Below are 144,179 nucleotides of genomic sequence, written 5' to 3' on the forward strand. Positions count from 1 at the left end.
TGCAAACTTGGAGATATTAAACTCAATTCCTTCATCCAAATCATTAATGTATATTGTAAATAGCTGGGTTCCCAGCACTTAGCCCTGCGGCACCCCACTACTCACTGCCTGCCATCCTGAAAAGGACACGTTTATCCCAACTTTCTGCTTCCTGTCTGCCAACCAATTCTCGATCCACGTCAGTATATTACCCCCAAAACCATGTGCTTTAATTTTGCACACTAATCACTTGTGTGGGACCTTGTCAAAAGTCTTTTGAAAGTCCAAATACACCACATCCACTGGTTCTCCCTTGTCAACTCTAATAGTTACATCCTCAAAAAATTCTAGAAGCTTTGTCAAGCATGATTTCCCTTTCATAAATCCATGTTGACTTGGATCGGTCTTGTCACTGCTTTCCAAATGCGCTGTTATTTAATCTTTAATAATTGATTCCAACATTTTCCCCACTAATGATGTCAGGCTAACCGGTTTATAATTATCCGTTTTCTGTCTCCCTCCTTTTTTAAACAGTGGTGTTATATTAGCTATCCTCCATTCCATAGGAACTGATCCAGAGTCGATAGACTGTTGGAAAATGATCACCAATGCATCCACTATTTCTAGGGCCACTTCCTTAAGTACTCTGAATGTAGACTATCAGGCCCTAGGGATTTATCAGCCTTCAATCCCATCAATTTCCCTAACAATTTTCCACCTAATAAGGATATCCTTCAGTTTCTCCTTCTCACTAGACCCTCGGTCCCCTCGTACTTCCGGGAGGTTATTTGTGTCTTCCTTTGTGAAGGCAGAACCAAAGTGTTTGTTCAACTGGTCTGCCATTTCTTTGTTCCCAATTATAAAATTCACCTGAATCTGACTACTAGGGACCTACGTTTGTCTTCACTAATCTTTTTCTCTTTACATATCGATCGAAGCTTTTGCGGTCAGTTTTTATGTTCCCGGCAAGCTTCCTCTCATACTCTATTTTCCCTCTCCTAATTAAACCCTTTGTCCTCCTCTGCTGAATTCTAAATTTCTCCCAGTCCTCAGGTTTGCTGCTTTTTCTGGCCAATTTATATGCCTCTTCCTTGGATTTAACACTATCCTTAATTTCCCTTGTTAGCAACGGTTGAGCCACCTTCCCCATTTTATTTTTACTCCAGACAGGGATGTACAATTGTTGAAGTTCATCAATGTGATCTTTAAATGTTTCCATTGCCTATCCACCGTCAACCCTTTAAGTATCATTTGCCAGTCTCTTCTAGCCAATTCATGTCTCATACCATCAAAGTTACTTTTCCTTAAGTTCAGGATCCTAGTTTCTGAATTAGCTGTGTCACTCTCCATCTTAATAAAGAATTCTACCATATTATGGTCACTCTTCCCCAAAGGGCCTCACAGAAAAAGATTGCTAATTAGTCCTTTCTCATTACACATCACCCAGTCTAGAATGGCCAGCCCTCTAGTTGGTTCCTCCACATATTGGTCCAGAAAATCATCCCTAATACACTCCAGGAAATCCTCCTCCATCGTATTGCTGCAGTTTGGTTAGGTCAAACTATATGTAGATTAAAGTCGCCCATGATAACCGCTGTAGCTTTAATGCTCGCATCCCTAATTTTTGTTTGATGCTGTCCCCAACCTCACTACTACTGTTTGGTGGTCTGTACACAACTCCCACTAGCGTTTTCTGCCCTTTGTATTCCGCAGCTCCACCCATAAGATTCCACATCATCCAGGCTAATGTCCCTCCTTACTATTGCATTAATTTCCTCTTTAACCAGCAGCGCTATCCCACCTCCTGTTGCTTTCTGTCTATCCTTCCTGAATGTTGAATACCTCTGGATGTTGAGTTCCCAACCTTGGTCACCCTGGAGCCATGTCTCCGTGATGCCAATTATATCATAGTCATTAATTGCTGCCTGTGCAGTTAATTCATCCACCTTATTACGAATACTCCTCGCATTGAGGCACAGAGCCTTCAGGCTTGTCTTTTTAACACACTTTACCCTTGTAGAATTTTGCTTTTTGATTTTTGCTTTGGTTTCTCTGCCCTCCACTTTTACTTTTCTTCTTTCTCTCTTTTGCTTCTGCCCTCATTCTACGTCCCTCTGTCTCCCTGTATAGGTTCCCATCCCCCTGCCTTATTAGTTTAACCCCCCCCCCCCAATAGCACTAGCAAACACTCCCCCTAGGACGTTAGTTCCAGTCCTGCCCAGATGCAGACCATCCGGTTTGTACTTGTCCCACCTCCCCCAGAACCGATTCCAATGTCCCAGGAATTTGAATCCCTCCCTTCTGCACCATTCCTCAAGCCACGTATTCATCTGAGCTATCCTGCAATTCCTACTCTGACTAGCACGTGGCACTGGTAGCAATCCAGAGATTACTACCTTTGAGATCCTACGTTTTAATTTAACTCCAAGCTCCCTAAATTCAGCTTGTAGGACCTCATCCCATTTTTTACCTATATCGTTGTTACCTATATGCACCACGACAACTGGCTGTTCACCCTCCCCCTTCAAAATGTCCTGCAACCGCTCCGAGACATCCTTGACCCTTGCACCAGGGTGGCAACATACCATCCTGGAGTCTCGATTGCGGACGCAGGAACATCTATCTATTCCCCTTACAATAGAATCCCCTACCACTATAGCTCTCCCACTCTTTTTCCTGCCCTCCTGTGCAGCAGAGCCATCCACGGTGCCATGGACTTGGCTGCTGTTGCCCTGCCCTGATGAGTCATCCCCCCCAAAAGTACCCAAAGTGGTGTTTCTGTTTTGGAGGGGGATGACCGCAGGGGACCTTTGCACTACCTTCCTTCCACTGCTCGTTCTGTTGCTCATCCATTCCCTATCTGAATTTTATCTGAATAGCGGCAGATTAGAAAAAGGGAAAGTGCAACGAGACCTGGGTGTCATGCTACTTCAGTCATTGAAGGTTGGCATGCAAGTGCAGCAGGCGGTGAAGAAGGCAAATGGGATGTTGGCCTTCATAGCTGAGGGATTTGAGTATAGGAGCAGGGAGGTCTTGCTGCAGCTGTACAGGGTCTTGGTGAGGCCTCACCTAGAATATTGTGTTCAGTTTTGGTCTCCTAATCTGAGGAAGGACGTTTTTGCTATTGAGGGAATGCAGCGAAGGTTCACCAGACTGATTCCTGGGATGGCAGGACTGACATGAGGAGAGACTGGATCGACTGGGCCTGTATTCACTGGAGTTTAGAAGAATGAGAGGGGACCTCATAGAAACATCTAAAATTCTGACGTGACTGGACAGGTTCGATGCAGGAAGAATGTTCCCGATGTTGGGGTAGCCCAGAACCAGGGGTCACAGTCTAAGGATAAGGAGTAAGCCATTTAGAACCGAGAAGAGGATAAACTTCTTCACTCAGAGAGTTGTTAACCTGTGGAATGCTCTTCCGCAGAGAGTTGTTGATGCCAGTTCATTAGATATATTCAAGAGAGAGTTGGATATGGCCCTTATGGCTAAAGGGATCAAATGGTATGAAGAGAAAGCAGGAAAGGGGTACTGAGGTGAATGTTCAGCCATGATCTTATTGAATGGTGGTGCAGGCTCGAAGGGCCAAATGGCCTACTCCTGCACCTATTTTCTATGTTTATATGTTTCTAAAAGAGCCCTAGGGACAGGGGATTCTATAATTTGGGGAACAGACAGGCGTTTCTGTGGCTGTAGACGTGTCTCCCGAATGGTTTTGTGCCTCCCTGGTGCCAGGGTCAAGTTGTCACAGAGCCGTCGCAGGTCATCCTGGGAGGGAAGGATAAACAGCTCGATATGGACCAACGACATAGGTAAAATGATGGATGAGGTCCTACAGGAAGAATTTAGGGAGCTAGGAAGAAAATTAAATGGTAGGACCTCAAAGGTAGTAATCTCCGGGTTACTACCGGTGCCACGTGATAATGAGTACAAGAATAGAAGGATAGAGAGGATGAACACGTGGCTGGAAAGTTGGTCTTGGAGGGAGGCTTTAATTCTTGAGGTATTGGGACCGCTTTTGGGGGAGATGGGACTTCTACAAACCAGACGGGTTGCACCTCAACAGCGCCGGGACCAATATCCTCGCGGGGAGTTTTGCTAATACTGTTGGGAGAGTTTAAACTAGCTTGGCAGGGGGATAGAAACCTGTGACCGAATTCAAAAGGGAAGGAAGTAAATCAGAAGTGGGATAGCAAGAATCTAGAAAGCAAATCTGTAAGGCGGAGGAAACAGAGCTTTCTGCGTAGTAAGCAAGGAGGTCTTCATGCACTGAATGATATATACTTTAATTCAAGGAGTATAGCGAATAAGGCGGATGAGCTAAGAACACAGATAGATACTTGGGAGTATGGCATTATAGCCATTACAGAAACATAGCTGAAAGAGGGGCAGGTTTGGCAGGGGGTAAAAAGCGGAGGGGCGGGGGGGTTGCGGTACTGATTAAAGAAACTATTACAGCGGTGAGGAGGGATGATATGTTAGAGGGATCATCAAATGAGACCGTATGGGTCGAATTGAAAAATAAAAAGGGACGATCATACTGCTGACCGTGTATTATAGACGCCCAAACAGTGGGAGGGAGGTAGAGGTGCAAATATGTAGGCAAATTGCTGTGAAGTCTAAAAACCAAAGGGTGGTAATAATAGGGGATTTTAACTGTCCAAATATTGATTGGGACAAATTTAGTGTGAAGGGTATAGAGGGTGCGGAATTCTTGAAATGCATTCAAGAGGACTTTTTTCGTCAGTATGTAGCAAGCCCAACATGAGAGGGGGCGGTCTTGGATTTAGTTTTGTGGAATGAAGATGGGCAGGTTGAAGGGGTATTTGTGGGGGAGCAGTTGGGTACCAGTGACCATAATTCAGTCAGATTCAAGTTGGTTATGGATAAGGACAAGAATAGGCCTGGAATATAAGTTCAGAATTGGGGAAACACTAATTTTGCTAAGTTAAGGAGTGATTTGGCCATAGTGGACTGGAAACAGCTACTTGTGGGTAAATCAATGTCGGAACAGTGGGAGGCATTCAAGGAGGAGATCCGGAAGGCTCAGGCCAAACATGTGCCCTTAAAGAAAAAGACTGCGAAAAATAATTCTAGAGCCCCCTGGATGTCTAGGGACTTGCAGGGGAGGATTAAGACAAAAAGGGACGCTTATGTCATACATCAATGGCTAAATACTTTAGAATCTTTAATGGAATATAGAAAGGGGCAAAATTAAAAAGGATATTAGAAATGCTAAGAGTGCACAAGAAATTCTTGGCCAGTAAACTTAAGGAAAACCCTAAGATGTTCTTTAAATATATTAAAAGTAAGAGGGTAACGAAAGAAATGGTAGGGCCTATTAGAGACCATGAGGGTAATCTTTGTGTGTGAAGGCTGAAGATGTTCGCAAGGTTCTTAACGAATACTTTGCATCTTTTTTCACAAAGGAAGGGGGCAATGCAGATACTGCTATAGAGGAGGAGTGTGATATTCTGGATGCAATAAATATAGTGAGAGAGGAAGTATTAAGGGGTTTAGCAGCTTTGAAAGTAGTTAAGTCCCCAGGCCAGGATGAAATGCATCCCAGGCTGTTGAGCGAAGTAAAAGAGGAAATAGCAGAGGCCTTGACCATCATTTTCCAGTCGTCTTTGGATCTGGGCATGGTGCTGGAGGATTGGAGGACTGCTAATGTAGTACCCTTGTTTAAGAAGGGAAAAAGGGATAGGCCAAGTAATTATAAGCCTGTCAGCCTATCCTCAGTGGTGGGAAAATTATTGGAAAAAATCCTGAAAGACAGGAAAAATCTGCATTTGGACTTTAGCAAGGCTTTTGATAAGGGCCCGCATGGTAGACTGGTCATGAAGGTTAAAGCCCATGGTATCCAGGGCAAAGTGGCAAGTTGGATCTAAAATTGGCTTGGAGGTAGGAAGCAAAGGGTAATGATTGATGGATGTTTTTGTGACTGGATGTTTCCAGTGGGGTTCCGCAGGGCTCAGTACTGGGTCCCTTGCTTTTTATGATATATAAATCAATGAATTAGATTTGAATATAGGTAGTATGATTAAGAAGTTTGCAGATGACACTAAAATTGGCTGTGTGGTTGATAATGAAGAGGAAAGTCATGGGCTGCAGGAGGATATCAATCTACTGGTCAGGTGGGCAGAGCAGTGGGAAATGGAATTTAATTCAGAGAAGTGTGAGGTAATGCACTTTGCGAGGGCTAATAAGGAAAGGGAAATAAATTAAGCGGTAGGCCACTTAATAGTGTAGAAGAACAAAGGGACCTTGGAGTGCTTGTCCACAGATCCCTGAAAGTAGCCAGGTGGATAAGGTGGTTAAGAAGGCATACGGAATGTTTACCTTTATTGGCCGAGGCATAGAATATAAGAGCAGGGAGGTTATGCTTAAATTGTATAATACTTTGGTTAGACCACAGCTGGAGTACTGCGTGCAGTTCTGGTCGCCGTATTATAGGATTGCACTAGAGAGGGTGCGGAGAAGAGTTACTAACTAGGATGCTGCCTGGAATGGAGAATCTTAGTTATGAGGACAGATTGGATAGGCTGGGTTTGTTCTCATAGGAACAGAGGAGGTTGAGAGGAGACCTCATCGAGGTGTAGAAAATATTGAGGGGCCTGGACATAGTGGATAGTAATGGTCTATTTCCATTGGTGGAGGGGGCTATTACGAGTGGGAATAGTTTTAAGGTGGTTGGTGGAAGATTTAGATGGGATTTGAGGGGGGGCTTTTTTACGCAGAGTGTTGTGGTGATCTGGAACTCACTACCTGGAAGACTAGTGGATGCAGATTTTAAGAGATGGTTGGATGGGCACTTAAAGTGCCGTAACCTGCAAGATTACGGACCCAGAGCTGGATTAGACTGGATGATCTTTTGTTGGACTGCACAGATATAATGGTAAGTACTGCAGGGAATAGAATACAGCCAGGGTGATCTCCTGGACTAGTTTCAATCGCCTGGATGGGTCGGAGAGAAATTTTCCCAGATTTTTTCTCCCTAAATTGGCCTGGGTTTTTATCTGGTTTTTGCCTCTCCCAGGAGATCACATGGCTCAGGTTGGGGTGGAGTGTATATGTTTTTAGTATAAGAGGTGTCGCAATTGTGTGAGGCGGACTGGTTGGGCTGGATGCTCTTTGCCTTTCCATCATTGTTCATAGGTTTATATGTAATCTTTAGGGCTGCTGACCAAGGGCCGTGTGGGTCTTTGTCGGCCGGTGCGGACACGATGGGCTGAAATGGCCTCCTTTTGTGTTGTAAATTTCTATGTTTCTATGCAGAAATGAAATTGGACACAAAGGCCTCATTGAATCCGAAGCCAGCAGCATGCCCCAATGCACTAGGCTCATTTGGCCCACAACTTCTATGAAAATTGGGTGGTTACCTCACAATAAGTTTGGAGCACCAGGGCAGCACTCCAGTCGCACAGTGCCCATTTGGAATGTGCCAGATTCCACTGTTGATCACTATCAGACACTCCCTGAGGAACTAAATAAAAGGACAAGTGATGCAGAGACATTCAATAACATTTCAACTCATATCCAGACCGTCTCTTGGGTTGTACATGTTTAACAACAAGTCTAATAAGTTTATTTAATCATATTTTATACCAATCATTCAACTGTGCACATACTAAAAGCTTTTGTAATGACAAGAGTATTGACTATGAACTGAGATCAGCATAGAAATATATGAGATTTAACAATTACAATTTTTAATCTAATAATTCTAAATGTTTTAAATTGCAGTTTTATATCTGTAAGATGTATGCTCCAGGTTGGCCAAGAGCTGAAGCAGTGGAACATAGATTTGGGAAAAGTTCAGTTCAGTTTGATTCCACACAGGCTTTTCCTGTGTTTCACTGGGCTTTTTAAACAAAATTTTGAGATTTTATCCTAAATCACAGATCATTTTTAAACATAAGGTTTCATTGCCATTTTGCTGAGATAATATACATTTCAATTTACAATGGTGCTAAAATTATAATTCCTTTTTGATGCAAACAAGGCCTTCTTCTTAGGATTCTGAAATATTTAATAGCATGTGTCACTTGCAAACCAGGTTTTGAGTGGATTTAAATTTTGTAGTTTTCTATATACACCAATCCAAAGGAACACTGTGCTTTTAATTGGGGACCGTGAGCACCGACACTGGTGGCATCTAAACTCAGCTAGATAGATATTTTAGTCTGTTCATTTTCAGTATTCTCCAGTATCATATCTGAAGGGGTGAGCTAATCGGTCAGGGTAAGAGTTTGTGGAATAACTTCCATATCTGTAGCTTTCCAGTCCTTCAGTCTGCTCTGTTTTATTGTGTCCTTCCTGTTGATAGGCTGTGGCTGATTTGATCATGGCATTATCTTCTTGGAACTTTGCCTCAGGGTAACTGGTGGGAGATATGGTGTCTACCAAGTGATTGCAGTTTGGAAGATTTTTGGCATCACAAATGTTGTCGCCAAACTTGGTCACAGGTTTGTAAGTTTGGTAGGAAACCTTAGTAGTTGTGGTTATGATAGTTTGCAAAGCTGAAGGGGTAGACCCAGTGCCACCTAACCTGCAGGGGTATTCTCCATTGTAGTAATGACTAGCATTGGGTGTGATATGTCCACACTCATTCCTGTCCCCGTATCCTCCCTTCAATATCTGCTTCCACCCATGATGTTTACTTCGCCCATCAAAGTTCCGATCATGGACATTCAAAGTGCCCACACTATGCTGGGATCCATGAAGTTGCATACACATCTTTCCTGAGTCAGTCTCAGACTGTATATTACTTGAATCTTTATAAAGAGCTGGGTAAGAGTTGGAGCCCATGTAACTAGGCATAGCAAAATCATAGCCACAGGATCCTCGAGGTACATAGATCCTTGGGTTGGAGGCTTTCGGAAGTGATGAAGCTGTTTCCCCTATACTGCTGCTGGGATCATAAACAGGCTTGAAAGGCTCTGCATTTTGAAATGGTGAGTAATGATGTGATGGAATAGGAAAGTTTGGTTCTGCAATTATGCCAAATCTATCTGGAGCTTCCATACAAGGCAAGTGGTGGAGGCTGCTGAAGGGACCACCACTGTCATGGTATCGATTTGCCTGCAGAGAAGCAAATAACATAAAGATTAACTATAATAAAAAGTGCAAGAAATCTAGAAAGTTTGTGCTTCACATTTTACAAGTACATGATGTTAAGAGACTGCTCGAAATGCCGTCATTTACCAGCAATAATATTTGTCTTTCTGTAAAGTACAGAAATTTCTCTCTAGAAAAAGGTTGCTTTAAAAGTAAATCCAACTACAGGTATTTATAAAATGTTGCCAGTTTTCTAGTGACACAAAGTTTTGTCATTTTGAGTCTCCCTGAATCCAGAATCAGTCTGGTGACATGATGACTCACACTACCAGTGTTGCGCACTTAGGGCGATATTTTCTGCTGTTTAACCAAAATGCTAGAAACAGGAATTAAAACTGAAAGAAAACTACAGGATACATTGAAACCACCATATATTCTTGTTACTCCCCATTTTTCACCTGCATAACAAAGGTTTGTGAAATTAGTAAAAAATTTTTGTTGAAAAATTGCATTGCTTCTTGAAGCCCTATTAATTAGCTTCCACAGAAAAATACGCCAGTTTTCTACTGAATCATAGTGTTATGTATACAAACCTCACCAATGTGAAAGACTTGCCACCAGGGGGCACATCTGTGGGAGACCTAAGGGTCACCTGTGCACCCTGGACTTGCAGGTATAAAAGGCAATCCACCATGCTGCTTCCTCACTTCAGAGCTACATTAAAGAGACCAAGGTCACAATGGTTTGAGCTTACAACACAGTCTTGTGGAGTTATTCTGAACATAATAATTGACGACGAGTTACAGATCACGAGCTTTCACGTGGTAATGGCTGCCATTGGTATTCTTGAGAGATTTGTTGAGGTTGATGATTGGGAAGCCTTCTTTGAGCATCTCGACCAGTACTTCATGGCCAACGAGCTGGACACGGCTGAGATGGCATTCAAGCGCAGGGCGATTCTCCTCACCGTCTGTGGGTCTTCAATATATGGCCTCATCAAAAATCTGCTGGCACCGGTCAAACCAACGGACAGAGCTGTGCATGCTGGTTCGGGAACACTTCAAGCCGAAGGAGAGCATATAATGGCCAGGTATCGCTTTTACATGCACCATTGCTCCGAGGGCCAGAACGTGGCGAGCTTTGTCGCCTTGCGGGACAGTGCGAATTTGCCGGATCTTTGGGGAAAATGTTGTGGGACCTTTTCGTGCTTGGAATCGGCCACGAGGTCATTCTTCGCAAACTGCTGTCTGCCGAATCCCTAGATCTGAGCAAGTCCATCACGATAGCCCAAGCTTTCATATCCATGAGCGACAACACGAAACAGATATCTTCACAGCATCGAAGCTCACCGGCAAGTACTGTGCATAGAATAATGCCTTCAGCAGGCAGAACTGTACATGGCAGGGCCTACACGACCGCAGAGGCCAGGCCTAGGGTGATTCAGAGGCTGCTGTGGGGTGTGAAAGCGTATCCATTAACACCATGCTGGCGCTGCGGGGGCAGTCATAGAGCCCATCAATGTCGATTCAAGCACGACGTGTGCAAAGGCTGTGGAACAATGGGGCATCTCCAGCGAATGTGCAAACGACCTCTGACTCACCACGTGGCAGAGTCAGCAGAGGACGTTGAACGAGCAGGAGAGGCAACTCAACCTGAGGATGAAGAGGAAGCCCTCCGATAATGTTAAAAGTTAAACTTTTAACTTTTTGGAATTGGACACGGGGGCGAGTCAATCAATCATGAGCCAGAAGGCTTTTGAGAAACTGCGGGGCAACAAGGCACAGAGGCCAAAACTGAGCCTGATTCACACAATGCTGCACACTTACATCAAAGAACTTGTACCTGTAATCAGCAGTGCAGCAGTGAAAGTACCCGACGACGGAATGGTGCATGATTTAGCACTATGGATTGTACCAGGCGATGGCCCAACGCTGTTTGGCAGAAGCTGGCTAGGAAAGATCTGAATGAACTAGGACGACATCAAAGCTCTGTCTTCAGTGGATGGCGCCTCGTGTGCCCAGGTGCTAAACAAATTAACGGCGTTATTTGAGCCAGGCATCGGCAGCTTCACAGGCGCCAAGGTGCAGATCCATCTTTTTCCTGGACCACGGCCCATCCATCACAAGGCCCGTGCAGTCCCATATATGATGCGAAAGAAAGTCGAGATCAAGCTGGACAGACTTCAACAAGAGGGAATCGTATCACCAGTCGAGTTCAATGAGGGGGCCAGTCCAATCGTGCCGGTGCTAAAGAGCGATGGGATGGTCAGAATCTGCGGGGACTACAAGGTAATGATCAACCGAGTCTCGTTACAGGACCAGTACCCACTACCTAAGGCAGAGGACCTAATTGTAACGCTAGCAGGGGGAAAGTCGTTCACCAAGCTAGATCTAACCTCTGTTTACATGACACAGGAGCTGGCTGAACCGTCAAAGAAATTGACGTGCATCAACACGCACAAAGGATTGTTCGTGTACCACAGCTGCCCCTTTGGGATTCGCTCAGTTCTGGCCATCTTCCAGAGGAACATGGAGAGTCTGCTGAAATCGGTTCCATGCATTGTGATGTTCCAAGACGACATCTTGATCACTGGTTGCAACACTACCGAACATTTGCACAACCTGAAAGAGGTTCTAAAGCGACTGGAAAGAGTGGGGCTCAGGCCGAAACGCTCCAAGTGTGTTTTCCTGGCGCCAGAGGTCGAATATCTGGGGAGAAAGATTGCAGCAGATGGCATCAGCCCCACGGACTCCAAGAAGGAGGCCATCAAGAATGCACCCAGACCACAGAATGAGGTGGAGCTGTGTCTGTTCCTGGGACTCCTCAACTATTTTGGTAACTTTCTACCGGGGTTGAGCACTGTGCTGGAACCCTTGCATTTATTGCTACTCAAGGGTGACAACTGGGTTTGGAGTAAATCTCAAGAGACAGTCTTTATTAAGGCCAGAAACCTGCTATGCTCTAACAAGTTACTTGTATTGTATGACCTATGTAAACGTTTAGTACTAGCTTGTGATGCGTCGTCGTACGGGGTCGGTTGCAAGCAAATGTGTCAGGCAAATTGCAACCGGTTGCATATGCGTCCAGAAGTTTATCCAAGGCTGAAAGAGCCTACAGTATGGTTGAGAAAGAAGCGTTAGCATGTGTATACAGGGTTAAGAAAATGCACCAATACCTATTTGGTCTCCGGTTCGAGCTCGAAACCGACCACAAACCGCTTACTTCACTGCTCTTAGAAAGCAAAGGAATCAACACCAATGCTTCATCCCGCATCCAAAGATGGGCACTAACATTGTCTGCGTATAACTATGTAATCCGCCACAGACCAGGCACTAAGAACTGCGCTGACACCCTCAGTCGGCTACCATTGCCCACCACCAGGGTGGAAATGGCGCAACCCGCAGACTTGGTTCTGGTAATGGATGCTTTTGCGAGCGAGGGGTCACCCGTCACGGCTCGCCAGATCAGGACCTGGATTAGCCAAGACCTTGTGCCAAGAACCGGTTGCATCCTGGTTCCCAGGGAAATGCAAGATGAAATTAAGCCGTTCCATTGACGTAAGGATGAATTGTCCATCCAATCGGATTGTCTCCTGTGGGGGAATCGCGTGGTTCTGGCAAAAAAGACCGGGAAACATTTATACGCGACCTACACAGTACCCACCCAGGCATAGTCATGATGAAGGCTATCGCCAGGTCGCACGTTTGGTGGCCCGGTATTGACTCCGAATTGAAGTCATGCATACACCAATGCCACACTTGCTCACACTTGAGCAATGCACCTAGGGAGGCCCCCCTGAGCCTGTGGTCATGGCCTTCCAAACCGTGGTCCAGGGTCCACATAGATTTTGCTGGCCCTTTTCTAGGAAAGATGTTTCTAGTAGCAGTGGACACTTACTCTAAATGGATTGAATGTATAATAATGTCATCATGTACGTCCACTGCCACCATTGAAAGCCTTAGGGCCATGTTCGCCACCCATGGTTTGCCCGACGTCCTTGTTAGTGACACTGGACCGTGTTTCACCAGCTCGGAATTCAACGAGTTCATGACCCGCAATGGCATTAAGCATGTCAGGTCTGCCCCATTTAAGCCTGCATCCAATGGTCAAGTGGAACGGGCAGTCAAAACCATCAAACAGAGCTTGAAACGCGTAACGGACGGCTCCTTGAAGACCTGGTTATCTCGGGTCCTGCTCAGCTACCGGACACGCCCTCACTCGCTCACCGGGGTTCCCCCTGCAGAACTGTTAATGAAGAGAACACTCAAAACCAGGCTCTCCTTAGTCCACCCGGATCTCAATGATCAGGTAGAAACCCGGCGTCACCGGCATAACGTGTACCACGATCGCGCGGCTGTATCATGTGACATTGAGGTTAATGATCCTGTGTTTGTTCTCAATTATGATCACGGTCTCAAATGGATTGCTGGCACTGTCTTAGCCAAGGAGGAGAATAGAGTGTTTGTTGTTAAACTGTTGAATGGGCAAACGTGCAGAAAGTACTTGGATCAGACCAAACTGTGATTCACGGACAACCAAGAACAATTTGAAGAAGACTTTACCATCTATGATCCACCAACACACACCCAACCAGCAATCGCTGTCAACCACGAGGATGAACCCACCATGCCCGTCAGTCCGATCAGACCAGCCGCGCGGCCGTGCAGCAATGATCCGACCGACTCACCCAGGCCAGGACTTCAACTCAGGAGATCGACCCGGAGAGCGCCAGATCGCCTCAACCTGTAAATAACTTGTACATAAGACTCTGGGGGGCGTGGGGGAGCGGGGGGGGGGAAGTGATGTTATGTATGCAAACCTCACCAATGTTAAAACTTGCCACCAGGGGGCACACCTGTGGGAGACCTAAGGATCACCTGTGCACCCTGGGCAAGCATAAAAGACAATCCACCATGCTGCTTCCTCACTTTGGAGTACATTAAAGAGACCAAGGTCACAATGGTTTGAGCTTACAACACAGTCTTGTGGAGTTATTCGGAACATAATACATAGAATCATAAAAATTTACAGCACGGAAGGAGGTCATTTCGGCCTATCGTGTCCGCGCCGGCTGAACAAGAGCCATCCAGCCTAATGCCACTTTCCAGCTCTTGGTCCGTAGCCCTGTATTCACTTTAAGTGCACATTCAAGCACCTCTCAAATGTGTTGAGGGTTCCTACCTCTACTATCCTTTCAGGCAGTGAATTCTAGACCCCCACCACGTTCTGGGTGAAGACATTTCCCCTCATATCTCCTCTAAACCTCTCCCCAATTAATTTTAATCTATGCCCCCTGGTTGTTGACCCCTCTGCCAAGGGAAACTGGTCCTTACTATCCACTCTATCTAGGTTCCTCATAATTTTATATATCTCAATCACATCTCCCCTTAGCCTCCTCTGTTCCAAAGAAAACAGACTCAGCATCTCCAATCTTTCCTCATAGCCAAAATTCTCCAGTCCAGGCAACATTATTGTAAATCTCCTCTGCATCCTTTTCAGTGCAATCACATCTTTCCTGTAATGTGGTAACCAGAACTGCATACTCCAGCTGTGGCCTAACCAGTGTTTTATACAGTTCAAGCATAGCCTCCTTGCTCTTGTATTCCAAAACTCAATTAATAAAGGCAAGTATTCCATATGCCTTCTTAACCACTTTATCTACCTGGCCTGCTACCTTCGGGGATCTGTGAACCTGCACTCCAAGGTCCTTTTGTTTCTCTACACTTTTCAGTGTCGTACCATTTAATGTGTATTCCCTTGCCTTGTTAGACCTCTCCAAATGCGTTATCTCACACTCATCCGGATTGAATTCCTTTTGCCACTGTTCTGCCCACCTGACCAGTACATTGATATCTTCCTGCAGTCTGCAGCTTTCTTCTTCATTATCAACCACACAGCCTATTTTAGTGTCATCTGCAAACTTCTTAATCATACCCCCAACATTTAAGTCCAAGTCATTGATATATACCACAAAAAGCAATGGACCCAGCCCTGAGCCCTGCGGAACCCCACTTGATACTGGCTTCTAGTCACAAAAACACCCATCAACCCTTTGCTTCCTGCCTCCGAGCCAATTTTGGATCCAACTCGCCACTTTGCTCTGGATCCCATAGTCTATTACTTTCATGACCAGTCTGCCATGTGGGACCTTATCAAAAGCTTTGCTAAAATCAATATACACTACATCATATGCACTGCCCTCATCGACCCTCCTGGTTACCTCCTCGATAAATTCAGTCAAGTTAGTCAGCCACGACCTTCCCTTAACAAATCTATGCTCACTGTCCTTGATTAATCCATGTCTTTCCAAATGAAGATTTATCCAATCCATCAGGATTTTTTCCAATAATTTTCCCACCACCGAGATTAGGCTGACTGGTCTAGAATTACTCGGTCTATCCCTTTCTCCCTTTTTAAACAAACGTACACCATCAGCAGTCCTCCAGTGCTCTGGCACCGCACCTGTAGCCAGAAAGGATTGGAAAATGATGGTCAGAGCCTCTGGTATTTCCTCTTTTGCTTTTCTTAACAGCCTGGGATACATTTCATCTGGGCCTGGGGATTTATCCACTTTCAAAGTTGCTAAGTCCCTTAATATTTCCTCTCTCACTATGTTTATCTCATCTAATATTTCACACTCCTCTTCTCTCATTGCAAATGAAAATGACCAGGTAGGAATTAGTTTATCCCCGGAGCTGGCATTAGTTCAATGATGGAGAAGTCAAATGTTCAGCATAGATTTTGCTGAAAATATTATTTAACTTACTCTGTGTTGCCATTTGTAAGAGAGGACTGCCCAGGAGGATAAGCTTCATTGGAGACTAAGCACCAACCCAGCAACAAGGCTGTTAAATAATCCACTGCTCTGATCTGCATTTTAATCAGTTGAGTAACGCTTGGCACAGGACACTTTTAACAAATGAGCACTAAACTGGTGGATTAGCTTTTGTCCTGCTCAGCTATATATTTCATTATCATAGGCAGAGTTAGATTAAGAATTCTTGGACCTCTCCGCATCGTCTGCATAAACCCCCCATCACACCACCCACATAACCCACAAAACCACCTCTCACAATCAATTACCACCCCATCAGTCTAATCTCAATCATCTGCAAAGTGATAGAAGGTGTAATCGATAGTGCTATCAAGCAGCACTTACTCAGTTTGGGTTCTTCCAGGACCACTCGGTTCCAGATCTCATTACAGCCTTGGTCCAAACATGAACAAAAGAGCAAAATTGGAGAGGTGAGATGAAAGTGACTGTCCTTGACATCAAGGTAGCATTTGATCAAGTGTGGCATTGAGGAGCCCTAGTATAATTTAATCAATAGAATCAGGGGGGAAACTTTTCACTGGCTGGAGTCATATCTCGCACAAAGGAAGATGGTTGTGGTTGTTGCAGGTCAATCATCTCAGCTCCAGGACATCGCTGCAGGAGTTCCTCAGGGCAGTGTCCTCGGCCCAACCATCTTCAGCTGTTTAATCAATGACCTTCCCTCCATCTTAAGGTCAGAAGTGGGGATGTTCGGTGATGATTGCAGTGTTCAGTTCCAATCACAACTCTTCAGATAATGAAGCAGTCCATGCCGTTGTTACCTCTAGACTTGACTATTCCAACGCACTCCTGGCTGGCTTCCCACATTCTATCTTACACAAACTTGAGGTCATCCAAAATTCGGCTGCCTGTGCCCTAACTTGTACCAAGTCCCATTCGCCTATCACCCCTATGCTTCCCGTTAAGCAACATCCCAATTTTAAAATTTTTATCCTTGTTTTCAAATCCCTCCATGGCCTCGCCCCCTCCCTATTTCTGTAATCTTTAAAAAAACAATTAAATCTTTCCTTATTCAAAATACATAAACATTATTATACAAAAACAACCATTCCATGTCAGCGTTTACCCTCCAAATAGGTTCTAATTTTTTTAATTTATAAATGTTATCGATTATTAATTTCAAATAGCAATGTTGTCCTTGAAATAGCAGTGAAGGAAACTGTACCTCCCAGCGCACAGCTAGTCTGCCGTTTGGGGTGGGAGGGGGACAGGAGGTAGGGCATGAGGTGTGGATAAGTACACAATGACGCCTGAATCTGGAGGTTTAGCTGAGAACAGCTATGTGCAGTATATCAGGCACATCATTACCATCCATCTGAGCAATTAGCAGAATATCTACCCGATTGCGACATTGATACCAAAGTTTGAAACAAATCTCCTCTGATGCATCGCCTACCTCTGATTCCATATGCCTCTTTTTGTGTGCAAAGTGTGGGGAGGACATTCGTCTCTTAACAGCACTTCTTCTTGCTTCTGTTTCCGATTTACTCTCCGGTCTCGGATGGTCATGTACTCCTTTAGCCTGTGTATTTAATATGTAAATGTTGATCAATTTGGCCCTTACATAGCCCCTGACAGGCAAACATTTTTATTTTACATTATGGAGAAATGATTTGCTTTAAAAAGTTTATAAAGTTATATATAATTAGGCTGACCCATAATTTCATATGATAGCACATGGAGAATATGAAAATAGTGATATTTATTATAATTATTTGCTGTCAGTAAGATAAAAAATGAAATTTGACGCAATGGCTAATAGCACAATTCAAATTGCTTCGTCTCTTCTTCTTCTTCTTAGGCAGTCGCTCGGAGTTGAGGATAACTTGCTTCCACACTAATATGAGTTCTCAGGTGACTGAGGAGACCAATGCGGGATCTTAAGTCCCTGCCACAAATGAGGCAGGTGGTGGTTGAAGGGACGGGTGGCTGGGGTGCTTGGGTTGTCGTGCGCTCCTTCCGCTTGGCTTCCGCGAGCTCCCGGCGAAGAGACTCCAGGTGTTCGGCGCCTTCCAGGATACTTTTCCTCCACTTTGAGCGGTCTTGGGCCAGGGATTCCCAGGTGTCAGTGGGGATGTTGCACTTTTTACAAGGAGGCTTTGAGGGTGTCCTTGAAGCATTTCCTCTGCCCACCTGGGACTTGCTTGCCATGTCGGAATTCTGAGTAGAGCGCTCGTTTTGGGAGTCTCGAATCGGGCATGCGGACGCTGTGGCCTGTCCATCGGAGCTGATCGAGCGTGGTCAATGCTTCAATGCTGGGGATGTTGGCCTGAGCGAGAACACTGAGGTTGGTGCGCCTATCCTGCCAATGGATTTGCAGGATCTTGCGAAGGCAGCATTGGTGGTACGTCTCCAGCGCTTTTGAGGTGCCTGCTGTACATAGTCCATGTCTCTGAAACATATAGGATGGCAGGTATCACTACTATTCTGTAGACCATGAGCTTGGAGCCGGATTTGAGATCCTGGTCTTCAAACGCTCCCTTCCTCAGGTGACCGAAAGCTGCACAGGCACACTGAAGGTCGTGTTGGACTTCATCATCAACACATCTGCTCTTGTTGACAGTAGGCTCCCAAGGTATGGAAAATGGTCCACGTTGTCCAAGGCTTCGTCGTGGATTTTGATAATCGGGGGGCAGTTCTGTGTGGCAGGGGCAGGTTGTCTTACGGATGTTTAATGTAAGGCCCATACTCTCGCCACTTCAGTGAAGATGTTGACGATGGTTTGGAGTTCGACCTCCGAGTGTGCACAGACGCAAATATCGTCTGCATACTGTAATTCAATGACAGAGGATGGGACGACCTTGGATCTGGACTGGAGGTGACGGAGGTTGAACAATTTCCTGTTTGTTCTGTAGATTAACTCCACTCCAATGGGGAGCTTACTGAGGGTGAGGTGGAGCATTGTAGCAAGGAAGATCGAGAAGAGCGTTGGTGCGATGACACAGCCTTGCTTGACCCCGGTCTCCACGTGATTTGGATCTGTGGTGGATCCATTGGTCAGGATCACGGCTTGCATGTCATCGTGAATCAATATATGAAACCTGGTTATACTAGGGAAAGCTTTCAAGTGCATGCTGCTGGCATGGAACCTCATCTATCAGCAGCACCTGTCAGGGAACTGCAGACATGCTGCCTGTAATTTTTCCATCTAATGGACAGTAAATCGTAGGAAGTGTGCCAGTGATTTCCCAGTATGCTCTTCTTGTGAGCAAGGCTCAGGCTGGGAGCAAATACATAAAATTTACTATTTACTCACTTGCTCCTATTATATAACAATATTACATTAAACAATTTTATAATCTACATATGCCAGAAGACATTTTTGTCTGTCGTGTGCATGCCCATTCATCTGTTATTCTCTGTGTAATACAGTTGTCAGTTTTTTTTCAGTGTAATATTTTCTCACTTTCACATACTGCCAGTTCCAGCCATTATTTATTCTTTGTCCTTGTCATCTATGACAAATTAAATTAAGGCCAGAAAATGTTGGAAACACTCAGCACGTCAGTCCAAGTCTGTGGAGAGAACAGGTAAGTTAACATATCAGGTGTAGATATTTCGTCAGAACTGGGTTTGAGATCTAACGAAGGGTTAAACTGAAACCCTAATTTGTCTCCTCGCTCCACAGATGTCAACTGTCCAACTGAGAATTTCAAGCATTTCCTGTTTTTGTGTTGGATTTTAGTCTATATTATGCAGAAATGGTTGTTGACAGCCTCAGTCCGGTTTCTATTAGTCATCACACTACAACACATAAAACCGCCGCTATTTTAGCAATCTCACTCAGATAGCCTAGAGGACGACTGGTGTGGGAAATGGAAAAGAGTGCAACTGTTTTCTCCTGGGGTTGGGCTTAAGATACATTATTAAGGCAGAGTAGAGGGAATCCATCCTATTCCTGGGACTGAATGATGCTGAACATGAATGTCTGAATTGTTCAATTCTGTAATACTAGGGAATGTTGTGGTCACTTTCACCAAAGAAGAAAACCAAAAATATAATGAATGCAGCACTACAGGTAGAGAAATCCATCTCAATTATTTAAGTGAATCCATTCCCAGGATTTGATAGGAGTACAGTGGCATTTCAAAGTGGCAGAGGAAAGTCCTGCCAGATTTCTCACATTACAACAGTAACTACACTGGCTATAAAATGCTTTGAGACATCCGGTGATCGTGAAAGGCGCTATATAAATGTAAGTCTTTCTTTCTTTCAGATTGAACTTGTGCTACCTCAAATAGTTCTACAGAATTTTCAGGCTGTAAACTTTATTGTGGCTGACAAGGTTGAGATAGTGGGCTAAAAATTCCATTGCGGCGCTATGGGTGCCATTTTGGGTAGAAAATGGTGTCCGAGCCATGCGCGCTATTCTGCAAAATCCACTGTTCTCTCATTCTTTGAGCCACCAAGACAAACTAAAGGATGTCTATTGGGTGACAAGGGCTATCCAATGACCACCTGGCTCATGACTCCGTTCCGCAACCCAACTACATGTGAGCATCATGCGTACAATGAGAGCCATGCTGCCACATGGAATCTGATAGAGCAGACCATTGGTGTCCTTTAGCAATGCTTCTGCTGCCTGGAGGAGCTCCGCAGTACTCACCAGAATGCGTCTCAAGATTCATCGTGGTCTGCAGCATACTCTACAACCTCGCCATCATGAGGGAACAGCCCTTGCCACCAGGCATACGGTGACCAGCTGAGAAGGAGGAAGAGGAGCAGGAGGAAGTGCAAGGAAAGAGACAACCCAGACAGCCCCTTTCTTCCCAGGCTGTCTGTGATTAACACATCCAATTGCGATATGAGTGAACACAGCCCAAATTCCCCATTCAACAATAGTCCCACGCCTTGCCTTCCTTCTGTTACTGACCACACAGCATTCTCTTGGCCACATTGCCACCACAATAGAAGCATTCCAATCTAACTTTATCCATCAATCTATCCAATATTACCTAACACCCTCGTGCATTCCCTTAGTGCCTGTCTTCAGTATGCCTTTGCCTGTCCTAGTGCTCCTATTGAAGGGTTGCAAAATTCGTCGGAAAACCCCCCCAGTGTTTGGACTCATTGGAAAGGAAATTTAACGTGGAACTATCTACCAGAAAGTTTGAGATCCTAAAATGCAAATGGAAGAAACTACGAACTTTAATCGAATTTGGGATTTTACAAAACAGATTGAGTTTGTGTGGGCAGGGCTAAAGAACTAAAGGATAACGATCCTGCAAAGAAGCCAGTTTTGAGTATTGAAACTGTCTGGGGTATTGAAACTAAAGCAAATTGTCTGGAGAATTGTGGAGACTCGAAAACCCTTCTCTCTAGGAGACATTAACATAGCAACAACTGACCCAGAGTTAGCTAACCACCATCCCGATCTGGAAAACCATTCCAGCCCATACATAATAATAATGGCACATCCAGCCTGCATGAAAACCCCAAGCACAGACAGACACTGCAAATACCAAAGCTAATATTTCCATCAAGAAAACAGATTTAGAAGATCAACACATCCGAGACAGGTTAACATTTAATGAGTTCGCCAAAATATGACAAAGAAATATCAGAATCCTGGCTGATTTGGTGCAAAGGTTAGAACAGCTCCAAAGGTGTAACTAGGCCCTGCTTTAACAAATGCAATGCTCATGCTTTTGCTTCTGAAGACACTGCTAGGGACGCTTAGCAGAAAATATGCACACAGCAGCATAGCATATAGAGGATCAAGAAGGGAGAAAGATCACCGCAGCAGTTTTAACTAGCTTCTCCAGCCTCGATGTCCTGAAATCAGAAAAAGGAAGGAAGAACATCACAATCGCAGCAGCAACTGACCACAGCCAACGTGGTACCACCAAAAACACCGCGCTCGACCAACTTCGAAACAAAACTCCACAGGAAGAAACGGAAGAATCGAAAATTTCCACTCTACAACCTAGGCCTGACTACCAACAGGTGAAAACATTACCTAAAGAGACTTTGAACCTATTTCTAACGAAAGAAAGTGGGTACATACCCCATAGATCCAAAACACGCCCTACCACATCAGCGGACTCCACCCAACTGAAGATTGCGCAGTAAGAGGTCCTCTACGACGTTCGGGGTATGGCAAGCAGAACCTACAGAATCCAGTGAACCCCGAAATCATGAACCACCGCCAACTACCAGTAAAGGATCGGTGAGCATAGTCCCTGTTTGCCCTGGAGTTTAACCTCGTCAGTGTTAGGCATTGGGAGGTGGGAGGTGTATTATTCACTGTAACCCCTTTGAATGTGTGATGCACTGTTCTTTACTTGAGTGATTATAAGTTTGACATTGTATTTTCTTGCCTTTAATAAAATCAAATTTCTTTTGCACCAAACCAGTTGTCTCTTGCACTTTATCACATCCCCCAAATAAATCCAGAGTCTAGAACCCAGGGAGTGGGAGTGATTCGAACCGCTCAGAAGGTCAGAGGTGAACCTGACCCCACACACCACCCCCTACACTATGCAGTGCTACCCCAGTGGCTGCAGCATGGCTGGTGAAAGCTGCTGACTTTCAGTGGGGGAGACTGCAGATGGCCTTGCAAGACGACCTCGAGCATCTCTGGGCCTAGTATGCCCACTGCAGACTACATCACCAGTCTGGGCTGGCTGGCTGACAGGAAACAGTAATGTTACTGGCAGACTGCTGTCATCCTGAGAGAGGACAGCAGGTTCATCCTCTACAGAGCCACTGCCACCACCACACCCCTCGCCAGGGCAGCGCCTCAGCAATCCTAGCCATCTGTTGGAGGACAGACTGCTGGACTGCTGTGATACCCTGGAAGTCTAGCCATGATGGCAGCAAGCTGAGCCTGTATGAGAGCAGTCTGAGGTGGCATGATTTCAGTTTCAGCTGCAGTACTCAGACTTAGGGTGGCTTATGCTTAAGCTGTAATGGAAGCTGAAACATCAGCCATCAGATGCTACATGATGGTTACGTCCACAAGTGCGCTAATGGATCTGCCCACCCCTTCCATGCTGGAAAGAATGGGCTGCAAGCTCTGTGCAAAACCCTGTGTAAGATTGGTGCCAGACTTCTCCATGCTCCATGACATTGCACTCAGCCTTTCTGGCAGGGCTGTGAATGCACCAAGCATTTTGTTGTGCATACCCATCAGCATTCTTCTGTAGCCTGCCCCATTGAAGTGCTCACCTGAGTCCTCTGCAGCAGAACTTGTGTGCAACCCTTTCCACCTGCCCTGGCTGCAGCCCACTCACGCCCGGTGACTCACCACATGCAGATCCCAACTCTAAGTTACCCTCTAAATTCCATGCAGTGCCAGTATCTGAGCTGGTGGCTCCGAGTGTCAGATCGAGTGATGGTGTTGCTTCTTCTTCATCACCCTCCTTTCACTCTTCTTCTACAACCACTGACTGGGCAGGTTGGATTTCTTGGCTATCCGAAGTGAGAAAGGCACAAAGGTACGATTGTGTTGAGGGGAGGAGGGGAAAGCAAGAGGTGCATGCTTACACCATATGCAGATTGTAAATCAGAATGAGAGAGGATGGGATGTAAGAAGAAGGAAATCGTATGATGATACCAGCATCTTTTTCTGTTTCAGCCCTGCTGCTGACCACGGGCTCAACCATGCCCCTCCCAAGAATGGCCAGCACCATCTCCTCCAAGGGGCCTGTCCCCCGCCGATTAGTTTTTGCTGCCTCTGGTTATGGGTCATCTTTTCCTGCAACAGAAAGGGAAGTGTGTCAGTGAATGTGGTGCAATGTATTTAGGTGATGTCCCTGTCATGGTTGAAGAGCTGACAGTGTGTGTGCAAGCTGTGAGATGTGGGTGTGTGGCTTGCAGCAGTGGTATGTGTGTGAGTGTGAGATGGAGCATGCAAATGTGTGGTCTGAGCAATGATTGATAGAGGTTGTTGATAGCTGAGTGATGGAAGTATGGTAAATTGAGTAGTGTGTGAGGTTATTGGTGCAGTTTGTGGGATATGGCATTTGAAAATGAATTCACTGACCTTGACTACTCATGTGAGTTCATTAAACTTCTTCCTTCATTGCGTCCACGCCATCAGGGCTACACTGCTGGCATACAAAAAGCAGGAAACTATCGACCAGTTAGCCTAACTTCTGTGGTTGGGAAAATGTTGGAATCCATTATTAAAGAAGCAGTAGCAGGACATTTAGAAAAGCAAAATTCGGTCAGGCAGAGTCAGCATGGATTTATAAAGGGGAAGTCATGTTTGACAAATTTGCTGGAATTCTCTGAGGATGTAACGAGCAGGGTGGATAAAGGGGAACCAGTGGATGTAGAATTTGAACTTCCAGAAGGCATTAGACAAGGTGCCATATAAAAGGTTACTGCACAAGATAAAAGTTCACAGGTAATATATTAGCATGGATAGAGGATTGGCTAACAAACAGAAAACAGAGAGTCGGGATAAATGGTTCATTCTTGGTTCAGCAATCAGTAACTAGTGGTGTGCCGTAGGGATCAGTGCTGGGACCCCAACTATTTACAATCGATATTAACGACTTGGAACAAGGGACCGAGTGTAATGTAGCCAAGTTTGCTGACAATACAAAGATGGGAGGAAAAGCAATGTGTGAGGAGGACACCAAAAATCTGCAAAAGGATATAGACAGGCTAAGTGAGTGGGCAAAAATTTGGCAGATGGAGTATAATGTTGGAAAGTGTGAGGTCATGCACTTTGGCAGAAAAAAAATCAAAGAGCAGATTATTATTTAAATGGAGAGAAATTGCAAAGTGCTGCATTACAGCGGGAACTGGGGATACTTGTGCAAGAAACACAAAAGGTTAGTATGCAGGTACAGCAAGTGATCAGGAAGGCCAATGGAATCTTGGCCTTTATCACAAAGGGGATGGAGTATAAAAGCAGGGAAGTTTTGCTCCAGTTGTACAGGGTATTGGTGAGGCCACACCTGGAATACTGGGTGCAGTTTTAGTTTCCATATTTACGTAAGAATATACTTACTTTGGAGGCAGTTCAGAGAAGGTTCACAAGGTTGATTCCAGAGATGGGGGGCGTTGTCTTATGAAGAAAGGTTGAGTTGGTTGGGCCTCTACTCATTGGAATTCAGAAGAATGAGAGGTGATCTTATCGAAACGTATAAGATTATGAGGGGGCTTGACAAGGTGGATAAAGAGAGAATGTTTCCACTGATGGGGGAGACTAGAACTCGAGGGCAAAATCTTAGAATAAGGGGCCGCCCATTTAAAATTGAGATGAGGAGAAATTTCTTCTTTCAGAGGGTTGTGGATCTGTGGAACTCACTGCCTCAGAGAGCTGTGAAAGCTGGGACATTGAATACATTTAAGACAGAAATAGACAGTTTCTTAAACGATAATGGAATAAGGGGTTATGGGGAGCGGGCAGGGAGGTGGATCTGAGTCCATGATCAGATCAGCCATGATCTTATTGAATGGCGGAGCAGGCTCATGGGGCTGTATGGCCTACTCCTGCTCCTATTTGTTATGTTCTTATGTTCTTATTCACCACAGTGGCTATCTGCTCCCACCGCACTTTGGTCTGTTGCCTGGAGGGCCTCCTGGCCCCCGGTGGAAAGAGGTCCTCTCACCTCCTGTTGAGCTTCTGCACCAAGGCCTCCAGTGCTGCATCGGAGAACTTTGGTGCATGCTCTCTCCCCTGTTTCTTCCTCAGCCAGTTGAATGAGCTGCTGCAGGCAGATTGTATCTCCCCTTTAAGAGGTGCAAACTGTCTTTAAGTAGTGCAGGCTAGCTTTAATTGGTGTTAGCCTCGCACGATCTTGGACCCCCTGCTGAACATTCTGTCACTGGGCAGCGCATTCAAGATAGGGCTGAACACCACAAACATGAAAAATTCGTGCTGCCTGCATTCCTCCGAACGGGCATGGGTTGCCAGCACATCACGATCGCTCCACCTGTTTCGGGGGTAAAATGAATTTCGAGGCAAGTGCATCTTATTAATTAATTAAATCTAGATAGTACAAGTGTAATTGGAGTTCCGTATGTCAGAAATAATTCAATATTGACATCCACCATAAAATCAGTGGAAATCAGTGTTTGTGCTAGTATTTCATGTCTATCCATGCTATATTTATATCTTTTATTTCAGATTTATTGTCTTCAAATCTCTGGAAAAAAAGAAAGACTTGCACTTATATATCATCTTTCATGACCGCCGGACATCCCAAAGTGTTTTACTGCCAATGAAGTACATTTGAATTGTAGCCACTGTTGTAATGTAGGAAACACAGCAGCCAATTTGTGCACAGCAAGCTCTCACAAACAGCAATGTGATAATGATCAGATAATCTGTTTTTTAGTGATGTTTGAGAGAGCAGATGGGGCCTCGGTTTCATGTCTCATCTGAAAATTAGCACCTCCGACAGTGGAGCACTCCCTCAGTACTGTGCTGGAATGTCAGCATAGATTTTTGTCCTCAGGTCTCATGAAGTGGGACATGACCCTCAACTTTCTGACTCAGAGGGAAGGGTGCTACCAAATGAGCCATGCTGACTCATACCTACTATTTGGAGGTGCATTACTTGAGATGTAGTAAATATTTGTATTTGTAAGCACATTTTGTAAGTCTTGCCATCTATTGCCCATCTCTAAGTTGCCCTGAGAAGATGGTGGTGGGCCTCCTTCTTAAATCACTGAGTAGCATTGGCATCTACCCACTGATTTGGAAAATTGCCCAGGTATGTACGGTCAACAAAAAGCAGTACAAATCTAATCTTACCAATTACCATCCTATCAGCCTACTCCCAAACATCAGCAAAATGAAGTGATGGAAAGGCTATCAAGCACTTATTCACCAATAATCTCCTCACTGATGCTCAGTTTCCACCAGGGCCACTCAGCTACAGACCTTAATACAACCTTTGTCCAAATATGGGCAAAATAGCTGAATCCCAGAGGTGTGATGAGAATAATAGCCCTTGACAGCAAGCAGCATTTGACAGAGTGTAGCACCAAGGAGCCCTAGTAAAGCAGAATTCAATGGGGATCAAGAAATAAACTCTCCACTGGCTCGAGTCATACTTGGCACAAAGGAAGAGGGTTGTGGTTGTTGGAGGTCAATCATAGCATCCTAGGACATCGCTGCAGGAGTTCTTCAGGGCCTCATCCGAGGGCCAACTATCTTCAGCTGCTTCATCAATTACCTTTCCTCCATCATATGCCAGAAGTCAGGTTGTTCACTGTTGATTGCAGTATTCATTTCCATTTGTAATTCCTCTGTAAGTGTCAGCCATGGCTCATTAGGTAGTACACTTGCCTCTGCATCAGAAGGTTCTGGGTTCAAGTCCCACTCCATAGACTTGAGCACAAAAATCTAGGCTGACAATCCAGTGCAGTACTGAGGGATTGCTGCACTGTTGGAGGTGCCATCTTTCAAATGAGATGTTAAGCCGAGGTCCCATCTGCTCCTTCAGGTGGACGTATAAGATTCCATGGCACTATTTCGAAGAAAAGCAGGTGAGTTATCCCCAGTCTCCTGGCTAATATTTATGGATCCAGTTATTTGCACCGTGTTTCTGGTTGATTGGCACTCCATTATCACATGACCTGATTAATGATTGGTCCACTCGGATGATAAGCCACACCCAGCTGTTTCTCTGGAGTGTGTAAATGGAACCACCTAGCCCACGTTCTGAGTGACTTTGCAAAGTATAATTTGAGCCATTCTGACTTCAGAACTCTCCTTCAAGCAGGACCTCCCCTCCCCCCCGCACCATAGATGGGGCATTGTGTGTGGGTCATGGATTGTCAACACTTTTATTGGGTATGAATGAACAGTGACAGTGTTGTGACTTCCAGATTTCATCCACTGTGAGTGTAAAGGGGGTTGGAAGAGCGTGATACATATTCCCTGAGTTCCCTCTCTCCCCTCTGATCCCCCCTCCCGCTTCCCCATCTTTCTCTTCCTCCCATATCCCTTGATTCTCCTCCCATCTCTTTCTCTCCCCATCCACCTCCTTCCTCACCTCCTCCCTATCTCCCTATCTCTCTCCCCCGCCGCCTCTCTCTCTCTCCCCCCCCCGCCACCTCTCTCTGTTTCCCGCCCGTCACCTCTTTCTCTCTCTCCCCCGCCCACCTGCTGCCACTCTCCCCCCCCCACCAGCCCGCACGCCTCTCTCTGTCCCCCCGCCACCTCTCTCTCCCCCGCCGCCATCTCTCTCTCATTCCCCACTGCATTTCTCTCCCCCGCCCACCGTCTCTCTCACTCCCCCCCAGTCCGCCTGCAGCCTCTCTCCCCGCCTCCCACCCGTCGCCTCTCTCTATTCCCCGCCCCCACCTCTCTCTCTCACTACCTCTGATGTTTTCGCTCCCACAAAAGGCCACAATAATGCAAAAGCTGGAAGCAATATTTCAGCAGCGGACTCTATGTGGACTCATCGGTGCCCCACTTCCGGTTCTGGTTTCGGGTCCGAGGACTCTGCATGCGCGAAAGGCGTCGGGGGCAAAGTCCAGAGTACGCAAGCGCAGAGAAAACACAGTGCATATGAATATTTATCCCTCAATTAATATCACTAAAAACAGATTATCTGGTCATTATTGTGTTGTTGTTTGTGGGAGTTTACTGTGTGCAAATTGGCAGCCATGTTTCCTACATTACAACAGTGACTACATTTCAATAAAAAATACTTAATTGGCTGTAAAGCGCTTTGGGATGTCCAGAGGTCATGAATGGCACTATATAAATGCAAGTCTTTCTTTTCATCTTTTTTTTTGATAAAGAAACAATGCATCCATGCAGCAAGACCTGAATTACATCCAGGCTTGAGCTGATAAATAACAAGTAACATTTGTGCCACACAAGTGCCAGGCAATGACCATATCCAACAAGGGAGAGCCTAACTAGTTCTCCATGATATTTAATTGCATTACCATGGATAGGTTTCCCACCATGAACATTCTGAGGGTCACTATTGACCAGAAAGTCAATTGGACCAGCTACTTAAATACCATGGCTACTAGAGTAGGTCAGAACCTGGCTATTCTGTGGCAAGTGGCTCATCTGCTGTCTCCCCAAAGCCTTGCCACTATCTAGAAGACACAAGTAAGAAGTGTGATGAAATACTCTCCACTTCCCATCCACCATCCTTAAACATCGACTCCCTCCATCATCGGTACACCAATGTTTACTAGCCATAGGATACACTGCAGCAACTTGCCAAGGCATTTTTGCTAACACCTCCCAAACCCGCCACCTCGACCACCTAGAATGACAAAGGCAGCAGGTGCATGGGAACACCATCACCTCCAAGTTCCTTTCCAAGTCACACTCTTTCCTGACTTGGACATAAGAACATAAGAAATAGGAGCAGGAGTAGGCCATATGGCCTCTTGAGCCTGCTCTGCCATTTAATACGATCATGGCTGATCCGATCATGGGCTCAGGTCCACTTCCCTACCCGCTCCCAATAACCCCTTAATCTCTTATTGGTTAAGAAGCTGTCTCTATCTGTCTTAAATTTATTTAATGCCCCGGCTTTCACAGCTCTCTGAGGCAGCGAATTCCACAGATTTATAACCCTCTGAGAGAAGACATATGTTGCCGTTCTGGGTCAAAATCCTGGAGCTCCCTACCGAACAGAATTGCGGGAGTACTTTCATGGACTGTAGTGGTTCAAGAAGGCGCACCACCACCTTCTCAAGAGCAACTAGCAATGAACAATAAAAGCTAGCCTTGTCAGTGATGCTCCCGTCCCGAATGAGGAAAAAAATAGAAAATTATGTAATAATTTTTTTTTAATATACAGTAGGTGCAAATTATAAATTTAGATTGTTGCTCTGTGACAACTGTTCAGTGCAAACTAAAATAGTAACTCCATAAACTGCCTTTTGTCTAGTGCCTGATTACATGAGTATGTTATAACAGTTTTCTTAATGAGTTTGAGCACAGCACAAGTAGATCAACAAATGGCATCATTAATTGAGTTTAGATGTTTTACACGGCATTGATGTGTCAGTCATAATCCCCATACCAAGGCTAAGAATACACAGTGACTGGTACATATCTGGTGCTATTCACATAATTCAAGAGAGAAATGGACAAAAATACCAACAGATGCAACATAGAAACATAGAAACATAGAAATTAGGTCCAGGAACAGGCCATTCGGCCCTTCGAGCCTACACCGCTATTCAATAAGATCATGGCTGATCATTCAACCTCAGTACCCCTTTCCTGCTTTCTCTCCATACCCCTTGATCTCTTTGGCCTTAAGGGCCATATCTAACTCCCTTTTGAAAATATCTAACGAACTGGCCTCAACAACTTTCTGCGATAGAGAATTCCACAGGTTAACCATTCTCTGAGTGAAGAAGTTTCTCCTCTTCTCGATCCTAAATGGCTTACCCCTTATTCTTAGACTGTGACCCCTGGTTCTGGAACTCCCCAGCAACAGAAACATTCTTCCTGCCTTTGACCTGTCCAATCCCATGAGAATTTTATATGTTTCTATGAGATCCCCTCTCATTCTTCTAAATTCCATTGAATATAAGCTTAGTCGATCCAGTCTCTCCTCATATGTCAGTCCTGCCATCCCAGGAATCAATCTGGTGAACCTTCGCTGTACTCCCTCAATAGCAAGAACGTCCTTCCTCAGATTAGGAGACCAAAACTGAACACAATATTCCAGGTGTGGCCTCACCAAGACTCTGTACAACTGCAGTAAGACCTCCCTGCTCCTATACTCAAATCCTCTAGCTATGAAGGCCAACATGCCATTTGCCTTCTTCACTGCCTGCTGTACCTGCATGCCAAACTTCAATGACTGATGTACCATGACACCCAGGTCTCGTTGCAGCGCCCCTTTTCCTAATCTGTCATCATTCAGATAATATTCTGTCTTCCTGTTTTTGCCCCTGAAGTGGATAACCTCACATTTATCCACATTATACTGCATCCGCCATGCATTTGCCCACTCACCTAACCTGTCCAAGTCACCCACAGTCTCTTAGCATCCTCCTCACAGCTCACACCGCCACTCAGCTTAGTGTCATCTGCAAACTTGGAGATATTACATTCAATTCCTTCATCTAAGTCATTGATGTATATTGTAAATAACTGGGGTCTCAGCACTGAACCCTGCGGCACCCCACTGGTCATTGCCTGCCATTCTGAAAAGGACCCATTTATTCCAACTCTCTGCTTCCTGTCTGCCAACCAGTTCTCTATCCATGTCAATACATTACCCCCAATACCATGTGCTTTAATTTTGCACACTAATCTAACATGATATGTGTGTGCCATGGTACAACTGATGTCAGCCTTGTTCTACAAATGGAGTCAGATTTACCACACTTTCCCAGTCATTGGGTAAAATATCTAGTCCCCTTTAACAAGATATCGCCAACTTTAACATTGCATTGTTCTACTTTCTGTTTCTTTCTTGCTATTTTTACTTTCAATGTACATGTATAATCCTTGCGGACTGTCCATATTTCTCTTTTTATTTTGATATTGATATTCCAAGTATCTCTTCGATTTGTTTTTCACTTCATGATAAAAGATTGGTGACCAAGGCAAATAGAGCCAGACTGATCTCTCATTTGCTAAATATACTTGTTACTGAGTGGAAGAAGTAATAAAGGGAGAAGAAAATGCATGACACACCTTCTTGTGCAACTGAACATGAGTGGTGTCAATAATAATTAGGTGGGATCGACACCATTTAAATGTAGGAGTTGTATAATTGCTTACATCAGATGTGTAATTATTTTACATTTATTAGAGGAGGCAGCTATTTATGATCTTTCTGGGAAGATTAAACCTGAGTTGGGATTTTCTCCATTTTCATGAATTCATTATGCACAAGAATTACAAACTTCACAGCTGGATTACTAACATTCTTTGCAATTATATTAGTTGCAATTTGGTTACTTGGGAAGTGTGAGAGGAATATTATCACAGGAACATTGCCACTAATTATTCACAAAATTGTCTGCACGACAATCACACTCAGCCGCATTTTGCTTGATAGCTTTTTAAAATCTACCAAAAATTGGGTAATTAACACATTTGCTGCAGAAGAAGAAAGCATGAACCTATATGCCACCACAAATATCAAATATGGAGCATTAAGTTTGAGTGAGTTGGTGCGATGGTAGAACAGGCTGAAGCAACACCACTGATGTAGTATTGGGGCGTTTTACTATGTTAAAGGCACTATACAACTGCAAAATGTTGATTCAATGCCCCACTGCATTGAGTATTGCTGTGGAGAGGCACTAAGCAGATGAAGGAAATTGGCAGGAGGTTTGCACCTTAACTGCACTCATCTCTTTTTAGTGATCAGTTCAGAGATCTCAAGTGGAGACTTTGGAACATGTCACTCTCTCTACCAATTAATGGCCAGATATTCCAGTCAGTGGTGAAGGAACTGTTATAGCACAGCCTGTCGAGGAGCAGGGTAACTCAGACAGCAACTTCTTGATCTCCACATTTAACTGCACATGTACGGCCTCCGGAAGTTGCTGTCTGATTTACTCCATAATAATAGTGAGCACTGTTAGCCTCAATGTTATTCTCAATACAAAATCCAGCCACATGTGTGGCACAGAGGGACAAAAAGAGAAATATTGTGGTAGTTTGTCCTGAAAAAGGATTAAAGAATGAGTTTAATATTTTTATTTCATTAAACACCCTTGTGTCTAAATATAACTTACTTGGAAAAATATGGCTTTGGTATCAAGTCTCCAAAAGTTTGTCACTGGATAGCCGCTGTGACCACGACATGATATCAGCTCCAGTGCTGAGTTACAGTTTGGACACACTTTTTCTGCAAAATATAAAACTACACATTAGGACTTGTTGTAATACAGGAACAGCGGACAAATAGGGCCCGCTTACGATTTCAATGTTGTTTCAAATTTACATCTAAGAGGTAATTTTCTAATTACTGTTCCCAGTCGGGAACCGCATCCACCGACAGCATATATTAAAGATTCAAACTTGTGCCTGAGTTTGTGTTATGTACTGTCACTGGGCAAGGCTTTCCACTAAAGGCTGAAGGTCCAAAATTAAGAAAAATAAAATCTGTAATGATTACTGCAGACACTTCTGCATCAAAATAAAATATGAATTATTTAAATTACTTTACATAACATAAAAACAGAAAATGCTGGAAATACTCAGCAGATCAGGCAGCATCTGTGGAGAGAGAAACAGAGTTAACGTTTCAGGTCAATTACCTTTCATCTGACGTTCTGGTGATAGGTCATTGACCCGAAACGTTAACTCTATCATCAGAACATCAGATGAAAGGTAATTGATCTGAAACGTTAACTCTGTTTTGCTCTCTCCACAGATGCTGCCTGATCTGCTAAGTATTTCCAGCATTTTCTGTTTTAATTTCAGATTTCCAGCATCTGCAGTATTTTGCTTTTGATGTTAAATAGCATCATCAGCATCATAGGCAGTCCCTGGGAATCGAGGAAAACTTGCTTCCACTCTTGAAGTAAATTCTTTCGTGGCTGAACAGTCCAATACGAGAGCCACAGACACAGGTGGGAGAGATAGTCGTTGAGGGAAGGGGTGGGTGTGACTGATTTGTCGCATGCTGTTTCCGTTGCCTGCGCTTGATTTCTGCATGCTCTCGGCGTTGAGACTCAAGGTGCTCAGCGCCCTCTCGGATGCACTCCTCCACTTAGGGCGGTCTTGGGCCAGGGACTCCCAGGTTTCAGTGGGGATGTCAGGGAGGATTTGAGGGTGTCCTTGTAACGTTTCCGCTGCCCATCTTTGAATCGTTTGCCATGAGGGAGCTCCGCGTAGAGCACTTGATTTGGGAGTCTCACGTCTGGCAAGCGAACTATGTGGCCTGCCCAGCAGAGCTGATCGAGTGTGGTCAGTGCTTCAATGCTGGGGCTGTTAGCCTGGACGAGGACGTTGATGTTGGTGTGCCTGTCTTCACAGGAGATTTGTAGGATCTTGCAGAGATATCGTTGGTGATATTTCTCCAGCATCTTGAGGTGTCTGTGTACATGGTCCATGTCTCTGAGCCATACAGGAGGTATTACTACAGCCCTGTAGACGATGAGCTTGGTGGCAGTTTTGAGGGCCTGGTCTTCACTCTTTTCCTCAGGTGGCCGAAGGCTGCACTGGTGCACTGGAGACAGTGTTGGATCTCGTCAGCGATGCCTGCTCTTGTTGATAGGAGGCTCCTGAGATATGGGAAGTGGTCCATGGTGTCCAGTGCCGCACCGTGGATCTTGATGACTGGGGGGCAGTGCTGTGTGGTGAGGACAGGCTGGTGAAGGACCTTTGTCTTACGGATGTTTAACGTAAGGCCCATGCTTTCGTACGCCTCAGTAAATAAGTCGACTATGTCCTGGAGTTCAGCCTCTGTATTTGCACAAACGCAGGTGGCGTTGTCCGTGTACTATAGCTTGACGACAGAGGTTGGGGCGGTCTTGGACCTGGCCTGGAGACGGCGCAGGTTGAACAGGTTTCCACTGGTTCTGTAGTTTAGTTCCACTCCAGCGGGGAGCTTGTTGACTGTGAGCTGGAGAATGGTGGCAAGAAAAATTGAGAAGATGGTTGGGGCGATGACGCAGCCCTATTTGACCCCGGTCCGGATGTGGATTGGGTCTGTGATGGATCCGTTGGTAAAGATCACGGCGTGATGTTACATAACAAATCAAGTGTCAGCCTTTGTTTATTGGTAGCACGCCTGTCTCTGAGTCAGAAAGTTTGTGGGTTCAAGCTCCACTCCCAGACTGGAGCATGTAATCGAGGCTGACACTTTAGTGTAGTACTGAGAGAGTGCTGCACTGTCGTTCAGATGCGACGTTAAACCAAGGCACCATTTAGCCTCTCAGGCAGTCGTTAAACATACCATGCCACTATTTGAATAATAGCAAGGATGTTTACCATTTTGGGATGAAACTAAGAAGCACTTTTTCACACAAAGAGTAGTGGAAATCTGGACTGCGCTCCCCCAAAAGTTGTGGATGCTGGATCAATTGAAAATTTCAAGATTGACATCGAAAGATTTATGTTAGGTAAGGGTATCAAGGGATCTAGAGCAAAGGCAGATAAATTGAGTTGAGGTACAGATCAGCAATGATCTAATTGAATAGCAGAATGTTGATGTATTATTATATATAAATTACTTGGATTGGGCATGGAGAGTATAATTTTGAAGTTTGCGGATGATACAAAATTTGGCAATGTAGTAAATAGTGAGCAGGACAGTAGCAGACTTGAGGAGGACATAGACAGACTGGTGAAATGGGAAGACACATGGCAGTTGCAGTTTAATGTGGATAAGTTTTAAGTGATGCACTTTGGAAGAAACAACATGGAGAGGCAGTATGATCTAAATGGTACTATTTTGAGGGGAGTGCAAGAACAGAGGGACCTGAGGGTGCATATTTACAAATCTTTGAATGTAGCAGGGCAGGTTGAGTAGATGTAATATAAATGGATTTCAAAAAGCATTTGATATAGTACCACATAATCGATTTATTCGGAAAATAGAAGCACATTGTACGAAAGGGGCAGTGGTAACTTGGGTATGTAATTGGCTAAGGGATAGGAGGCTAAGTGTGATTTTGAACAGATGCAACATCCTTCACTTGAGCCCAACTTTGATACGGCGTGGCGGCCCTGACCAGTGAGAAACCATCAGCGGCAGGTCGGGGCCATAAGTGGAGCGGTGAGCGGTGGCCATGGGCAGCGTGGTGGTGTACTACTGCAAGGTACAGCGCGAGCTGGTGCAGGAGGACCATGGCAGCGAAGAGCGACGTCTTCAAGGTCAGGTCGGTGATTGGAGCGTGGGCAGGTACAGCAGGAGTGGCTAGGTTGGGGCGAAGGACTGGGAAGAGATTGTGGAGCGATGTGATCAGGGCCCAGGAGAGGCATTAGTTCGGTGCCAAAAGAGGCGATATGTGTGTGCAACGGCCATCACACGTTAAAAAAATCCACGCACAGGCACCTTCCACACTTCAAGATGTAGTTCGGGATCTGCAATATTAGATCCTTCACTGAAACACATGTGAACTCATCCCTTTTTGTCGTGGAAGCAAGTCATCCTCGTTTCGAGGGACTGCCTATGATGATGACTTTGATCCTTCACCTGGGCATATAGGTGCATATTCACATATCCTTGAAGGGAGCAGAGCAAGTTGATAAGGTGGTTAAGAATGCATGTGGGCTATTTAGCTTTGTAAGTAGGGGCACTAAATACAAAACAAGGAAGTCATGCTAAACCTTTACAAATCTCTGCTTAGGCTTCAGCTGGGAGTATTGTCTACAATTCTGGGCACTATAGGAAGCTTGTCAAGGCCCTGGAGAGGATACAGAAGAGATTTACCAGAATGATACCAGGGATGAGTGAGTTCAGTTATGTTGAGTGATTGGGGAAGTTGGGATTGTTCTCCTTGGAGCAGAGAAGGTTAAGGGGAGAGCTAATAGAGGTATTCCAAATTATGAGGGATTCTGATCGAGCAAGTAGGGCTAAACTATTTCCTCTGGCAAGTGGGTTGGTAACCAGAGTTCATAGATTTTTTTTAAATTGCCAAAACAACTCGAGGGGAAATTAGTAGAAATTTCTTCAAACAGAGGATTGTTAAGATCTAGAATGCACTACCTGAAAAGGTAGTGGAATCAGATTTAAAAGACAATTGAGCATGTACTTGAACAGGAGTGATTTACAAGGTTATGGGCAAAAGGGTCTGTGACTAAATTGGACAGCTTCTTCAAAGAGCCGGCACAGGCATGACAGGCCCAATGGCCTCCTTCTGTGCTGTAAAATTCTATGATTCTAAGGGGCCGAAATACAGCCTCCCGATAAGGCCTGTTACCACTAGAAAGCGACGTCCAAATGGTGGTGTCGAATGGCAGCCAATATGTAGTCGAATAGCCGCCGCTTGCGAAATTTTCCTGGTGGATTTTCCGGCGGTCCCCACTTCTGCCGCACTGCTGCCGAATCCTCCTAATCATAGAATCATAGAATTATAGAAGTTTACGGCACGGAAGGAGGCCATTTCAGCCCATCGTGTCCGTGCAGGCCAACAAGAGGGTATCCAGCCTAATCATACTTTCCAGCGCTAGGTCCGTAACCCTGCAGATTACAGCACTTCAGGTGCACATCCAAGTACTTTTTAAATGTGGTGAAGGTTTATGCCTCTCCCACTCTTTCAGGCAGTGAGTTCCAAACCCCTACAACCCTCTGCGTGAAGAAATTTCCCCTCAAATCCTCTCTAAACCTTCTACCAATTACTTTAAATTTACGTCCCCTGATTGTTGACCTCTCTGCTAAGGGACAGAGGCCCTTTCTATCCACGATAGCTAGGCGCCACATAATTTTATACATCTCAAAGAGGTCCCCCCTCAGCCTCATCTGTTCCAAGGAAAACAAATCCAGCCTATCCAATCTTTCCTCATAGCTACGATTCTCCATTGCCGGCAACATCCTCGTCAATCTCCTCTGTACGCTCTCCCGTGCAATCGCATCCTTCCAGTAATGCGAAGACCATAACTGCACGCAGTACTCAGCTGTGGCCTACCCAGTGTTTTATACAATTCAAGCATAACTCCCCTGCTCTTGTATTCTATGCCTTGGCTAATAAAGGCAAACATTCTTAACCACCTTATCTACCTGGCCTGCTACTTTCATTGATCTGTGGACATCCACTCTCTTTGTTCCTCTACACTTCTCAGTGTCCTACCATTTAATGTGAATTCCCTTTTCTTGTTAGCCCTGCCCAAATGCATTACATCACACTTCTCTGGATTAAATTTCATTTGCCACTGTTCTGCCCACCTGACCAGTTGATTCATATCTTCCTGCAGTCCGCAGCTTTCTTCTTCATTATCAAACACAGCCGATTTTAGTATCATCTGAAAACTTCTTAATCATAGCCCCAACATTCAAGTCCAAGTCATTGATATATACCATAAAAAGCAGGGGACCTAGTAATGAGTCCTGTGGAACCCCACTGTAAACATCCTTCCAGTCACAAAAACACCCATCAACCATTACCCTTTGCTTTCTGCCTCTGAGCCAATTTTGGATCTAACTAGCCACTTTGCCTTGGATCCCATGAGTTTTTACTTTTGTCACCAGTCTGCCACGTGGGACCTTATCAAAAGCTTTGCTAAAATCCATAGACACTACATCATAGTTTGTTGCCTCCTTGAAAAATTCAATCAAGTTAGTCAGACATGACCTTCCCTTAACAAATCCGTGCTGACTGTCCTTGATTCATCTGTGTGTTTCTAAGTGAAGATTTATCCTGTCCTTCACGATTTTTTCCAATAATTTTCCCACCACTGAAGTTAGGTTGACTGGCTGATACATTTCATCTGGGCCTGGGAACTTTTCCACTTTCAAAGCTGCTAAACCCCTTAATACCTCCTCTCTCACTATGTTTATTTCATCCAGAATTTCACACTCCTCCTTGATAGCAGTATCTACCTTTGGCCCTTCCCTTTGTGAAAACAGATGCAAAGTATTCATTAAGAACCATACCAACATCTTCCACCTCCATGCAGAGATTATCCTCATGATCTCTAATAGGCCCTACCCTTTCTTTAGTTATCCTCGTACTCTTAATATATTTATAGAACATCTTTGGGTTTTCCTTAATTTCACTTGCCAAGAATTTTTCATTATCTCTCTTAGCATTCATAATATCCTTTTTAATTTTACCTCTGAACTTTTTATATTCCACCAGAGATTCTATAGTATTTAGCCGTCGGTATATGACATACGCTTCCCTTTTTTTCTTTATCCTTCCCTGTAAGTCCCTAGACATCCAGGGGACTCTAGAAATGTTTTTCCCGCCCTTTTTCATTAAGGGCACATGTTTGGCCTGAGCCCTCCAGATCTCCTCCTTGAATGCCTCCCACTGTTCTGACACTGATTTACCTACAATTAGCTGTTTCCAGTCCACTGTGGCCAAATCACTTCTCGACTTAGCAAAGTTAGCTTTTCCCCAATTTGGGACTTTTATTCCTGGATTATCCTTGTCCTTGTCCATAACTATCTTGAATCTGACTGAATTATGGTCACTGGCACCCGAGTGCTCTCCCACTGATACCCCTTCCACCTGCCCAGCTTCATTCCCCAAAACTAAATTCAAAACCGCCCCCTCCCATGTTGGGCTTGTTACATACTGACTAAAAAAGTTCTCTTGAATGGATGTTAAGAATTCCATACCCTCTATACCCTTCCCACTATAATTGTCCCAATCAATATTAGGACAGTTGAAATCCCCTACATATCCCCTATTACTGTCCTATGATTTTTGGACTTTACAGAAATCTGCCTACATATTTGCTCTTCTATCTCCCTCCCACTGTCTGTTTGGGGGTCTATAATACACATCCAGCAGTGTGATCGCCCCTTTTTTATTTTTCAGTTCGACCCATATGGCGTCATTTGATGATCGTTCTAACATATCATCCCTCCTCACAGCTGTAATAGTTTCTTAATCAATATCGCGACCCCTCCTCCTTTTTCACCCCCCCCTCTCTATCCCGTCTGAAGATCCTGTACCATACCTGCCCCTCTTTTAGCCATGTATTTGTAACAGCTATAATATCATGCTCCCAAGTGTCTACCTGTGCTCTCAGCTCATGTGCCTTATTCACTATACGCCTTGCATTGAAGTATATACCATTTATTACAGCCAGACCTCCTTGTTGACTATTTTCTAGCCCTCGTTTCCTCTGGCCTTCAAACTCACTTTCTACATTTTTGCTTTGTAATTCCAGCTTTACTCCCCTCCCTACTGTGTCATCAAAGCGCGCACCGCTGATGTCCTGCCCCGCAAGCAATATTCACCTTAGAAAATCTTCTGGCCGCCGCTTGGTGCCCCCAACAGTTGTTTCTGTCAGTGTACTGTGTTTGCAGTGTATGTAAAATAGCGGTGTGGCCTCCATTAAATGGGAGGATGCACTGCTACGGCCGCCATCTTATTTTTATGACGGATACTCCACTCCAGCCTCCACTCCAGCCCCCATTATGACAGTCACTCTGTTCCTGCCCCCACTTCCACCCTCATTATGACCGACTTCCGACTCGTTCCAAAAAAAACCAAAGAGCTGAATTTCGCAAGATGGGCCGCCACATCCATTGCAGCGGCCAAAACACAAGAAAAACAATAGGTGCGACCCATTTCTGGCAGGGCTGAATTTCGTCGCCTCTATGATTCTAACAAGCTTGAGGAGCTAAATGATGTACTCCTATTTCTATGTGTGCTGACCAACATCTATTCTTCAACTAACACCTTGAAAAATAGATTATCTGATCATTTTTCTCATTGCTATTTATGGGACCTTCCTGTGCACAAATTGACTGCTGTATTTTCTTATATGCCAAGCTTGTACTCCAGGTATTTCACTGGACAGTCTGGTCATACAGGTTCTCTCAGTACAGCATGCTGGTTGTTGTGAAGTTATTGCTAAATGTTGCTTGAGGTGCAGTTATACTGTCACCCCAATATCAATGTGAAGTAATTTCAGGTGTGTATCAATAGCAAAATAACTCAGGAGTCAGGTACCAATCTGGCTACCCAGTGCACTAAAGTCAAGCAGCCTAACTCACACCACTTTCCATTTGCACTGCTGCATTATAACTCCAGTGCCTGGATGGTCTACCAGCAAATCTGTATGGAATCTTTATAATGTTATTGAAAAATGGATAATCACACCTGCGGCCTCCGAATATTTAAGGTGAGCCGTCCAGGAGGGGTGTCTGCACATGTGTCCAAGTATAAGATAAATTTTCATCTTTAGCTTTCTTGGTGCAGAGTTTGTTCATCCGTACTATGCCTAAGTTCCCAATATTTGCTCCAAGTGCAAAAATAATGGCCTAGATTTTGCAGTAAGAATAACAGTGAGGCTATCAGCGCTCACCGTCATTGATATATAAATTGGACAGCAACTTCCAGCGACCTCGCATGTGCAGTTAAAAGAAAAAATCATGAAGTTGTTGTCTGGGTTGCCCTGCTCCTTCAGAAGCTTCACTATACCAGTATCTTGCCCAGAGACTCGCCATTGAAACACATGGCATGCCTTGAAGTTGTGCTACTTACGAGATATATACCCTCTAAACTCACCAGAAAAAGTTCGGGCTTGTCAATTCCAGTATAAGTAAATTTTGAATAGCATGATATTTCTTAGTTATTGGCAAGCAACCACTCTCCCACTGAAAATGTACTTTTACAAGGGTGGACTCTCATTCCTTCAGATTTTAATTAATGTTGGAGATTTATTTTTTAATTAAATAATTCAATACTTGTTTCAAAATTTTTTTTAGAATCATAGGGGCTGAAATTGGCTATCACCCTGGTTGGGAGCGAGCATTCTGTGCCCTGGAAGCGGAATTGGGGTTACCGCCCCTCACAGGAAGTGGAGTGCCATGGATCAAGGGTGCCACGGCCGCAGCCCGGCACTGAAACGGGGTGCTGGGCTGCCCGATCACAGTCCGGACCCGTGACATCGTTGGACAGTGGCCTGACCGGTGAAATCGGGAAAATAAAAAAATGCCGGCACATGGCGCAGCGCACCTCCCCTTTTAGCTTGCGCCCCATGATGCGTGTGCAGCCCAGTTCATGACCCACAAGACTGGCGTCGGCATTGCTAATTTTCATTGTGGTGCGAAAAGGGGTCGCTGTACACACCAATGACTTCATCGCCAGAGGTGTAATGGCCCAGGGCGCTACCAGCGGTGCACGGTGCTACTGCAGTCAAGCCTCCACTAACTCCCGCCCAATTTCGCGGGTGCCGGTAGTGCGCCTCCTGGGCAACAGGGGGATTTCGCCCCCAAGCTGCGGACTACAGGAAGGTATCAATCAACTGGTCAGGTGGGCAGAACAGTGGCAAATGGAATTTTACCCAGAGAAGTGTGAGGTAATGCATTTTAGGAGGGTAACAAGGAAAAGGAATACATATTAAATAGTAGGATACTGAGAAGTGTACAGGATCAAAGAAACCTTGGAGTGCATGTCCACAGATCCCTGAAAGTAGCATGCCAAGTAGATAAGGTCGTTAAGAAGGCATATGGAATGCTTGCCTTTATTAGCTGAGGCATACGATACAAGAGCAAGGGGTTTATGCTTGAACTGTATAAAACATTGGTTGGCCACAGCTGGAGTACTGCATGCAGTCCTGGTCACCGCTTTACAGGAAGGACGTGATTGCACTGGAGAGGGTACAGAGGAGATTTATGAGGATGTTGCCGGGAGTGGAGAATCTAAGCTATGAGGACAGATTAGATACATAAGAACATAAGAACATAAGAACAGGAGTAGGCCATCTAGCCCCTCGAGCCTGCTCCGCCATTCAAAAAGATCATGGCTGATCTGGCCGTGGACTCAGCTCCACTTACCCGCCTGCTCCCCATAACCCTTAATTCCCTTATTGATTAAAAATCTATCTATCTGTGATTTGAATACATTCAATGAGCTAGCCTCAACTGCTTCCTTGGGCAGAGAATTCCACAGATTCAGAACCCTATGGGAGAAGAAATTCCTTCTCAACTCGGTTTTAAATTGGCTCCACCATATTTTGAGGCTGTGCCCCCTAGTTCTAGTCTCCCCAACCAGTTGAAACAAACTCTCTGCCTCTATCTTGTCTATCCCTTTCATTATTTTAAATGTTTCTATAAGATCACCCCGCATCCTTCTGAACTCCAACGAGTAAAGACCCAGTCTACTCAATCTATCATCATAAGGTAACCCCCTCATCTCCAGAATCAGCCTAGTGAATCGTCTATGTACCCCCTCCAAGGCTAGTATATCCTTCCTTAAGTAAGGTGACCAAAACTGCATGCAGTACTCCAGGTGCGGCCTCACCAATACCCTATACAGTTGCAGCAGGACCTCCCTGCTTTTGTACTCTATCCCTCTCGCAATGAAGGCCAACATTCCATTTGCTTTCCTGATTACCTGCTGCAGCTACAAACTAACTTTTTGGGATTCATGCACAAGGACCCCCAGGTCCCTCTGCACCACAGCATGTTGTAATTTCTCCCCATTCAAAAAATATTCCATTTTACTGGGGTTTTTCCCAAAGGTGGATGACCTCACATTTTCCGACATTGTATTCCATCTGCCAAACCTTAGCCCATTCGCTTAACCTATCGAAATCTCTTTGCAGCCTCTCTGTGTCTGCTACACAACCCGCTTTCCCACTAATCTTTGTGTCATCTGCAAATTTTGTTACACTACTCTCTGTCCCTTCTTCCAGGTCATCTACATATTCTGTAAACAGTTATGGTCCCAGCACCGATCCCTGTGGCACACCACTAACCACCGATTTCCAAATTGAAAAGGACCCATTTAGCCCGACTCTCTGCTTTCTGTTAGCCAGCCAATTCTCTATCCATGCTAATACATTTCCTCTCACTCCGCGTACCTTTATCTTCTGCAGTAACCTTTTGTGTGGCACCTTATCGAATGCCTTTTGGAAATCTAAATACACCCCATCCATCTCTATCCACCATGCTCGTTATATCCTCAAAGAATTCCAGTAAATTAGTTAAACATGATTTCCCCTTCATGAATCCATGTAGCGTCTGCTTGATTGCACTATTCCTATCTAGACGTCCCGCTATTTCTTCCTTAATGATAGCTTCAAGCATTTTCCCCACTACAGATGTTAAACTAACCGGCCTATAGTTACCTGCCTTTTGTCTGCCCCCTTTTTAAAACAGAGGCGTTGCATTAGCTGCTTTCCAATCTGCTGGTACCTCCCCAGAATCCAGAGAATTTTGGTAGATTATAATGAATGCATCTGCTATAACTTACGCCATCTCTTTTAATAACATGGATGCATTTGATCAGGACCAGGGGACTTGTCTACCTTGAGTCCCATTAGCCTGTCCAGCACTACCTCCCTAGTGATAGTGATTGTCTCAAGGTCCTCTCTTCCCACATTCCCATGACCAGCAATTTTTGGCATGGTTTTTGTGTCTTCCACTGTGAAGACCGAAGCAAAATAATTGTTTAAGGTCTCAGCCATTTCCACATTTCCCATTATTAAATTAAATCCCCCTTCTCATCTTCTCAGGGGCCAACATTTACTTAGTCACTCTCTTCCGATTTATATATCGGTAAAAGCTTTTACTATCTGTTTTTATGTTTTGCGCAAGTTTACTTTCGTAATCTATCTTTCCTTTCTTTATTGCTTTCTTAGTCATGCTTTGCTGTCATTTAAAATTTTCCCAATCTTCTAGTTTCCCACTAACCTTGGCCATTGGTTTTTAATTTGATACTCTCCTTTATTTCCTTGGTCATCCACGGCTGGTTATCCCTTCTCTTACCGCCCTTCTTTTTCACTGGAATATATTTTTGTTGAGCACTATGAAAGAGCTCCTTAAAAGTCCTCCACTGTTCCTCAATTGTGCCACCGTTTAGTCTGTGTTCCCAGTCTACTTTAGCTAAATCTGCCCTCATCCCACTGTAGTCCCCTTTGTTTAAGCATAGTACGCTCGTTTGAGACACTACTTCCTCATCCTCAATCTGTATTACAAATTCAACCATATTGTGATCACTCATTCCGAGAGGATCTTTTACTAGGAGATCGTTTATTATTCCTGTCTCATTACACAGGACCAGATCTAAGAACATACTGTTCTAAGAAACAATCCCGTATGCATTCTATGAATTCCTCCTCCAGGCTACCCCATGCGATTTGATTTGACCAATCGATATGTAGGTTAAAATCCCCCATGATTACTGCCGTTCCTTTTACATATGCCTCTATTATTCCCTTGATTATTGTCCGCCCCACCATGAAGTTATTATTTGGGGGCCTATAAACTACGCCCACCAGTGACTTTTTCCCCTTACTATCTCTAATCTCCACCCACAATGATTCAACATTTTGTTCATTAGAGCCAATATCGTCTCTCACAACTGCCCTGATATCATCCTTTATTAACAGAGCTACCCCACCTCCTTTCCCTTCTTGTCTATCCTTCCGAATTGTCAGATACCCCTGTATGTTTAATTCCCAGTCTTGGCCACCCTGCAACCACGTTTCTGTAATGGTCACCAAATCATACCCATTTGTAATGATCTGTGCCGTCAACTCATTTACTTTATTTCGAATGCTACGTGCGTAGGCTGGATTTGTTTTCATTGGAACAGAGGAGGCTGAGGGGTGACCTCATTGAGGTGTATAAAATTATGAGTGTCCTGGATATAGTGGATAGAAAGGGCCTATTTCCCTTAGCAGAGAGGTCAACAACCAGGGGACATAAATTTAAAGTAATTGGTAGAAGGTTTAGAACGGATTTGAGGGGAAATTTCTTCACGCAGAAGGTTGTGGGGGTCTGGAACTCACTGCCTGAATGGGTGGTAGAGGCAGAAATCCTCACCATATTTAAAAAGTACTTGGATGTGCATCTGAAGTGCTGTAACCTGCAGGGTTACGGACCTAGTGCTGGAAAGTGGAATTAGGCTGGAAAGTCTCTTGTTGGCCGGCATGGACACAATTGGCTGAAATAGCCTCCTTCCATGCTGTAAACTTCGATGATAGAATCTTACAGCACAAAAGGGGGCCATTTGGCCCATTCTGTCTGTGCTGGCTCATTGAAAAAGCTGTCCTATTTGTTCCCATACCACAGTTTTCTCCCCATTGCCCTATTAGTCACTCCTCTTATAGTAAATGTCCAATTACCTTTTGAAAGTTCCTATGGAATTTGATTGCATCAAATATTCAGGTAGTATATTCTAGATCATTACAACCCTCAATGTGAAATAGTTTCTCCTTCTTTTCCCTCCAGTTCTTTTGCCAATTACTTTAAATCTATGACCTCTGGTTACTGACCTGCTTACTGAGAAAACAGTTTCTCCCTACCCTCTCTAAGCTCTGGAATTCCCTCTCTAAACCTCTCTGCCTCTCTACTTATCTTTTCTCATTTAAGACGCTCCTTAAAACTTACCTCAATTACCAAGTTTTTGTTCATCTGCCCTAATTTCTCCTTATGTGGCTCGGTATCAATTGGTTTATCTTATAATACTCCTGTGAAGCACCTTGGGACATTTTACTACATTAAAGGTGCTATAAAATAAAAGTTGTTGTTGTTGTACTTGCTCTATCAAAACCCCTCATAGTTTTGAATACCTCTATTAGGTCTCACTTTAACCTTCTCTGCTCTAAGAAGAACAATCCCAGATTCTCCAATCTCTCCCTATCCCTGGTATCATCCTGGTAAACCTTCTCTGTACCTCACCGAGGCCTTGACATCTTTCCTAAAGTGTTGTGCCTAGAATTGTACCAGCTATTTTTAAAAGTTTAGCATGACTTCCTTGTTTTTGTATTCAATGCCCCTATTTACAAAGCTAACTATCCCATACGCTTTCTTAACCTTATCAACTTTCCCTGTCACCTTCAAGGATATGTGAATATGCAACTATAGGTCCCTCTGTTCTTGCTTCTATTCAAAATTATGCTCTGCCTCCTATCCCTTAGCCAATTACATACCCAAGTTAGCACTGTCCCTTTAGTACAATGTGCTTCTATTTTCCAAATAAGTCTATTAGGTGGTACTTTTCAAATGTTTTTTGAAATCCATATTTACTACATCTACTCCACTACCTTCATCAATCACTCTGTTACTTTATCAAAGAACCAAATCAGGTTAGTCAGACACGATTTGCTTTTAACAAATCTGTGTTGGATGTCTCCATGCTTCTCTAAGTGAGAATTAATTTTGTCCTTGACAATGTTCTCTAGTAGTTTTCCCACCACTGACATCAGATTGATTGGCCTGTAGTCACCAGGTTTATTTTTCTCCCCTATTTGAACAGGGACGTAATATTTTCAATCATCCAGTCCCGCTGGCACCATTCCCATATCCAACGTGGATTGAAGATTGTGGTTAGAACTTCTTCTATCTCGACCCTAGTTTCCCTCACCAACCTAGGATGCATCTTATCTGGACCGGGTGACTTGTGACTTTGAGTGATGCCAACCTATTTAATACCTCCTTTCTATTTTTATCCTATCCAATGTCTCTTCTCCCTCCTCCTCTACTGCAACATTAACTTCATCCACTTCTTTTGTGAAGACTGTTGCAAAGTACTCATTCAATACCTCAGTCATAGAGGGAGTGCAACGAAGATTGAGTATATTCAAGGCAGAGATCATAGATTTTTGAATATTAAAGGAATCAAGGGATGTGGGGATTGTGCATGAAATTAGAGTTGAGATAGAAGATCACCTATGATCGTATTGAATGGCAGAGCAGACTCGAGAGGCTGAACAGCCTACTACTGCTACTAATTCTTATGCTCTTATGTTCTTAAGTCATGCCTTCTGCCTCCACAAGAAGATTTCCTTTTTTGTCCCTAATCGGCCCCACCATTCCTTTAACTTTAAATTTATATTGATATATTTATTTTTGGGTTCCTTTCATGTCACCCGCTAATCTATCCTAATATTCTCTCTTTGCCCTTCTTATATCCTTTTTCAATATCCCTCTTCATGCTCTGTATTCTGCCTGGTTTTCAATTGTATTCTGTACCTGACATTTGTCATAAAACTGACTGCAAAAGCTTCGATAGATATGTGAAGAGAAAAAGATTAGTGAAGACAAACGTAGGTCCATTGCAGTCAGATTCAGGTGAATTTATAATGGGGAACAAAGAAATGGCAGACCAGTTGAACAAATACTTTGGTTCTGTCTTCACAAAGGAAGACACAAATAACCTTCCAGAATACTAGGGGACCGAGGGTCTAGTGAGAAGGAGGAACTGAAGGAAATCCTTATTAGGCGGAAAATTGTGTCAGGGAAATTGATGGGATTGAATGCCGATAAATCCCCGGGGCCGAATAGTCTGCATCCCAGAGTACTTAACGAAGTGGCCCTAGAAATAGTGGATGCATTGGTGATCATTTTCCAACAGTCTATCGACTCTGGATCAATTCCTATGGACTGGAGGGTAGCTAATGTAAAACCACTTTTTAAAAAAGGAAGGAGAGAGAAAGTGGGTATTTATAGACTGGTTAGCCTGACATCAGTAGTGGGGAAAATGTTGGAATCAATTATTAAAGATGAAATAGCAGCGCATTTGGAAAGCAGTGACAGGATCGGTCCAAGTCAGCATAGATTTATGAAAGGGAAATCATGCTTGACAAATCTTCTAGAATTTTTTGAGGATGTAATTAGTAGATTGGAAAAGGGAGAACCAGTGGATGTGGTGTATTTGGACTTTCAAAAGGCTTTTGACAAGTTGCCACACAAGAGATTGGTGTGCAAAATTAAAACACATGGTATTGGGAGTAATGTATTGACGTGGATAGAGAACTTGTTGGCAGACAGGAAGTAAAAAGTCAGGATAAACGGGTTCTTTTCAGACTGGCAGGCAGTGACTAGTGGAGTGCCGCGTGGCTCAGTGCTGGGACCCCAGCTATTTACAATATACATTAATGATCTAGGTGAAGGAATTAAATGTAATATCTCCAAGTTTGCAGATGACACTAAGCTGGGTGGTGGTGTGAGCTGTAAGGAGGACGCTAAGAGGTTGCAGGGTGACTTGGACAGTTTAGGTGAGTAGGCAAATGCATCGCAGATGCAGTATAATGTGGATAAATGTGAGGTTATCCACTTTGGGGTCAAAAACACGAAGGCAGAATATTATCTGAATGGCGGCAGATTAGGAAAAGGGGAGGTGCAATGAGACCTGGGTGTCATGGTACATCAGTTATTGAAAGTTGGCATGCAGGTACAGCAGGCAGTGAGGAAGGCAAATGGTATGTTGGCCTTCATAGCTAGGGGATTTGAGTATAAGAGCAGGGAGGTCTTATTGCAGTTGTACAGCACCTTGGTGAGGTCTCGCCTGGAATATTGTGTTCAGTTTTGGTCTCTTAATCTGAGGAAGGACGTTCTTGCTATTGAGGGAGTGCAGCAAAGGTTCACCAGACTGAATCCCGGGATGGTAGGACTGACAGATTGGATCGACTGGGCCTGTATTCACTGGAGTTTAGAAGGATGAGAGGGGATCTCATAGAAACATATAAAATTCTGACGGGACTGGACAGGTTAGATGCAGGAAGAATGTTCCCAATGTTGGGGAAGTCCGGAACCAGAGGACACAGTCTAAGGATAAGGGGCAAGCAATTTAGGACTGAGATGAGGAGAAACCTCTTCACTCAGAGAGTTGGTAACCTGTGGAATTCCCTACTGCAGAGAGTTGTTGATACCAGTTCATTGGATATATTCAAGAGAGAGCTAGATATGGCCCTTATGGCTAACAAGATCAAGGGGTATGGAGAGAAAGCAGGAAAGGGGTACTGAGGTGAATGATCAGCCATGATCTTATTGAATGGTGGTGCAGGCTCGAAGGGCCGAATGGCCTACTTCTGCACCTATTTTCTATGCTTCTATGTTTTATATCCTATTTTATCCAGAGAGTTCAAGCTTTGGATGACCCACATTACCTCCTTGTGGGTATATGCGTGGTTTGTACAATGTATCTCCGCTTTGAAGGCCTAGCCCTGTGAAGGCTCTTTTACTTCTCAAATCAATGAAATTGGCTCTCTTCCAGTTGGGTATTTTCATCTCATGATTTTTCTTTTGCCCTTTCCATAACTACTTTAAACCTAATTATATTATGATCACTATTACCCAAATGTTTACCAACTGCAATATACTCCACTTGCCTTAATTCTTTCCACAGAACTCCAGCGCTGCTTCGTTCCTCATTGGGTTAGAGATCTAATAATTAAAGAAGTTCTCCTGTACTTATTTTAGGAATTCTTCACCTTCCTTGCCCTTTACTTTTTTTTCCCCCCAGTCTATGTTAAGATAATTGAAGTCCCCAACAATTACTGCTCTACTAATTTTACATTTCTCTGAAACTAGCCTATCGCCTTCTCACTATTTGGGTGTTTATAGTGAACAATCAAGAATCCAACAGCTCTTTTCTGTTGCATAACTCTAACCAAATAGATTCAGGGGCTCAAATTCCCAGTGCCCCATTTGTGGGCGGTAGCCGAGTTGGGTGGGGCTTCCTGCACCCAGTGCAGAAGTTCCACCCCGATCATGACATTGTGGTTACCGTCCTTCACAGGAAGTGAAGCGCAATGTCGCGCACTCCATATCCTGTTGGGGCGGGTTCGGGGGGCGGTGCGCTGGGACGAATATCCTCATGGGGAGATTTGCTAGTGCTGTTGAGGAGAGTTTAAACTAGCTTGGCAGAGGGATGGGAACCTGAGAACAAATTCAATAGAGAAGGAAGTAAAGCTGAAATTGAAAAGCAAGATGTAGAAAGTGAATCTGTAAATATTCCTGGTTACAGTATTTGTAGACAAGAGAGAGAGGGGGGTAAAACGGGATGGGGTGTCACGGTATTGATTAAAGAAACTATTGCAGCTGTGAGGAGGGATGATATGTTAGAGGGATCATCAAATGAGGCCATATGGGGCGAACTGAAAAATAAAAAAGTGGCAATCACATTGCTGGACGTGTTATATAGACCCCAAAACAGTGGGAGAGAGGTAGAAGTGCAAATATATAGCAAATTTCTGTGAAGTCCAAAAACCATAGGGCAGTAGTCTTAGGGGATTTCAACTATCCTAATATTGATTCGGACAAATATAGTGGGAAGTGTGTAGAGGGTACGGTATTCTTAAAATGCATTCAAGAGAACTTTATTAGTCAGTATGTAACAAGCCCAACACAGAAGGGGACGGTTTTGTATTTAGTTTTGGGGAATGAAGCTGAGTAGGTGTATCAGTGAGAGAGCACTTGGGTGCCAGTGACCATAATTCAGTCAAAATCAAAATAGTTGTGGATAAGGACAAGGATATGCCAGGAATAAACGTCTCAAATTGGGGAAAAGATAACTTTGCTAATTTGAGAAGTGATTTGGCCACAGTGGACTGGAAATAGCTAATTTTAGGTAAACCAGTGTTGGAACAGTGGGAATCATTCAAGGAGGAGATCTGGAGGGCTCAGGCCAAACATGTGCCCTTAAAGAAAAAGGATGGGAAAACAATTCTAGAGCCCCCTGGATGTCGAGGGACTTACAGGGGAGAATAAAGAAAAAAAAGCAATCATATGTACTGACGGCTAAATATTGTAGAATCTCTAGTGGAATATAAACAGTTCAGAGGTCAAATTAAAATGGATATTAGGAATGCTAAGAGAGATAATGAAAAATTCTTTGCAAGTAAAATTAAGGAAAACGCAAAGATGTTCTATAAATATATTAGGAATAAGAGGATAACTAAAGAAAGCATAGGGCCTATTAGAGATCATGAGGGTAATCTTTGTGATGAGTTGGAAGATGTTGGTATGGTTCTTAATGAATACTTTGTGTCTGTTTTCACAAAGGAAAGAGCCAATACAGATACTGTTATCGAGGAAGAGTGTGAAATTCTGGATGAAATAAACATAGTGAGAGAGGAGGTATTAAGGGGTTTAGCAGCTTTGAAAGTGGAAAAGTTCCCAGGCCCAGATGAAATGCATCCCAGACTGTTGAGTAAAGTAAAAGATGAAATAGCAGAGGCTTTGACCATCATTTTCCAGTTCTCTTTGGATTTAGGCATAGTGCCGGGGGTCTGGAGGACTTCTAATGTGGTACACTTGTTTAAGAAGGGAGAAAGGGATAGGCCGAGTAATTACAGGCCTGTCAGCCTAACCTCAGTGGTGGGAAAATTATTGGAAAAATCCTGAATGACAGGATAAATCTATATTTAGAAAGGTATAGATTAATCATGGACAGTCAGCACAGGTTTGCTAAGGGAAGATCGTGATTGACTAACATGAATTAATTTTTCGAGGAGGGAACCAGGAGGGTCGATGATGGTAGTGAATACGATGTCGTGTATGTGGACTTTAGCAAAGCATTTTCTAAAGTCTTACATGGCAGACTGGTCATGACTGGGATCCAGGGCAAAGTGGCAAGTTGGATCCAAAATTGGCTTAGAGGTAGGAAGCAAAGGGTAATGATTGATGGATGTTTTTGTGACTGGAAGAATGTTTCCAGTGGGATTCCATAGGGCTCAGTACTGGGTCCCTTGCTTTTTGTAGTACACATCAATTATCTAGATTTATAGGGGTATGATTAAGAAGTTTGCAGATGACACTAAAATTGGCTGTGTGGTTGATAATGAAGAGGAAAGTCTTGGACTGCAGGATGGTATCAATCTACTGGTCAGGTGGGCAGAACAGTGGGAAATGGAATTTAATTTAGAGAAGTGTGAGGTAATGCACTTGGGGAGGGCTAATAAGGAAAGGGTATACACATTAAATGATAGGCCACTTAGAAGTGCAGATGAACAAAGGGACCTTGGAGTGCTTGTCCACAGATCCCTGAAAGTAGCAGGCCAGGTGGTTAAGGTGGTTAAGAAGGCATACGGAATGCTTGCCTTTATTGGCCGAGGCATAGAATATAAGAGCAGGGAGGTTATGCTTAAGTTCTATAATACTCTGGTTAGGCCACAGCTGGAATACTGCGTGCAGTTCTGGTCGCCATATTATAGGAAGGATGTGATTGCACTGGAAAGGGTGCAGAGGAGATTTACGAGGATGCTGCCTGGAATGGAGAATCTTCGCTATGATGACAGATTGGATAGGCTGGGTTTGTTCTCCTTGGAACAGAGGAGGCTGACAGGAGACTTCAATGAGGGGTAATAAATTTTGAGGGACCTGGATATAGTGTATAGCAGGGGTCTATTTCCCTTGGTGGAGGGGTCAATTACTAGGGGTATAGTTTTATAGTTATAGGTTTATAGGTGATTTGAGGGGAAGCTTCTTCATGCAGAGGGTTGTGGGGTTCTGGAACTCACTGCCTGGAAGGGTGGTAGAGGCAGAAACCCTCACGACATTTAAACAGTGCTCGGATGGGCACTTGAAATGTCGTAACCTGCAACTGGTAAGTGGGATTAGACTGGATAACCTCTTGTTGGCTGGCGCAGATACGATGGTAAGTACTTCAGGGAATCGAATACGGCCAGAGTGATCTCCTGGACTAGTTTCAATCACCTGGATGGGTCGGAGAGGAATTTTTCCAGATTTTTTTTCCCCAATTGGCCTGGGTTTTTATCTGATTTTTTGCCTCTCCCAGGAGATTGCATGGCTCCGGTTGGGGTGGAGTGTACAATGTTGCGATGCATGGGGCATTACAGTTGTGTGAGGCGGACTGGTTAGGCCGGATGCTCTTTATCTTTCCATCATTGTTCATTGCTCATAGATTTATATGCAACCTTCAGGGCTGCTGACCGAGGGCCGTGTGACTCTTTGTCGGCTAGCGCGGACACGATGGGCCGAAATGGCCTCCTTCTCTGCTGTAGATTTCTATTTTTCTACACGGTTTCTCTGCGTAGCGCTGACCCATTTCAATGCCCCTCCCCTTCCGTTAAAGGGTAGGGCTCTGTGCTCTCTGCTGGGCCTCTGATGGATTCCACTGAGTGCCGGGCTGCAAGATGACGGCCCGGACCATGCCATGGAGATTCAAGACGGTTCAATTAGTGTGTCAGCCAAAACGGGAAAATAGCGGCACGGAAAGGTCCCCACCTCCCTTTTACTTCCGCCCCGCAAGCGGATAGCGGCCTGGTTCGGGACCCATGAGGCTGGGGCTGACAGCGCTCATGGCAGCCTCCTGGGACGGAAAAGGGTCGATGCAGGTCACTAAGAGGTTACCGTGCATGGCGATGATGTCATTGTCGATTGCGCGGCAGCCCGGGGCGCTACTAACGGGCGGCACTACCGTGTTAGGGTCTCCGCTAACTCCCACACAATTTTGCGGGAGCCATTAGCCCACCTCCCCGCGCGAGAACAGATTTGTGGCCCGCCCCATTAGCAGCCCTTGGAGGCGCTAATGGGAGGTGCCCTTCAGGGGAATTTTGGCTCCTCAGTCTTTGAACCCTCTCATACATTGTTCTCTGTAGAACTGTAATATCTTCCTTTATCAATACCAGCACTCACATTCCTGAGTTTTTTCCATCCCTTTCCCTCCTAAATACATTGTAGCCAGGAAGTTTAACTCCCACATTTATACCAGGTCTCCATGTCGCCACTATATCATAACCACATTTGGCAACTTGAGCTTATAACTCGTCAACTTTATTTGTAACACTCCTTGCATTAACACACATGCTTTCCAAAACCATTCTAATTAGCTCTGCTTTTTTTCCTGCATCTAATTCCTGCTCTTTCTACACTATTCTTTGCTCTTTTGCTGTTTGTCCCTCCTAGTTTTCTATAGACCCTTTCTCTCTTACCTGCTGCTACGTCCTGGTGCCCATTTCTGTCCCTTGTATCTCTCTCTTTTAATCCCATCTTTTTTTTCCCTCTCTTTATTTCCCTTTCTGTACATGATTTTACATTGACTTAACTATTCTTACTTCCTATTTCATGGCTCAGTAAGGATTCTTCAATCTGACTGGTTAAGGAGATACCTGTACACAGCTGCTTGCCCTGTTCACACAGGTCCCAGATCGCCTGTAGAGGCCACTGCACCGAAATGGATTTCTAATCAATGCAAGATCCAGTGCAAAAGCCCATAGAAATACTGTGGGCAAGCGCAAGTGTAATGAACAGCTGCCGCTCTTTGATCTCCGCTGACTGCAAAATCTGGGCCATTGTGTTTGGAGTGCTAAAGATTAAAGGTTACTTTTGTGACAGCTACTTTATAGCTGACCTCAGTTCAACCTTCAGTGTTGGTGAAAATTGTCAGCAGTTTCACTGTCTGCTGCTTGTACATTGCAATTTGGAGATACCAATCTTAATCACTTTTTTTCATTTAGCTAAAATTTGTACAAAATGGTGCATGGCAGCAAAATATTACAGCTTGAACATAAACTAGAAACAGGTTATTAGGGATAGGGTTGTATCAACAAAAGTTAGCTATGCAATGCAACAGTTCACACTTTAAGTGCAAAGAGTGAGTTTAAAATGTTTTTTTCATGCAAAGTGTTGTTAGAGTATGGAATGTTTTGCCACAGGGACTGAGTGAAATTGCATCAATCACAACATTTAGCAGGGAATTAGATAAAAACTTGGAGAAAAATAGTCAGAAACAAATGTCAACCTTGGCTCAGTAGTAGCACTCTCACCTCTGAGTCAGAAGGTTGTGGATTAAAATCCCACTGAAGAGAGGGAATGCTGCACTGTCCGAGTCACTGTCTTCCTTCTCAGAGGGACATAAAAAATCCAATGGCATTATTTGAAGAAGAGCTGGGGAGTTATCTCTGATATTCTGCCCAATATCTATCCCTCCACCAAAATCACTAAAAAATAGATTGGCCTGGATTTTGCAGAGGTGAACAGCGCTGACCGTTATGCTTGCAACTTCTCACTTTTTACGGGGCGGAAGTGCACACCGCTACTTTTTACAATGAATTCAATCACTTGAGTGGCAACTCTCAAATTTTTGAGTGCCAACTTACAGTTGCTAGAGATACTTTACTACGCGGCATCCTCCACGGGGTATCTGTAGCGTGTGTGAGCAGGGAAAATAACAGTGTGTCTCTTCCATCAATCAGATTGAGGAATCCTCACTGACACATGCAGGAGGGAATTTTAACTCCCAAAAATGGGTGGGTTAGGAGGTTAAAGTGTTAAAAAATGGAATCCCAACCCCAACCTGTCTCCAACCCGCCCACTGCTGGTTTTCACAAAGGCAGGAGGGGCTGGCGGCCAATTCGCTCCCAGAAGGCAGGTTGGCACTTTAAATATTATCATGAAGCTGCGTGCCTCATTGTAAAGCTCCATTTTAAATTTACCTCTGGCTTCCTGAGACTAAAGAGAGGCGAGGACTGCCGGATCCAGGAGGTAAGGCCTTTCCACTTACCTGCTGCATCCAGCATTCCTGCCTCATCAACCCTGCTGATCTCCCCCGACCTCTCCCCCAAGGCCTCCAACACACCACACCACCCTACCCCCCACCACGAGACCTCTGAACTCTGACCCCACCCCCCTCCCCTCCAACCTTTCGAAACCCCCGAACTCCGATCCTCCCTCTGACCTAAAATCCTTGAACACCGACCCCCTGTCCGATCTACTGGCCCCCGACCTCCAGCCCCCTTTCTGGTCTCTGATCCTCGGTATTCTGACCCCCTGTTCATCCTCTGATCCTTGGCCCAACCGCCCTGGATCCCCTCTCTGGCCTCCGATTCCACCCTCACTCCTGTCTGCTATCCATCCGACAGCCAGATAGCCTCTCAATCTGGCTGGCTGCAGGCGAGAACCAGAGAAACAAAATGTTAATCAAGCTCTGCAACTAAATCCAGTAGGGCATGACGAAATCTCGTTCTCCCGGAATTCCCGCCCCATTGCTGACACCCACCCCCCGCGCCCGCTCCCTCCCTGCCTCCATGTTAAAATTCCAGCCACAGAGTCTAAATCAGGAAGTACAAATTAGAGTTAATTCATTGTAAAATCATGTACAGAAAAAAAAATAAAGTGGGAAGGAAAGATGGGATTAAGAATGAGATAAAAGAGATAGAGAAAGTAAAAAACAAATTATTTAAATCTCCAACAATAATTTAACTCTGAAGGAATGAGACTCCGCACTTGTTATTAAATTAAATTTTCAATGCCAGAGTGGTTGGTTGGCAGTAATTAAGACATCACCAGCTCCAGCTTTTTGTAGCACATTTAGCAGGTAACTAGTGGGTAAGTACTGCAACTTCATAGAATCATAGAAAAATTACGACAGAAAAGGAGCCCATTCGGCCCATCGTATTCGTGCCCTTCACACCCTTCAGTATTTTAATGCTGAATCTATTGCCAAGTTACCAGTGTAGCAAAGTTTGTAGAGGACCAGGGTAAATCAGACAGCAACTACCAGATTTACATGGTTAACTGCACAGGTGTGGATGCCAGAAGTTGCTATCCGATTTACTCCATAATAACAGTAACCGCTGAGAGCATCACCGTTGTTTCTATTGCAAAATCCGGGTTTATATCTAGTCATTATCTCATTGCTGTTTATGGGACCTTGCAGTGTGCTAACTAGCTGCCACATTTCCCAACGGTGACACGTCAAAAGTACTTCATTGACTGTAAAGGGTTTTGAGATGTCCTGGGATTGTGAAAGGCGCTATCTATATAAATGCAAGTTCTTTCTTTTAAAAGGTACTGAGAAAAACCAAGGAAATGTGATGAAAGTAGATAGCTCCATTTAAGAGATGGCTCCTTCTGTGCAGACATTTCTGATCTTTGATTCTTCCTGTTGCCAAGGTGTGGGAGTAGAAACAAAAATTCAATACATGACGAGATGTAGAAAATAAACGTGGTTAGCTTAAATCGCAGTTAAAGTGGTTAAGTTGATCTGTGCAATCTTAGTTTATATGAACTTACTTTGTCCACTATAATAACAACAGCATTGCATGGTAATATATTTGTTAGTATAGACAGATTTAGGAATGGGAAATCGTGCTTGACGCAGAATTTTTTGAGGTTGTAACTAGCAGGGTAGATAAGGGAGAACCAGTGGATGTAGTGCATTTGGATTTTCAAAAAGCATTCAATAAGTTGCCATACAGGAGGCAATTACACAAAATGAGAGCTTGTGGGAATGGGGGTGATATATTAGCATGGATTGAGGATTAGTTAACGGACAGAAAAAAAATCTGTTACATCTCTAACTTTTTCTAGTTCTGATGAAAGGTCATCAACTTGAAACGTCAACTCTCTCCACAGATGCTGCCTGACATGCTGAGTATTTCCAGCATTTTTTGTGTTTTATATCAGATTTCCAGTATCCGCAGTATTTTGCTTTTGTAGTAGGAATAAACGGGTTATTTTTGGGTTGGCAGGCTGTAACTAATAGGATCAGTGCTTGGGCCTCGGCTATTTAAAGTCTATATGACTTAGATGAGGGGACCGAGTATAATGTATTCAAGTTTGCTGTTGATATAAAGTTAGATGGGAAAGTAAGTTGTGTGGAGGATGCAACAAGCCTGCAAAGGGATATAGATAGGTTAAGTGAATGGGCACAAACATGGCAGACGCAATATAATGTGGAGAAGTGAGAAGTTATCCACTTTGGTAAAAAAAATAGAAAAGCAGAATATTTTTTAAATGGTGAGAGATTGAAAAATGTTGGAATTCAGAGAGGCCTGGGTATCTTTGTAAACAAATCACAGAATGTTATCCTGCTGGGAAGCAATTAGGAAAGCAAATGGTATGTTAAGCTTTATTACAAAAGGATTGAAGTATAAGAGAAAAGAAGTCTTACTACAATTATATAGGGTCTTGGTCAGACCACACCTGGAGTACTATGTACAGTTTTGATCTCCTTAGTTAAGGAAGGATAGACTTGCCATAGAGGGAGTGCAATGAATGTTCACCAAACTGATTCCTGGGGTAAGGGGATTATCCTAGGAGGAGAGATTGAGTAGACTAGGCCTGTATTCCCCAGAATTTAGAAGAATGAGAGGTTATCTCATTGAAACATATAGGGGGAGAAATTCGGTCGCGCCTCATTTGGGGTGGTAACCCAGGCGGAGCAGTAATTTTAGCGCCTTGAAAAAGTTTGCGCCCTCCACCCAGAAATTCGTCAGAATCGGTCGAAGAGCTGACAGGGTCGCTAAATCAGCCACTGCACACTACAGCTGGGGGTGCCATAACGAAAGTTTGGTCGGTAAATTTGACGGATCCATTGCGCATGCGCCAAACTCCGATTCAGATCCCGGGAAAAGCCAAGTCTTAAAGGTGCAGCATAGTAATGCACCTATTAAAGTTTTCAAAATCATTTTTTCTCAAGCTGAACTCTTATTTCTGTCTGCCACTGCAAACTCGGTGGCTCACGCATATTGCTCTGTGCAAATGCTGCACTGACTGTGACTGCCGAGGGAAGCCCTTCCTCATCCCTTTAAGTAGCCACCAGTTAACGACTCTGCAAGCCTGTACTGACTGTTTTTCCAGACGTTGTTCTTGGCGACGACTAAATGAGGTGGCCGCACCTAATTTACCGCCTGGGGTGCAAGCATGGGCGTTGCACCAGTACTGAGATCAGGATCGAAGTGATCGTCAGCAGCCAGGTGCAACTGGTTTGTGCCCCCGGTAAACCTCTAATGAATTTTCAGTTGGAGCGCTAAAAGCTGCACTCCTGGTCGGTAACCTCTTATACTCCCATTAACGCCCCCTCTGATCACTAACTGAGGAGTTAGACAACCGAAAACCCAGCCCATAAAATTCTTACAAGCCTTCAGAGGGTAGATGTTGGCAGGATGTATCCCCTGGCTGGGGAGTCTAGAGCTAGGTATTCATAGACTCAAAATAATGGGTCGCCCATTTGATGAGATAGGAAAATCAATTTCACTCAAAGGGTTGTGAAACTTTGGAATTCTCTACCCCAGAGAGTTGTGGATACTCAGTCGTTGAGCATATTCAAGGCTGAGATAGATAGATTTTTGGACTCTAGAAGGATCAAGGGATATGGGGATAGGGCAGGAAAGAAGAGTTGAGGTCGAAGATCAGCCATGATCTTATTGAATGGTGGAGCGGGCTCGAAGGGCTGAATGGCCGACTCCTGCTGCTAATTCTTATGTTCTTATGTAACAAGTAGTGAGATTTAATCCATGAAACTTTAAAGTCTACATATGTTCCAGTTCACAGATGTATTTAATCCCATTACTGCCTTCTACAATATTCCATGAATGTAACCTGTCTGAGTTTCGTTAAAAGCCCTATTTAATTGTCTCTTCCATTAACCTTAAAGGTTTTGGGTGACTCATGAAAATTACCTTGAAAGTAGTCTATTGTCCCCAAAATAAATGACTTAACATAGATGAACTCCCAGATTTAATAAATGATTCAATGGAAATAATTTGGGAAAATTAGCTGCTATGATTTTATATTAGCTGCATCAATTCAATAAGAAATCCTTATATGAGAGACAAAAGAGTTGTGACGTAGTACAGCGAGGAAGGTTCTGGGTTGGAATTCTACTGAACCTTTGAAATGCACACTGAGCCAATCTAATATATACCACTTTTTGCTTATTGTACAAAAGTCATTTTCACCATTTGAAATAATAATAATTCAAATATGGTTCTTGTATAAACATCCTGATTTTTCTTGACCCCAAAACAATGGACATGTTAGAAAGTAGGCTGATAAAAGGTCATCGACCTGAAACATTATCTTTGTTTCTCTCTCCACAGATCCTGACTGTCCTGCTGAGTATTTCCAGAATTTTCTGATTTTGTTTCAGATTTCCAGCATCCGCAGTATTTAGTTTTTGTATTAGAAAGTAGGCTGATGTGCGATATAAACACTAATATTGAGCAGCTTTACAAGAGGGCTGAGTCAACTCTGTAAGTGGTAGAACATTCAAATTTGGCTCAGGATCCATTTGAGTAGAAATTTATTTTAGGTAGGAGCACAAAATAGGCAGAGTGGAAAAGGCACTGCCAGTTCACAATCACGCATTTTGCGCTGCTGCCCAAGACGAATTTCTAACCAATGGTATTAGCAGGTATAGGTTAAAGGCTGCATTTGCATAGTATGAACTGATTTTGTCTTGCAATTATAGCGTGAATGCAGCCTGAATCCAGATCAGGACCCAACCTAACACCTGAAAACTCCCTGGTGGAGGGGGTCCCATTCCACTTAGCTTAATCATTTTGGGTCTGAACACTCAACTTACACTACATAATTATACCCATTCAAAGCCAAAACTGTTTCACACTAAACTGATAGTGTATGTGTTTCCAAAGATATCTAGCGTGATCACTCCAAGCCCATTTTGATTCAATTTTCCTGATTACAAGCAGTGGCAACATACCTATCCCTGGCTTTGTCCTGGCCCCCAGTAGGCCAGACACACTACAGGTGGGGGCACAGTGGTATACAGTTGAGTGTGAGGCGCTCTGGGAACCAACATTGACTTTGGATCTAATGAAGTCTCATGATTTCACGTCAAACAAGGTCAAACAAACCTCCTGCGGATCACCACCTAGTGATCCTGTAACGTATGAATCAGTCCTCATCCATGTTGAATGTCACTTGGAGGAAGCTGTGAGAGGAAGTAAGGGCACTCTGTTTTGGGGAACTTCAATATTCACCATCAAAAGTGGCTTGATAGCACTTTTGATGGGCATAGCTGCCAGATTGGGCCAGTGTGAGATGATGAGGGAACTACCAGAAAGAAGTAACCTACTTGACCTCATCTTCACTAACTTTCCTATCACAGACACATCTATCCATGATAGCATTGGTAGGAGTGAGCACTGCACAATCCTTGTGTTGACAAAGTTTCATCTCCACAATGAGAACAACCTCCATTCGATAATATGGCACTACAACTGTGTTGTGGGCCATGATCATCAACAGAATTGTGTACCACCACAAACTGTAACCTCATGGCCAAGCACATCCCTCACTCATCTATTCTATTCAAGCTAGGAAAACTACCCTGACTAAATGGGTAAAATAGAAGAGCACACCAGGAGTAGCACAAGGCATGCCTTAGAATGTGGTATGAACATACTGAAGCTAATATAAAGGGCTATCTGCATGCTAACCACCAAAAGCTGCAAGCTATAGACAGAGCTAAGTGGTCCCACAGCCAGCGGATCAGAGCAATTCTCTAGTCCTACCACCTCCAGTGAAGAATGATGGTGGACAGCCAGGTAACTAACAGGAAGAGGAGACTCCATGAACATTCCCAACCTCAACCATGGTGGAGCCCAGCACATGACGTGTTTGCAAGTGTCTTCAGCCAAAAATGCTGAGTGGATAATGCGACTTGCCCTCTTCCCAAGGTCCTACCATGAGAGTCCAGTGTCCAGCTGATTCAGTTCACTGCACATTACATTAAGTATCAGTTGAGAACACTGGACACAGCAAAGACTATGGACTGTAGTGCTCAGCACCTGCACGCAAGATAGCTCTTTCCTAGGCTAGTGTTTACAGTACAGCTATGACACTGGTATCTATTCAACAATGTGGATGATTGTCCACAAAAAAGGACAAATCTAGGCATACCAATTACCGCCTTATCAGTGTCCTCCTAATCATCAATAAAATGATGGAAGGAATCATCAATTAACCAGCGACATCTATTCACTTAATTGAGTGTTCACCAATGTTTAGTTTTGATTTTCCCAGGACCACTTAGCTCCAGCCCTCAGCCCAGCCTTAATCCAGACATGGATGCAAAAGTTGAATTGCAGAGGTGAGGAGACAATAGCTTCCCTCAACATCAAGGCAGCATTTAACCAATTATGGCACCAAAGATACCCATAAAAGCTGAGGTCAGTGGGAATCAGAGGGAAACCCTCCAATGTCTGAAATTGTAACTGTACTTGTCAGAGGTCAATCATCACAGCTTCAGGATATCACTATAGACGTTCCTCAGGAAAGTATCCTTGGCCCAACCAGGTTTAGCTACTTCATCAATGACCTTCCCTCCATCATAAAGTCAGGAGTGGAGCTATTCACTGATGATGCCATGGTGTTCAACTTCATCTGCAATTCCTCTGATAATGAAGCCGACTGTGCCAGCCTACAGCAGGATTTGGACAACATTCAGGCCTAGGCTCATAAGTGGCAGGTAACATTCCAGACAATAATCTTCTCAAACAAGAGAAAGCTCAGCCACTTCCTCTGACCTTGAATTGCACTACCAACGTTGAGACCCCCACTATCAATATCCTGGGGAGGTCACCATAGACCAGTCATATCAACACCATGGCTACAAGAGTAAGGCTGAGGTTGGATATTCGGTGATGAATGACTTACCTCCTGACCCCTTAAAGCCTCTCCACCATCTACCATGCACATGTCAGGAGGGTGATGGAATACTCACCACTCATCTGTATGGTTTCAATTTAGGACAGAGCAGTCTGCTTGAATCCTATTATTGGACTCAATAGTCACCCACTCCACAAACCAATGCATCATGGATGTAGTATGCACTGTTGAAAGGACACACTGCAGCAACTCACCAAGATTTCCCAGCCCCATGACCTCTACCACCAAGAAAGACATGAGCAGCAATGGCTTGGGAACACCATACCAGCAAGTCACACATAATTGTGACTTGGATATATATCACCATTCCTTCAATGTTGATGGGTCAATATCCTGGAATTTCCTAAGTAACGCCATCAGGGGAGCAACACAAAGGCTGCAGCACTTAAAGAAGAAGGACTACCACATTCTCAAGCATGGGCAATAAATGTGACCTTGCCAACGTCGCCCGTATCCCAAGAACATTTTTTTTAAATCACAGAAACCTCTTATCCATTACTGTACACTATAATACGCACAATTTACAAAAAAACAATAACATTAATTAAAACTGAATAAACTGCAATGACACATATTATTTGGATTGAAATGGAGTGTGTTTCTAGCCAAAACACATCTCTGGGGTTTCATTTGTATTCAATTAATGAGAGGTTGAGCTAAAGTAAATCAGGAAAATCTATTTCCACTGGTTGGCGAGTCAGTAATTAGAGAGTATAGGTCTTTTGGAGATAGCAGTATTTTTTCAACATTTTTCACCAAAAATACTGTTAAAAATACCGCTATTTTTTAAAGGCCTATAATTGGCAAAAAAAATGTGCCTGACGGTAAAAATCGGTGTTGCACAAGGATTTGCGGTGGAAACCAATTTTAGCGGTCTTCGCCAATTTCAGTCCAAGGCCGATTACCGCTAAAAAGACAGGCCCTGGAATGGGGAAAACACAAAAAAAATTGCAAAAACAAAAAATAAAAAATCACAAAACATTCACAAGACATTTATCTAGCAAATCGCTGAAAAAGAATTAAAAATTAAAAACTTTACTTACCTTTTTTACAGATCTTCATACTTACCGTTGTTTCTGGGGCTGCAACGCAGGCTTTTCTCCTGCGTTTATTTTCACCCAGAATACGGATGCGCCTAACGGCCAATTTAGAGTAATATAATTGTTATTCGTCTTGCATGATGGCAGTCCGCTTTTCAGCGGTATTTCAAAACCGCCAGCACGCAACTTTGGCCAAATTAGGTGAACACCTTTTTCCGTCAACAAAGACGAAATATCGCCGAAAAAATGGGCGCAAGGCTGGCCAATTTCTAGCCCATAGTTTAAGATCATCACCAAAAGCACAAAGGGAGAGGTTAGAAGAAGTTTTGTTATGTAGAGAGTTGGTAGGACATGGAATGACACAGAGGTGCAAGAAAAATCCATGACAGTTTTTAAAAGGAAATGTTTAAATATTTGAAAAAGGAATATTTAAATTTGATTGGGAAAGGCAGGGGAATGGGACTAAGTTTATAGCTCTTTCAGAGAGCTGCCGCTGGCATGTTGGGTTATGCTGGATTCTACAAGCTATTCGAGCTTCACTGATATTGTTTATAACAGCATCTGAATCCATCCTGGACAAAGTTTAATCACTGTCAGATATTTTGTTTACCAAAAATTGTTTTATTTTATATTTCAAATAAGCATGAATTATTTTAATTTTCTATGAACAGAGATCATAAAGATTTTCAGAAAGGCTAAAAGGCCAACAGGCCCAAAAAGTCTGTTCTGTTTTGATAGATCTTAATCCCACCATGTGACCACAAAATGAAGCAAATAACTAATACAAGAAAACACCTCTTTCCACACAAGTGATAAAATATATTTTTTTATTTCGCAATATGTGAAAGAGATAAAAGAACAATATGATAAATTCATGATCTCAAGTTCTCTGTGAGCAGCTGTGCTTGAGGGGATTAAAGGTCAGTTAATCAGTGCCACAGTGTTATAGCCCTATCTCTGATGCATGCTCCATTTCAACGTGGCTACCCACTGGGAGCACAGAATCAGTGAATTGAACCAATGTTTTGTTCTTTTTCAATTTAATATAAAGAAAAGTCTTTTATATTTTCTGCAATAAAAAATTTCAATATGCTGAGAATGCAGTTTTACTGCCACTTTTGCATCAATGCAATGTTTTTTGGAGTACACATGGAAGCAACAATGACAGTGAAGTGTTATATTCTAATGTGATTTCTGAGCACTCTAAAGCCAGAAGACGAGAGACCCTTCACAGAGATTGATTTCACACTGAATGCAATATAACTCCAATCCAATGCAAAGCCACATTTTAAAAGTACCCAGCCTGTCCATTGGATACACTGAGCACTGTATAAAACCTACCTGTTAATGTTTCTGATGTTAGCAGAAGCATTTCCGAACTTTCCTAACTTTAAAACCCAGCTATCCAGGGACTGGGGTTCTGCACGTACATTCTAGTGTGCATCTGCAAAGTTCCTTTGTTGCTGATCTTAGTATAGAAACAGAGAAAATAGTTGCCCTTCGAGCCTGCAACACCATTCAATAAGATCATGGCTGATCATTCACCTCAGTACCCCTTTTCTGTTTTCTCTCCATACTCCTTGATCCCTTTAGCCATAAAGGCCATATCTAACTCCCTCTTGAATATATCCAACGAACTGGCATCAATAACTCTCTACGGTAGAGAATTCCACAGGTTAACAACTCTCTGAGTGAAGAAGTTTCTCCTCATCTCAGTCCTAAATTGCTTACCCCTTATCCTTAGACTGTGACCTCTGGTTCTGGACATCCCCAACATCGGGAACATTCTTCCTGCATCTAACCTGTCCAGTCCCGTCAGAATTTTATATGTTTCTATGAGTTCCCCTCTCCTTCTTCTAAACTCCAGTGAATACATGCCCAGTCGATCCAGTCTCTCCTTATATGTCAGTCCTGCCATCCCAGGAATCAATCTGGTGAACCTTTGCTGTACTCCCTCAATAGAAGAACGTTCTTCCTCAGATTAGGAGACCGAAACTGAACACAATATTCCAGGTGAGGCCTCACCAAGGCCCTGTGCAACTGCAGTAAGACCTCCCTGCTCCTATAGCTCCTATACTCAAATCCCCTAGCTATGAAGGCCAACATACCATTTGCTTTCTTCACCGCCTGTTTTACCTGCATGCCAACTTTCAATGAATGATGTATCATGACACCCAGGTCTCGTTGCACCTCCCCTTTTCCTAATCTGCCGCCATTCAAATAATATTTAGCCTTCATGTTTTTGCCACCAAAGGGGATAACCTCACATTTATCCACATTATACTGCATCTACCATGCATTTGCCCACTCACCTAACCTGTCCAAGTCACCTTTCAGCCTCTTAGCATCCTCCTCACAGCTCACACCGCCATCCAGCTTCGTGACATCTGAAAACTTGGAGATATTACATTCAATTCCTTCATCTAAATCATTGATATATATTATAAATAGCTGGGGTCCCAGCACTGAGCCCTGCGGCACCCCACTGATCACTGCTTGCCATTTTGAAAATAACTTGTTTATCCCGACTCTCTGCTTCCTGTCTGCCAACCAGTTCTCTATCCATGTCAATACATTACCCCTAATACCATGTGCTTTAATTTTGCACATCAATCTCTTGTGTGGGACCTTGTCAAAAGCCTTTTGAAAGTCCAAATACATCACATCTACTGGTTCTCCTTGTCCACTCTACTAGATATATCCTCAAAAAATTCTAGAAGCTTTGTCAAGCATGATTTCCCTTTCATAAATCCATGCTGACTTGGACCGATTCTGTCACTGCTTTCCAAATGCACTGCTATTTCATATTTAATAATTGATTCCAACATTTTCCCCACTACTGATGTCAGGCTAACCGGTCTGTAATTCCCTGTTTTCTCCCTCCCTCCTTTTTTAAAAGGTGGTGTTACATTAGCTACCCTCCAGTCCATAGGAACTGATCCAGACTCGATAGAATGCTGGAAAATGATCACCAATGCATCCACTATTTCTAGGGCCACTTCTTTAAGTACTCTGGGATGCAGACTATCAGGCCCTGGGGACATATCGGCCTTCAATCCCATCAATTTCTCTAACACAATTTCTTGACTAATAAGGATTTCCTTCAGTTCCTCCTTCTCGCTAGACCCTCAATCCCCTAGTATTTCCGGAAGGTTATTTGTGTCTTCCTTAGTGAAGACAGAACCAAAGTATTTGTTCCCCATTTTAAATTCACCTGATTCTGACTGCAAGGAACCTACGTTTGTCTTCACTAATCTTTTTCTCTTAACGTATCTATAGAAGCTTTTGCAGGCAGTTTTTATGTTCCCAGCAAGCTTCCTCTCATACTCTATTTTCCCCTCCTAATTAAACTCTTCGTCCTCCTCTGCTGAAATCTAAATTTCTCCCAGTCCTAGGTTTGCTGCTTTTTTCTGACCAATTTATATGCCTCTTCCTTGGATTTAACACTATCCCTAATTTCCCTTATGAGCCACGGTTGAGCCACCTTCCCTGTTTTATTTTTACGCCAGACAGGGATGTACAATTGTTGAAGTTCATCCACGTGATCTTTAAATGTTTGCCATTGCCTATCCACCATCAACCCTTTAAGTATGATTCGCCAGTCTATTCTAGCCAATTCATGTCACATACATCGAAGTTACCTTTCCTTAAGTTCAGGACCATCGTCTCTGAATTAACTGTGTCACTCTCCATCTTAATAAAGAATTCTACCATATTATGGTCACTCTTCCCCAAGGGGCCTCATTACACATTACACATTATGCAGTCTAGGATGGTCAGCCCTCTAGTTGGTTCCTTGACATATTGGTTTAGAAAACCATCCCTAATACACTCCAGGAAATCCTCCTCCACCGTATTGCTACCAGTTTGTTTAGCCCAATCTATATGTAGATTAAAGTCGCCCATGATAACTGCTGTACCTTTATTGCACGCATCCCTAATTTCTTGTTTGATGCTGTCCCCAACCTCACTACTACTGTTTGGTGGTCTGTACACAGCTCCCACTAATGTTTTTTGCCCTTTGGTATTCTGCAGCTCCACCCATACCGATTCCACATCATCCAAGCTAATTTCCTTCCTTACTATTGCGTTAATTTCTCTTTAACCAGCAACGCTACCCCACCTCCTTTTCCTTTCTGTCTATCCTTCCTGAATGTTGAATATCCCTGGATGTTGAGTTCCCAGCCTTGGTCACCCTGGAGCCATGTCTCCGTAATCCCAATTATATCATATTCTTTAATAGCTGCCTGCGCAGCTAATTCGTGCACCTTATTACGAATACTCCTCGCATTGAAGCACAGAGCCTTCAGGCTTGCCTTTTTAGCACACTTTGTCCCTTTAGAATGTTGCTGTAATGTGGCCGTTCAGTTGTGTGGTTAAGCATCTGCTAGCTACACACTGAACTCTACAATACCAAAAGCTACACTACATCAATAACAACAACTTGTATTTATATAGCACCGTTAATGTAGTGAAATGTCCCAAGGTGCTTCACAGGGTATTATGGGACAACTGTAGCCTTAGAACAGAAAATTGTTTTGGTAATGTCAATATCATAAAATATTAAGAGTTTTACTTAATTTTTTTAATGATTATCTGGCGATTTGGGTCCCTGCCCTCCTTACCCATTCTAGCAATTATCAAACCACTTTTCATTAATACCTCTGGCCTAAATATATTATGATATCAACGATGAGGGTTACAGTTATGAACAGAGACTTGAAAAGTTAGGACTTTTTTCACTGAAGCTGAAAGGTTGAAGTTTAATATGACAGAGCTCTTCCAGGTTCTGAAATGTTGTGATAGGGTTAATAGTGATAGATTGCTACACTGACTGATGAAACACAAGAGAGCACAAGTTTAAATTAATCACAAAGAATGAAAGGGCAGGCTGCAAAAAAAAATCTTTACACGGAGGATAGTCAAAATGTGGAATTCTTTGGCATAAATTATTGTTGGAACAGCGTCCCAACGACAATTTGTGCCAAAGAATTTCAGAGTCCATAAATTCTTCTAAACAGAATTAGATAATTGTTTGAAAAAGGTGAATATTAATAAATGTGGGAGTGAGCAGTATTAGATTAGATAGTTTATGTGGAGCAAAACACAATTCTGTGCTGTAACAATCTATAATTCTGTGATGATGAGAATTTAAACAAAATCAAAATTAGATTGAAGAGGGTGTACTATAATTCGAAAGATAGTTCTGAGAAAATTTCTGAAAATCAACCTCTGTATTTTATGACTTATGCACAGAAATACACACAGCAAGGGAGGATATTAATAACAATTACATAAAACGTGTTTCTACTAATTTAGTCTGGAAGAAAAAGCCAGCAACTTTTCACTTTGATTTTTATCTACTGGGACCCAATTGGCAACTGCAGAAATCAAGCTCCATCTATGTGCTAGAATGGTAGAATTTTAGGGCACAGGAAGAGTGGTTCTTTGAAAGAACGATTTATTTAAGATCGTGCATTTTTATAGAAACTCTTCAGAACCTTTCCTAGCTTCACATCCAGTGAGTTGCGTTTTCTGAAGTATAGTCATTGTTGTTGTCGGCAAATTTAGTCCCGTTCCCTGTCCCTTCCTCCCATCCCTTTGCATTTCCTTTCCAAGTATATACCCATTTCCCATTCTGTTGGGCGGTGAGCGGAGTAGTAGTGCATCCTGGCACCCATCGTGCTTCCTGATACAAATCCAGCTCAATCAGTTTAAACCACAATTTAAGGTAGATACAGAGGGTCCTCTGTGAAGATAGGTATATTAATCCAGCAATGTACAGTAGTTCATTGCCGAATGATAAATACTCACTCTGCTGTTTCTGACGAGCCTTGTCACAGATAGCCGGTCTGAGCTGCAGTTTGCTGCCATTTGGCAGAGTGCAATTTCTGGTGCAGATCACCACTCCCAGGCAGGACTTTTTCAGGATCTGGCAGTTGTGATTGTTGGTGTTCCTCATGGCCCAGCCACTCAGGTGCCTCTGCGCATTTTTATCTTCTGCAGTGTAAATGAATCGCACGTAGCCATCTGTCCATTCCTGGAACGTGTCAAACTGTTTCACATCCTGAAAGTTGCACACAAAATTGTTGATTTCTTTTCATTTATACTAGACTGCCAGATTATATGAACAAACATACCGGTCTATTTTGGGTGCCGTTGTCACAGTGTTAGACCAGAATTTACAAGTTTTAATTCTCATTTATTAATCCGCGGTGATCTGTCTCTAAAACAAATCTAAACTGTCAAACTGAAACTGGTTTACACCTTCCCTGTTCATCTGTAAAATTAATAAAAGGTTTTATTAAAAAGCAAATGCTGCAATTAAGATCATCCGAAGCGAGTCTCAAATGACAGATATTATTACAAATGAATAATGTTGTAAGCAATTTGATGTTAATTATTAAGCTTTTTCGAAAGAGCGAGTCAACAGGTGGAATGAGTGAAGTGTTCGGCAAAGCGCGCAACCCAAGTTTCAAACATTAAACATGTTCCAGGGCCCCAAGTAAATCGTTCTCAAATTGTCGCCCTTGACAGACTCGGAAAAGCTGCACAATGCTTGAAGCACAAAGCTGGAAGCAGATGAAGAAGAACAAATGTCTGCACCTGATAGCTGGAATATCCATCCGACGGAAACCGGCAACACGTGTAGCGACTTTGAAACGCAAGAATATAATTTTGATTGACTGAAGCAGGGCAATCCTGGACTTTATATCTACTTTTTAATCGCCTGTTGGGGACTGAGTCTGATTCTCTCCCCCACCCCCGTGTATCTAAACGTTTCGAGTTTTACTTTTGAAATTGAATTAAAGCGCATTAAATTAACGTACTTTTAAATATATAACACGATGCACTAAATATTTCACAAAATTCTAAATCCTATTTAGGAGCGTAAATTGTACCATACTGCGTATAAACGACTACCAGATTTGAATTCGTTCTCTTACTTGACGAGAGTTGTGAGTTACCTGAGGCAGTTTGGGGTCGTTAATATCCCAAGTGATTTTCATTCCGTAGGAACACACACAGTCAGCATCTTCGTACTGGTCCCCTTTGGACATCTCACCCAGTGATCAGCTCTGCTCAAATAGGTCGGGTAGCATCGGCTGGGTTGGAACTCCACTCACACTCCGATTCATGCACTGCACAAAAGGGCAGAGAGAAGGAAACGTGAGAGGAGACGGAGGAAAGAGTTGGCACACGATAAATAAACACAGAATGAGAAAATAAAGTTAATATTTTTTTAAACTGACAGAAAGTGCTCGTGTTCACTGAGACTGGCAAACCTGTGGTACTTGAATTCATTTGATCCCGTGTGGAGTGCAATAAAGTTTCGATGTGATGTGCACTTTTTGCGAAAACACTGGGGTATAAAGACGAGTGAAGGTGTTGTGCACACTCCCTCGGTCCGCGGTTATCCTCTCAGTGATTCAGCATACGCTCTCTCTTTTTGACACAGTTGGGTAGGAGTTGAACACCAGCACTAGCTTTTATCTCAGGTGAACCGTGCTGCTGACCTGTGAAGATAGCCAGTTCTAATCCACACGTAGACACTCAGCCAGTCAAACATGACCCACCTGCCTGCCAGTGTCTGAAGTACAGCAAACAGCCTCCAGAGACACAACCAGCCACAACCCGAGCACAAATCAGCCCCAAAGTCAAGTCTAGAAACCACATCAGAACACAACCAGCAGAGATCTTGAAAATACCATGAAAACACATTTGCAACAGCAAAGTTGTTTTACTGGATTTCGAATGGTAGCACAATCTAATTATTTATCCTTAACAGTCAAAACAAAATATTATTAGGGTGAAAGTCACACTGTCCTTCTTCACTGTCTAAAGTGGACTTGTGCCAATATACCCAAATTTCATGGTGCGGTTGGAATATATGGTGCATTTTAAACATATTTCAAATATTGTGATAGTAATAGTGTAAATGATTGTGAATTCCTTCAATTTACCGTGCACAGTTCAAAGTGAGCTGTGAATAGTGCAAAGGATTGGTGGGGGAGTTTCACATGACCTCAGGCGTTATTTTGAACTGGAGATGAGACAGACTATCAGAGACATCATTTGCTTTTCACATTCTTCTGGAGCCAATTGTGTGTGGAGCTGAGTTCGGTGACACTGATGAGATACAATTTAACACAAGCGAGGAAGGAAAATAGTCGAGTTAAACTCCACAGTTAAACTCTCGGCTCCGTTGTAAGTTAACAGAGGTTAGATCTTGGCTTTTAGTCCAAACCGTGCGATCAAAAATCGGAGTTATTTGAGGTTTCTAAAAATTATTTGTGACCTGCGAAATACGTATTTCTAAAATCGGCGTAGTATATAATTCTTAAAATATTTAAATAATCTCAGTCCGATCGCTGGTTCAAGTGCAGGATGACATAGATGTAATTGAAAACGTTCCCCGTGCCACGTTGTGAATGTGTTTTGCCTTTCCCTTTATTTATATAACACTGCTACACACTACTTCACTTTGTGTGGCTAAGGCCTTTCCAGGTGTCATGGATAAAACAGAAAAATAAACAAACCTGTTGTTTAATTGTTTTGTGTAAACCTAATAGATTTTTAGTTTAGGAGTCAGGCAAATCTTGCAAATCTGGAACCTGTTCTGGCAAAGCAGCCGAACTTGCTCCGGTGTTCGTTTTGGTAATTTAATTCATTGGAATCTTTATTATATAAATTAAACTATGATGACGATTCCAGATTTATTTAGCCATCGGACTAAACATTAAGGTTAGAGTTAAAACATATGGGGAAAGTGTGACAGTAACCCTGAGACGGAACTGTAACATTCCAGTTAGATCTGAATCGGGTTGCTGAGTCGGGTGACCGTATTCCACGAAATAGATGCAGACATTCGAAACTGACCCCGATCCCCCACCGCCGGCAGGCCAGAGAAGGGTTAGACTGCACAGAGCGCTGACTTCAGAACTTTTCATGCCTAAAAGATATTTAGTCGATCCACTGATTGCACTCACATATATGCACAATACCAGCTATAAAAATAAATATATATTCATCCCAAAAATAAACAAATACTGTTTATCTCTGTTAAACATATCTCTGTTAAACCAATACTGATCCTAAAATATTAACCAGTACTAACACAACATTAAACCCAAAAATAAAAAAAAACACTGACTACGAAATTTAAGCCAATATTGACACCAAAATTAAATCAATAACCATCCGTGGCTAACTAAGGAAATAAGGGATGGTGTCAAATTGAAAACAAGGGCATACAATTTGGCCAAAACTATTAGGAGGCCAGAGGATTGGGAAACTTTTAAAAGCCAGCAAAGAACGATTAAAAAAAAGATAGAGAGAGAAGATAGATTATGAAAGTAAACTAGCTCAAAATATAAAAACAGATAGTAAGAGTTTCTACAGGTGCATACAAAGGAAAAGAGTAGCTGAAGTACTCTAAAGGATGAGACTGGGGAATTAATAATGGAAAATAGGGAAATGGCAGAGACATTGAACAAATATTTTGTATCGGTCTTCAACATAGAAGACACTAAAAACATGACAATAGTGGATAATCAAGGGGCTATAGGGAGGGAGGAACTTAATACAATCACTATCATTAATGAAGTAGTACTTGGTAAAATAATGGGACTAAAGGCAGACAAGTCCCCTGGACCTGATGGCTTACATCCTACGGTCTTAAAAGAAGTGGCTGCAGAGATTGTAATCTACCAAAATCCCCTGGATTCTGGGGTGGTCCCAGTGGATTGGAAAACCGCAAATGTAATGCCCCTATTTAAAAAAGGAGGCAGACAAAAAGCAGGAAACTATAGACCAATTAGCCTAACATCTGTCGTTGGGAAAACGCTGGAGTCGATTATTAAGGAAGCAATAGCAGTACATTTGGAAAAGCATAATCCAATCAAGCAGACTCAGCATGGTTTTATGAAAGGAAAATCATGTTTGACAAATTTGCTGGGGATCTTTGGGGATGTAACAAGCAGTGGATGTGGTGTATTTGGATTTCCAGAAGGCATTCGATAGGGTGCTACATAAAAGGTTACTGCATAAGATAAAAGTTCACGGGGTTGGGGGTAATCTATTAGCATGGATAGAGGATTGGCTAACTAATAGAAAACGGAGAGTTGGGCTAAATAGGTAATTTTCCGGTTGGCAAACAGTGACTAGTGGTGTGCAGCATGGATTGATGCTAGTCCTTAACTATTTACAATCTATATCAATGACTTGGATAAAGTGACTGAGTGTAATGTAGCCAAGTTTGCTAATGATTACAAAGATGGGTGGGAAAGCAAATTCTGAGGAGGACATTAAAAAGCTGCAAAGGGATATAGATAGGCTAAGTGAGTGGGCAAAAAATTTGGCAGATGGAGTATAATGTGGGAAAATGTGAGGTTATCCACTTTTGCAGAAAAAATAGAAAAGCAAATTATAATATAAATGGAGAAAAATTGCAAAGTGCTGCAGTACAGAGAGATCTAGGGGTCCTTGTGCATGAAACACAAAAAGTTAGTATGCAGGTACAGCAAGTAATCAGGAAGGCAAATGGAATGTTGGTCTTTTTTGCAAGGGGGATAGAGTATAAAAGCAGAGAAACCCTGCTACAACTGTACAGGGTATTGATAAGGCCACACCTAGAGTACTGCGTATAGTTTTGGTCTCTGTATTTAAGGCAGGATATACTTGCATTGGAGGCTGTTCAGAGAAGGTTCACCAGGTTGATTCCGGAGATGAGGTGGTTGCTTTATGAAGATAGCTTGAGTAGGTTGGGCCTATACACATTGGAGTTCAGAAGAATGAGATGTGATCTTATCGAAATATATAAGATAATGAGGGGGCTCGACAAGGTGGATGCAAAGAGGATATTTCCACTCATAGGGGAAACTAAAACTAGGGGACATAGTCTCAAAATAAGGGGCCGTTCATTTAAAACTGAGATGAGGAGGAATTTCTTCTCTCAGAGGGTTGTAAATCTATGGAATTCTCTGCCCCAGAGAGTTGTGGAGGCTAGGTTATTGAATATATTTAAGGCGAGAAAGACAGATTTTTGAGTGATAAGGGAGTAAAGGGTTATGGGGAGCTGGCAGGGAAGTGGAGCTGAGTCCATGATCAGATCAGCCATGATCTTATTGAATGGCGGAACAGGCTCGAGGGGTCAAATAGCCTACTCCTGCTCCTATTTTTTATGTTCTTATATAGGAAAGTCTGGAGCTGCTGATACAACTCACTTGTCCTGAGTCGGGAAGCCATCCTCCCCAGTTTAGCTACACAATGGAACCGAGTATTTAAAACACCTCATTATAAAAAACAACCTCGGCATTCAACCACAATAGTTTCACTGGAAAGTGTTTTATTTGTAAATAGCCACAAACGACAGACCCATTTGCTCAACGCAGCAAACATCCAAGTTCTTTATAACTATAGCCATTTGTCTGACTGTAATTAAAGACTACACCAGGTTTGCAAAGAGTATCCCATCTTTGTTTTTGGTCTTAGTCCCATCAGCTAAATAGCATCGATACAAATTGACAAAACAATGGCAAAACAAGGTAGTTTCCTGAAAGAAAAACTGATGCAAATTAGATGATGCAAATTAGATACAAAAATCACTCTCCTCAAACCTATGTGGTAAATATGTCAAAAAATAAAACAATTTTGAAACAAATACTTTGAATTGTCATCGCACTGCTCTGGATGAAATTACCCTGGACATTTATTTCTCATGAAATCATTTATTTCTCACAAATGAGTATCCAAATAATGCCAAGAATTGTGAATCCCGTGGCATTTTAAATTCTGGAACAAACATGTCAAAAAGAAAATAAGCCTTAAACAGTTTGTGAAAGTTACTGGAGAGCCATGCAGTTGCAAAAGAAGTAAATTAATTTTAAACCCAAATTTAACACATCACTCTTGTAGCAATATTATAGCAATAAAACAGGGGAGAAAAATCAAAACCAAAAATACACAAAACTTCACCGTGAAATCTATGAAGATTTCAACAAATGTGGACAGATGTTTTGTGCGACTTACATCCAAGAATCTTCCCATGACTGGCAACATTCTCCTGGAAAAAGCAGTACTTCTGGCACTCCAAATGAAGTATAATGGTTTCAAATACAGCTCTGAAAAGTAATTTTATTATATATTTTTCAACATTAGATTAGTATAATATAATAGGTCACTTAAGCATATTTCATCGTGCTATGTAATTTTTAAAAATAATTTATGACTCTAGTGCTTCAAGTAGGTGATTAGAAGCATTCTGAAATGCATTACATTAAATTGTGTAGCGGTGATAATAAATGATTCAGAGGCACAAAGTCAAATTGTTAAAGTCATTTTTCAAAAGAAGCAACTGAAATATCTTTACTGCAAGTTTAGGATATTCTGGTTTGTTGTTTCGAAGCTCATTCTATTAATTAAAAGAAAACACATGAAAAAAGTATAAACAACCAAACAAATATTGACATTTTCTTCAAAAAATAACTGAGGTAATGCTGTGTTAATTAAAATCTTGTCTACAACGCATTGTGCTTAGTTCATACATTTAACTAACAGTACTTCTGTTATTAATAAAAATGCATTTTAAAACTTTGAACAAGATATATTGTGTTATTGTTTTTTGCTTATTTCCATGTTACATGTAGGATAATAAAAAGAAAGCAATAGCACACTGAGGAGTTTAGATGATCTCATTAACTGCAAAAGTAAAACTCCAGCAGATTATCAATCTAATCTGTACCCTGAAATATGTCACTCTTTGAAACATGCTCCTATGCAATCTTTATAGCATGTAGAAAATCAAAATATATATCCCAGAAATGTGGAAACATAGGAGGCCATTAACGAGCTGCACAGCAATAAAATGGAACTGCAAGCATCGACATGTTTGAAACAGAAAGAATTTTACATCCTAAATTTAGTGGTCTGATGTATAATAGGACTGATACCAAAGCCAAGCTGTGGACTAAAAAACACAATCAACCAAGTATTTTTAAACTTTTAACAACATGCATTGTATTATTTTTTGTATGCTCATTTCCAGGGTCACTTCATGATATGAGGGACTACCAGTTTTGAGACACCATACAGAATACGTTGTTTTAAATAGCAGGTTTAATTATGTATGTATGTAAAGAATATAAAGATTGAGTAGAGGCATGTTTCAAACAGTTGGCCTGGAAATTCCAGCCTCCCCGGGTCCGTACTTAGTGTCTACGGACCTGGGAAGTCATCAGATTAGGTTGTTAATGTTCTGTAGTTTTATTCTATCAGATTATGAGTTTATCCAGGTTCTTCAATGTGTTATTCCACCATGGCAAAGCTCTGTTTAATGTGTGCAGGGTGCTTGCATATATGTGCAAGGCTATGTGCAGGGTTCTTTTCGAGGATGCTTCCACATATGTGTGCAGGTGTGGTATTTGGACACTATTTTGTATTAGCTTAAAAGAGAGGTTGCAATTCTCTGCTTTTTAATAACATTTCATAACATAAAAGATTCAATACAAGGCTCGTACAGTGCTAAACAGATCTGGCTTTTCTCCCAACAATTTCTAAATTCAGTTTCTCAGTGTCTAAAAGCTACACTCAGGGAGGCCATTTATCACCTGGCATCAGTGTATTGGAGATTTGGATATCACTCTGAAGATATACTGTCCTTTGACATCCATCCATACCTCAAATCACTTCATGCTCAAATCACTTTATCCTGAGGGACAGGATAAATCTTCATTTGGAAAGACATGGATTAATCAAGGACAGTCAGCATGGATTTGTTGAGGGAAGGTCATGTCTGATCTTAATTACATTTTTCAAGGAGGTAAACAGGAGGATCACAGAATGCAGTGTGTATGATGTAGTGTATATAGATTTTAGCAAAGCTTTTGAGAAGGTCCTGCATGGCAGACTGGTCACGAAAGTAAAAGCCCATGGGATCCAGGGCAATGTGGCAAGTTGGATCCAAAATTGGCTCAGAGGCAGGAAGCAATGGGTAATGGGTGTTTTTGTGACTGTATCCAGTGGGGTTCCGCAGGTCTCAGTGCTGGGTCCTTTGCTTTTGTGGTAATTATCAATGACTTGGACTTGAATGTTGGGGGTATGATTAAGAAGTTTGCAGATGTGGAGGAGGATTTCCTGGAGTGTATAAGGGATCGCTTTCTAGACCAATATGTCGAGGAACCAATTAGAGAGCAGGCCATCCTAGACTGGGTCTTGTGTAATGAGAGAGGATTAATTAGCAATCGTGTCATGCGAGGCCCCTTGGGGAAGAGTGACCACATTGCCCTGGATCCCATGGGCTTTTACTCTCGTGACCAGTCTCCCGCTGAGTCGGAAATCCGTGTGTTCGGCGAGAGGCCTATAAAAGGCCATGATGTCGGGAGGTGCGTCGCTGAGTCAGGAGTCCGTGAGTTCGGCGAGAGGCCTAGAAAAGGCCGCAAGGTCTGGAGGTGCGTCGCTGAGTCGGGAGTCCATGAGTTCGGTGAGAGGCATGCTTGTGCAGCTACAGGGAGAAGGCAAAAAACAAGTAGAAAGAAATAGAAAGGTGACATCACAGCCAAGGGGGTAAGTGATTGGCTGGTGATTGGTAAGTAGTTTTTCTTTTTTCTTTTCTTTATCAGTGAGTAACATTTAGCATTGTTGTTGCCAATTTAAGTGTATCTAAGGGTTAAGTCATGGCAGGAGAGCTCGGACACGTGTTATGCTCCTCCTGTACTATGTGGGAAATCAGGAATGCCTCCGATGTCCCTGACGACTACGTGCGGGAAGTATATCCGCTTTCAGCTCCTGACGAACCGCGTTGCGGAACTGGAGCTGTGGGTGGATTCACTCTGGAGCATGCACGATGCTGAGAATGACGTGAATAGCACGTTTAATGAGTTGGTCTTACCACAGGTAAAGGATACACAACCAGATAGGGAATGGAAGACCAACAGGAAGAGCAGTGCAAGCAAGGTAGTGCAGGGATCCCCTGCGGTCATCCCCCTGCAAAACAGATACACTGCTTTGAGTACTGTTGAGGGGGATGACTCATCAGGGGGGAGCAGCAGCCAAGTTCATGGCACCATGGCTGGCTCTGTTGCACAGGAGGGCAGGAAGAAGAGTGGGAGAGCGATAGGGATAGGGGATTCAATTGTAAAGGGAATAGATAGGCGTTGCTGTGGCCGCAACCGAGACTCCAGGATGGTATATTGCCTCCCTGGTGCAAGGGTCAAGGATGTCTCGGAGCGGGTGCAGGACATTTTGAAAAGGGAGGGTGAACAGCCAGTTGTCGTGGTGCATATAGGTACCAATGACATAGGTAAAAAACGGGATGAGGTCCTACGAGGCGAATTTAGGGAGCTAGGAGCTAAATTAAAAAGTAGGACCTCAAAAGTAGTAATCTCAGGATTGTTACCAATGCCACATGCTAGTCAGAGTAGGAATCACAGGATAGCTCAGATGAATACGTGGTTTGAGGAGTGGTGCAGAAGGGAGGGATTCAAATTCCTGGGACATTGGAACCGATTCTGGGGGAGGTGGAACCAGGACAAACCGGACGGTCTGCAGCTGGGCAGGACCGGAACCAAGGGGGAGTGTTTGCTAGTGCTGTTGGGGAGGAGTTAAACTAATATGGCAGAGGAATGGGAACCTATGCAGGGAGACAAATAAAAAGGAGGCAGAAGCAAAATATAAAAAGGAGAATAGTAAAAGTGGAGGGCAGAGAAACCCAAGGCAAAAAACAAAAAGGGCCACATTACAGCAAAATTCCAAAGGGGCGAAGTGTGTTAAAAAAACAAGCCTGAAGGTTCTGTGTCTCAGTGCGTGGAGTATTCGGAATAAAGTGGATGAATTAACTGCGCAGATAGCAGTGAACAGATACGATGTGATTGGCATCACGGAAACATGGCTCCAGGGGGACCAAGGCTGGGAACTCAACATCCAAGGGTATTCAGCATTTAGGAAGGATAGACAGAAAGGAAAAGGAGGTGGGGTGGCGTTGCTGGTTAAAGATGAAATCAATGCAATTGTAAGGAAGGACATTAGCCTGGATGATGTGGAATCGGTATGGGTGGAGCTGCGGAATTTCAAAGGGCAGAAAATGCTAGTGGGTGTTGTGTATAGACCACCAAATAGTAGTAGTGAGGTTGGGGACGGTGGAGGAGGATTTCCTGGAGTGTATTAGGGATGGTTTTCGAGACCAATACGTCGAGGAACCAAACAGGGAGCTGGCCATCCTAGACTGGGTATTGTGTAATGAGAAGGGACTAATTAGCAATCTTGTTGTGCGAGGCCCCTTGGGGAAAAGAGTGACCATAATATGGTAGAATTTCTTATTAAGATGGAGAGTGACAAAGTTAATTCGGAAACTAGGGTCCTGAACTTAAGGAAAGGTAACTTCGACGGTATGAGACGTGAATTGGCTAGAATAGACTCGCAAAGGATACTAAAAGGGTTGACGGTGGATAAGCAATGGCAAACATTTAAAGATCACATGGATGAACTTCAGCAAATGTACATCCCTGGCTGGAGTAAAAATAAAACTGGGAAGGTGGCTCAACCATGGCTAACAAAGGAAATTAAGGATCGTGTTAAAGCCAAGGAAGAGGCATATAAATTGGCTAGAAAAAGCAACAAACCTGAGGTCTGGGAGAAATTTAGAATTCAACAGAGGAGGACTAAGGGTTTAGTTAAGAGGGGGAAAATAGAGTATGAGAGGAAGCTTGCAGGGAATATAAAAACTGACTGCAAAAACTTCTAAAAATATGTGAAGAGAAAAAGATTATTGAAGACAAACGTAGGTCCCTTGCAGTCGGATTCAGGTGAAATTATAATGGGGAACAAAGAAATGGTAGACCAATTGAACCAATACTTGAGTTCTGTCTTCACGAAGGAAGATACAAATAACCTTCCAAAGGTACTAGGGGACAGTGGGTCTAGTGAGAAGGAGGAACTGAAGGATATACTTATTAGGCAGGAAATTGTGTTAGAGAAATTGATGGGACTGAAGGCCGATAAATCCCCGGGGCCTGATAGTCTGCATCCCAGAGTGCTCAAGGAAGTAACCCTACAAGTAGTGAATGCATTGGTGATCATTTTCCAACAGTCTATCGACTCTGGATCAGCTGCCATGGACTGGACGGTAGCTAATGTAACACCACTTTTTAAAAAAGGAGGGAGAGAGAAAATGGGTAATTATAGACCAGTTAGCTTGACATCAGTAGTGGGGAAAATGTTGGAATCGATCATGAAGGACGAAATAGCAGCGCATTTGGAAAGCGATGACAGGATCGGACCAAGTCAGCATGGATTTATGAAACGGAAATCAAGCTTGACGAATCTTCTGGAATTTTTTGAGGATGCAACTAGCAGAGTGAACAAGGGAGAACCAGTGGATGTGGTGTATTTGGACTTTCAGAAGGCTTTTGACAAAGTCCCGCACGAGAGATTGTTGTGCAAAATCAAAGCACATGGTATTGGGGGTAATATACTGACGTGGATAGGGAACTGGTTGTCAGACAGGAAGCAGAGAGTCAGGATAAACGGGTCCTTTTTGGAATGGCAGGCAATGACTAGTGGAGATGACGTTAAACTGGGTGGCGGTGTGAGCTGTGAGGAGGACGCTAAGAGGCTGCAGGATGACTTGGACAGGTTAGGTGAGTGGGCAAATGCATGGCAGATGCAGTATAATGTGGATAAATGTGAGGTTATCCATTTTGGGGGCAAAAACATGAAGGCAGAATATTATCTGAATGGCGGCAGATGAGGAAAAGGGGAGGTGCAACGAGACCTGGTGTCATGGTTCATCAGTCATTGAAAGTTAGCATGCAGGTACAGCAGGCGGTAAAGAAGGCAAATGGTATGTTGGCCTTCATAGCTCGGGGGTTTGAACATCGAAGCAGGGAGATCTTACTGCAATTGTACAGGGTCTTAGTGAGGCCTCATCTGGAATACTGTGTTCAGTTTTGGTCTCCTGGTCTGAGGAAGGACGTTCTTGCTATTGAGGGAGTGCAGCGAAGGTTCATCAGACTGATTCCAGGGATGGCTGGGCTGTTATATGAGGAGAGATTGGATCAACTGGACCTTTATTCACTGGAGTTTAGAAGGATGAGAGGGGATCTCATAGAAACATATAAGATTCTGACGGGACTGGACAGGTTAGATGCGGGAAGAATGTTCCCGATGTTGGGGAAGTCCAGAACAAGGGGACATAGGGGTAGGATAAGGGGTAAGCAATTTAGAACTGAGATGAGGAGAAAATGCTTCACTCAGAGAATTGTTAACATGTGGAATTCCCTGCAGCAGAGAGTTGTTCATGCCAGTTCACTGGATATATTCAAGAGGGAGTTAGATATGGCTCTTACGGTTAAGGGGATCAAGGGTTATGGAGAGAAAGCAGGACAGGGGTACTGAAGGAATGATCAGCCATGATCTTATTGAATGGCGGGCAGACTCGAAGGACCGAATGGTCTACTCCTGCAAGTATTTTTCTATCTTTCTATGTTTCTATGGTAGAATTCTTCATTAAGATGGAGAGTGACACAGTTAATTCAGAGACTCGGGTCCTGGACATAAAGAAAGGTAACTTCGATGGTATAAATTGGCTAGGATAGACTGGCGAATGATAGTTAAAGAGTTGACTGTAGATAGGCAATGGAAGACATTTAAAGATCACATGGATGAACTACAACAATTGCACATCCCTATCTGGCGTAAAAATAAAACGGGGAAGGAGGCTCATCCATGGCTCATCAGGAAAATTAGGGATAGTGTTAAATATAAGAACATAAGAACATAAGAATTAGAAACAGGAGTAGGCCATCTAGCCCCTCGAGCCTGCTCCACCATTCAAAAAGATCGTAGCTGATCTGGCCGAGGACTCAGCTCCACTTACCCGCCCTCTCCCCATAACTCTGAATTCCCTTATTGGTTAACAATCTATCTATCTGTGATTTGAATACATTCAATGAGCTAGCCTCAACTGCTTCCTTGGGCAGAGAATTCCACAGATTCACAACCCTCTGGGAGAAGAAATTCCTTCTCAACTCGGTTTTAAATTGGCTCCCCCATATTTTGAGGCTGTGCCCCCTAGTTCTAGTCTCCCTGACCAGTGGAAACAACCTTCTGCCTCTATCTTATCTATCCCTTTCATTATTTTAAATGTTTCTATAAGATCACCCCTCATCCTTCTGAACTCCAACGAGTAAAGACCCAGTCTACTCAATCTATCATCATAAGGTAACCCCCCTCATCTCCAGAATTAGCATGGTGATTCATCTCTGTACCCCCCCAAGGATTGTATATCCTTCCTTAAGTAAGGTGACCAAACCTGCACGCAGTACTCCAGGTGCGGCCTCACCAATACCCTGTACAGTTGCAGCAGGACCTCCCTGCTTTTGTACTCCATCCCTCTCGCAATGAAGGCCAACATTCCATTCGCCTTCCTGATTACCTGCTGCACCTGCAAACTAACTTTTTAGGATTCATGCACAAGGACCCCCAGGCCCCTCTGCACCGCAGCATGTTGTAATTTCTCCCCATTCAGATAATATTCGCTTTTTCTGTTTTTTTTCCCAAGGTGGATGATCTCACATTTTCCGACATTGTATTCCATCTGCCAAACCTTAGCCCATTCGCTTAACCTATCTGAATCTCTTTGCAGCCTTTCTGAGTCCTCTACACAACCCGATTTCCCACCAATCTTAGTGTCATCTGCAAATTTTGTTGCACTACACTCTGTCCTTTCTTCCAGGTCTTCTATGTATATTGTAAACAGTTGTGGTCCCAGCACCGATCCCTGTGGCACACCACTAACCACCGATTTCCAACCTGAAAAGGACCCATTTATCCCGACTCTCTGCTTTCTGTTAGCCAGCCAATTCTCGATCCATGCTAATACATTTCCTCTGATTCCGCGAATCTTTATCTTCTGCAGTAACCTTTTGTGTGGCACGTTATCGAATGCCTTTTGGAAATCTAAATACACCACATCCATCGTTACACCTCTATCCACCATGCTCGTTATATCCTCAAAGAATTCCAGTAAATTTGTTGAACATGATTTCCCCTTCATGAATCCATGTTGCGTCTGCTTGATTGCACTATTTCTATCTAGATGTCCCGCTATTTCTTCCTTAATGATAGCTTTAAGCATTTTCCCCACTACAGATGTTAAACTAACCGGCCTATAGTTACCTGCCTTTTGTCTGCCCCCTTTTTTAAACAGAGGTGTTACATTAGCTGCTTTCCAATCCGATGGTACCTCCCCAGAGTCCAGAGAATTTAGGTAGATTATAATGAATGTATCTGCTATAACTTCTGCCATCTCTTTTATTACCCTGGGATGCATTTTATCAGGACCATGGGACTTGTCTACTTTGAGTCCCATTAGCCTGTCCAGCACTACCACCCTAGTGACAGTGATTGTCGCAAGGTCCTCCCTTCCCACATTCCTGTGACCAGCAATTTTTGGCATGGTTTTTGTGTCTTCCACTGTGAAGACCGAAGCAAAATAATTGTTTAAGGTCTCAGCCATTTCCACATTTCCCATTATTAAATCCCCCTTCTCATCTTCTAAGGGACCAACAATTACTTTAGTCACTCCCGTTTTATATATCGGTAAAAGCTTTTACTATCTGTTTTTATGTTTTGCGCAAGTTTACTTTCGTAATCTATCTTTCCTTTCTTTATTGCTTTCTTAGTCATTCTTTGCTGTCGTTTAAAATTTTCCCAATCTTCTAGTTTTCCACTAACCTTGGCCACCTTATACGCATTGGTTTTTAATTTGATACTCTCCTTTATTTCCTTGGTTATCCACGGCTAGTTATCCTTTCTCTTACCGCCCTTCTTTTTCACTGGAATATATTTTTGTTGAGCACCATGAAAGAGCTCCTTAAAAGTCCTCCACTGTTCTTCAATTGTGCCACCATTTAGTCTGTGTTGACAATCTACTTTAGCCAACTCTGCCCTCATCCCACTGTAGTCCCCTTTGTTTAAGCATAGTACGCTCGTTTGAGACACTACTTCCTCACCCTCAATCTGTATTACAAATTCAACCATACTGTGATCACTCATTCCGAGAGGATCTTTTACTACGAGATAATTTATTATTCCTGTCTCATTACACAGGACCAGATCTAAGATAGCTTGCTCCCTTGTAGGTTCTGTAACATACTGTTCTAATAAATAATCCTGTATGCATTCTATGAATTCCTCCTCCAGGCTACCCCATGCGATTTGATTTGACCAATCGATATGTAGGTTAAAATCCCCCATGATTACTGCCATTCCTTTTTCACTCAATTATGCCTCTATTATTCCCTTGATTATTGTCCGCCCCACCATGAAATTATAATTTGGGGGCCTATAAACTACGCCCACCAGTGACTTTTTCCCCTTACTATCTCTAATATCCATCCACAATGATTCAACATTTTGTTCATTAGAGCCAATATCGTCTCTCACAACTGCCCTGATATCATCCTTTATTAACAGAGCTACCCCACCTCCTTTCCCTTCTTGTCTATCCTTCCGAATTGTCAGATACCCCTGTATGTTTAATTCCCAGTCTTGGCCACCCTGCAACCACGTTTCTGTAATGGCCACAAAATCATACCCATTTGTAATGATTTGTGCCGTCAACTCATTTATTTATTTTGAATTCTGAGTGCGTTTAGGTAATGTGTTTTAATATTAGTTTTTAAACCATGATTTTTAATTTTGACCCCTCCTGCAGCCCCTTTATATTCATACATATTATCCCTTCCTATCACCTTGTGGTTTACACTTACCCCAGTGCTACTCTGCTCTGTTGCATCCTGCCTTTTGCATTATTTCTTGGGGTCCTGTTCATCTGCGCTCTCACCCACTCTAACCAGCTCAGAGCCCTCTCCTGGGTTCCGAATACTCCTCGCATTGAGGCACCGAGCTTTCAGGCTTGCCTTTTTATTACACTTTGACCCTTTAGAATTTTGCTGTCCATTGGCCCTTTTTGTGTTTTGCCTTGGGTTTCTCTGCCCTCCACTTTTACTCATCTCTTTTCTGTCTTTCACTTCTGTCTCCATTTTGTTTCCCTCTGTCTCCCTGCATTGGTTCCCATCCCCCTGCCATAATAGTTTAACTTCTCCCCAACAGCACTAGCAAACACTTCCCCTCAGACATTGGTTCCGGTCCTGCCCAGGTGCAGACTGTCTGGTTTGTACTGGTCCCACCTCCCCCAGAACCGGTTCCAATGCCCCAGGAATTTGAATCCTTCCCTGCTGCACCACTGCTCAAGCCACGTATTCATCTGCACTATCCTGCGATTCCTACTCTGACTAGCATGTGACACTGGTAGCACTCCCGAGATTACTACTTTTGAGGTCCTACTTTTTAATTTAGCTCCTAGCTCCTTAAATTCATCTCGTCGGACCTCATCCCTCTTTTTACCTATGTGGTTGGTACCAATGTGCACCACGACAACTGGCTGTTCTCCCTCCCTTTTCAGAATGTCCTGCACCCGCTCCGAGACATCCTTGACCCTTGCACCAGGGAGGCAACATACCATCCTGGAGTCTCGGTTGCGGCCGCAGAAACACCTATCTATTCCCCTTACAATTGAATCCCCTATCACTATCGCTCTCCCACTCTTTTTCCTGCCCTCCTGTGCAACAGAGCCAGCCATGGTGCCATGAACTTGGCTGCTGCTGCCCTCCGCTGATGAGTCATCCCCCTCAACAGTACTCAATCCAAGGAAGAGGTATATAAATTGGCCAGAAAATGCAGCAAACCTGAGCATTCGGAGAAATTTAGAATTCAGCAGAGGAGGTCTAAGGGTTTAATTAGGAGGGGGGAAATAGAGTATGAGAGTCAGCTTGCAGTGAACATAAAAACTGACTGAAAAAGCTTCGAAAGATATGTGAACAGAAAAAGATTAGTGAAGACTAATGTAAGTCCGTTGCAGTCAGAATCTGGTGAATTCATAATGGGGAACAAGGAAATGGCGGACCAATTGAACAAATACTTTGGTTCTGTGTTCACTGTGGAAGACACAAATAACCTCACAAAAATACTAGGGGACCGAGGGTCCAGTGAGAAGGAGGAACTGAGGGAAATTCTTATTAGTTAGGAAATGGTGTTAGGGAAATTGATGGGATTGAACGCCGATAAATCCCCAGTGTCTGATAGTCTGCACCCAAGTGTACTTAAGGAAGTGGCCCGAGAAATAGTAGATGCATTGGTAGTCATTTTCCAACATTCCAGGACTCTGGATCAGTTCCTATGGATTGGAGTGTCGCTAATGTAACACCACTTTTTAAGAAAGGAGGGAGAGAGAGAACAGGGAATTATAGACCGGTTAGCCTGACATCAGTAGTGGGGAAAATGCTGGAATTAATTATTAAAGATGTAATAGCATTGCATTTTGAAAGCAGTGACAGGATCGGTCCAAGTCAGCATGGATTTATGAAAGGGAAATCATGCTTGACAAAGCTTCTAGAATTTTTTGAGGATGTAACTAGTAGAGAGGACAAGGGAGAACCAGTGGATGTAGTGTATTTGGACTTTCAAAAGGCTTTTGACAAGGTCCCACACAAGAGATTAGTGTGCAAAATTAAGGCACATGGATTGGGGGTAATGTATTGACATGGATGGAGAACTGGTTGGTAGACAGAAAGCAAAGAGTGGGAATAAACGGGTCCTTTTCAGAATGGCAGGCAGTAACTAGTGGGGTACCGCAAGGTTCACAGTGGAAGACACAAAAACCATGCCAAAAATTGCTGGTCATGGGAATGTGAGAAGGGAGGACCTTGAGACAATCACTATCACTCGGGGGATAGTGCTGGACAGGCGAATGGGACTCAAGGTAGACAAGTTCCCTGGTCCTGATGAAATGCATCCCAGGGTAATAAAAGAGATGGCGGAAGTTATAGCAGATGAATTCGTTATAATCTACCAAAATTCTCTGGATTCTGGGGAGGTACCAGCGGATTGGAAAGCAGCTAATGCAATGCCTCTGTTTAAAAAAGGGGGCAGACAAAAGGCAGGTAACTATAGGCCGGTTAGTTTAACATCTGTAGTGGGGAAAATGCTTGAAGCTATCATTAAGGAAGAAATAGCGGGACATCTAGATAAGAATAGTGCAATCAAGCAAACGCAACATGGATTCATGAAGGGGAAATCATGTTTAACTAATTTACTGGAATTCTTTGAGGATATAACGAGCATGGTGGATAGAGGTGTACCGATGGATGGGGTGTATTTAGATTTCCAAAAGGCATTCGATAAGGTGCCACACAAAAGGTTACTGCAGAAGATAAAGGCATGTGGAATCAGAGGAAATGTATTAGCATGGATCGAGAATTGGCTGGCTAACAGAAAGCAGAGAGTCGGGATAAATGGGTCCTTTTCAGGTTGGAAATCAGTGGTTAGTGGTGTGCCACAGGGATCGGTGCTGGGACCACAACTGTTTACAATATACATAGATGACCTGGAAGAAGGGACAAAGTGTAGTGTAACAAAATTTGCAGATGACACAAAGATTAGTGGGAAAGTGGATTGTGTAGAGGACACAGAGAGGCTGCAAAGAGATTTAGATTGGTTAAGCGAATGGGCTAAGATTTGGCAGATGGAATACAATGTCGGAAAATGTGAGGTCATCCACCTTGGAAAAAGAAAACAGTAAAAGGGAATATTATTTGAATGGGGAGAAATTACAACATGCTGCGGTGCAGAGGGACCTGGGGGTCCTTGTGCATGAATCCCAAAAAGGTAGTTTGAAGGTGCAGCAGGTAAGGCGAATGGAATGTTGGCCTTCATTGCGAGAGGGATGGAGTACAAAAGCACGGAGGTCCTGCTGCAATTGTACAGGGTATTGGTGAGGCCGCACCTGGAGTACTGCATGCAGTTTTGGTCACCTTACTTAAGGAAGGTTATACTAGCCTTGGAAGGGGTACAGTGACGATTCACTAGGCTGATTCCGGAGTGAGGGGGTTACCTTATGATGATAGATTGAGTAGACTGGGTCTTTACTCGTTGGAGTTCAGAAGGATGAGGGGTGATCTTATAGAAACATTTAAAATAATGAACGGGATAGACAAGATAGAGGCAGACAGGTTGGTTCCACTAGTCGGGAAGACTAGAACTAGGGGGCACAGCCTCAAAATACGGGGGAGCCAATTTAAAACCGAGTTGAGAAGGAATTTCTTCTCCCAGAGGGTTGTGAATCTGTGGAATTCTCTGCCCAAGGAAGCAGTTGAGGCTAGCTCATTGAATGTATTCAAATCACAGATAGATAGATTTTTAACCAATAAGGGAATTAAGGGTTATGGGGAGCGGGCGGGTAAGTGGAGCTGAGTCCACGGCCAGATCAGCCATGATCTTATTGAATGGCGGAGCAGGCTCGAGGGGCTAGATGGCCTACTCCTGTTCCTAATTCTTATGTTCTTCTGTTCTTATGTTCTTGTTCTTATGACCCCAGCTATTTACAATATATATTAATGATTTGGACAAAGGAATTGAATGTAACATCTCCAAGTTTGCAGATGACACTAAGCTGGGTGGAGTGTGTGCTGTGAGGAAGATGCTAAGAGTCTGCAGGTGACTTGGACAGGTTAGGTGAGTGGGAAAATGCATGGCAGATGCAGTATAATGTGGATAAATGTGAGGTTATCCACTTTGGTGGCAAAAACAGGAAGGTAGATTATTATCTGAATTAGTAAAAGGGGAGGTGAAACGAGACCTGGGTGTCATGGTAAGTAGTCATGCAGGTACAGCAGGCAGTAAAGAAAGTAAATAGCATGTTGGCCTTCATAGCGAGATGATTTGAGTATAGGAGCAGTTGTACAGGGCTTTGGTGAGACCACACCTTGAGTATTGTGTGCAGTTTTGGTCTCCTGAGGAAGGACATTCTTGCGATTGAGGGCAGCGAAAGTTCACCAGACTGATTCCCGGGATGGCAGGACTGACATATGAAGAAAGACTAATCGACTAGGCTTATATTCACTGGAATTCAGAAGAATGAAAGGGAATCTCATAGAAACATATAAAATTCTGACGGATTGGACAGATTAGATGCAGGAAGAATGTTCCCGATGTTGGGGAAGTCCAGAACCAGGGGTCACAGTCTAAGGATAAGGGGTAAGCCATTTAGGACTGAGATGAGGAGAAACTTTTTCACCCAGAGAATTGTGAACCTGTGGAATTCTCTACCACAGAAAGTTGTTGAGTCCAGTTCATTGGATATATTCAAAAGGGAGTTATGTGTGGCCCTTATGGCTAAATGGATCAGGGGGTATGGAGAGAAGAGAGGAGTGGGGTATTGAAGTTGCATGATCAGCCTGCTCCTGCACCTATTTTCTATGTTTCTATGTTTCTATGACACTAAAATGGGATGTGTGGTTGATAATGAAAAAGAAAGCTGCGGACTGCAGGAAGATATCAATGTCCTGGTCAGGTGGGCAGCACGTGGCAAATGGAATTCAATCCGGATAAGTGTGAGGTAATGCATTTGGGGAGGTCTAAAAAGGCAAGGGAACACACATTAAATGGTATGACACTTAAAAGTGTAGAGGAACAAAGAGACCTTGGAGTTTAGGTCCAAAGATCCCTGAAGGTAACAGGCCAGGTAGATAAGGTGGTTAAGAAGGCATATGGAATACTTGACTTTATTAGTCGAGGCAAGAGCAAGGGGGTTATGCTTGAACTGTATAAAATACTGGTTGGCCACAGCTGAAATACCATGTGCAGTTCTGATCACCATATTACAGGAAACATGTGATTGCACTGGACAGGGTGCACAGGTGATTTACAATAATGTTGCCTGGAGTGGAGAATTTTGGCTGTGAGGAAAGTTTGGTTGATGCTAGGTCTGTTTTCTTTGGAACAAAGGAGACTGAGGGGAGACCTTATTGTGGTGTATAAAATGATGAGGGGCCTGGATAGAGTGAATAGGAAGGACCTGTTTCCTTTGGCAGAGGGGTCAACAACCAGGGGGCATAGATTTAAAGTAATTGGGGGGAGGTATAGAGGAGATATGAGGGGAAATGTCTTTACCCAGAGTGGGGTCTAGAACTCACTGCCTGAAAGGGTGGTAGAGGCAGAAACCTCATCACATTTAAAAATACTTGGATGTGCGCTTAAAGTGACGTAACCTACAGGGCTACGGACCAAAAGCTGGAAAGTAGGATTAGGTTAGATAGCTCTTGGTCAGCCAGCACAAACATGATGGGCTGAAATAGTCACCTGCCATGCTGTAAATTTATATGATTCTATGATTCTATGCTCACATGGAAGTATAACTATAGTCTAAGAAATATATCAACTGTCAGTCTTGACATTTTCCACTGCTAGTTCACATTTAATATGAAATACTTGACTTTTAAATACATTTTTATGGAATCAAAAGTTGGGACATGTAAAAAAATCATATGCATTATCCTTAAAGCACACATAACAGGACAAGAAGTTGCTTACTTTCTATTTCCACCCCACTGCTTGATTGGCCTAGCTACAAGCGTTCCATTATCCTGGGAAGAAACTTTGACTTATTCCAGAAAATGATCCATCTCAGACTGTAATCTCAATGTTTTCCATTAAAATGCAATTAATCGAGCAATCTGGGTCACTACCATAACTGAGGGAATACACTGTGTAAATCAGATACAGGGAAACAAGAGACAGCACCTTGTCCTTTTTTGGCATGGAAGCAAGTCATCCTCGTTTCGAGGGACTGCCGATGATGATATACTGAAATAATACCTGAAAAGCCAAAAGTTATTAATAAACCAGGCAACAATGATCTTAATCTCAGCTTAATCTATCCAATGTTTAATTAGATAATAAATTTGGGCCTCGTGTTTATACTTAATCACAAAAATGTTAGTAAATATTGATTTGCATCACACTGAATTAAATTGAAAATAAAGCTATATGTAGAGAACCAACTTGCATTTGTAAAGTGCTTTTCACATCCATCCCAATGCACTTCACAACCAATTCATTGCTTTTAAAAAAAATGGAGTTACTGCTATAATGTTGGCAAACACAACAAACAGCAATGAGGTAAATGACCAGCAAATCTGTTTTAGTGATGTTGGTTGAGTGATAAACATTGGACACCTGGAGAACTCTCCTGACCTTCAAACAGAGCCATGGGTCTTCTTGTCCACCTGAGAGAGCAAGAAGGCTTTGACATTTCACCTGAAAGAGGACAGCACAGCATTCCCTCAACAGTACAGTCAAGTGCCAAGTCTCTGGAATGGGACTTGAACCCACAAAAGTACTGATTGAGAGGTGAGAGTGCTACTACTGACCAAGACTGACTGGCACCTTGGCTCAGTGATCGATACCTATACGTTTAAAAGCTGCCAAACTGTACGTTTAAAAGAACCACAGTTTTGTTGGAGTTGTTAATGGGGCAATATTTCATGGTTTATCAATTAGGAAAATTATTTTTATGGTTGCCACTTACAGAGTGATATTTTACCACCAAGCTACGGTCGGTGCTGATCTGGATTCAGGCCCCTGGTGTTGCTTTTGATTGGAAATATCTTAAACCGTGAATGCACTCGAAGATGCAGCCGCTCCACCGCCCTAACTTCACGGCAATCCCCCTTTGGGTTTGTGAAGGGGATGGGCTCCGCCAAAGTTCGAGTGGCCGAGTTGGAAATTGTTTTGTGCTTTCTTTAAAGAGCGGTAAACATTTTGAGCGATCCACTGTGATACGTCCTTACTATAGAGTATAAATGCACACGAGGCCCATGCTGAGAGAAGGTCAGTCTGTGACCTGTCCTTTATTCCGAAGCACTCAAGTGATGAAAGTGGGTGGAGCTTCTCCTTTTATACCTGAAGGTCCAGGTTAGGAGTGTCTCCCACAAGTTCACCACCTAGTGGTCATTGTTCTCACAGTGTACAACTTAGGTCAGATTATACATGGGTTACAATGCTGGTTGAATACATGACATCACCTCCCCCACAAAGTATTATTGGGATCACAGGTTGAGTCTCTCTGGTGGTTTACGCTCTCTTGTAGAGCGCCTGAGTTGGGGCTCCGGTTGTTGGGCGCTGGCCTGAGTGTCTGCTGTTTGCGGCGCCTCAGGCCTATCCGGACTGCCCACAGTGACTGGGCTCTCCTCCCTTTGGTTCTGGTGTTCGTCACCTGTCGTGGAGTGAAATCTATATTGTGTTCTTCCTCTGTTTCTTCTATGGGATTGCTGAACCTCCTTTTTGTTTGATCCACGTGTTTGTGGCAGATTTGTCCATTGGTAAGTTTAACTACCAGAATCCTATTTCCCTCTTTAGCAATCACAGTGCCTGCGAGCCATTTGGGCCCTGCAGCGTAGTTGAGGACAAAAACAGGGTAATTTACATCAATATATCGCGCCCTCGCATTCCTGTCATGGTAGTTATATTGTGACTGGCGACTGCTCTTGACAATTTCTTTCATGGTGGGGTGTATAAGGGATAACCGGGTTTTGAGCGTCCTTTTAATTAACAGCTCTGCAGGTGGAACCCCTGTGAGCGAGTGTGGTCGGGATCTGTAGGCCAACAGGAAGCGTGATAAGTGGCTTTGTTGGGAACACCCTTGGATTCTGAGCATCCCCTGTTTGATTATCTGCACTGCTCGCTCTGCCTGGCCGTTTGAGGCCGGCTTGAACGGTGCCGTTCTGACATGGTTAATTCCATTGCCTGCCATGAAGTCCTGGAATTCAGTGCTTGTGAAGCACGGGCCATTGTCGCTGACCAAGATGTCTGGTAGACCATGGGCAGCGAACATTGCCCATAGACTTTCTACCGTGGCAGAGGATGTGCTTGAATTTAAAATGTCACACTCGATCCATTTGGAGTAGGCATCTACTACAACCAAAAACATTCTTCCCATGAAAGGACCTGCGTAGTCCACATGGATGCGTGACCAAGGCTTGGCGGGCCATGGCCAGGGGCTAAGGGGGGCTTCCTTGGGCGCATTGCCCAGCTGGGCACACGTGTTGCACCTGCGAACACAAAGTTCCAGATCTGCGTCTATCCCTGGCCACCAAACGTGTGACCTGGCAATTGCCTTCATCATGACAATGCCCGGGTGCTCATTGTGGAGTTCTCTGATGAACACCTCTCTGCCCATCTGGGGCATGACTACGTGGTTTCCCCACAGTAGGCAATCGGCCTGAATCGAGAGTTCATTCCTGCACCTGTGAAATGGTTTAAATTCCTCAGGGCATGCCCTGTATCTGGCTGCCCAGTCCCCATCCAGGGCACATTTCTTGACTAGAGACAATAGCGGGTCTCTATTTGTCCAGACTTTTATCTGACGGGCTGTCACGGGTGAGCCTTCGCTTCCGAAAGCTTCAACAGCCATGATCATCTCAGCACCATGCTCAGTAGCCCCCTCAGTGGTGGCTAGTGGGAGCCTGCTGAGTGCATCGGCGCAGTTTTCGGTGCCCGGTCTGTGCCGAATTGTATAGTCATAGGCGGCTAACGTGAGTGCCCACCTCTGTATGTGGGCCAATGCATTTGCATTTATGGCCTTGTTGTCAGCCAAAAGGGACGTTAGGGGTTTGTGATCTGTCTCCAGCTCAAATTTCCTGCCAAACAGGTACTGGTGCATTTTCTTTACCGCATGTACACATGCGAGCGCATCCTTTTCTACCATCCCGTAGCCCCTTTCTGCCTGGGACAGACTTCTGGCGGCATAAGCTACCGGCTGTAACTGACCCTTGGCATTGACATGCTGCAACACACACCCGACACCATAGGACGATGCATCGCACGTTAACACAAGTTTCTTACATGGGTCATTTTGCGTTAACAGATTGTTGGGACATAACAGATTGCGTGCTCTATTAAAAGCCCTTTCCTGACTGGTCCCCAGACCCATTCGCGACCTTTGCGTAGGAGCACGTGTAGCGGCTCTAGCAGCGTACTCAATTTGGGAAGAAAGTTACCAAAAGAGTTCAGGAGCCCCAGGAACGAACGCAGCTCCATCGTGTTACGGTGCCTGGGTGCTTTCTGGATCGCTTCCGTCTTGGACGCAGTAGGGCTGATCCCGTCTGCTGCTACTCTCATCCCCAGGAATTCTACCTCTGGAGCTAGGAAGACGCAATTCGCCTTTTTCAGTCGCAGCCCTACCTGGTCCAGTCTGCGTAGCACCTCCTCCAGGTTGTGGAGGTGTTCTTCAGTATTGTAACCCGTGATGAGGATGTCGTCCTGAAAAACCACCGTCCCTGGAATTGACTTGAGGAGGCTTTCCATATTTCGTTGGAAGATCACGGCGGCCGAGCAAATCCCGAACGGACATCTGTTGTACTCAAACAACCCCTTGTGTGTCGTGATGGTGGTCAACTTCTTCGACTCATTCGCCAGCTCCTGGGTCATGTAAGCTGAGGTCAGGTCCAATTTTGAAAACAGTTTGCCACCGGATAGCGTCGTAAAGAGGTCCTCCGCTCTTGGTAGCGGGTACTGGTCTTGGAGTGACACCCGATTGATGGTGGCCTTGTAATCACCACATATCCTGACCGACCCATCCGCCTTTAGCACCGGCATTATCGGGCTCGCCCAGTCACTGAATTCGACTGGCGAGATGATGCCTTCCCTCAGCAGACAGTCCAATTCACCTTCTATCTTTTTCCGCATCACGTACAGCACCACTCTGGCCTTGTGGTGTACTGGCCTGGCGTCCGGGTTTATGTGAATCACTACCTTGGCCCCCATGAAAGTGCCAATGCCGGGTTGAAATAATGAGTCAAATTTGTCCAGGATCTGTGAGCATGATACTCGCTCCACAGAGGAAATTGCATTGACATCGCCCCATTTCCAGTTCATGACAGCAAGCCAACTCCTCCCCAGTAGTGCGGGACCGTCCCCCGGGACAACCCAAAGTGGCAACCTGTTCTCCAAATCTTTGTGGGTCACGACTACCGTGGCGCTGCCTAGCACCAGAATGATCTCCTTTGTGTATGTCCGTAGCTGTGCGTCAATCGGCGAGAATTTTGGCCTCTTGGCCTTGGATGCCCACAACTTTTTGAACTGTTTGATACCCATCAGGGACTGGCTGGCCCCCGTGTCTAGCTCCATTGATACTGGGATGCCATTGAGGAGCACTTTCATCATTATCGGTGACGTCCTGGTGTATGAACTGTATACGTGTTCCACATGAACTCGCTGAACTTCAGCTTCAAGCGATATCCCCCAGTATTCATTTCTGCAATTTCTGCAGATATTTGGCTCATCTTTGCAAACTCCGGCTGAGTGTGTGCCTCCACGCCTCCAACATGAGCTGTTGTTGGAAACATAAGGTCCCTTGCCAGTCGATCGTCCCTGACTGCCCCTGTGACTGTCCTTGAGTGCGCCATTAACAGGTGTTGATGGCCCCATTACTGGCCGCAATGTCCCTTGCAATGGCATGAATCGCCGTTCAGCTTGCCATTGTCTCTGTTGAAGTCCCCCTCTGGGTTCGACTACATGTTGGGGCATGCCCGATTGCCATTTTCTGCCTGGAGAACTGTGTGCTGCTTTAACAATGTTGAATTTCTGTCCCAACCATTCCTTAACACAGTACCTCTCATCTGTTCTGCTCGTGGCCATGCTCGCGTGGTTTAAATCCCAGTTTCTCGTCGCCATTGATACGTCCTTACTATACAGTATAAATGCACACGAGGCCCATGCTTGAGAGAAGGTCAGTTTGTGACCTGTCCTTTATTCCTGAGCACGCAAGTTATGAAAGTGGGTGGAACCTCCCCTTTTATACCTGAAGGTCCAGGTTAGGAGTGTCTCCCACAAGTTCACCACCTAGTGGTCATTGTTCTCACAGTGTACAACTTAGGTCAGATTATACATGGGTTACAATGCTGGTTGAATACATGACACACTGAGAACGACTCTTGTTTCAGATTATATTCTTGACACGGAACTAGTTGTCTAGAGTAATTTAAACACACTTATCGTCGCTCATATGATCATATGAATTATCTTTTAATTTTCAATCTTTTCAAAATTATTGAATTTTATAACGGGAGATAAGTATTACAGGACTTCGGATATACTCGGCAGAACAACTTGCCCAATTATAAAATTCACCATAAATAAAAAATGATCCCAAAATTACATCCAAATTAAACAGGTGAGAATATAAGTATAACTTTACATTGAAAGTTACATTGAATATTACCCCCTCCCTACCGTTAAACTTACTGACATGTAGCAGCCAATATTATTACCCGCAATTGGTGACGCTTATCAGGAAAGGAAGGATTTGTTTAAACAACAAACGTGAATACAAGTTGCTGGTTCTTAGCTCTCTGACCTTTGAAAGATTTTGAAAACAATTGAATCGTGCTTTTGAACGGTGTCGCCAGTTTCTATCATAATATTAAAGAGCGTTGTCACTCTACACCAACCGCGACAGGAACAACTTCATTCTTTGATTATAAAGAAAGGAGAAACTTTGAGGAAAATTATGCACGAAAGCAGTATTAGTTTAAATTTGGAAAGTTTTAAATGCAGGACACAGAAAACAAAAACGTCAGTGACTAGATCAGACTACTGTAAGGTGTGGTTTTAATTCTGGTTGTGGGGTTGATCCTGTAAATATTATACATTCCGAGAACTTTGAGAACTAAGCCCATGACTAAGTCACAACATTGTAACGACGAATGTCAGGATGGCCAGCACATGAATTGTGTACCGGTATGTTGAATAAATTAAAGCCCGATATTCATCAATAAACTGAAATGTAGAGAAAGACAGAAAAAACACAATTCCACTTGGGATCTGAAAGTTGTATATATCTCCCAGTTGCTACTCTAGCAGTTATTTATATTACCAGAAGTATAATAAACTCTGCACAACTGTAAACATCACAGAGACCATATCCACAAATACAAATAGAACAGTTTTATATTGGAAATTATTGGAAAATTAGAGAATTAATTTAAGTAGATGTGATTGTGCCCTGTCACCTTCAACAATTTGCGGACATATACCCTCAGGTCGCTCTGTTCATGTACCCGCTTTAGGACTGTATCATTTAGGTTATATTGCCTCTCCTCATTCTTTCTACCAAAATGTGTCACTTTGCACTTTCCTGCGTAAAATTTTATTGGCCACGGGTCTGCCCATTTGACCAGCCTGTCTATGTTTTCTTGAAGTCTAACATTATCCTCCTCACTGTTCACTATACTTCCAAGTTTTGTGTCATCTGCAAATTTTGAAATTCTGCCCAAGTCATTAATATATATCAAGAAAAGCAGTGGTCCTACATCGGCCCCTGGGGAACACAACTGTATACCTTCCTCCAGTCCAAAAAACAACCATTCACCACTACTCTCTGTTTCCTGTCATTTAGCCAATTATTTCATTTGAATGTTCATCTAGTATAGTGCAGGCACTTTACTGCACCATTGGAGTGTTGCAAAAAGTGGAAAACATGATTGCACAGAGACAGAGGGCTGCACCCAGGTTCTCTGATGACTCCCTCTATATGCTTATGGAGGGAGTGAGAGCATGCAGGGAGGTCCTCGTCCCTTGCGATGGGTAGAAGACACCTCCCCAAAAGATGAAAGGACCCTGGTTCCAAATAGCAGAAGAGGTTAGTAGCAGGGATGTTGTGAGAAGGATCTGGGTGCAGTACCTCAAATGTTTCTCTGATCTCATTAGATCAGGAAAGGTGAGTGCAAAGCTACACTCAACTTCATCCTGCTGTGCCTCTCAGCACATCCCCATCACTCTGCCATCTCAAACCTACTCCTGCACATCCTTACTCACACCAACATACTTTGCACGTTCACCCATCCCTCTACCTCTATCTACAGTATCACATCCCCATCTAACTAACCACCCCTCACAGTCACCCTCATCCAAATGTAATCATACCAACTAACAACATGCAAGGGGGCCATTTTGCATTGCTACCTCACTCTATCATAGTCACCCTCTAACGATATATCACATCCATTCCTTACACTCATTCCATCACTCACTCAACCTTCTCTTTTTCTCATTGCAGGAAAAGAGAGCCCACAATAAGAGGGAGAGAGAGAGAATCGGAGCTGGTCCTCCATCATTGGCCACCTTAACAGCAGCTGAGGGGATTGCCTTGGAAGTGTCTGTTGTCGCATAGCAGCTGGAGGTGAGAGACGGAGAGAAGGGAACAGCTCAGCAACCTGGTAACAAAATTACATCTCACACAGCCACCTGGCATACAGCAGTCACTCATATGTGGAACGATTTCAGCAGTCAGTGAATGTCCATCATGTGCATAATGGTATCTGTACTCATTCTTGATATGACATATTTAACTCATCTCTTTACTCTCCCACAGGTCCGTCAAGGACCCCCCCTCTGACTCTCCATGAGGAGTCTCCAGCGCACACTGTCACCAGACATAAGTGCAACCAGCACCAGTGCAGATATGCACACCTGGAGGGTGCAAAGCGAGATAGATTAGTGCTGCCACTTAGTGGCATCTCACAACTCACAAGTGAGCAAGAGCAGATGGTGGAGGCAGTGACAGCAGTAGACTCCACGCTGGAGGATGGAGGATGTTCCCAGCTCTGCTTAGCTGCAGGCAGACTCTGAGCCTCGGGGGCCATCCAGAAAGAGGGCAATCCTGGAGGTGCGTTAAATTTCATCTTCCATGTGTCCGCCCATTCCATCAGCCTGTCTCTGTCTTCTTGTAGTCGATCACGATACTCCTCATTGTTCACTATACTTCCAAGCTTTGTGCCATCTGCAAATTTTGAAATTGTGCCCTGTACACCCCAATTCAAGTCATTAATGTATATCAAGAAAAGCAGTGGTCCTAGAACCGACCCCTGGGGAACACCACTGTATACCTTCCTCCAGTCTGAAAACAGCTATTCACCACTACTCTCCCGCTCTCGCGCTACTCTGGGCTTGCTTCTCCCACTCTCCTGCTCCTCCGGGATCGCTTCTTCTGATTGTGCATTGCCCCAGGCTCACTTCTCCCGCTCTCACACTGCTCCGGGCTTGCTTCTCCCACTCGTGCACTGCTTCCGGACTAGCTACTCCCTCTCTTGCACTGCTCCGGGCTCGCATCTCTCGCTCTCTCGCTGCTCCAGGCTCTCTTTTCCCCTTTCAATGCCTGCTTCGGGCTCCCTTCTCCCGCTGTCTCGCTGCTCCGGGCTAGTTTCTCCCGCTCTCGCGCTGCTCCGGGCTAGTTTCTCCCGCTCTCGCTCTGTTCCGTGCTTCTTCTCCCGCTCTCGTGCTTCTCCAGGATCGCTTCTTCCGCTCGTGCGTTGCTTCGGGCTAGCTTTTCCTACTCATGCATTGCTCCGTATTGGCCTCTCCCACTCGCGCGCTGCTCCGGGCTGGCTTCTCCCGATCTCGTGAATTTCCGTGCGAGCTTCTCCCGCTCGCGTGCTGCTTCGGGCTCAGTTCTCCTGCAGTCTCGCTGCTCACGGCCAGCCTCACCCGCTCTCGCGCTGCTCTAGGTTAGCTCCTCCAACTCACGCATTGCTCCGTGTTGGCTTTTTCTGCTCTCGCGCTGCTTCGGGCTCGGTTCTCCAGCAGTCTCGCTGCTCACGGCTAGCTCCTCCCGTTCTCGCGCTGCTCCCGACTATCTTCTCCCGCTTTCGCGCTACTCTGGGCTCGCTTCTCCCGCTCTTCTGCTCCTCCGGGATCGCTTCTTGCGATCATGCATTGCTCCAGGCTCACTTCTCCTGCTCGTGCGTTGCTCTGTGTTGGCTTCTGCCGCTCTTGCGCAGCTCTGGGCTCGATTCCCGCGCTCTTGTGCTGCTCCGGGCTCGCTTCTCCTGCTCTCGTCCTGTTTAACTCGGTTCTCCCACAGTCTAGTTGCTCACGGCTAGCTTCACCCGCTCTCATGCTAATCTGGGCTCGCTTCTCCCGCTCTCGCGCTGCTCCAAGCTCGCTTCTCCCACTCTCGCGCTGTTCTGGGCTCGCTCATCCCGCTCACGCGCAGCTCCAAGCTAGCTTCTCCCGCTCGCGCTGTGTTCCAGGTTCACTTCTCCCACTCGCGCTGTGTTTCAGGTTCACTTCTCCCACTCTCGCACTGTTCCAGGCTCGGTTGTCCCGCAGACTTGTTCCTCCTGGCTAGTTTCACCCGCTCGTGCGCTGCTCTGGGCTCGCTTCTCCCGCTCTATCCCTCAAGCCAAAAAAATGGAAACTGATGCCCATTTTTCAGATACTTATCACCAAGCATTACTTTTGCCATGTACGTAACGGAGGGAAAAAATAATACCGCCTGCCCACTTTTTGGGAAGTAACCATCAGAATGGGCGAAACCAACGCCCATAATATCGCCCTGCATTACTTTCAGCATGTCATTATCGCCAAGATTCAGTAATACCGACCGGCCAATTTTTTTGTCGTAAAGATCACATTTGCCGAAACTAACGCCCAGGAGATCGCCCAGTGTCATTTTCACCACCTCACACACATCTCGCCCACAATATCGCTCACCCAAAACATCGCTCTGATAAAGGGGAATTGTTCTGAACTAATCACAGCGGTCTGGGCACCATTTTTAAAATCGCAGGTCGCTTCATTGAAAAGGCTGCTTCAACTTCGGGGGAGTTTGGATTGACTCTGGAGTTCTCAGGTGAAGTGATCATCTCAACAGACATCTTTTCAGACTTTGGACGATTGGATTTTACTGTAGGTGTCTTTTAGTGTGGAAATTATTGCTTCTGATCAATCGCTATTCTACTTTCATTGGAATGGGGCCAGCCGTTTCTCAGCCTGCATCGATTAATATGCAGATGCTGCAGAGTGCAAATGGCACAATGTCTAATGCACATCATTATGTGCCCAATCTAAGACGTGCCAGACTGAGGAGGAGGTCCAGACCATACACATCCCGCACTTACAGGGGGAAGAGGTCTTACCTCAATACCTGTCTTCGGAGACTGCGCTTGCACAAGGTGGTGATCACTGAAATATGGAAGCTCATCAGGCCAGATTTACAGCCTGCCATCAGGACATCACTGTCCGTCGAGGTCAAGGTCAGCGCGGCACTGTTTCTCTATGCGTCCGGTTCATTTCGGGCCCCCCGCGATCGAGATTTCCCCATTGTCTCACCATGCCACACATCGTTGCATTAGACAGGTCATAGAGGCTCTGTACATGTGTAGGATGGAATTTATCAGTTTCCCCATGACCACAGAGGCTCAGATTGACAGGGCTGGAGCATTCTACTACATTGCTAAGTTCCCCAGGGTACAGGAAGCAATACAGCGTACTCACATCGCCATGCCGGCTCCTTCTCAGGATCCAGAGCTTTTTCGTAACAGAAAAGGATTTCACTCCCTGAAGGTCCAACTAGTTGTCAACCACAACCAGAAATTAATGGCAGTGAATGCCAAATGCCCGGGCAGCTTCGATGAGGCTCACATCCTGCGTGAGAGCGCTGTCTCTGACATGTTTAAGAGTCAGCCACAAGGACAATGCTGGATGCTTGGTGACAAGCGATATGGCCTAGCCACCTGGCTGATGACCCCACTGCATGACACCCATACCGAGGCCGAGAAGCAATACAACCAGACCCACAGAGACACGCGCAATGTGGTCCAGAAAACAATAACTGTGTTTAAGCACTCTGGAGGGGAGCTACAATACAAGCCTGAGCAAGTAGCTAAATTTGTGGTCATGTGCTCTATGCTGCACAAGCTGGCTATCAGGAGGGGCCAAGAATTGCCAGAAGGGTCTGATGGTCCACTTCAGGAGAGAGAGGAAAAGGAAGATGAGGAGCTGGACGCCAAGCTAGGGCCAGACAAACAGGCTGACTATGCACCACGCCCCCCTCCAGACCGCAGGAAAGGGCCCGAAAGGGCAGGAAAGGGCAGCTACATAGCTGCAAGACTCTTACATCAGGAATTCATAAATGAGCGATTTGCCTGAAAGAACGTTGCTGTAATTGACACAGCTGACACACTACTGTGTGTGTGCAGCTCAGACATCAATGGTGGTCATCACCTTGGTGCCAGTTAAAGTTTAAGTTGATTCAAGTTAAGTTTTATTTAACCCTTTCATGTTAAGGAATCACCAGTGTGTAACGGTCCAGTTATCTGCGACAATACGCAACAAGGTTATGTTGAATAAAAAACATTTTATATGACCATTATATCACGGGCAAAAACACTCCACCCCTACCCCACTTTTCCAACCATTGACATCAATCAAATGGTCAACATGTCCAGCAACACAGAATAAAAATACAAAGCAGGAGGGTGGTACATAGTCCATGTCTCTGACATAGAGAGGCGATATTACTATAGCTCTGTAGACCATGAGCTTGGTGGCAGTTTTGAACGCCTGGTCTTCAAACACTCTTTTCCTCAGGCGGTCGAAGGCTGCACTGGCGCACTGGAGGCAGTGTTGGGTCTCATCGTCAATGCCTGCTCTTGTTGACAGGAGGCTCCCGAGATACGGGAAGTGGTCCACGGTGTCCGCGCTTGATTTCTGCAGGCTCTCAGCGTGGATCTTGATTATGGGGGGGGGGGCAGTGCTGTGTGGTAAGGACAGGATCGTGGAGGACCTTTGTCTTACGGTTGTTTAGTGTAAGCCCATGCTTTCATATGCGTCAGTAAATGCGTCGACTATGTCCGGAGTTCAGCCTCTGTATGTGCGCAGACGCAGGCGTCGTCCATGTACTGTAGCTCAACGACAGAGGTTGGGGTGGTCTTGGACCTGGCCAAGCCAGGTTGAACAGGTTCCCACTGGTTCTGTAGATTAGGTCCACTCCAGCGGGGAGTTTGTTGATTGTGAGGTGGAGCATGGTAGCGAGAAAGATTGAAAAGAGTGTTGGGGCAATGATGCAGCCCTATTTGACCCCGGTCCGGATGTGGATTGGGTCTGTGATGGATCTGTTGGTAAGGATCACGGCCTGCATGTCGTCGTGGAGCAGGCACAGGATGGTGATGAACTTTTGAGGGCATCCGAAACGGAGGAGGACGCTCCATAGATCCTCGCGGTTGACAGTGTCAAAGACCTTTGTAAGGTCAAAAAAGGCCATGTATAAGGGCTGGCACTGTTCCCTGCATTTTTCCAGTAGCTGTCACACTGCAAAAATCATGTCCGTTGTGCCCCGCAGGGGATGAAATCTACACTGTGACTTCAGGAGGAGCTCCTCGGCCACGGGAAGAAGACGGTTGAGGAGGACTTTAGCGATGACTTTCCCAGTGGCTGATAGCAGGGAGATTCTTCAGTAGTTGCCACAGTCGGACTTGTCCCCTTTTTTAAAGATGTTTACAATTCCTGCATCTCTGAGATCCCCCGGCATGCTCTCTTCCCTCCAGATGAGAGAGATGAGGTCGTGTGTTCGTGCCAGCAGTGCCACTCCACCATACTTCAGTGCCTCAGCAGGGATTCCATCCGCACCCGTAGCCTTGTTGCTTTTAAGCTGTCTTATGGCTTTTTCTACCTCGTGCAGTGTTGGGGTCTCACTGAGGTGGTGGCGGGTAGCATGCTGCGGGATGGAGTCGAGAACACTTGAGTCAAAGGGAGAGTCTCGATTGAGGAGATCTTCTAAGTGCTCCTTCCAGTGGGCCATGACTGCCTCAGTGTCCTTGATGAGTGTTTCCCCGTTTTTGGCCAGCAGTCGGGTGAGACCTTGGGAGTTTGGCCCGTAGGTGGCCTTCACTGCGATGAAGAATCCTTGCACATCATGATTGTTGGTCAGCTGCTGAATCTCCTATGATTTCTCCATCCACCACCTGTTCTTTCGGTCCCTGTTTTTTTGTTGGACCTCAGCCTTTAGCCATCTGTTGTCATGGCCCCTGTTGGTACCATATCAAGGTGTGCCACCAGAGGGCACAGCAGTGGGAGACTTGTAGGTTACCTGTACAGATGTGCCTGGCCTAGTATAAAAGGCAGGCCACCAGGTGATCCTCACTCTGGAGTTAACTAATAAAGAACTAAGGTCACTACAGTTCAAGTACTACACACTGCCTTGTGGAATCATTGTTAGAGCATCTAAGGACACAACATCTGTAATGCTGCTTTGCTGCTTTGCTGCTCCCACATTGGTTTGTTGTTTAAGGCTCAGAAATGCCCTGCGCTTGCGATTTATTAGCTCTTGGATCTCTTGATCATTCTCATCAAACCAGTCCTGGTGTTTCCTGGGTGAGTGACCGAGCGTCTCTTTGTAGGCACTGGTTATGGAGGCCTGAAGGGCAGACCAAGTGGTGTGGGCATTCTACATCTCAGGGTCATCAAGGCACGCCAGGTTAGCTGTAAGGCACTGGCTGTATAGGGCTCTCTTAACTGGGTCCTTAAGTGCTCTGGCATTGACTTTCTTGCGGCACTGCTTCTGCTGCCCCCTCCGCTTTGGGGCTATTTTGATGTCGATGATGGATCAGATTAGGCGGTGGTCCGTCAAGCAGTCATCTGCTCCTGTCATGGCGCGGGTGACGCGCACATCCTTGCGATCCCTGGCCCGGATGATGACATAGTCGAGCAGGTGCCAGTGTTTGGAGCAAGGGTGTTGCCATGATGCCTTGTATTTGTCCCTCTGGCGGAACAAGGTGTTGGTGATGACAAGTTTGTCAGGAGTAAGGTACCGCTGGAGTTGGTGTGCATGTTAATGTATGTACTGTAACACTAGACCACTGAATGTACCTTCACCTTGTATACACTATACCTGTACCACCAGAGGGTGCTGCTGCTGGAAACCTAAGGATCACCTGTACACTGCAGGTAACCAAGTATAAAAGGGAGCTCACCTCTTGTTGTCCTCACTCTAGGAGCTGCAATAAAGGACTAAGGTCACTACAGTTCGAGTACTATACCCTTACCTTGTGGAGTCTTTCACAGAGTGCTTGCATATACAACAACTTGTGACGAGGTTACAAATTTCCACACACAATATGTCTAACCTAAGCAACTTCCAACAATTCGCTGATGGGAAAGATTGGGATGCCTTTGTGGAAAGGCTAGAACACTTTTTCATCGCGAACGACCTGGCTAGGGACTCACCAATCTCGCTGGCAAACAAGCGCAAAGCCATCCTGTTCAGCAGTTGTGGGCCCACTATCCATGGCCTCATCAGGAACATGCTAGCCCCAGGGAAGACGACAACCAAGACCTATGCGGAGCTCGTAACTTTAATACAAGAACAACTCAAACCTAAAGAGAGCATCCTCACAGCCAGACACAGGTTCTACGCCCACTGGCGGCCCGAAGGCCAAGAAATTGCTAAATACGCTGTAGATCTGAGAAGATTGGCTGCACTGTGTGATTTTGGTGACTATCTCACCGAAGCACTAAGGGATATCTTCGTTATTGGAATCTGCCACGAAGGCCTCCTCCACCAGCTGCTCTCTGTGGACACTATGGTCACCCTGCAGAAGGCAATCAAAGTGAGCCAGGTATTCATGATTTTGGTCTACGACTCCAAACAGATGATGACTAACACCCAGGACTCTAATCCGATGAGTGAACCGAATGGCGCCTTTCAGAGGCAAGACTGCTGCCCCGAGTCCCGCAACCCTGAGTCCGCCACATGAAGCCAACCAGCTAGCCCCGTGCTGGCGTTGTGGAAGACTATACCTGCAAAGGCTGCAAAACTAAAGGGCACCTTCAGCGAATGTATAGAAAAAGTTTTACTCACCGTGTCGCTGAAGAGTTGGTCGATCACCCCAGCTCCAGCACTGATGAAGATGAAGCTGCTCAGCCCCTGGAAGAGGAGTATGGAATATATACCTGCTCCACCGCGAGTTTCCCGTGGAAAATGTAAGTAGAAATCAACATGGTTCCAGTCTCGATGGAGATCGACACAGGGGCGAGCCTGTCATTGATGAATCAGACAACCTTTGAGAAACTCTGGGACAATCCCGCCAAACGACCCAAAATGTCCCCAATCCAGGCAAAGCTACTCCCCAACACAAAAGGCACCATCCCAGTTGTTAGCAGCGTGGAGGTCCAGGTAGCCCATGGTGGCGCGATGCACAAACTTCCCTTGTAGATCGTTGCCGGTGATGGTCCAACGCTGCTGGGAAGAAGATCGATGAAGCATGTCCAAATCTGTCGGAGCGACGAAGGCCTCCTGGCCCTGGCGATCGACATCCTACGCGGCCCCAAACTTGGATCCAACGCGGCACCTAAAAATCTTACCGTCCGATTCGACTGCGTGGCGACCACACAGACTGCACAACTCAACGGCGAGATGATCCTACCTGAACGACCAGACCTCACCTTCCGGGCTCCAGTGGCAGGACTCCGAGGGAAGAAGATTGGTGCGGAAGGTAGATTCCCGGCATCTGTGGCAGAACCTGGGGAGAAAAGGATCACTGCAGCCTACCTCGTGGCGAGAGAGAAAATGGCGCATGCACCACGTGGCGAAGCACCTGGAATCAAGGTGGCCGTGACCAGGCCACTTGGGGCAACGTTGAGGGAGCAACACATGTCACTGAATGGCGAACCGGATTGGGGTAAAGATTGCAAGGCCCTCTTAAAGGAGACCGGCAACCCAGAACAATTAAAGGGACAGTTCCACTCTTGGCACAGCGATGCCGGTGATATTAAAGATAAAAGTGTAATAATGAATGCAGGTATATAAATGTACTATTGAATGGTGATGCTGGCAATGCTAATGGAAGAAATGTAACAAATGCTTCAAAAAGTAATGTAAGTGACAAAGTTGTACTGTTGAACAGTGAGGCCAGTAATGCTAATGTGACAAATGTAACTAACAAAGGCAGGTATCCAAATGTAACCTTGCACAGAGATACAGATAGCACACAAGAAAGCGTTGTAAGTGAAAGTGTAAAGAAGTATAACAATGTCGAAGTAATTAGTTGTGATCAGAGCCAATGTATCATTGAACGGTGTAAAATTCACGAGAATCCCCCCAGTGTTTGGGTTCATTCGAAAGGAAATTTAATTTGGGACTATCTACCGGAAAGGTTGAAATCCTAAAGTGCTCGTGGAAGAAACTATGAACCTTAATCGAATTTTGGACTTTTTCAAGACAAATTCAAGCCTGTGGGTGGGCCTAAGGAACTAAAGAGGTCAATTTGATTATTGGAATTGACTGGATGTTGGGACTAAGTTAAATTGTCTGGAGGAATGGACATTTCTCCACAAGAGACATTTACATTGCAACAATAACTCAGAGATGGCCAGCCATCAAACCAAACTGAGAAAAGCCATCTTCAACATGAATAAGAACAAAAGGGCCCACTATAGCCTGTATGCGAAAACCAAGCACAAAAGAACATTGCAATTACCAAGCTAATATTTCCATCAGGAAACAGATTTAGGAATGCAACCCACCCAAGACATATTAATTGTTAACAAGCTCGCCAAAATATTACAAAGAAAAGTCAAGCCCACCAAATTTAAACAAAGAATTCTGGACTGATTTGGCATGAAGATTAGAACAACTCAAACCATATAACTGATCCCCTGTTTCAACAAAGGGTATGCCATATTGTTCGTGCTATATTACAACTATGCCATCAAGAAGGGAGAGAGACCAACGTGACAGTTGAAAACTAACTTCTCCAGTCTCGAAGTCCTGAAGTCCTGAAGGAAGGAAGAACATGACCATTGCGGCAGTAACCGACCACAGCCAACGTGATACCAACGAAAAACCACCGCGATCGACCAAACTCAAAACAAAACTTCAACAGGAAAAAAAACGAAGAATTGAAAGTTTCCACTCTACAATCTAAGGCCTGACAACCAACAGGCGAAAACATTACCTAAAGAGACTTTGAACCTATTTCTAACGAAGAAAACCGGGTACTTACCCCATAGATCCAAAACGCGTCTTATCGCATCAGCGGACTCAACCCAACTGAAGATTGTGCAGTAAGAAGTTTTCTCCGATGTTCGGGGTATGGCAAGCAGAACCTACAGAATTCAACGAACCCCGAAATCGTGAGCTATCGCTAACTGACCAGAAAGGATTGGTAAGCATAGTCCCTGCCTGCCCTGGAGTCTAACCTAGCTAGGATTACGTATTGGGAGATGGGATGTGTAAGTTTTACTGTAATCCCCTTTGAATGTATGATGTATTGTTCTTTATTAGAGTGATTATAAGTTTGACATTGTATTTTTCTTGTCTGTAATGAAGTCAAAGTTCTTTTGCATCAAACCAGTTGTCCTTTGCACTTTGTCACACCCCCCAAATAGAACCTAAGAGAGTGGGAGCGATTCGAACCACTCAAGTAGGTCAGAGGTGAACCTGACCCCACACACCACCCCTTACAAAATGGTGACTATGGCAGGACTCTGGTACAAGGGGTGTGATACGGAGAGTGCTGGTTTGGGGCAAAGAACCAAGATGGAAGAGAGGATTTCCTCCTATGTGTATAAGGTCAATGTAACTAAGGAATGGGTGCTTGGTCTATTGCGCGCTGAGCGTCCAGCTGATGCTGCAGCCCAGTGGAAAGCAAGCAAGGATCATAAAGAAGCAGTAGAGAAGGCAATTTGGTTGGTCTGTCTACAGCGACAGGTCCAACTCCTAGACAAAACTAATGAGACACTACAGGCAGAGTTATGGGAATGCGCAGAGAACTATCAGGAAATGGCTATGGCAGAAGAAAGGTTATGGGGAGAACTCCATAAGCTAAAAAAGGAAAGGACCCAGATAATGGATAGGTTTGAAAACAGTCAGGACTATTTTCAGTGTCAAGTTACCGAGGCCAAAAATAATGAAAAGTCACTGCGGGAGGAAAGCACTCGCCTCACCCTACAAGTAAAAGAGCTCCAGGAAAAATTAAAACATGTGCAGACAGCGTATAAAGTAGCTACCACTAATGGGTTTCAATCAGGAGACCACGGTCCCTGCCAGCAACATCCCGTCCTCAAAACTGTCCTGAACATGCTAGCTAAAGGGGAAAAGATAGACGGCCTGTACGGCACTGCAGCAATTGCCATTAAAGAAGGCATGCTGTTCAGGGGGGAGCAATGGGTAGTACCGCAACAACACCGGAGAGAATTCCTTCAGCTGGCCCACGAGGGTCCAGGAGCAGGACACCACGGACCTGAGACCACTTGGCAATGAGTGGAACAAGCAGGGTGGTGGCCAGGACTCAGTGAAGACGTCCACGAGTTCTGTGCTAGCTGTCTGGTGTGCGCTGCCAACAACCCCGACCCCCAGAAAAGAAAGGTGTCTATGGGTCATATCAGGAAGGTAGAGGGACCCTGGCAGTCGATCCAAATCAATTATATCAGGCCCCTACCCACTGTGAGGCTACAAATACTGCCTAGTCATGATGGACGTATTCACCAAATGGGTGTAAGCCTTCCCGTGCTGAACAACCACTAGCCTGGGAACACCTAGGATCCTGGTCAGAGAAGGATTCTCTCGATGGGGACTACCACAATACATGGAGTCCCACCAAGAGAGTCACTTCAGGTGATGCAGGAGACCCTTAAGGTGCTCGGCATCAAAGGAAAATTGCATGTCACCCACAACCCGCAGTCATCCGGGCCTGTGGAGCATTTAAACTGCACGATCAAAGAAAGACTGCGCAATGAGACAGGGGACTCACCCAAAGGGTGGGTAGAGGTCTTACAACTGGTCCTCATGGGGATCTGGGCCAGCCAGTCAAAGAGCACGGGGTACTCCCCGTACGAGCTCATGACTGGCAGAGCCATGCGAACTCCCACCCATGTGTTAGCCCCGGTACTCACGGAAGATCAGCTTATGGAAGCAAACCGGGACAGCTTTGTCAGGAATCTGTTTGAACACCTTAAACAGATTCACTGGCAGGCTGCTAACAACATGGGAAAACAGCATCGGAGCAACCGACTGCTGCTAGAGCCCCGCAAACATCATGAATGGGAGATAGGGGACCAGGTTATGGTACGGAACTACGTTCGAGTCGGGGTCTTTGAGATACTGTACATGGGACCATACTACATTGTCCACAAGGCAAGCCCCTTGGTCTATGCCATAAAATTGCCCCGCCGTACAAAGTGGTTCCACATAAATCAGTGCAAACTTTTCAACCCAGGGGCAGCAGCTAAACATAAGGGACAGCCAAAAACTGTAAACCGTACTAAAGACAGGGATCCTCAGCCAGCAGCCCCCAACTGTGGAAATTCTGCAGGGGACGTAGCAGACCCATAGACAGCACCTAGAGGGGTGGTGGACTGTGTTACTGGAGAAGCTGTCCCCCAATCATTTGAGACTCGGACACACTGCCAGTAGCCAGAGCCTTAAGAAGGACTCCCCGCACACCACGGCCAAAGACATCATGGTCACCAGCGCTGGTTCAGCCCCGGGAAAGGGATCAGCCGCAAAAGGGTACATAAGGTCAGAGACTCCCAGCCGGTAGCCTCGGGCAACAAAGGACCCTCAGAAGAAATAGCGGTGGACCAGCCACCAAGTGGGAGTCCCCAGCCCGTAGCCCTCAACCAGGCAGAATCCCCAGAGGAAGAAACCAATCAGGCAGCCAGCCCCAAAGGAGCGGTGTGTTGCAGCACTGGAGGGAGCGTTCCCCCGATAGTGTGGGACTCAGGACGCTCCGGGTACGGCAGTGCAGGCCGACTTACTACCAGCCCCCTGGACACCCAGAGGCAAAAGAAGAAAGAAAGAAGACAGGAATTAACCTGGCCACCCGGAGACGAGTGACAGATGTACATATATTGTACAATATGAATTTAAGCATGTCTAGTGAGTAATTTAGAGTAGTGTAAGATTATCTGTGTAATGATAAGTATATATGTATTAGTTACTGGGGTAAGGAAAATAATCTACCTGTTCAGCTATTAAAAGAGGCACAGGCTGGGTAATACCCGGGAGTAAGAAGAATCTACTGGCATTACTATTAAGGGAAGCACCAGTGAGATAACAAGCAAAATGGCTGTGAGATAAAAGTTAGAAGCAGACATCAGTCCACAAGGTACTAAATAAGGCAGCCAGTCGATTAAAGACGATACTATGTCTGAAATGAAGAGAATCCAATTTGGAACTCGGTCATTTTTGTCAAGCCAGAGAGTTTTCTCAGGGCTAGACAATCTGTTTTATGTGCCCCCACAGGAAAGAGAACAGTATGGAAAGGGTCCTGTTCCTGCTCGCCCTGATAAGGATGAGCAATGGCGACCGAGGAGATGTGGAAGAATCCCTCATTTACGGGTGTTCAGGAGAAAGAGCACTGATCGTAACTGCCGGGGGTGGCACCCCAGGTGTGGAAGAACTCGCTATTTACAACCACAAGGGAAGGTGGCCAGGGTGGCTGGGATCTAATTCTACCCGCTACTCCAACCAGGAAGGTATTACCTTCGGGGAGGCCTCAGTTCCATGCCCCTGGATACGGATCATCGCTGCCCGAGTCAGTGTTACAGAGGGAAAACGTGTATGTTTGACTTGAAAAGGAAAGATTTCCCTGGGAAGATGGTGGTGGTTCAGAAAACTCAGCAAGGACGCATGGGACCAGGAATCGGACTGGGAAAGACTCGGTAATGATACATACCGCACCATCACGGGGACACGGGGAGGAGTAAAAGTGTGTTGGGACAAATGGTGGGAATCCGAACAAGGAATTTACATTTGCATGTGGGGATCAGAGAATATTTGTCCCGCAGGCATATCGATCGCCTTCGCCAGGCAATGGTAAGATGAAGGGGAAGGGGAAGGGATGGGGTGGGACGCTAGCCTACACGGGTGTGCGGTCCCACACTCCACACTCCCAATTAATGCCACCGAACTAAGAGCACACATTAAGAAACCCCTGCCCACAACCCCGCCAATAAGCACATAATAGAAAGGTATCCTACCATCACCAAGGGACCTGGGAACGGATTAGTATTGGTACAGACCGAAAAGGTGTTATACCAGGGGGTACATTATGCAGTAGTTTCAGTAACTTTAAACCTTACTGAGGTACACCGACCTGCATGGTGCCCGAAGGAAACAGAGCTGCTATACCAGGCCTTACTTACAGAAATATTCAAGAAATGTTATGAGTTAGACTTTGCAAATGTAGACAAAGCAGACCTATACACCCTAAACGATAGGGACACCATGGGCTTGGGGAGACCTAGCAGGGGAATCATAAATGATGTTTTCACTGCGTACAATACAGGATCCTCTGTAATAAATAGCCTAGATGACATAGCACTGCAAACACAGATAAACGGTTTAAATAACCAATTGAAGAAAATCCTGAAACAAGAGAACACAGTAGTAGGTTCAGAACTACACGAGGACCAGGCTATGACTGACCATTTAAAATAAATTGTGGCTGAGCTGGAAAAACATGCACAGAAAGTGAATGCACTCATACGGAAGGATAAAAACGCTTCAGACCAGGTGTGCGTACTGTATGGGGCATGGTTGTTGGGTGAGGGCCGCAACAACCTGGAGGATTTAAAACAAGGTGTAGTCCCCTCTTGGATCAGGAACAAGCACCTCGCAGCCCTCCACCCGTACAGTAATTCACTAAACCCGTGCCAGCTCCGCCTAGCCTCTGAAGCCTACCCTGTCCCAGTAGATTGTGGGAAATCTAACCACACTATTATGGGAATAGTACTGAGGATGCCGGTCATGGGTGGGACAGCCCGACCCGCACCGGTATACCAGGTGGAGAACATTGGAGTTATTCAGGGAGGTGCACACATTCGTTTCGCAGCGGTCCCACCCTATGTCATAAAGTGGGAACACGCTGTAACGGGTACTGACCTCTCCGGGTGCCGGAGCCAGGGTGCACACGTAATACTGTGTCCCCAGTACTTGAACGCCTATTCTAAACCACAGTGTGTGTTTAAAGCTGCTGGCGCACAGCCTATTAACTGCACCATGGAGCTAATGGCACAAGATCACGTCCCTCCACAGATAGTATACATAGGGGGTGGGACATATTGTATCACCACAGTGCGCCCCATTACCAACATGGACACTTCTGGTGTCCGGTGAGTGACAGCAGTTTTTGCTTCAAACTGAGGAATCCGTTCAAGTGGCCCAGGAATGGATTGTTCCCATTCCTGAACCCTCCACTGTCCACCTCACTGTGAAGGAAAACATTACAAACCTGCAGGATTATGTTGTACATTTTGGCTATGCAATTCCCCCTCTACCCGAACATCTTACCGCTCTGCTAAAAGCTGTCATTATCTCACAAAAATATTTCTCGACTCTAGAACAGAAAACAATTGAGATAGGGAAAAAGATTCTTGAGATCACAATTCTGCCTTGGTGGAACCTTTTCAGAAATATAGAAGTCCCAGTCTGGATCCGAATCGCTTCCCACACTTTAGTTATGTCAACTCGCGATTATTCTTTATTATCACTTGCCGAGTGAAATGCAGAGGCCGTCAGGTCAGGCACCAAAGGGTGCTGTACGCTCCTTGGCCGAACTTGGGAATTGCACAGGGAGGGGTGACACCATACTACCATGTTTAATATGTGCTTGATTTTAACTGCTGTAAAACACAAAATATCGAGTGTTGTAAGAGTGTTACTTAAAATGAGTTTGACCATGTACCTTTATTTTTTTGTCTGAACTTAAAATGTGTTTGACTATGCACCTTTATTTTTACGGAACATAAAGTGGTGTTTGACTGTATACCGTTATTTTACTGTGAAAACCAAGTAAAGGAGGGGCATCGTATCCCCTCTATGCTGTAACCGAATTGAAGTGATTATTTTCGCCTGTAAATTGCATTGCATTTTGACAGGGGATGCACATTAATGTTTAGCTAGTATAAATACAGGGAAGGTTGACTCCCGGGATCAGGAATTTTGCTTACTTTGGTTGACACTCAAGAGTGTAGATTGTCAACAGGGGGAACTGAAGGGTGCAACATTCACGAGAACCCCCCAGTGTTTGGGCTCATTCGGAAGGAAATTTAATTTGGGACTATCTACCGGAAAGTTTGAAATCCTAAAGTGCTTCTGGAAGAAACTACGAACTTTAATCAAATTTTGGACTTTTACAAGACAAATTCAAGCCTGTGGGTGGGCCTAAGGAATTAAAGAAGTCAACTTGATTATTGGAACTGTCTAGGTGTTGGGACTGAGTTAAATTGTCTGGAGGAATGGACATTCGAAAACCCTTCTCCACAAGAGACATTTACATTGCAACAATAACTCAGAGATGGCCAGCCATCAAACCAAACTGAGAAAAGCCATCTTCAACATGAATAAGAACAAAAGGGCCTGTATGCGAAAACCAAGCACAAAAGGACATTGCAATTACCAAGCTAATATTTCCATCAGGAAACAGATTTGGAAATGCAACCCACCCAAGACATATTAACTTTTAATGAGCCCGTCAAAATATTACAAAGAAAAGTCAAGCCCACTAAATTTAAACAAAGAATTCTGGACTGATTTGGCGTGAAGATTAGAACAACTCAAACCGTATAACTGGCCCCCTGTATCAACAGAGGGTATGCCATATTGTTCGTGCTATCCTACGACTATGCCATCAAGAGGGGAGAGAGACAAACACAACAGTTGAAAACTAACTTCTCCAGCCTCGAAGTCCTGAAGTCCTGAAGGAAGGAAAAACATGACCATCGCGTCAGCAACCGACCACAGCCAACATGGTACCAACGAAAAACCACCACGATCGACCAAACTAAAAACAAAACTTCAACAGGAAAAAAATCGAAGAATTGAAAGTTTCCACTCTACAATCTAAGGCCTGACTACCAAAGGTGAAAACATTATCTAAAGAGACTTTGAACCTATTTCTAATGAAGAAAACCGGGTACTTACCTCATAGATCCAAAATGTGCCTTACCGCATCAGCGGACTCAACCCAACTGAAGATTGCGCAGTAAGAACTCTTCTCTGACGTTCGGGGTGCGGCAAGCAGAACCTACAGAATTCAACAAACTCCAAAATCATGAACTACCGCTAACTGATCAAAAAGGATTGGTAAACATAGTCCCTGCCTGCCCTGGAGTCTAACCTAGCTAGGATTAGGTATTGGGAGGTGGGAGATGCAATTTTTACTGTAACCCCCTTTGAATGTGTAATGTATTGTTCTTTATTAGAGTGATTATAAGTTTGACATTGTAATTTTCTTGTCTGTAATGTAGTCAAAGTTCTTTTGCATCAAACCAGTTGTCCTTTACACTTTGTCACCCCCCCCCCCCAAATAAACCCAGAGTCTAGAACCCAAGGGAGTGGGAGTGATTCTGGTCAGAGGTGAACCTGACCCCTGGGACCACCCCTTACATCATGTATGCTAATAATAGAATGAGAAATTATACCGGGTTCGACATGTATACTGACAATGCCAAAGGGAACACTCCGTGGGAAACAACCAGGTCCTGCAGGCTACCTGATCATGTAGCCTACGCTTCAGGGACCAATGTGATGCCCCAGGAAGGGTTCAAACACACTGTAAGGGGTGGTCTAGGGGGTCAGGTTCACCTCTGAACTTCTGAGTGGTTCGAATCGCTCTCACTCCCTTGGGTTCTAGACTCTGGATTTATTTGGGGGGCGTGATAAAGTGCAAGAGACAACTGGTTTGGTGCAAAAGAACTTTGATTTTAGTAAAGGCAAGAAAATGCAATGTCAAACTTATAATTGCTCTAATAAAGAACAGTACATCACACATTCAAAGGGGTTACAGTGAATAATACACCTCCCACCTCCCAATACTTAACACTGACTAGGTTAGACTCCAGGGCAAACAGGGACAATGCTTACCAATCCTTTATGGTCAGTTGGCGGTAGTTCGCGATTTCGGGGTTCACTGAATTCTGTAGGTTCTGCTTGCCGTACCCCGAACATCGGAGAAGGCTTCTTACTGCGCAATCTTCAGTTGGGTGGTGTCCACTGATGCGGTAGGGCACGTTTTGGACTTATGGGGTAAGTACCTATTTTCTTTCGTTAGAAATAGTTTTAAAGTCTCTTTAGGTAATGTTTTCACCTGTGGGTAGTCAGGATTTTGATTCGATTCTTTGGTTTTTTACTTGTGGAGTTTTGTTTTGAATTTGGTCGAACACCGTGGTTTTGGTGGTACCATGTTGGCTGTGGTCGTTTGATGTCGCGATGGTGATGTTCTTCCTTCCTTTTCCGATTTCAGGATGTTGAGGCTAGAGAAGTTAGTTACAACTGCTGCGGTGGTCTTTCTCCCTTCTTGATCTGATGCATAGCAAGTATAACACTAGCATAAGCATACCCTTTGTTAAAGCAAAGTCCAGTTATACATTTTGAGCTGTCCTAATCTTCGCGCCTAATCAGTCCAGAATTCTTTGTTTAATTTTGGCGGGCCCGATAATTCTTTGTCATATTTTGGCAGGCTCATTAAAATGTTAACCTGTTTCGGGTGTGCCGATCTTCTAAATTTGTTTCTTGATGAAAATATTAGCTTGGTATTTGCAATGTCTGTCTGTGCTTGTTTTTTTTTCCATATGGGCTGGATGGGTCTTTTGTTATTCATATGCTGAAATGGCTTTCCAGATTCAGGCTGATGGTTAGCTATCTCTGGGTTAATTGTTACTATGTTAATGTCTCATGTGGAGAAGGATTTAAGAGTATCCATAATTCTCCAGACAATTTACTTAAGTTTCATTACCCCAGACAGCTTCAATACTCAAACTGGTTTCCTTGATGTTATATATGTGGACTTGTATTTACTCTGTACAGCCACCAGAGGGCTCATTCCCCGAAGTCCCAAGGGATCCCATAATCCCTTGGGAGCACAGATATTTAAGAAGGCGTCACAGGTTGGAGAGGCATTCTGGAGGCACTCCTCACCATCTGTGGGGCACCAACGTGTGGCCTCATGAAGAATCTGCTCACTCCAGCAAAACCCACGGAGAAATCGTACGACGATTTGTGCACAGAGTTCCGAGAGCATTTGAACCTGAAGGAAAGCATTCTGATGGCGAGGTACCGGTTCTATACCTACAAAATGTCTGAAGGCCAGGAAGTGGCGAGTTATGTCGCCGAGCTAAGACGCCTTGCAAGACATTGCGAATTTGAAGGACATTTGGAGCACATGCTCAGAGACTTTTTCACACTTGGCATTGGACACAAAACCATACTTCGCAAACTTTTGACTATAGAGACCCCAACCTTTAGTAAGGCCATAGTGATTGCCCAGGCGTTCATTGCCACCAGTGACAATACGAAGCAAATCTATCAGCACACAAGTGCTGCAAAAAGTACGATGAACAAAGTGATGTTGTTTTCAAATCGTAACGTACAGGGCAGGTCACACATACCAGCAGCTACACATCCGCAGATGTCTCAGAGTCCACCATCAAGGCTGATGAATGCAAGGCCATTAATACCTTGTTGGCGCTGCTGGGGTGATCATCGTTTTCATTCATGCCGATTCAAAGGATACGTTTGCAAGGGCTGTGGAACAATGAGACACCTCAAATGAGTGTGCAGGCCAGCTGCTAAGCCTGTTAAATCTGCAAACCACCACGTTGCAGAGGAGGACAGATCCACGGGGGATCACTACGAACCAGAACCTCAGATAGAGGAGGCAGAGAGAGGTACATGGGGTGCACACATTCACCACGAATTGTCCCCCGATAATGCTGAATATTGAACTAAATGGACTCCCTGTGTCAATGGAGCTGGACACAGGCGCGAGCCAGTCCATCATGGGCAAAAAGACTTTCGAAAGCTTGTGGTGCAACAAGGCCTCAAGGCCAGTCTTAACTCCAGTTCACACGAGATTAAGAACTTACACTAAAGAACTGATTCCTGTAATCGGTAGTGCTACCGTAAAGGTCTCCTACGATGGAGCGGTGCACAAGCTACCACTCTGGGTGGTACCGGGCGATGGTCCCACGCTGCTCGGCAGGAACTGGCTGGGAAAGATACGCTGGAACTGGGACGAGGTCCGAGCGCTATCACCCGCTGACGAATCTTCGTGTGCCCAGGTCTTAAACAAATTTCCTTTGCTGTTCGAACCCATCAGGAAATTCCAAGGAGCAAAAGTGCAGATCCACCTAATTCCGGGGGCGCGACCCATCCATCACAAGGCGAGAGCAGTACCGTGCATGATGAGAGAAAGGACAGAGATCGAGCTAGACCGGCTGCAATGAGAGTGCATCATTTCACCGATCGAGTTCAGCGAGTGGGCCAGTCCTATTGTCCCAGTCCTCAAGGGAGACGGCACCTAAAGGATACAAACCTAAAAGGGTGCATGAACAGAGAGACCTAGTGGTATATGTGCACAAATCATTGAGGGTGGCAGGGTAGGTTGAGAAAGCAATTTCAAAAGCTTACGGGTTCCTGGGCTTCATGAATAAAGGTATAGAGTACAAAAACGTGGAAATTATGATGAACCTGTACAAAACACTGGTTCAACCTCAACTGAGGTATTGTGTCCAATTCTGGGCACCACACTTTAGGAAAGATGTGAAGGCCTTAGAAAGGGGGCAGAAAACATTAGCGAGAATTATTCCAGGGATGAGAGACTTCAGTTATGTGGATAGAATGGAGAAGCTGGGGTTGTTTTCCTTACAGCAATGAAGAGTAAGAGGAGATTTGATAGGTGTGTTCAAAATCATGAGGGATATGGAAAGAGTAGATAGAGATAAACTGTTCCCATTGGCAGAAGGGTTGAGAACCAGAGAACACAGATCTAAGGTGATTGGCAAAAGATCCAAAGGCGACATGAGGAAAAACTTTTTTACGCAGCGAGTGATTAGGATCTGGAATGCACTGCCTGAAATGGTGGTGGAGACAGACTCAATCGTGGTTTTCAAAAGGGAACTGGATAAGTACATGAAGGAAAAAAAAATTGTAGGTCTACGGGAAAGAATGGGGGACAATTTGAAGTGCTCTTGCAGAGAGCTAGCACGGGCTCGATGGGCTGAATGGCCGCCTTCCATGCTGTAACCGGCTATGATTCTATGATTCTTTGAAGGTGCTGCCAAAGTCATAGTGAAAGAGGAGGTAATGGGAGATACTGGATGAGATAAAAATTGATAAAGAGGAGGTACTAGAAAGGCTGTCTTTACTTAAAGTTGATAAGTCACCAGGACTGGATAGGATGTATCCTAGGATGCTGAGGGAAGTAAAGGAGGAATTCGCAAAGGTACTGGCCACAATCTTACAATCCTCCTTAGATACGAGGGTGGAGCCAGTGGACTGGAGAATTGAAAATGTTATACCCTTGTTCAAAAAATGATGTAAGTATAAATCCAGCAACTACAGGCCAGTCAGTTTAACCTCAGTGATGGGGAAGCTTTTAGATAATCAGGGACAAAGTTAACAGTCACTTGGACAAGTGTGGATTAATTAAGGAAAGCCAGCACGGATTTGTTAAAGACAAATCGTGTTTAACTAACTTGATCGAATTTTTTGATGAGGTAACAGAGAGGGTTGATGAGGGCAATGCGGTTGATGTGGTGTACATGGACTTCCAAAAGGCATTTGATAAAGTGTCACATAATAGTCTGCCAGAAAAGTTGAAGCCCATGGAATATAAGCATGAACACAAAATTGGCTAAGTGGCAGGAAACAGAGAATAGTTGTTTTTCGGACTGGAGGAAGGTACACAGTGGTGTTCCCCAGGGGTCGGTACTAGAACCACTGCTTTTCTTGATATATATTAATGACTTGGACTTGGGTGTACAGGGCACAATTTTAAAATTTGCAGATGACACAAGATTTGGAAATATGGTGAACAGTGAGGAGAATAGTGATAGATTTCAAGAGGACATAGGCAGGCTGGTGGATTGGGCGGTCACCTGGCAGATGAAATTTAACGCGGAAAAGTGCGAAGTAATACATTTTAGTAGGAAGAACAAGGAGAGGCAATATAAACTAAGGGGTACAATCCTAAATGGAGTGCATGAACAGAAAGACCTGGGCGTATATGAGCACAAATCGTTGAAGGTGATAAGGCAGGTTGAGAAAGCAGTTACTAAAGGATAGGGATCCTGGGCTTCATAAATAAAGGCATAGATTACAAAAGCAAGGAAGTTATGATGAACCCTTGTAAAACATTGTTTAGGCCTCAGCTGGTGTACTGTATCTAATTCTGGGCACTACACTTCAGGAAGGATGTGAAAGCCATAGAGAGGGTGCAGAAACGATTTATGAGAATGATTCCACGGATGAGGGACTTCAGTCACATTGATAGACTAGAGAAGCTGGGGTTGTTCTCCTTAGAGCAGAGAACAGTTGAGGAGATTTGATCGAGGTGTTCAAAATCATGATGGTTCTAGACGGAGTAGATAGAGAGAGACTGTTCCCATTGGCGGAAGGGTTGAGAACCAGACGATACAGATTTAAGGTGATTGGCAAAAGATCCACGAGGAAAAGCGTTTTTATGCAGCAAGTGGTTAGGATCTGAAATGTCTGAAAGGGTGGTGGAGACAGACTCAATCATGGCTTTCAAAAAGGAATTGGATGAGTACCTGAAGGAAATACATTTTCAGTGCTTTGGGGAAAAGGCAGGGGAGTGGGACTAGCCAATGTGCTCTTGCAGAGAGCCGGCATGGGCTCGACGGGTCTAAAGGCCTCCTTCTGTGCTGCAACCATTCTATAATTATAAGTCTAATACTATCCTCCACACTATTTATTACAGTTCCAAGCTTTGTGCCATCTGCAAATTTGTAAGTTTTGCCCTATATACCCAAGTCCAGGTCATTAATATATATTAAAAAGTCCTAATACCGAGCCCTGGGGGACAGCACGCTATACTTCCCTCCAATTTGCAAAAAACAACCGTTCCCACTACTCTCAGATTTCCGTTCCTTGGCCAATTTAGTTCCATGCTGTCACTGCCCCTTTAATCGCATGAGCTTCAATGTTACCAACAAGTCTATTATGTGGTAGTTTATCAAACACCTTCTGAATGTCCATATACACAACATCAACTGCACTACCTTCATCAAACCCTGTTCATTATTTCATTGAATGTTAACTGTGCCACTCTCCATCTTAATGAAGAATTCTACCATATTATGGTCACTCTTCCCCAAGAGGCCTCGCACAACAAGATTGCTAATTAATCCTCTCTCATTACACAACACCCAGTCTAGGATGGCCAGCTCTCCAGTTGGTTCCTCAACACATTGGTCTAGAAAAACATCCCGAATACACTCCAGGAGATCCTCCTCCACCGTATTGCTACCAGTTTGGTTAGCCCAATCAATAGGCAGAGCCACTTTGCAGCAAAATTCTAAAGGGTCTAAGTGTGTTAAAAAGGCAAGCCTGAATGCTCTGTGCCTCAATGCGAGGAGTATTCGGAATAAGGTGGACGAATTAACTGTGCAGACAGCAGTTAACGGATATGATGTGGTTGGCATCACGGAGACATGGCTCCAGGGTGACCAAGGCGGGAACTCAACATCCAAGGGTACTCAACATTTAGGAAGGATAGACAGAAAAGAAAAGGAGGCGGGGTGGCGTTGCTGGTTAAAGAGGAAATTAAGGCAATTGTAAGGAAAGACATTAGCTTGGATGATGTGGAATCGGTATGGGTGGAGCTACGGAATACCAAGGGGCAGAAAACACTAGTGGGAGTTGTGTACAGACCTCCAAACAGTAGTAGTGATGTTGGGGAGGGCATCAAACAGGAAATTAGGGGTGCATGCAATAAAGGTGCAGCAGTTATCATGGGTGACTTTAATACGCATATAGATTGGGCTAACCTAACTGGAAACAATACGGTAAAGAAGGATTTCCTGCAGTGCATGAGGGATGGTTTTTTAGACCAATATGTCGAGGAACCAACTAGGGGGGAGGCCATCTTAGACTGGGTGTTGTGTAATGAGAGAGGATTAATTAGCAATCTCGTTGTGCGAGGCCCCTTGGGGAAGAGTGACCATAATATGGTGGAATTCTACATTAGGATGGAGAATGAAACAGTTAATTCAGAGACCATGGTCTAGAACTTAAAGAAGGGTAACTTTGAAGGTATGAGGCGTGAATTGGCAAGGACAGATTGGCGAATGATGCTTAAGGGGTTGACAGTGGATGGGCAATGGCAGACATTTAGAGACTGCATGGATGAACTACAACAATTGGACATCCCTGTCTGGCATAAAAATAAAAAAGGGAAGGTGGCTCAACCATGGCTATCAAGGAAAATCAGGGATAGTATTAAAGCCAAGGAAGTGGCATACAAATTGGCCAGAAATAGCAGCGAACCCGGGGACTGGGAGAAATTTAGAACTCAGCAGAGGAGGACGAAGGGTTTGATTAGGGCAGGGAAAATAGAATATGAGAGGAAGCTTGCAGGGAACATTAAAATGGACTGCAAAAGCTTCTATGGATATGTAAAGAGAAAAAGATTAGTAAAGACAAACGTAGGTCCCCTGCAGTCAGAATCAGGGGAAGTCATAACGGGGAACAAAGAAGTGGCAGACCAATTGAACAAGTACTTTGGTTCGGTATTCACTAAGGAGGACACAAACAACCTTCTGGATTTAAAAGGGGTCAGACAGTCTAGTAAAAAGGAGGAACTGAGGGAAATCTTTATTAGTCGGGAAATTGTGTTGGGGAAATTGATGGGATTGAAGGCCGATAAATCCCCAGGGCCTGATGGTCTGCATCCCAAAGTACTTAAGGAGGTGGCCTTGGAAATAGCGGATGCATTGACAGTCATTTTCCAACATTTCATAGATTCTGGATCAGTTCATATGGAGTGGAGGGTAGCCAATGTAACCCCACTTTTTAAAAAAGGAGGGAGAGAGAAAACAGGAATTATAGACCGGTCAGCCTGACATCGGTAGTGGGTAAAATGATGGAATCAATTGTTAAGGATGTCATAGCAGTGCATTTGGAAAGAGGTGACATGATAGGTCCAAGTCAGCATGGATTTGTGAAAGACAAATCTTCTGGAATTTTTTGACGATATTTCCAGTAGAGTGGACAAGGGAGATCCAGTTGATGTGGTGTATTTGGACTTTCAGAAGGCTTTCGACAAGGTCCCACACAAGAGATTAATGTGCAAAGTTAAAGCACATGGGATTGGGGGTAGTGAGCTGACATGGATTGAGAACTGGTTGTCAGACAGGAAGCAAAGAGTAGGAGTAAATGGTTACTTTTCAGAATGGTAGGCAGTGACTAGTGGGGTACCGCAAGGTTCTGTGCTGGGGCCCCAGCTGTTTACATTGTACATCAATGATTTAGACGAGGGGATTAACTGTAGTATCTCCAAATTTGCGGATGACACAAAGTTGGGTGGCAGTGTGAGCTGCGAGGAGGATGCTATGAGGCTGCAGAGTGACTTGGATAGGTTAGGTGAGTGGGCAAATGCATGGCAGATGAAGTATAATGTGGATAAATGTGAGGTTATCCACTTTGGTGGTAAAAACAGAGAGACAGACTATTATCTGAATGGTGACAGATTAGGAAAAGGGAAGGTGCAAAGAGACCTGGGTGTCATGGTACATCAGTCATTGAAGGTTGGCATGCAGGTACAGCAGGCGGTTAAGAAAGCAAATGGCATGTTGGCCTTCATAGCGAGGGGATTTGAGTACAGGGGCAGGGAGGTGTTGCTACAGTTGTACAGGCCTTGGTGAGGCCACACCTGGAGTATTGTGTACAGTTTTGGTCTCCTAACTTGAGGAAGGACATTCTTGCTGTTGAGGGAGTGCAGCGAAGGTTCACCAGACTGATTCCCGGGATGGCGGGACTGACATATCAAGAAAGACTGGATCAACTGGGCTTGTATTCACTGGAGTTCAGACGAATGAGAGAGGATCTCATAGAAACGTTTAAAATTCTGACGGGCTTAGACAGGGTAGATGCAGGAAGAATGTTCCCAATGTTGGGGAAGTCCAGAACCAGGGGTCACAGCCTAAGGATAATGGGTAAGCCATTTAGGACCGAGATGAGGAGAAACTACTTCACCCAGAGAGTGGTGAACTTGTGGAATTCTCTACCACAGAAAGTTGTTGAGGCCAATTCACTAAATATATTCAAGAAGGAGTTAGACGTAGTCCTTACTACTAGGGGTATGGCGAGAAAGCAGGAATGGGGTACTGAAGTTGCATGTTCAGCCATGAACTCATTGAATGGTGGTGCAGGCTCGAAGGGCCAAATGGCCTACTCCTGCACCGATTTTCTATGTCTATGTTTCTATGTAACCTTTATGGCTGCTGACCAAGGGCCTTGCGGCTCTTTGTTGGCCGGCGTGGACACGATGGGCCAAAATGGCCTCCTTCTGCACTGTAAGTTTCTATGTTCCTATGTTTCTGCTTGCTAAAAGTCATGGGGGCTGAACTGGCAGTGGACCTCGCCCTCCAGGATCTACGGCGGAGGAGGCGAGACAATCAGCCTTCCAGATGGGCTGACTGTAACCGGCTCATCAGACTGCGATTCGCATGAATGAAATCCCAGATCCCCATAACTCATACAATCCCTGTCTCACGCCATATCACAGCATCCTCCTGGGTGCAAAGGTTAAATTAAAGTGACCGCAAAATATTGCAAACACAGTAAATAAATGTATCTATAAACATATCACACATATCACATGAATTCTAATAACTAATTACCTTTGTGTCCGTCATAGTTGAAGAGCTGTCATTGTTTGCAAGGTGTGAATGTAGGTGTGAGAGTGACTAGGTCGAGATTGTTGGTGGGTGAGTGCTTGGGGTGTGGTGCATTGAGCAGTGTGTGAAGCTTGTGGTACTGATGGTGGTATGTAGCATTTGTTGAAGTATTCACTCATATTGACCCTCTGTGTGATCTCGTTCAATTTCTTCCTGCACCGTGTGTGGGTCCTGGGGACCACAGTGCTGGTCTGAAAATGGCGGCCACAGGTCGGAGCGGACTGGCCACCGAGTAGCTGCGAATTGACCGACGCTCGTGGCATTGCCTCGATGGATATTTCCGGCGGTGTAGTTATCTGCCCCGCTCCCCCCACTTCCGCGCCACTCCTGGATATACGTCGTTAACGACATCATCAAAGCGCACACCGTCTCGAACCCGCACCAGAAACTAAATTGTTCTTAAATCATCTTCCGGCCGTTTGTCTGTGCCAACGATAGGTTTTATGGGTCGGTACACACTGCGTGCTTTTAAAGGCACGGTGTGGCTCCCAACATTCTTGTCCGCCATATTATTTTGCACAGTTGAAACCATTGAGAGTTGTGTTCTTGACACCGATTTGAGGAGTAGTGGGCCATCCTCTTCATACCTACAACAGAGAGCGCTAATTGACGAGGCTGGGCTTGAAGAGGATTACTAAATGGGGTCAGTGCTGGCAGCGGAACGCCTTCTGCACATTGTGCACACAGGAGAAGGCGGCACAGGCTCCAATGGTTGGAGAGGCAGTGGGCAAGGGACGCAGCTCACATGACTGGGGAAAATGCAGAAGGAGATGGAGACAGAGCTGAACCCAGAAGGGCCAGCCGTCAGGAGGGGGTCAGATATGCAGTTGTCCTACACAACATAGTGGCCCAGATTGACAGGAGGCAGCCTGAATATGAGGCAGATGCTTGCCATCAGCAGGCTGCAGAGGGTGAGGACCAACAAGAGCAGAAGAGAGAAGGCAATGAGACAGCTGTCAGAAGAAGATGCCTACATAGACGTGGTGGCAGAAGGCCCTATCGTAAAAGGTTGTACAGACAGCAGTTCTCTTACATGGACCTCACTGATGACCAGTGTCTCCGGAGACTGCGATACCACAAGGATATTATCACGGAGCTGTGCCAGACCTGCAGCAAACAAGGTTGAGGGCAGCTCTGTCAGTTGCATCAAAGGTCACCATTGCCCTCAATTTCTATGCGACTGGATCTTTTTAAGCTGCATCAACAGACATTCTGAACATTTTGCAGTTTGCCGTGCATAGCTCCATCCGTCAGGTGACAGATGCTCTGTATAGGAGGAGGAGGGACTACATATCCTTCCCTATGAGCAGGGCGAAGCAGGTGGAGTGGCAGACCGGATTCGTGAGGATTGTGGGCTTCCCCAGGGTTCAGGGTGCCATAGACTGCACCCACGTCGCATTGAGGGCGCCACAGAACAATCCCGGGATCTACCGTAACTGCAAGGGATTCCATTCCCTCAATGTCCAGCTGATGTGTGACCACAGCTGCAAAATCATGGTAGTTGATGCCCGGTATCCTGGCAGCAGCCACGATACTTTCATCTTGTACCAGACCGGTGTTTGCTGGCCCAAACCAAGATTGCGGCTGGCTCCTTGGAGACAAGGGCTACCCACTCTGCACTTAGCTGCTGACTCCCCTTGGTCCCCCTCGGACTGCTGCGCAGCAATTGTACAATGACTCTCATTCAGCCACCAGGTGCAACATTGAGCAGACCATCGGAATTCTTAAACAGAGGTTCCGTTGCCTGAATCGCTCAAGAGGACTGCTGCAGTATTCGCCTGAGCGGGTGTCCCTATTCGTCGTCGTCTGCTGCATGCTTCACAACCTGGCAATCATGAGGGCACAACCAATGGTATTGTGTCTGTCAGCACTCTAGTAATGGGCCTTATGCTAAACATCTGTAAGACAAAGGTCCTCCACCAGCCTGTCCTCATCGCACACCACTGCTCCCCCAGTCATCAAGATCCACGGTGTGGCCCTGGACACCTTGGACCACTTCCCATATCTCAGAAGCCTCCTATCAACAAGTGCACGCATCGACTATGAGATCCAACACTGCCTCCAGTGCACCAGTGCAGCCTTCAGTCGCCTGAGGAAAAGAGTGTTTGAAAACCAGGCCCTCAACACTGCCACCAAGCTCATGGTCTACAGGGCTGCAGTAATAGATGTCCGCCTGTATGCTCAGAGACATGGATCATGTACAGTAGACATCTCAAGTTGCTGGAGAAATATCACCAACGATGTCGCCGCAAGATCCTACAAATCCCCTGGGAGGACAGGCGCACCAACATCAGCCTCCTCATTCAGGCTAACATCCCCAGCATTGAAGCACTGACCACACTCGATCAGCTCTGCTGGGCAGGCCACACAGTCCGCATGCCAGACACGGGACTCCCAAAGCAAGTGCTCTACTCGGAGCTCCTTCATGGCAAACGAGCCAAAGGTGGGCAGCGGAAACGCTACAAGGACACCCTCAAAGCCTCCCTGATAAAGTGCAACCTCTCCACTGACACCTGGGAGTCCCTGGCCCAAGATCGCCCTAAGTGGAGGAAGTGCATCTGAGAGCGCCTCAAGTCTCAACACTGAGAGCATGCAGAAATCAAGCGCAGACAGTGGAAACAACGTGCGGCAAACCAGTCCCACCCATCCCTTCCCTCAACGACTATCTGTCCCACCTGTGACAGAACCTGTGGCTCTCGTATTGGACTATTCAACCACCAAAGAACTCACTTCAGGAGTGGAAGCAAATCTTCCTCGATTCCGAGGGACTGCCTATGATGATGATGCGTATTAACGCCACTTGAACTGTTGTGACTTTAGTCCATTTATTGCAGCTCCTGAATGAGGGTACAGTAAGGTGAGCTCCCTTTTATACTTGGTTACCTGCTTGTGCAGGTGACCCCTAGGTCTCCACCAGTTGTACCCTCTGGTGGTACAGGCATCGTGTATACAGTATGAAGATACATTCAGTGGTCTTATGTCATCATCATCATAGGCAGTCCCACAGAATCGAGGAAGACTTGCTTCCACTCTTAGCATGAGTTCTTAGGTGGCTGTACAGTCCAATACGAGAACCACAGTCTCTGTCACAGGTCGGACAGGTAGTCGTTGAGGGAAAGAGTGGGCAGGGAGCCTGGTTTGCTGCACGCTCCTTCCGCTGCCTGCGCTTGATTTCTGCATGCTCTTAGCGACGATACTCGAGGAGCTCAGCGCCCTCCCGAATGCACTTCCTCCACTTAGGGCGGTTTATGGCCAAGGACTCCCAGGTGTCAGTGGGGATGTCACACTTTATCAGGGAGATTTTGAGGGTGTCCTTGTAACGTTTCCTGTGCCCGCTTTTGGCTTGTTTGCCGTGGACAAGTTCCGAGTAGAGCGGTTGCTTTGGGAGTCTCATGTCTGGCATGCGGACTATGTGGCCTGCCCAGCTTATGTAACTGTACCTTGAGTGTACAGGGTATATACATATATTATACATACACAACATCACTCCCCCCTAAGTCTTGTGGCACTGGCCTTTGCACTGTGTGCTCTGGCCCTCGAGTTGAGTGCCCAAAGCCCTTACACTTTGTCTGTGCTTGGGAATGGCTCTCTTCTTGTAGACCCCCAAGTCCTTATTGCCACGACATTGGGAAATGGTCAGCAGTGGACGGTTGGAGGTTGCAGTGGGGGTTGAGTGGATTCTGGGTGTGATCATGTGTGTCCATGGCTATATACATCCCTTTCCCTCCCCCCCATACATCGACCATGTGTGTAGCTTGACATCTGCATTTGCATACATGTACAGTGAATAAAAAATAGGATGAGTTATATCACTGTTTGGCTTTAGCAGTAGTGGAACAAGTACATATTACACGTAAGGTAGATACATGGTATTACAGTCTTGCCCCTAGGGTGTAGGTGCAGGTGGGTGAGGACGCTAATTTGAGAGTGACCGAACTGCGTCCAGGTTGTCTGATGGCGGCGCTGCGCCCCCTGCCAGCTGGGTGGGCTCGGATCGCTCCCCTGGCTGAGTCTCAGGGCTTTTGCCATTGCCTACTGGTGGGCAGAGCCACAGGTGTGTGTGATCTCCCTGTCCTCCTTTGAGGGCTGCAGGGTCTCCCTGCTGCCCTTCAGCGGTAGTCAGAGCCTGGTCATCCCAGGTCCCGTCAGGAGGACGAGAGGATGCTAGCCTATTTCTCCCGGTACTAGCCCTGGTGGCCAGAGAAGTCGGGCCAATCTGGGGCAGGGTGCCAGTGGTGGTGCCTGTGCCATCCGCTGATCACTGGCCCTGCAGTGGGTATGCTCCCTCTGTGTGTGGCCACACTCCCTTGGGCATCACATTGGTCCCAGAGGCACAGGCTACATGATCGGGTAGCCTGTTGGACCTGGGTGTTTCCCACAGAAGGTTGCCCTTGGTTTTGTCGGCGTACATGTAGAACCCGGAATCACACATTATTTCATCATTTACATTCATGATACATTGGCTCCGACCGCAATCACCCGACTCGACATTGTTAATTGTCTTTACAAATTCGCATTTGTCAATTACATCTTTTCCCTGTATACTACCGGCATCGCTGTTCAAAGGTACATTTAGATACTTGCATTTGTTACTTACATCTTTTACATTAGTATCACTGGCATTGCTGTACAAAGAGTGGAACTGTCCCTTTAATTGTGCTGAGTTGCCGGTAGGGCCTTGCAATCTTTACCCCAATCCGGTTCGCTGCTCGCCATCACGCATTGCTCCCTCAACGTTGTCCCTCGTGATCTGGTCGCGGCCATCTTGATTTCAGGCGTTTCTGCGAGATCCTTTTCTCCCCAGGTTCTGCCATGGAAGCCAGGAATTTACCTTCTGCACCGATCTTCTTCCTTCGGAGTCCTGCCACTGGAGCCCGGAAGGTGAGGTCTGGTCGTTTGGGTTGGATCATCTTGCCGTTGGGTAGTGCAATCTGTGTTGTCACCACGCAGTCGAGTTGGACGGGAGGATCTTCAGGTGCTGTGATGGATCCAAATTTGGGGCCGCATAGGATGTCGATCGCCGGGGTCTGGAGGCTTTCCCAGCTCCAACAGATTTGAATTTATTTCATTCATCTTCTTCCTAGCAGCGTTGGACCATCACCAGCAACGATCCACAAAGGTACCTTGTGCATCGTGCCGCCGTAGGACACCTGGACATCCACGCTGCCAACGACTGGATGGTGTCATTGTGTAAGGAAGCATTTTAGGTCGTTCGGTGGGATTGTCCCAGAGTTTCTTGAAGGCCGCCTGATTCATCAGCGATTAGCTCGCCCCTGTGTCGACCTGCATCGAGACTGGAATACCGTTGATTTCAACTTCCATTTTCAATGGCAAACTCTCGGTGGAACAGGTAAGCACCCCGTACACCTCTTCCTGTGGCTGAGCTGCCTCCTGGACTCTCTCTTCGTCTTCATCAGCGCTGGAGCCCGGGTGATCAGCCAACTCTTCAGCGGCTCGTTGAGTAAAATTTATTTTACACATTCGTTGGAGATGGCCTTTAGTGTTACAGCCTTTGCAAGTATAGTCTCTGTATCAGCACTGGTGGGCCCTGTTATTTCCTCCACAGCGCCAGCATGGGGCTAGCCGGTTGGCCCCATGTGGTGGACTCAGGATTGCGGGACTCGGGGTAGCAGTCTTGCCTCTAAAAGGCACCAGTCGGTTCATGGTACTTGCCGGGTTAGAGTCCGGGGGGGTGAGTCATCATCCTCTTGCAATCACAGGCCGAGGCCATGAACGCCTGGTTGACGTTGATTGCCTTCTGCGGGGTGACCGTGGTGTCCACAGAGAGCAGCCTGTGAAGGAGGCCCTGGTGACCGATTCCAATAACAAAGATGTCCCTCAGTGCTTCGGTGAGATGGTCACCAAAATCACATGGTGCAGCCAATCGTCTCAGGTCTGCAGCATACTTTACGATTTCTTTGCCTTCGGGCCGCCGGTGTGTGTAGAACCGGTATCTGGCTGTGAGGATGCTCTCATTAGGCTGAGCTGTTGCTGTATCATCGTTACGAGCTCCACATATGTTTTGGTTGTCGTCTTCACTGGGGCTAGCAAGTCCCTGACAAGGCCATAAATGGTGGGTCCACAACTGCTAAGCAGGATAGCTCTGCCAGCAAGGTCAGTGTGTCTCCAGCCAAGTCGTTTGTGATGAAGTAGCGTTCGAGCCTTTCCACAAAGGCATCCTAATCTTCCCCATCAGCGAATTATTGAAAGTTGCCAAGGTTAGCCAATTTTCGTGTGGAAATTCATTATCTCGTCGCCAGTTATTGTGTCTGTAAGCACTCTGGTAATGACTCCACGAGGTAAGGTATTGCACTTGAACTGTTGTGACCTTAGTCCATTTATTGCAGCTCCTGAATGAGGGTACAGTAAGGTGAGCTCCCTTTTATACCTGGTTACCTGCAGTGTACAGGTGACCCCTAGGTCTCCACCAGTTGCACCCTCTGGTGGTACAGGCATAGTGTATACAGTGTGAAGATACATTTAGTGGTCTTATGTAACTGTACATTGAGTGTACAGGGTATATACATATATTATACCTACACAATAAATGGAGGATGAGGCAGCAGTACCACCTGAGGAGGAGGACCAGGAGGAGGAGGCGCAGGAGCATGATGCACAGGAGGAGGAGGAGGCACAGGAGGAGGGCCAGGATGCAGGATGGCAGCCACGCAGGATGCAGCGTTGCCATCCCAATCCTGCAAGGGAAATCCTAAACTGTCTCATTGCTGCTCATTTCTGCTGAGTTCATGTGCACTTTAGCCTTTATCTGTGCCACTCCATGGGCAAACCAATGAGCCCTTTCACACATCATTCCCCACAGTGAAATGAGAGACCTGCACAGATATTCAAACCCAAAATAAAGATTTATTACACAAGAAATAATCTGCAAAAAAACATACAAAAAAAGCATTTTCTTATAAGCCCTCTTACGCTTACCTATTCTGAAACTATGCCACAATGTCTCCCCTGTGGCTGCATCATGGCTCTGGGAAGACAGCTGTGTTTCAGGTGTAGAAGCTATAGATGTCCTTCTAGGATGCCCTCGACCAGCTCTGGCCCTAGAAGGGCCGGCTGCAGATTGGATCGCATCCTCCTCCTCATCAGTCGGAATTGGCTGGGGTGAAGCCATGGTTGGCAGCAATGGCGGAGTGGGAGGTCTCGGCTCAGGACTGCTGTGATCGTGAGAGACCACATCAGGATCCTGGTCCAATGAACCGGCCCCACTCTGCCGGGGCAGCACCTCACCATCGCCACCAATCTGCTGGAATACAGGTCGGTGGGGTGGCGTGACACCAGAAGGCCCCCTGTGGACCGTGGTGGACCCAGCCACGATGGCTGCAGTCAGAGCTCGCATGACATCCAGCTGAGACTGCATGAGAGCAGGCACAGTCTCGATGCCATCAGAGATGACAGCAGTAAGATGCTCCGTGGCCTGTTGCTGAAAGTGCATGAAAGCATTCTGAACTTCCAGGGCAGCGGCCATCCTCTCCAATACAGCACTGAGACATTGGTGCCCTTCTGCCTGTCCTGTAATGGCAACTGCCACATCACATGCCTCATCACATCTGAATCCGCATGGTCACTCTGGGATTCCACCATCGTCTGCACACTTCCATGGTGTACACAGAGCAGTCCGCAATGGGGGAGGCAGACTCCTCCACGCACCTGACCGTTTGCGACTGTCTCTTGGACATCTTTGCATTACCGACCGGAGCTCGGATTGCGTGGCCTGCACCCTTGTTTCAAAAGCCGCCACATCGAGGGGCTCGTCTGAGTCCTCTGCAGCAAAACTCGCATACAACCTCGTCCCCCCAGAGACCCCTCTGCCCTTCACCATGCTGCAGCCCGCTAGGCCCTGGTGCATCACCCAGTGCAGACCCATCCCCTAAATCTAACTGCAACGACCGCGTACTCCCAGTATCTGAGCTGGTGCGTGCTAGTGTAGGAAGCAGTGATGCGGAGCTGGCAGCAGTGTCCGCTCTTCATCGCCTTCATCGGACATGCCGCCAATGTCTGCACTCAGCTCAAGGCCCTTGGGCTGACTCTGGCTCACACTCGGCTCAAGGGCCTCAGTCTCACTCTGGCTTGCATTTGGGGAACCATTTGCAATCATGAATGGCATAAGGGTTGCATGAGGGTGAGATAGGCATTGCAGCATTTAGCAAGCAACTTGCACACAATCATCACCAATTGAGGGTATGCGCTGGGACTTTCAGGGAGAGAGGTATTAAAGGAAGGCCTTCACTTACCGATGCTGTCCCCAGTGGGATCCACACTGCCGGCAGCCACAGGGAAGGCAACATGTGGGCACACTAGCCACTGCACCCTCTCTTCTATGTCACTGTGCTGCTGGATATCGGCCTCACCCCCACCAGTCCTCTGTTGTTCCAAATGGTTGTGGGAGACCTTGGCCTGCAAAGCAAAGAAGGATTGCTGAGTAGCAGTGTCATGAGGCCACGGCAATTAGTGCAAGTGTGGGTCCATTACATGCAGTTGTAACTCTCACAGGAAAGGGACCCTCCATCGTAAGCATACATAGATATAGATGCCACAGCAATCAAATGGTGCTTCATATTGTGAAGGTGCGAAATAAGAGCAGGTGAAGGAGAGGCTCAGAGATGGAAGGTCAGGAGTTGGGGGAACATGTATTCACTTTCATCAGTCGAATTATGTCGTTCAACCTTTTGCGGCATTAGGTGGAGGTGCGGTCATGAATTGAAGACCCCGACAGCTCCACAGCTATCTCTCTCCACGCATTCACAAAGATGGCACAACTGGGTCTTCCTGTGTCCAGATACAGTACGCACCTCCTTCCCTCAACAGCTTGGATGAAGGTTTCAGTTTCAACATTGGAGAAGCGACTTGCCCACCTTAAAGCTCTTGCATTAGCCATTCCTTCATAAGCACCAGAGACAAACTTAATGCTCAGGGCCTATCTGCAAAACCTTCCCTTTAAGAAGGCCAGGGAGCAGTTGCCTCATCATCACTCAATGGGAATCAACTGAATTTCGCAGCCTAATCAGTCAGTCTGTCCCCACACCGCTGCAAAGAGCCTATTCCTGCCTCCAACACCGCACTGCTCCTTTTTTTCCCCCCAAAGTGCTGAATTTCATTCTAATGGCCACCCCATCCATTGGGGCAGTAATGCACGCCTAAAAGTGGTAAGTGTGCCCCGTTTTGGGTGGAGGGCAATTTTGGCCCCTAAATTTCTTCTGAGAGAATGAGACTCCACACTTGTAAAATTACATTTTCATAACCATAGAGGTTGTTCAGCAGTAATTCTCATTTATTATGCTGTTAAGATCTCAGCTACTCCTGATTGTACCAGCTCTAACTTTTCATCAGTCTTGTGGGTAAGTAGCACAAGTTTCGCTATTATATTGATAAATGTGCAGGTTCCATCGGCAAAGACTGCAACAGATGAGCAGGGTACAATTGACAGCAACTCCCGGATTTCTGCATTTAACTGCGCAAGTGTGGATGCCAGAAGTTGCTGTCAGTTTTAACCAGTAATAATGATGAGAGCTAACAACTATGTTATTAATAGTACAACAAAATCGTGGTCATTGTTAACATTTGGAGTAACTTTGTCCAGTGATTCAGCTTGTCTAAGAATAAAAACACAGTAAATATGAAGAACAGCTGACTCCACTAATTCTTCCTTTTCACACTGAATCTGTTTATCCACATTCTTGCAATGCAGAATCAGCCTTTCTATAGTATTTTCATACCCTTCCTGTCTGCAAGCAAACAGAAGAGCATGGATCACTGAAGCCCCTCGAGCTTGTTCCACCATTCAATTAGATTGTGGTTCATAGAAGCGTAGAAATTTACAGCACAGAAAGATGACATTTCGGTCCATCGTGTCCATGCCAGCCGACAAAGAGCTATCCAGCCTAATCCCACCTTCCAGCTCTTGGTCCATAGCCGTGTAGGTTACGGCACTTCAACTGTGCATCCAAGTCCCTTTTAAAAGTGGTAAGGGTTTCTGCCTCTACCACCCTTTCATGTCATGAGTTCCATGCCTCCACCAGCCTCTGGGTGAAAAAATTCCCCTCAAATCCCCTCTAAACCTCTTACCAATTACTTTAAATCTATCCCCCTGGTTGTTGACCCCTCTGCTAAGGGAAATAGGTACTTCCTAGCCACTCTCTCTTGGCCCCTTATAATTTTATACACCTCAAAAAGGTCTCCTCTCAGCCTCCTCTGTTCCAAAGAAAATAATCCAGTCTTTCCTCATAGCTGAAGTTCTCCAGTCCAAGCAACATCCTCGTAAATCTCCTCCGTACCCTCTCTAGTGCAATCACATCTTTCCTGCAAGGTGGTGATCAGAACTGCACGCAGTACTCTAGCGGAGGCCTAACTAGTGTTTTATACAGTTCAAGCATAACCTCCCTGCTCTTGTATTCTATGCCTCGCCTAATAAAGGCAAGTATTCTGTATGCCTTCTTCACCATCTTATTTACCTGGCCTGCTACCTTCAGGGATCTATGGACATGCACTTCAAGGTTCCTTTGCTCCTCTACACTTCTCAGTGTCCTAACATTTAATGTGTATTCCCTTGCGTTGTTAGCCTTCCCCAAATGCATTACCTCACACTTCTCTGGATTGAATGCCATTTGCCACTATTCCACCCACCTGACCAGTTCATTGATATCTTCCTGTAGTCTACAGCTTTCTTCTTCATTATCAACCACACAGCCCATTTGCAAACTTCTTAATTATACCCCATACATTTGTTATATCTTTAATACTCTTATGAAAGACTCCATGAGGTCTAGTATTGTACTTGAGCAGTTATGACCTTAGTCCCATTTATTGTAACTCCAGAATGAGGCACAAGCATGGTGGGCAGTCTTTTATACTGGGCCCTGCACACCTATGCAGGTGACCCTCAGGTCTCCCACCGCAGAGCCCTCTGGTGGCACACCTTACGTGACTATACAGTTAGTATACATGGTCTACATACATGACATCACTTCCCCCAAGTCTTTAATGCAAAGTGACTCATACATTGACGGTGACCTGAGCTTTGCTTTTCCTGGTTGACCATTGGAGGGTCGCTTCTAGCTTGGGTGGGTTGGTAGTGAGATTTGTTGCCAGTGGAGGTACCAGTGGTTTCTGATTGTGAGTCTATGCCGACTCCATTCTCCCCGCCCCCCCTGCCCCCCCACACAGAGATCAGGCTAATGGCCCGTTACATGCAAGTTGCATTCAAGTTCATCACATGGGTTTTACATTTACATCTTGGTACATTTGTTGGGTGGATTACAGTTGCGTTTCTTTTTGTGTGGTACATTTACATGATCAGTACAGGTATCTCAGTACAGGTATACAAGGACAGTCTCGTTCCAGCACGGCCGGATGAGATCCGGGTCGTCTGGTGGCGGCGCAGTGCCCCATGCTAGTGGGTCTGTGGGTGAGGTGAGCTCATTTTGCTCGAGTTGCCGGAGCTCAGGGCTCTTGCCTTTAATCCTAGTGTGGGGCAGGCCCAAAGACAGCTGATGTGTCTGTGATCTCCCTGTTCTTTTCATTTGCACAGTGTCGCTGCTGCTCCCTGGGAAGCGGTCTGAGCGAGTGAGCATTTCATCCAATAGACAGTGGGGCTGCCTCGTCTTGTCTAGCAGTTTGCAGAGGACTGCTAACTCGCTTTCCTTGAGAGCACTGTTGTGAGCACTCTCTAGTTTTGGATCCTGGCTGGCCCAGGTCCCGTTCGGAGGAGCCGTTGCGGGTGACCCTTCGCTCTTGGGTATTGCCATGGTGGCGAGTGGGTTTGTGGGCTGCGCCTTTTCCACCCGGGTAGCTGACTGCGAGCATAGGCGCAGTTTACTGTTTCTGGCCCGTGGCGGTTTATGCCATCGGGTGCCTGCAATGTTAAACCGATCTGAGGCAGGGTACCGCTACCGGTGCCTCTGCTCTCCGGCTTGTCTACTTTTGTCAGCTGTGGGGACACTTTATGATACATCGTTCTGGTCCCGGGGATGCAGGCTACAGCACTGGGTAGCCCGCTGGACCTGTATACAACAATAAGGTGTTCGCCCGCTACATTGACTGATTGCAGTTTGCACCCGACATTGCTCAACAATATTTTGCTCGTTACAGCTGGACTTTTACATTGGTTACCAATTTCAAGCAGTTCATTCAAAAATGGCAGGTTGCTGGTCTCCTTTAAAATGGCCTTACTACTTTTACCCCAATCGTCTTCCTTGCATGGAACCACATGCTGTTGTTCCATTAGTGCTGCACCTTGTGGTTTGGGCGTCATCTTTTCCCTGTCCATGATGTCGACTGCCGCGATCTTCTTTCCCAGGGATTCTGCCATTGAAGCTGGGAAGGCGCCCTCAGATTCAATCTTCCTCCCCAGGAGCCCTGCCACTGAAACTGGGAAGGTGTGTTCAGGTCGTCTCGGCCAGATCATCGTCACGCAGTCGTGATGAGCGGTCTGTGCCTCGGGGGCTGCGCGGATCTGCTCTCTGGTGCCTGGTCCAACCGAAGGTGGGGGCTTGCTCTGCCTCTGAGCACGGGGGACATCGATCGCTGGAGGGATGAAGTCTTCCCAGTTCCAATTAATCTTCCTCATCTATCTTCTTCCAAGTAGCGTTGGTCCATCACCTGAAACAATCCACAATGGTAAATTGTGCACCGCGTCATCATGGGATACACTTACATCCGCATTACCAACAACTGATATCAGTTCCTTGGTGTAGGTGCGCAGCTTTGCCTGAACCGGGACCAGCTTGGGTCATTCAGCTTGCTCATTCCACAGCCTCTCAAAGGCTTCCTGGCTGATTACTGACTGACTCGCCCCCTTGTCCACTTCCATGAAGACTGGAATGCCATTTATCTCAACTTCCATTATCAATGGAGGACAATCTGTGGTGCAGGTAAATACTCCATACACTTTGTCCTGGGACTGAGCTGCCTCTCTAGCCATCTCCTCGTAATCCGCGCTGGATTCACGGCCATCTGCTGACTCCTCTTCCACGTGGTGAGTCACAGCTCTTTTACACATTCGCTGGAGGTGGCCCTTTGTGCTGCAGCCTTTGCACACTTAATCTCTGAACTGACACTGATGAGCCCTGTGATTACCTCCGTAACACCAGCATGGTGCTACTCGACTTACGTTTGCACCCCTCGGCGGACTCTAAGTTAAAGGACTCGGGGGCCTGTACGTTCTGCCCTGGGCAGATTCACATTCAACAGTGCTGCCTGTGAAAGGCGCCATTCTATTTACAGTACTTGCCGGGTTTGAGTCCTGAGAGTGAGTCATCATCTGCTTGGAGCTGTAGCTTGAGGTCATGAACGTCTGGCTTGCTGATGGCCTACTGCAGAGTGACGGTGGTTTCGGCAGACAGTAGCCTGTGAAGAAGGGCCTCATGACCGATGCCAATTACAACGATGTCCCGCAATGCATCGGCGAGGGAAGCGCCGAATTCACACGGTCCTGCCAGCCTCCTGAAGTCGGCAGCGTAATTTGTGATTTCCTGGCCCTCAGGGCGGCGGTGTGTATAAAATCGATGCCTGGCCGTGAGGATGCTCTCCTTTGGTTTGAGTTGGTCCCAAATGAGCACTTTCAGCTCCTCATATGACTTGGTCGTTGTTTTCTCTGGTGCAAGCAAGTCCCTGATGAGGCCGTAGACCGCGGGCCCATAACTGGTCAACAGGATAGCTCTGCGCTTATCTGCCAGCGTGGCCAGATCATCGCCTACCAGGTCGTTTGCTACGAAATATTGGTTGAGCCGCTCCGTAAAGGCTTCCCAATCTTCACCCTCTGAGAACTTTTCTAATGCACCAACGTTAGTCATTTTTGCGTGAAAGTTCGTAATCTCGTCGCCAGTTGTTATGTCTTTAATACTCTTATGAATGACTCCACGAGGTCTATTATTGTACTTGAGCTGTTGCGACCTTAATCCCATTTATTGTAACTCCAGAGTGAGGCACAAGCATGGTGGGCAGCCTTTTATACTGGCCCTGCACACCTATACAGGTGACCCTCAGGTCTCCCACCGCAGTGCCCTCTGGTGGCACAACTTATGTGATTATACAGTTAATATACATGGTCTACATACATGACAATGTTCAAGTCTAAATGATTGATATAAACCACAAAAACCAAAGGTCCGAGTATTGAGCACTGCAGAACTCCACTGGAAACAGTATTCCAGTCACAAAAACACCCATCAAACATTACGATTTGCTTCCTGCCTCTGAGCCAATTTTGGATTCAACTTGCCACTTTGCATGAGCTTTTACTTTTGTGACCAGTGTGCCATGTGCGACCTTATTAAAAGCCTGATCCATATACATTACATCAAATACACTACCCTCATCGACCCTCCTTGTTACCTCCTCAAAAAATTCAATTATGTTCGTCAGACATGACCTTCCCTTAACAAATCCATGCTATCTGTCCTTGAATAATCTGTGTCGTTCTAACTGACGATTTATCCTGTCCATCAGAATTTTCTCCAATACTTTTCACACCTCTGAGGTTAGGCTGACTGGCCTGTAATTACTCGATCTATCCCTTTCTCTCTTTTTAAACAAAGGTAAACATTAGCAGTCCTCCAGTCCTTCGGCACCACACCTGTAGCCTGAGAGAATTGGAAAATGATGGTCAGAGCCTCTGCTATTTCCTCTCTTGTTTCTCTTAACAGCCTGGGATACATTTCATCTGGGCCTGGGGATTTATCCACTTTCTAGGCAGCTAAACTGCTAAATACTTCTTCTCTCACTGTTTCTTTCATCTAATATTTCACATTCCTCCACCCTGATTGCAATGCCTGCATCACCCCTCTCTTTTGTGAAAACAGACTCAAAGTATTCATTAAGAACGATACCCACTTCGACTGCCTCCACACACAGGTTACCTTTAAGATCTCTAATAGGCTTTAGTTATCCGCATGCTCCTGATGTATTTATAAAACATCTTTGGGTTCTCCTTGATTTTACTTACCAAAATGTTTTCATGCTCTCTCTTTGCTTTCCTAATTTCCTTTTTAATTTTACCTCTGCACTTTCTATACTCCTTTAGGGTTTCTGCAGTATTGAACCCTCGGTATCTGTCATAAGCCTCCTTATCCTACCCTGTATGTCCCTTGGTATCCAGGGGGCTCTAGATTGGTTAGTCCCACTCTTTTTCTTTAAGAAAACATACTTGCTCTGACACTGATTTACCTTCCAATAGCTGTTTCCAGTCCACCTTGGCTAAATCACATCTCGGCTTAGTAAAATTGGCTTTCCCCCAATTGTGAACTTTTATTCCTGGTCTATCTATGTCCTTTTCCATTACTGCCTTATAGATTTTGCACTTCTCAGAAATCTGCCTACATATTTGTTTTTCTATCTCCATCTGACTGTTTGGGGGCCTATAGTATACTCCCAGCAGTGTTATCACCCCTTTTTATTCTTCAATTCAACCCATATAGCCTCATTTGATGATCTTTCTAATATATCACCCTCCTCACAGCGGTAATTGTTTATTTAATGAATACTGCGACCCCCCTCCTTTTCTGTCCCATCTGAAAACCCTGTAACCAGGAATGTTGAGTTGCCCTTCTTTCAACCATGTCTCAGTAATAGCTATAATATCATACTCCCAAATGTCCACCTGTGCTCTCAACCCTTCTGCCGTATTCTCTAGACTCCTTACATTGAAGTATATACAATTTAGCACGGTCAAACTCCCTCATTGTCTATTTTCTGTCTGTTTCCTCTGCCTTATAAGTTCATGTTCAAATTTTCTGCTTTCAAATTCCAACTTTGCTTCTCTCCCTTCTGAATCTACTCTCAGGTTCTCTTCCCCCTGCCAAGCTAGTTTAAACCCTCCCCAACATGACTAGCAAACGCCCCCATGAGGATATTGGTTTTGGCTATGTTCAATTGTAAGCAGTCCGGCTTCCACAGGTTTTACAGACTGTATAGGCTTGTACAGACTTCCCCCCCGACGTGCAACCCCCCCCCTCCCCCACCTCGGCTCCTCCCAACGGCAAATGGAGGCCGGTGCGCGAGGGGAAGGAGAGAGGAAGTGAGGAGGCGCTGACACTATGAGAAATGTGAAGTGCTGACGGAAATCTCTGTGATATGGTTCATGTTGTAAGAGGTTGATGAAAACTGACACACTGCAGGGAGAAAAAAATATATATATACACAAAAGATTCTAGAACATTCCCCAAGGATTGGAAAGTCGAGGCCTGAGATCACAGCGAGAGCGGGACCAGCGGCGGGGATAAAAGGAGCGCTGACCCAAGGCCCGAGATCACAGTGAGAGCGGGAGGTCGAGGCCAAAGGTAAACAAAGAAGTAAAAAGAAATCGGAGCATGACGTCACAGCCAAGTGGGTGGATTGATGAGTATTTTATCTTTTTCTTTTTTTTTCTTATCAGTAGGAAACCTTTGGCATTGTTGCCAAATTAAGTTAATTAAAGGGTCAAATCATGGCATAGCCCAGACCGATGTCGTGTTCCTCCTGTGCTATGTGGGAAATCAGGAACACTTCCAGTGTCCCTGACTACTACATGTGCAGGAAGTGTAACCAGCTGCAGCTCCTGTCAGACTGCATTGCAGCACTGGAGCTATGCATGGATTCACTCTGGGGCATCCACAATGCTGAGGATGTCATGAATAGCACGTTTAGTGAGTTGATCAAACCACAGCTAAAGATTACAAAGGCAGATAGGGAATGGGTGATCATCAGGCACAGCAGGAGTAGGAAGGTAGTGCAGGGGTCCCCTGCGGTCATCTCCCTCCAAAACAGGTATATCACTATGGATACTGATGAGGGATGAAGGGTTAATAGCGTTAGTGTGAAATTGCTGTACTTTAGAAAATGTACTATAGGATAGAATGAGATAAGCAATTGCAAAAAGGTCACAAGACGCTGAGCAAGAAAGAAACCAATCACACCAGATGCTGGCCGAAGATAAGGAAGTAAGCCGGACAAAAAACTCGTTGTGTAGACACTTCATGCAATGCCAGATGTAGAAGCAGTGACATGTAACCTTTGCGATTTACAATTTGAAATACTCATTTTATCTAACCCCAAATTGAGTTGTTGCCTGGTTGAGGGATCTACATACAACTCCCCTGGTAACTTGTATTAATAAACTGTGTGTGTTTTCAACTCTCTAATGTAGTCTCGGAGTAGATTTATTTCTACCTCGGGGTTTTTCCCCGACAGTTTTGGCGCTGCGAGCAAGGTGTACCGGTAAGCCCTCCTGACCGACACTCGAACATACGGGGATAAGGTCGGATTTCACGACATCCCAGAAATTGGAACGTCGAACCGGCAGGGATGAGGCTGCCGGACACGCAACGAACAAGTGAGACTCGGGGAGGTTTGATAACAGACATAGTGAGTAGAAATTAAGATAAAGTAGAATATAAGTAAGATAAGTGGTGTGTAAGAGAAACGAGTGTCCCCACCACTTCAATTGTCACAAACTATCTCCAACACCTAATTTGAGCCGGAATTAAGAGGGCAAATGCCCCACGTGATGGCCAAGGAATAAGGTCAAAGGGAACACCGGGAGGACAAAGTGACAGCGGAAACCTGTGAGTGACTGTGTGATAAGCAAGGTGTGAGAGTTGAGGGATAATCCCATCGCAATAAATAAGTGACGGAGTAGAAGTAGGCCCGTGTGAAGAGACTCATTCGCAGAGGAAGCGAGAGAAGGTCAGATCACATAATGGTGTCGGGGGAAGACCTTGAATGGGGGCCGGGAGGGTCTCTTAGTAGGTTCTATGCAGACGACCAGAAGGGCTTAATAGATAAAATGATTAAAGATGGGTGGGATCCCTTGGCTGTCCCCAAGGAGCAAAAGAATTGTTGGGAGAAACAGAAACAGAAAAAGGCAAAGAAAGCCTTTAGTATATCAGTTATGTGTGTTACAAAGTAAAACCAAACAATTAGTAGAGAAAAGTAAGGAAACAGAAGCCGAGAATAAGAAACGGAGAGAGCGGTATGAACAAAGCGGCAAGTGGGGGGGATCATATTATGACCTCCCTCTGACTTATGTTGCCACAGTAGTGGCCTCGGCTCCTCCCTTTGATGAGGAGACCGAGATGGAAGGGTCAAATTCAGTAAATACAGAAAGGGCAGCCCCTCTTAGGGTAACCCAGGGCGTACAGGGAGGGAACCCCCGATATCAATACTACCTTTCACCCCCACAGAAAAACAAATGATGAATCAGGATTTGGGGAGTCTACAACCAAGGAAGAGAAATGTAGAATTTTGGCAAAAGTTAGAAGAATTGTATGAGACCCACGATATGCATGAGCGAGATGTCCACCAAATAGTTCGGGCTAAGTGTCCAAAGGACCGGTGGACAGGGCTAGCACCTCCTCACAGTGATGGCACATGGATACCTGCCGTGGGTGCCACAAGGGCACAACAGGACGCTGCCAGAACGGGGATCGTCCAGGCTGTACAGGCCTTAATGGGAGCATCCACTCCAAATTGGGGATTGATAATGCAGACCCGCCAGAAAAAGGGAGAAAACACCAATGACTACGGAGAGAGGTTACGGTTCCAATACCAAGAGTCCTCGGGACAGGCGGCCCCGAACAGAGACGACCCAGTCTTCGTGAAAATGTTTAAGGACGGCCTTTTGGCCGACCATCAAAAGATCTTAAAAATGGGGGTGGTAGTCGCGGACACCGATGACCAAGCTGTCCAGTGGGCATGCCACATTAACTCTGGGGGAATAAAACAAGAAGTGGCTGCGGCTAAGAGTAGTAAGACTGTGGGCCGAGGGGAATGCTACAACTGTGGCAAGGTGGGTCATTTTGCCGCCGACTGTAAGGGCCCCAAGAGACCAACCGTCCGATGTGACAATTGCGGGAAAAAGGGACATGCCACTGATAAATGTTGGGCACCCAAGGAGAAAAGAAATAGTCAGTCAGGCCTTAGAGTAGAGGAGATGAACCGACAGCAGCTAATCACAGCGCTGAGGGACTTAGGAAGAGACTAAAGGCCAGCGGCCCCCGTGGAGCAGGGAGAGGATCCGTGTATTCACATAACAGCGCTGTTAGGGGGCCGGCAGTGTGATATGTTAGTGGATACCGGAGCATCGGTATCTATGACAGATATTCCCTTACCCACAACTAAACATGTAGTCCATATAACTGGCGTGGGAGGATTTGCCACCAAAGCCGACTGGAGTGAAGTAATTCTATTGGAGATAGCCGGTATTCTGATCCCGGCACAATGTTATGTATGCCCAAATACAGAAGG

General features: G+C 45.0%; 1 protein-coding gene across 1 annotated transcript; it reads right to left on the minus strand.

Annotated features, from left to right (window-relative positions):
- Positions 1-7,740: 7,740 nt before the first annotated feature.
- Positions 7,741-70,633, minus strand: gcm2 (glial cells missing transcription factor 2). The gene is made up of 5 exons (XM_070879879.1): positions 70,541-70,633; positions 69,387-69,639; positions 32,528-32,640; positions 17,271-17,396; positions 7,741-9,063 (listed from the first exon to the last, which is right to left on the minus strand). The coding sequence occupies exons 1-5, from the start codon at positions 70,631-70,633 to the stop codon at positions 8,176-8,178; spliced, it is 1,473 nt and encodes a 490-aa protein (XP_070735980.1). The 3' UTR covers positions 7,741-8,175.
- Positions 70,634-144,179: the final 73,546 nt, after the last annotated feature.

The sequence above is a fragment of the Pristiophorus japonicus genome, chromosome 5 (assembly GCF_044704955.1).
Source record: "Pristiophorus japonicus isolate sPriJap1 chromosome 5, sPriJap1.hap1, whole genome shotgun sequence".
Taxonomy (NCBI): domain Eukaryota; kingdom Metazoa; phylum Chordata; class Chondrichthyes; family Pristiophoridae; genus Pristiophorus; species Pristiophorus japonicus.

Coding starts and splice junctions, on each gene's coding strand:
- gcm2 (XM_070879879.1), bottom strand. CDS start 70,633: ATGTCCAAAGGGGACCAGTACGAAGATGCTGACTGTGTGTGTTCCTAC. Junction 69,640..70,540: donor ACGACCCCAAACTGCCTCAG/GTAACTCACAAC, acceptor TGCAACTTTCAG/GATGTGAAACAGTTTGACAC. Junction 32,641..69,386: donor GGCTCGTCAGAAACAGCAGA/GTGAGTATTTAT, acceptor TATATTTTGCAG/AAAAAGTGTGTCCAAACTGT.